Below are 125,231 nucleotides of genomic sequence, written 5' to 3' on the forward strand. Positions count from 1 at the left end.
ACTGCACTCATTTCCTACATTTAATGTTATACCATGCGCACACTTTTCCTTTTCTTTCTTGCACACACCATCATACAGACCGCATTCCTTTCCTGTACACACCATCATACACACCGCATTCCTTCCTGCACACACTGTCATACACACTGCACTCATTTCCTGCACATACAATCATACACTTCTTATTTAAATGAATGTCTCTTACATAAAGTACATTCTACAATAGCTTGATGAGCACACAACTGAAACTGAACTCTATTTGAAATGTTGGCAAATATGCACTCTGTACATAGCACACTCCTGAACTCTGCACTCTCTAAGTAGCACACTCCTGAACTCTGCACTCCGTACATAATTCACTCCTGGTATTTAACAACATCCATTGAAAACTATCCCCCTATTAGTGCAATTTGGCTACACACACCATTTTGAAAACAAAGCCCAGGAAAAGAGTAATCCTATACATTGTCCCGGTCATCGACATCTAAACCCAGAATGTCCAGTGCCCACTTCTCTCTACTCTATTTTCCTAGGCCTTGTGAAAGAGGCTGATGCAGGAACTGATATAGGGTCCAATGGGCCTTGGGCAGGGAATCAGACCATAGGAAAGATTCCAAATTAGTGTCCTGAAGATCGACTGGCATTGTGCCAAATTGTGATACCCATGTATGGTGTAATTGAATACAGAAAAAAAAAATGGGAAGAGAGGCTCACAGGACATCAAAAGTAGGGAGGTGTCTGTTACAGTTAGATCACTTAGTACCTTAACGCCCCTAGCTGCCCAAAGGACTGGATCTGAAATTTGGAATAGATTAGGAAGAATTGGTTTATTTCACAACAGGAGATGAGGTGACTATGAATGGGAGACAGTAGGGTGAATAACCTTAGCCCTGTTCTAATAGTGGTTCTCATGGTGCGTGTAAGTGGATGTGGGGGCATGACATCCACTATAAATGAGTGACTGCAGCACCTCATAAGAACCCACTACTCGCGCCTCCACCACTACCGAGGTATTCCCGTTATCAAGCAAAAGCCAATTGTATGAATGTACATGTTGCCCAGCCCGGAAATAGTAAAAAAATAAAAATATGGGAGGACCAGACTGTCAAAGACCACAGGTTGCTTAACTGAGCAACCTGTGGCAAGACTGGCAAGACTGAGCCATGAAGATTTGTTATTCGACAAAAATGAAGAGATATATGCATCTAATTGTTTGAAAAGAGACAAGGGAATCCAATTGGGAGCATTGCTAAGAATGTAAAGAAGGCTGAGAATAATTTCATCTTGAAGGAGATAATTTTGCCAATGAGGGATAATGGTAAGGATTTCCACAAGTGAAATCTGGATCTTGCCAGCACAAAAAGAAGCAAGAAATTAAATGGGATCAAGTCAGCCAAATTATTTGTAACTTGCACTCTCAAATATTTAATTAGGGTCACCCACTGTAGGGGCAGCATGGCATCTTGGGTCAGAAGTGGAATTGGGTCTAACAGGAGTATTTGCAATTTACCCCAATTAATTTTTAACCTTGAGAACATGGAATACTCATCCAGAGTGGCAAGTGCATCTTAAAAGAAAGGTCAGAGGTTCTACAAAAACAGGAGCATAACATTGGCGTATAATGCCTATATCAGTCTTTTTTTAAGGAATAAACATTTCATACAGAGAGCATTTTGTGTACATCTTTATGGCTTTGTCTCTCTTATTAAATCTCCATTTACCTATATTCCATGGGACATATCCCATATCACTAGAGCAAATGGAATCACTTCTTAGGACATTTAGCTTAACCGCTTGCCGACCAGCCAACGTCATTATACTGCAGCAGGTTGGCACGGCTGTGCGAATTGCCGTATGTGGTACGTCGGCCGTTTTAAGTGCGATAGGGGGTGCGTACGCATGCCCGCGGCACGAATCCGAAACCGATGCTCGTGGACGTCGACCGCAATGTCCACCGGCCACCCGCGATCGCTCCTCAGAGAGCCAGAATGGGGATCTTTCAATGTAAACAGACAGATCCCCCGTTCTGACAGGGGAGTAGAGAGAGATCTACACTGCCCCCACAGTTATAAACACCTCCCTAGGAAGCACTTAACCCCTTGATCGCCCCCTAGTGTTAACCCCTTCCCTGCCACTAACATTTATACAGTAATCAGTGGCTATTTTTAGCTCTGATCACTGTATAAATATCACTGGTCCCAAAAAAATTTCAAAAGTGTCCAATCTGTCCGGCACAATGTCGCAGTTCCACAAAAAAAATCGCAGATCGTCGTCATTACTAGTAAAAAATAAATAAATAATAAAAATGACATAAATCTATCCCCTATTTTGTAGAAGCTATAACTTTTGGGCAAACCAATCAATATACACTTATTACGTTTTTTTTTACCAAAAAAATGTAGAATACATATTGGCCTACACTGATGAAGAAGCCTGTTTTTTCCAATTTTTTTTTTGGATATTTATTATAGCAAAAAGTAAAAAATATTGTTATTTTTCAAAATTGTTGCACTTTTTTGTTTATAGCCCAAAAAATAAAAACCACAGAGGTGATCAAATACCACCAAAAGAAAGCACTATTTGTGGGAAAAAAAGGACATAAATTTTGTTTGGGTACAACATCGCACGGCCGCGGAATTGTCCGTTAAAGTGACGCAGTGCCGTATCGCAAAAAATGGCCTGGCCATTAAGGGGAAACATCCTTCCGGTTCTTAAGTGGTTAAAGCTGGCCCCAAATATTCACCTCCGCTCCAGCAACGTTCCATTCCTGGCATCTTCTGCCCAGATTTTTCCAGGTGCTTTGGCTGTCTTGACTGGCCGCTGGGGGATAATGTAACTACCACTCATGCGCATGAGTTTTTTTCATTCTGACATTGAGCTGTGATTGCACAGCTAGCTGTACAGTTCATTCTAAAGAAGATTGTGTTCAGGTAGGTATGTTTGCTTTATTTCAGAAGGCATGTCTTTTCTGCAACAAGGAGCCTGCCTACTCACAGTATTTTATTTTTGCACTTCAGTTGCGCTTCAACAGCAAACTAGGTAAGATTCGCCTGGTAAACAAGTAATAATGAGGTTAGAGCTTCATCTGCTGGCTGAAATACAGTAGTAAGTGTAAAAACGTCATATGCAGTTTGTCATATTTTCCCTTACATTAAATAAATTAAACTTTTTTTAGATTTTTAGTCCTCAACATAATAAACAAACAAATAATACAATATATGGCTTAAGTCCTTTGCTTTTTGCTATTGACATAAAAGTAATTATGCAATACATTAAAGAATACATTTTTTCAAATTGTTGACTAATTTTATCGGATGTGTTTTTTTTTTTAAAACCTATAAAAGCTATTAGGAAATTGTTAAATCCAACATGATGCATATTTTTGCTTATATATAAAATTAAAAAGTATTTCACAGTAAAGACATCAATGGCTAAACTGTACAGTATGTGCTTTACAAAGGTGCATATTTCTGGACAGAAAAGGGTTACAACATAAAGAGGAGACTGGAATGCTCTGTGCACTTTGTGCAGTTAAAAAGGAGTGCCAACCTTTGTCCCTTATGTAAAGCCTTGACATAACCTAGTTTCAACAATCTTCTTCAGGTGTGTTGACTATACCTCAGACTTTGCCTTTGGTCAAAGGCCTTTTAACTATGTACTGTGGAAGGTGTCAAAGATTGTAAAGAGATACTTGATATATAACAGTGGGGCTGAACAGTACGCATGCATTATGAAGAACATAGTGTAACTGTAGTACAGTATATAACTTCACAATAGGGAACAGAAGTTTCACATGTCCCCTTCCATCACAAATCCAAAAATAAGAGGATTATTTCAGACTAGTGAGCATAGCCACGCAAATCATTTGGTTATGTATAGCACAAGTTATTAAACAAATATTAAATTATAATGAATTGAAAAAACCAATTAATAAGTTTGATGTCTTCATCTACATCCACAAGTATATTAGGAAGTTAAACATCAAAAAATATTTTTTAGGGTGTACTCCTAATATGATAACTGTGGTTCAAAAGCCTGGTGGGGTAGTCAATAGTGGCCTTAAAAATAAGTCTCTTTTCAATCCCCTCAACAACCCCAACCATCAAGTTGAGGTATTTAAGGGATTGATCTTACGAGATTTAGAGCACCTTAAACCTAATAAGCGGATGAATATGAGACATATCAGCGAGGGTATCACTATGTTGGAAGAACGAAAGGATATTATTATAAGGCCAGCAGACAAGGGAGGTGGGGTGGTAATACTCCCAAAAGGGTTTTATCATGGCCAGATTATGGATATGCTCTCAGATGAAGCAACGTATAAACTTCTGGACAGTGATCCCACCCAATCTTACAGAGTAGAGTTGGACATTCTGGTACACATGGGATCAAAAAGCGGTGTCCTAACGGATAAAGAAAGAAGGTTTCTGCTACCTTCCAGTAGCCGGATCCCTACGTTGTACACCTTGCCAAAAGTCCACAAAGACCCCTCCAACCCTCCGGCAAGACCTATTGTCAATAGCATTGGCTCTGTCTCCTCCAGAATTGGCCAGTATTTAGACCGTTTTTTGCAAAAGAGTGTCACAAATACTCGCTCATATATAAGGGATACCAAGAATTTTCTAAACTGTTTACAAAATGTGAGTTTAATAGGCAGACAGCAGATGATTTTGGTAACAGCAGATGTGTCCTCTCTTTATTCCATCATACAACATGATGATGCCCTATTGGCACTTAATTGGGCTCTTAGCCAAAGAGAAGACCTCCCCCATTGCCAAAAGATTTTTCTTAGGAACGCTCTGGATTTCTGCCTTAGTCACAATTACTTTTGGCATGACGGTACATTCTATTCACAAGAAAGAACAGCATCGCAAATTTGTTTATGGCAGAATGGGAGGATAAGACCATCTTTAGAGAACAAAGGCCTGAACTGATATTCTACAAACGCTTTATTGACGATCTGTTCTTCATTTGGGATGGCACATCCAATTCATTGGAAGTATTTATACAGACATTGAATAATAACAGCAATAATATCAAGCTTACTTCAGATTGGCATAGAAAGGAAATACATTTTCTAGATGTTACTATATATCGGGTGAATGACAAATTAGAAACAAAAGTTTACTTCAAAAACACTGATAGAAACAGTTACCTACCCATTTCAAGCGGACACCATTTATTATGGCTTCGGAATATCCCGAAAGGTCAGATTATGAGTGTAAACAGAAATTGCTATGAAGACGCTCAGTTCCGTGCCCAATCCAAGATCCTCACAGAAAGATTTGAGGCCAGAGGATATGATCCAGAGACATTGAAGAGGGTGTTCGAAAAAGTAGCAATAATCCCTAGAGACGCATGCTTACAAGAAACAAGTCCAACAGTATCTGAAGTATCACAAAAAGAAAAAAATCGCAATAAAAAATGGGGCTTTATTTCTCAATTCCATGCTCAATACAAGGAAGTTGAGGAAATTTTCAAAAAACATTGGCATATACTCTTGATGGACAAGAAACTCACCACTGTATTACCTCCTGCTCCCCAGTTCATCTACAGGAAAACCATGAGTTTTGGGGACAAGATAGTAAAAAAAGTGATCGATCCCCCTAAACGTCCCCAGACATTTTGGGATCATAATGGCTTTTTTGCGTGCAGGAAGTGTAAAGCTTGCAAAGAGGCATCCAGACCTCTCAGGGGCATCGACAACTTCAGTTCCCCAGTCAATAATCGGAACTTTGAAATCAAACAATTCATCACATGCAATAGCACTTTTGTGGTATATGCATTAAAATGCCCATGCGGTTTAGTTTACATAGGCCGCACGAAAAGACTATTGCGCATAAGAATCGCTGAACATATACATAGCATCAAAGTGGGCTACAAGGATCACAATGTTTCATTACATTTCAAATTAAAACATAACATGGATCCCACAGGATTAGAATTTTGGGGGGTGGAGCATCTCCAACCTCATTGGAGAGGTATAAATCGCATCCGAGAATTATCCAAACGTGAAACCCAGTGGATTTATTCTGTGGATGTAATTTCCCCCAAGGGCCTCAACATAGAACTGGATATCAATCGTTTCATTAGTGACAAATAGTCTCATCCTATGGTAGTATTCATTTCATCTATTTTTAATTTTTAATTTTTTAATTTTTGATTTTTATTCTAATTTTATGGTCATTCCCTTATCCATAATTATTTATAGCAATAATCTGGATTCATTTAATGCATTTTAGATATATTTCTACATCTATCTTGGGGCTTTGTTTAGATGTATTTATTATGTATTATCTATTTGGATTTAATCAGTTCACTTCAGTTATTTGAGTGGTCATGGTGGTAATAGTCAGTATGTGGGATAGCATGAATATACTTGTATAGCATGGTCTAATAATTGGCTTCTGTCTAACAGGGAGGGCTGCACAGAGATTAAAATTTGGCCGATCCCTGCTAAACTGAATTTTGATGTGTGTGTGTACCCAGCTTTACCTAATTCCTTGCTTCAGCTGGCTTCTTCCAGCGCTGACTGGTTCCCCATATTGCCTGTGTATGTTTTACTGACTATCCTGAGTTGCTCACACTCCAGCCCCCTTATAATACCATACAGGGGTAATGTTCCTGTATGGTATGTGATGAGGCTGAGGTTTTGGTGGAGGAAGAGAACACTGCAGCTGGCTGTAGCATGGAAACAGGTAGGTAAAAGAGTCTATTCTCCCCCCCCCCCCCACATTGCAAGGTTGGACTTTATTTAATTTCATTGAGATGGGCTGTATTATATACAGTATATATGTATACACATTCTTTGCTGTTAATGCTCAACTTTATGAATATGTTAGGAATATATTGGGACTTTTCAGGTGCTACATAAATATATTCTACATTAGGGTGACCAGACGTCCCCGGTTTCCGGGGACAGTCCCCGGATTGAGTACACTGTCCCCGGACAAAATCTGTCCCTGGATTCAGGGGCAGCGCCTATACCCATTGCTGACAGCCTAGCCCTAGCAGGACATGCAGCAATGTGAATATCTATCCAGCATAGCAGGGATTGGTGGGCAAGCCAGGGGCGTATATGGCCACAAGTGAGTGGAGCTGTCAAATCGGAGCTCTGATGTCGGGGATGGGTGGGGCCAATATGTGGAGCCACGCCTAGAGTTGCCACCTCATCCCTTTAAACCTGAACACCTTTGAATTACACAGGTTCTGAGGCTAATTAAATGCAGATAAGGCACCAAGTGAGTTTAATTACCACCTTAATCAGCCACAGAACCTGTGTGTTCGGGTTTAACCACTTCAATACCCGCGTATAGTCATATGACGTCCACAGATGGGATCTCCCATCCTGGGTGGACGTCATATGACGTTCTGGGATTCCTGGCCATCTAGGGGGCGCGCGCGCGCGCCCGCCGCGTTCCTCGGGACCCGGTGCGTGTGCCCGCTGGGCACCCGCGATTGCCCGTTAACCGGGCCGGCATGTGGATCTGTGTGTGTAAACACACAGATCCACAGCCTGTCAGCTCTGAGGAGAGCGATCTGTGTTCCCAGAACGGAGGAACACTGATCGGTCTCCTCCCCTAGTGCGTCCCCTCCCCCTTCAGTTAGAATCATTCCCTAGGAAACATACTTAACCCCTCCCCGCCCCCTAGTGGTTAACCCCTTCACTGCCTGTCACATTTACACAGTAATCAATGCAATTTTATAGCATTGATCGCTGTATAAATGTGATTGGTCCCAAAAATGTGTCAAAAGTGTCCAATGTGTCTGCCATAATGTCGCAGTCACCAAAAAAAATCGTGATCGCCGCTAAAAAAATAAAAAAATTTTTTTTTTTTAAAAATGCCATAAATCTATCCCGTATTTTGTAGATGCCATAACTTTTGCGCAAACCAATCAATATACGCTTATTGCGATTTTTTTACCAAAAATATGTAGAAGAATACGTATCGGACAAAACTGAGGAAAAAATGTGTTTTTTTTTTTAAAAATTGGGATATTTATTATAGCAAAAAGTAAAAAATATTGTGTTTTTTTCAAAATTGTCGTTCTTCTTTTGTTTATAGCGCAAAAAATAAAAACCGCAGAGGCGATCAAATACCACCAAAAAAAAGCTCTATTTGTGGTGAAAAAAGGACGTCAATTTTTTTTGGGTACAACGTCGCACGACCGCGCAATTGACGTTTAAAGTGCGACAGCGCTGAAAACGAAAAATTGGCTTGGGAAGGAAGGGGGTGAAATTGCCCTGTATTGAACCGGTTAAAGGGATGAGGTGGCAACCATAGCCACGCCCCCTTTGTCAAACAACATGTGCATAGACAAAAAGCTGGCGTTTATACATTGGTGGGCGGAGAGGAAGGTGGCAGGGGGTGAGTCCAATTGTAACTACTGTATGTGTACCAACAGCGGTGTATAATTCAGGTTTATTATACACCACTGTGGGTGCACATACAGTAGTTACAATTGGTCCCGCCCCTGCCACCTTCCTCCCCGCCCACCAATGTATAAAGATTGTTTGTCAATGCATGGTTGTCTGACAAAGGGGGCGGAGCGTCGCATATCATCCCCACCCATCCCCGACATCCGAGGTTGGACTTGACAGCTCCACTCACTCTCACTGCTCAGGTCACTGCCTTAGGGTGCCAGAACGAGGGGGCAGTACAATCGGAAACCCTGGGGGATTGTTTGGACATCCATATTGGAGATCAGCATCTCCGTCCAGCATCCTTCCCTGGGGAGCTACTGACCTCCCCCTACAAAGCAGCACATATAGAGAGACCAGCTGTACCAACCAATCACTGCACCCGGGGCATAATAAATCCTCAACAGAGGAGGGGAGGAGAGCGGAAGGCAGATCCAGGATGGTGGAGCAGCACTGCCTCCGAGTTACTAAACAGAGACACAACTTCTGAAGGGAGCAGGTTTGCTCACTCTTCAATCAGCACTTCATCTCAACTATCTGCTGCTGTACCTGCAGACAAAAAACAAACAATGATGCAGCAAAAGGCAGTGTACCTGCAGAGTCTTCACCATCTCTCCAGCACACACAGACTGCATACCTCGGCATCCCCCTCCCCCTCAAACACTGTGAGTAAGGCTATTCAGCTACCTACAACTGCTTTCTCTGTTAACTAATGATGTACCAAAACAGTCCTGGCTGCTGTTCACACTTACCATATTTATCGGCATATAACACGCACTTTTTCCCCTTAAAATCAGGGGAAAATCGTGGGTGTGTGTTATAGGGCGATCCCCGCCAATTTTGTTCTGATCGGAGCGTTCGCGGCTATTGCCGCGATCGCCGCCGACATACACAGCAGTGTGTAAATTCAAATATGGCGCCGAGACTGCAGGGACTCGTCGGAGCCGAGATACACATACCCGAGTATCTTTGGCTTTTCTCGGCGCCGCTCATAGTCATGCCCAGTCCCGCCATTGGACCTGTGTTATGTCCATCATAGGGCGGGACTGGGCGTGACTATGAGCGGCGCCGAGAAAAAGCCGAAGATACTCGGGTATGTGTATCTTGGCTCCGACGAGTCCCTGCAGTCTCGGCGCCATATTTGAATTTACACACGGCTGTGTATGTCGGCGGTGATTGCGGCAATCACACAAGGCTACACTGGGGCAAGGCTGCACTGGAGCAAAGCTGCACTGACATGGCTGCACTGACAAGGCTGCACTGGGGCAAAGCTGCACTGACATGGCTGCACTGACAAGGCTGCAGATGGACACCGATAACGCTGCATTAATGGGCATTTTAATGTCAGTTTTTCTTCCTTAAACTTTACTCCTAAAAGTTTTTTTCCTTAAAATTCCCTCCTAAACTCCCTCCTAAACTAAAAATCACATCTGTTCCCGCCTGCAGCTAAATTGCACTGCTCTTATGAGATGTGGGGGGCTGCCATTCATTCTGAATGGTACACCCTCCGTCCCCACATTTTAGCCCATACTGAGTTTGTGGTAACCGCAGGAAAATCAAATGGTCAAAAAGACTATGCTTTTTCCCTGCCACTGGGCTTTAAAAAGGGTGTAGGCATCTTTTTTGCGTAAAATGCAGACACAGCAGCCCATTTAAATGAATGGGCTATCCTGCCCGCACAAGTGTGAACCAGGGCTAAAGGAGATGTATGGCCAAAGCTCATTTGGCTGTAGTTCTCCTATGGATCACAGGAGTGCAGTTTGTTCTGCACTCCTGTGATACAGATTCAGTCCGGTGAAGTCCGCTGTCGGCTGATATCGCAGAGCTGGTACAAACTCTAGGAAGATCCCAAGATTAAAGTCGGGATCCACCCTGATGCCTGACCAGCAGCTGGCTTGGCATTCCACTAAAAACCTGAGCTCCCGCCCCCTCCACAGCCCAGCACTCCAGTGAGTATTTGAGGGGCAGAGGAGACCGCGACTGACAGTCACAGATCTCTGCTCAGAGTGGAGGGGAGTGATCAGCTGTGTTTGGTCATTCAGTTCTCCGTGTGGAGCCAGTGGGGGACAGATGCAGTATCGGAGTGATGCCACATCCACCTCAGTATGTAAGGTGTGTGTTTTTTTTATTTATTTTTTTTAATTCCTGAATTTCTTTTTTGAAAATCCAAATCCTCACCCACTTGTTGGGTATTTGTATTTTTAAAATACCAGTCTTTCATTCCCTAACACTGCACCCTCTCTTCTACGGGCGCAACATGGACATTTTAGTTTGCCTCACCCGCCATTACGTAGCTGGCAGGTGGCAGGAGGAAGGGGCAGGCCCAGATCTAGCCTGTCTGATGTTTCCTGATGTATTCTGGCTATCAGTCAGTGGTATGGGCTGAAAGCCGGAGGACATGTCGCAGCAGCCCCCATTGCATGCATGATTTACCGATCGTGGGTGCAAGGTTTTCCAGGCCCCTGCTGGAAAAAATGCACATTTTTTTTCTACAAAAATCTGTGCATTTATTCATTTTTCCATAGAGGTAAACTTATCTTTTAATCCTGGAGGGAGTGAGAGGAGTCTGGAGGACCACAGTGCAGGGACTTCTGTGCCAGAAGATGTAGCAGCAGTTCTGCAGGGAGCGGAGATAAGGGAGAGGTATGCATAGGTTCTGTACCATGTGATCCGGTGCAGACAAATGCACTGCAATTGTGATTTGCATTTGGGGTGTTGTTAACTTAACATTGACACCTGATGCAGATCGCAACTGCGCAATTGTTATTTAAAACGTGACAGCGCTGAAAGCTGAAAATTGGCCTGGGCAGGAAGGGGAGTAAGTGCCTGGTATTGAAGTGGTTAAATATCACCAAAAGAAAGTTCTATTTGTCTCAAAAAATGATAAAAAATTCATATGGGTACAGTGTGGCATGACTAAGAAATTATCATTCAAAGTGTGACAGCGCTGAAAGCTTTATTTGACCTGGGCAGGAAGGGGGTGAAAACAGGGCTGTCCTAATGCATGGACACCCCTGGGAACTGCTCAGGGGCCCAAGGTGCATAGGGGCCCATGGTAGTCTTGCATTTCTTCCTACTTGCCAACTGTCCTGAATTTGCTGGGACAGTCACATTTTTTACTAAGCTGTCCTGGGGTGGCCACATCCCAGACCCTGTACTGTGCCCTTTGTTGATTAGTCTTTGATTTATGGCATGTTTTATTATTATTTAAATTGATTTTAGTGAAAGTACTAATAAATATATGTTTAATTCTTTCAACTATCTATACTTTCATTCTTGAGAGTATTTGCGTAAAGTGGGACGTTAAGACGGCCCTGGGTGAAAGTGTCCAGTAGTGAGGTGGTTAATGTTCACTCATGTGGGACAATTGGACTTTGTAATTAGAATATGTTCAATGTTCACAATATTCTTGCATAATGTATCAGTGATTTTATATGCACGATTTGAAGTGGATAGCGTAGCATTCTTGGGAAAAGTTTTCTTTATCTTATATCAGGATATTGTATGTAGCAGCATGCTATGTTAGTAGAAGTTTGGTGAGAGACGATTCGCGCTTTTCAGACTCGTGCTTTTTCAGATCGCTTTACTGCTGTTCAGTTTGTGCTTGTGGATTTGTATCTGGTTTCAGTGCGTGAAGTCAGTTCGTATCTGTTTTTCAGTGCGTTCTTGTTCGCTCGTTACTGATTTTCAGCTCGCTCTTCACAGGCCTTGCTGTTCTTCAGTGCGTTCTGTTCAGTGCGTTCTGTTTAGTTCGTTCTGACCAGCTGACCGTTTTGAAGCCATGTTGCGGGTACGTGCTCGTCGTAGAGTTCGTGCCGCGCGGGGGCTTGGTGTTGGGCTTCTAGTTTTGACCCAAGCCCAGTCCATGAACAAGGTGGGGAGGAGTTCATGGACCAAGAATTGGTTGCTCCAGCGTGACCAATTCTCTCACATGCCTTTGCTTCGTGAGATCCAGGAGAATAACCCTGATGATTTCAGGAATTTTCTCCGGATGACTGACCCCGTTTTTCACCGTCTGTTGGCTTTGCTGTCCCCTTTTGTCAGCAGGCAGGCCACCTGCATGTGGCTAGCCATCACTCCGAAGCAGAGGCTAGTCGCCACGTTGCGGTACTTGGCGACTGGGAGAAGCCTGCAGGACCTCAAGTTCTTGACAGGCATCTCCCCCCAGGCTCTGGGGATCATTATTCCAGAGACCTGTTCTGCCATCACCCAGGTCCTGCAGAAGGACTATATTAAGGTAAGATTTCTCCTTTAACATCACATTATATGTATTTAATGTTTGCTAATATAGTGCATTTTTTCATCATTCCCTAATGACCTTGTAATATGCTGTGAATGTCCCCTTAGTTCTCATGCATGCTTGAATTTTTAAAAGTTCATTTTTTGGCCTACATGCATATTTGCCTTCACTAACCTCCCCAGCCTGCTATCCTGGGCCCATATCCACCTAGCCTAGTCACTTAACAATGTATTTTGTCAGCTCCATTGTAGTGCTTTACCCTAAACACCCCCTAAAATGTGTCCAAATGTTATTTCTGTCCTTAAATTCAGGCAGAGTGCCAGAGGCTTTTTTTGGGGGGGGGCACAAAATCATTTGGAACCCTCCTCTCCCCAACCGCTAAATCAACCCATATCAATCCTCTATCTGCTGACTTTGCCAAACCCATACACACTATACCCACCTCTTTTGGGGTCATATTTATGGATGAATTTACCAAAGCATGTAGTGAAAGGGCCTGCCTGAATACTTTCAAATGGTACTGTTTAAAATGTTGTTCTATTATCTTGATAGGTAATTGCAGAATGTAAAAATGTGCTTCAATTTATACAGTGTGTATTTTTATTTTTGTATTATGGCACTTCTTACCTGTCCAGTGGACTGCCAATAGTGTAAGTAAGGAGGGGCTGGCCAAAGTAACACACATTATTTATGCATTCAGCTCTCAATGAAGTTGAGAGGGTTACCTGTCCAAAACATACCCCCCCCCCCCTCTAAAATTTTTACAATGGGCCATCAGAGGGGGTGAGGAATCTAATAAGTGGACCTTATATTTTTGCCTTTAAATACTTAAAATAAATGTTATATTGATGTTGGCCAAGAATGTTTGTGTCTAATCTGCTTGCAATGTTTATGTGCAAAATGACTAATTTTTTTTTTTTTGTTTGACTCCACAGTTTCCTTCAACGCCACAGGAATGGCAGACTGTGGCATCCCACTTTGCCCAGCATTGGGACTTTCCTAACTGCAGAGGGGCAATCAATGGGAACCACTTCCACATCGTCCCACCACCCCATTCGAGGTCATACTATTATAATTACAAGGGGTTTAATAGTATTGTGTTGATGGCGGTGGTGTCGGCGACATATGAGTTTTTACATGTGGACGTGAGGAGGAATGGCGGATGGTGGAGTCTTTGCCCGGACCGAGTTCTACCGACGTCTCGAGAGTGGTGGCTTGGGATTGCCACCTCCGGAGGAGAACGTGGAAGGACTGCCATTTGTCTTTGTCGCAGATGAGGCATTCGGTCTGGGTGACCACGTGATGAGGCCATTCCCCCAGAGGACCCTCACCCTGGAGAAGAGGGTTTTTATCGTTTTTATTTACCGGCTGGCCAGAGCCAGAAGAGTCGTGGAGAATGCGTTTGGGATCCTGGCCAGGCGGTTCAGTCTATTTCAAACAGCCATAAATATGGCGGAATACAAACTAAACCATATCATTTTATGTTGCTGCATCCTGCACAATTTTTTAAAAAGACATAATGCAAGTTATGTTCCCTCCGTTGGGCCTGGGACCGGACTTTCAGAAACTCCAATGATGGCCCTGGAAGCTGGCCGTCCTGGCTTGCCCCCCCAAAGCGCCTGTGAAGTGCGAGGAAAATATGGTGAATATTTTACGGATACGGGGGCCATTGCTATGCCAGCAAATTTTGAATAAATTTTCTCTTTTATCAGATCAAATCTTGATTTTCATTAACTGCTTGGGTTTATTTTTGCTGTCTCCTAGGTTCTCCTAGTGCACTTGTAGTGCCCAGTGGTTTTTCCATTATTAAATTACCCATTACCCATTGTCACTGTAAACACCAACCTAACACAAAAACTAGTATTGATCATTGAAAGAAGAAGCCACACATTGTTGAGTATAAAACCTTTTACTCTGTGCACATTCACATGTGCGTTTTATAAAACATTTGGCGGTAAAAAAAACACATCTTTTTTTTTTCAAAGTTTAACCTTGAAATTTAGTAAAAAAAAATGAAACAGGCATGTCTCCAAACATAACATACAAAGTTCAACATTGCAAAAAAGAAGGCAATATCAGACATTTATAGTGTGAAGAAGGTCTTGATCTTGCCTTCACCAGATGGGGTAAAGTCACCCCTCTAAAAACCAAATTTAGAACATGCACACAAATTGTGAGTCAAAATGGGGATTTCCTTTCTGATCCCATACCTAATGTCAACATGTGCTATCTCCCATCATGGGGGATCAATGGACGTGTTTTGGGGGTGCAACCACTTCCTCTCACCTACTAGAGTTTTGGGAGGAAGGGGTTGCACCCACAAAATGCGTACATTGAAATCCCCTGATGGCAGATAGCACATGTTGACACACTGTGTGCACCTTCCAAATTTGGCTTTTAAACTGTATTAAAACTTTAGATATTTTTTTGAAAAAAAACAGGAATCTTTTTAGGATTTAGATTCTCCCTAGTACATCAATCGTGTTCTTCAGTCTTTGTTCAATCTCCTTGTTTTTTTCTTTGATAAGGTCCAAATCACGACTACAAAACATGATTTCCTGGATAATCCGTTGTGCACTGTCACTGGTGAAACGACTCGATTTTGGTACCACAAACTGAACATCACCTAAAAAAAAAATACACACCATGTATTAAAAATATGCAGGGATACATCTATTACCTGAATCTGTGGTCTCAGACACTCACCTGTTGTGGTGTTAATTTCAACCACCTCTCCTTCCTGCACATCCTCTGGTTGTGACCTTTGTTCCCCTTATTCAGCGGGGGGGGGTGTCCCTGGTGTTCTCATATTTTCTGAGTCTTTGCTCCCCTATGAAAATGAAACAAAAGGTATACTTAGCACACCAATATTTGAGGCCAGAAATACAAATATGACATTGCTTGGAAGTGTGGTACAATTGTCTGTTTTGGCAGAGTTCAAAGCTGAAGACATGATTTTTCCCCTTACCAAGGCTGGAATACTTACCTTTTTTGGACAAGTTTCACACATGGAGACACCCCAAGTCTCCCATGGAATACCTATGTGGGACACCCTAAAAAGTTTGTTCTTGTGTCCCTGAGTGCTCCTGAGTCCAGATGTGTAAACAGCTACTGAGTGTCCTCTCCTTATATTACACTGAATCAAGTTTGAAATTCCTTCTAGTTTCAAACCATCTAGACAACAATGTCCTAAACTTCTTTGAATACAAATTATCATGACCAAATGTAGTTAACCCTGTATCTGGCAAAAACATCGTATTTATTTGCAAACGAACGATGTTTACTACGACCAATTACTGTGACCACGAACATGAAAGTAGCCATTTTAAACTGTCCAACAGTAAAGAAAAGCACACGGCGCAGCATGCAAGTAATAATATTAGGAACACAGGACAGCTACTTACTTTTTAGAAGCAGTTTCTTGATCCTTCTGTACTGATCCTGCTCCCTCAGTTTCAGGTCTGACCAGCATTTCCTCAATTGCTCCTTGGATCGTCGTACCCCAAAATTCCTGTGCAGACTCTTCACAACTTTAGACATGATCTTGGCCTTTCTCTCATTAGGGTTGGTGTACAGTCCATACTTCCCATCATAGTCGGCCCTCTTCAATATGTCCACCATCTCCACCATCTCTACAAAGACCATATTTGACGCCTTATATCTTCTCCTTCTGGATCAGGACGTATCTGGCTTCCGGGCTTTCCTCCTCGTCGTTGCTGCTATTATACGCCTGCTATGTCTCCGCCATGTTCCTCTCCCCCACTGCAACCAAAGAACATCAGGGGCGGGCGACGTGGGCGGAGTTTCACGCATGCTTGGTGTCTATAAAGAAAAAACTCGCCTGTGTCGTACCTACGTTCTGTGTGCAGAGGAAGGAGGAACGGAAGCGACGAGCGTAATAACGAAGGTAACATTTTAACTTGGGACATGAGTGGCCTATACTGATTCTAGATTGAGGCCTATATTGGGATAATATTAGGAGAGTTTAGCCCGATATTAGAGTTTTTGTCTTTTGTTTGGTGTTGCAGCAAAAATGAAACAATTTAAAGACCCAGACTTCCGCGGCGAATTCATAGACAGATACAGGGATATGCTCAATTTGTGGGAGGTGAAAAACCCCTTATATCGTAACAAACCAGCAAGGAAGGCATCGATGGAGAAACTGCTAGAATTTGTAAAGACTCAGGTCCCCGACGCAGCCATCGTGTTTGTGGATAAGAAAATTGGTAGCTTGAGAAGCACACATAGGAAGGAGCTTCAGAAGGTCCATAAGTCCATTAGGTCAGGAGCAGCAGCAGATGATGTGCATGTACCCAGGCTGTGGTACTATAACAAGATGCGGTTTCTGGAAGACCGGATTAAAGCCAGGGAATCACTTTCAACTCTTCCGGCCCACTTCCATCCAGCCTTCCCTCACAACCCTTCCCTCAACCCCAGCTGAGGCTTCCAAGAACCAACCTGGGCCTCCCATCCTGGAAGAAATTGAGGAGCCCAGATGGAGCCAGGTATAGTATTTGTAAAAATATTTTTTGTGGGAAAATGATTGTTGTTAACTAGATGTTATTATTGGTAACAAATTAATGATTTAACAAAAAGTGTTTTACATATCAATAGACGGTAGGGGCCAAAAATGATTGGGACAAGAATGAAAAATGCTGGGCTCAGAATGATAGTCTTTTCTGTTTATTACCATTCAATTTGCAATAGTCATGAGCAGAAAATTGTGTGTGATTGATGAACCAAAAACTAAAAATGTCCCTTTTTTATACACAGGAAGACCTTAGCCAGGACGAGGCTCTGGAATGTGGCACACAGGAGGTGGCGGGGGGGAACTGTCAGCCAGGAGGTGGGGTTAGTGTCATCCAGGAGGTGGCCGGGCCCAGTAGCCTCACCCAATCCCAGGTGCCTCCCCTCTGCCTTACAACCAAAAGGCCCAGGAAGGGGAGGAACATGGAGGAGGCAGCACTGGGCCTCATTAAGGAGGCTAATGACACCCTAAAAGCCCCCCACAATGCTGTAGAAATCTATGGCATCTATATAGCCTCAAATTTGCAGCAAATGGAGGAGGGCACACGCCGCAAATGCGAGAAAATAATTTTTGAGGCCATCTATAAGGGGTTGAGTGACCAAATGACAGATGACGTCCACTTATGTACGCTCGCCCATCCTCCTCCTCCTCCTGCCACAAGTCCACCTCCAGAGCCACAGCCTGCAGGAAAGGCTGTAGGAAAGGCTGCAGGGAAGGCTGCAGGGAAGGCTGCAGGACAGCATGGAGGGAAGGTTGCAGCGAAGAGAAGAAAGTGATGGTCTGGGTTCAGTCTGGTCTGACAGAAGACGCAGGCTGTTGTAGTACCACAGCCTGGGGACATACATGTCATCTGCTGCTGTTCGTGTCTCTGAGAGTCCTGGACCAGATTGTGCTCCCTATTATATGTACTTCTCAAGCTACCAATTTTTTTAGCCACAGAGTTGATGTCTGCCCCGGAGGCCAACGGCTTCGCAAATTCCAGCAGTTTCTCCAGCGTTGCCTTCCTTCTTTATTTTGTTATTATGAGCTAGAATAAATGGAAATTTGTTTATATGAAAATACTTGCCGATGTGTTTTTCTTCAAATAGGACAGTTTTTTTTTGTGAGAAGGCAGGTACATTTCAAAAATACAATGCCAAATTAACAAGGGACACCAAGCAACCTCCTTGAGGTTTACAAATACAAGATAATAATGGTGTTGTGGAAACGTGACAAACAAACAAAAAAATAATATGGAGATGATTATAAAATAATACAACAAAAATACAACAGGAGATACGTGGAGTTTCACCCAAAAATGGAACTTCCGCTTTACGAGAGGTGACCCCCCTGACTTGCCACATTTGCTATGTCATTTTTTTTGGGGGGGAGCGGATACCCTCTTTTTAGAGGGTCCCAGCTCCCACTTCCTCCCGGCGCACCGTGGCACTGGAAGGGACATCACCTCTCCCCCCTCCCTCTCAGAAATCATCTGGGACACGTCACAGGTCCCAGATGATTGCCCGGCCAGTCAGGCGTGCGGTGCGGCTTGTGCATGCACAGTGGGTTCCCCTGCATGGCTGGACCCTGGGACAGGTAAGTGTTATCAAAAGTCAGCAGCTGCAGTATTTGTAATGAATGTGATACTAAAGCGCTGCTATGAATATTAAATATATAATAAATATAATTCATTTATAAAGGATGAACAAATGATAAAAGCTGCAACCACTCTAAAGTGCTCTGACACTGCTATAGACAAAATAGTGTAATAATGGTGCGCTACAATCAACCCTCTATAAACATAATACAAAAGAAAAAAATATATATATAATGTTCAGTGCATAACACAATAACCAGCGCTGGCTGCAATAAGAATTCATGTTAAAAATATAAATAAGAACAACAGCACCAATTCGGGGAGACCAGCTGGCACCCCCAAATTTTAAATTGGTCCACAAATAGGTCTAGATAAGAATAACCACTCCAGAAGATGACTTATGTATCAATACCACAATGATTCACTGAAAGTTCATCCAGAAAACAGCTCCTCCTACTGTCTATCTTTCTGTCAGGGATAATCAGCTGTTTTATCCTGCTACTCCTCTTGTTAATGCTCATGAGATATGGATGTTCACATAGAACAAGAGAGATAACATCATTGCGCAGTGAACATAAACTTGTAAAGGTATAAAGGAATAACAGTGTATTTCACTCACATTTACTGAGTTTAACCAAGGCTTAATATGCAAACAGTCAGAACGCCTAGCATGATATATCCTCTCACCGCATCTACAGTGCTTACTGACATACGCACTGGATGTCGTCACTGGCTCCTCCCGATGCGTTGCGTCACGTGTCACGTGGCTTTTTCAAGAGTAGCCATGTGACAGACAGAGCTCCGTATTTATACACAGGCCAGCTTCCTGGTTGCCATAGTGACATCGGTCGTCATTGGATCATCATACCATTTAGCGCATACAAGTGATGATTACAGCTATCATATTCACAAAACCTTTACTTTAACAATACAATAAAAACATATAAAAACGAACCTATACAATTGGAACATAAAAAAGAGGACCCAAATATAGACATTTAAAAAACTAAAAACCATTGTTTAAAAATACATAATTGAGAAACTCCCTCCTGTGGTAGCATTCTGGAATTGCAATCCTCACTTTAGTTAAACTTATTTGGTGCTCCCTCCAGTGGTGATCTAAATACTAAAAATTAAGAAGTTAAAATCTAATAATCTGAAATAAAGCAATATAAATCAAAATCAATATTTTAACCCCTAAGCGAAAGAGTACACATTTCAAAGATCCATCGTGATTTGCTTTTACTTAGTTCTCTTACTCTGTTACTACCCCTCCAAAATTTGGCCCAAAATTTTAAGCAGGTAAGATCTACATTGTGATGCGACGCAAAATGTCGTGAGACACTATGTTTAGGGAAGCCATTCTTGATATTCTGTATGTGCTCCTGTATTCGTTTCCACATAGGTCTTTTGGTTCTTCCTATGTATTGTAAGGAACATGTACATTCCAGTACATACACGACACCTTCTGTTCTACATGAAATAAAATCTTTTATTTTATATTCTTTTTTCGTGCTAGTAGACACAAATTTAGTGCATTTATATCCATTGAGATTTGTGTTACGACATGCATAGCAATGTCTAAAGAAACCTTTTCCCTGGAAGACAGTAAATTCATTAGATTTTTTAGGTGGGTCTGGGACATTTTTTTTTTTTTTTTAACAACAAGGTTGGTCTTTATTTGAAAAATTGGATCGCAGTACATTATAAGACATGAAATTATTGCAGTGAACACAACAATGGGAGAGCAGTATATATGCAATACACAGTATGCAGTATAACCATAGGACATGGTAGATATACTGTACATCAAACAAGGCAGGAACATAGGGAGTTATCCCTTAGCTGGCGTCAGAAAAAAGAAGGGAGGGGGGAGGGAGGAGGAGGGGGGAGACACCGAACAACAGAGCGCAGTCAAATACAGTGCATCATAGGCCGATAAGGTAAGGACACCAAAAGAGGACAATACAAATCACAGGGGGTCGGTCCATGGCTGCCAGACCCACTCGAATTTCCGAGGACAGCCTTTATTCATATAGGTAAGTTTATACATTGGCAGAATAGCATTAATTGAGTTTTCCCATGACCTTATTGTAGGTGGTAAGGGGGACGTCCATCTAAGGGGGATCTCTTTTTTGGCATAAAAGAGTAGCAATGAAAGCAGAAGTTTAGTATACCGAGGCCTTTGGTCATCTTCTTGTATACCCAGTAGGGCCCCGGGACATTTTTTGCTACCAAGTCCCTTAGAGTAGGTGCCCGCCTATAAATGAAACGAGGTTTTACAGGTAAAATTGTTTGCAGTTGTCTATCAGCTTGAAGGAGAGACCAATGCTTTCTAATAATATGTTCAATCTGCCTGTGTTGAGTATTCAACACAGGCAGATTGAACATATTATTAGAAAGCATTGGTCTCTCCTTCAAGCTGATAGACAACTGCAAACAATTTTACCTGTAAAACCTCCTTTAATTTATAGGCGGGCACCTACTCTCAGGGACTTGGTAGCAAAAAAAATGTCCCGGACCCACCTAAAAAATCTAATGAATTTACTTTCTTCCAGGGAAAAGGTTTATTTCCTTGTAGACGTTGCTATGCATGTCATAACACAAATCTCAATGCATATAAATGCACTAAATTTGTGTTTACTAGCACGAAAAAAAGAATATGAAATAAAAGATTTTATTCCATGTAGAAGAGAAGGGGTCGTGTATGTACTGGAATGTACATGTTCCTTTACAATACATAGGAAGAACCAAAAGACCTATGTGGAAACGAATACAGGAGCACACACAGAATATCAAGAATGGCTTCCCTAAACATAGTGTCTCACGACATTTTGCGTCGCATCACAATATAGATCCTACCTTTTTAAAATGTTGGGCCATTGACAAATATAAACCCCAGTGGAGGGGTTATAACAGAGTAAGAGAACTGAGTAAAAGCAAATCACGATGGATCTTTGAAATATGTACTCTTTCGCCTAGGGCAGTGGTTCTCAACTCCGGTCCTCAGGACCCACTAACAGGCCAGAATTTAAGTATTACCTTGGGGAGATGCAGACTAGAATACTGCAATCACTGAGCAGCAAATTATATTACCTGTGATGTATTTCAGTTATCTTGCAAACCTGGCCTGTTTGTGGGTCCCGAGCACAGGAGTTGAGACCTACTGGCCTAGGGGTTTAAATATTGCTTTTCATTTAAATTGCTTTATTTCGGATTTTTCGATTTTAACTTCTTAATTTTTAGTATTTAAAAAAAAGTGTTTATCTTATCATCATTATTTGGTTAGTTCCGTAGATCACCACTGGAGGGCGCACCAAATAAGTTTAACTAAAGTGAGGATTGCAATTTCAGAATGCTACCACAGGAGGGAGTTTCTCAATTATGTATTTTTAAATAATGGTTTTTAGTTTTTTAAATGTCTACATTTGGGTCCTCTTTTTTATGTTCCAATTGTATAGGTTCGTTTTTATATTTTTTTTTGGTATATTAAAGTAAAGGTTTTGTGAATATGATAGCTGTAATCATCTCTTGTATACGCTAAATGGTATGATGATCCAATGACGACCGAAGTCACTATGGCAACCGGGACGCTGGCCTGTGTATAAATACAGAGCTCTGTCTGTCACATGGCTACCCTTGAAAAAGTCACGTGAGATGTGACGCAACGCGTTGGGAGGAGCCAGTGACGTCATCCAGTGCGCATGTCAGTAAGCACTGTAGATGCGGTGAGAGGATATATCGCGCTAGGCGTTCTGACTGTTTGCATATTAAGCCTTGGTTAAACTATGTTAAATGTGAGTGAAATACACTGTTATTCCTTTATACCTTTACAAGTTTATGTTCACTGCGCAATGATGTTATCTCTCTTGTTCTATGTGAACACCCATATCTCATGAGGATTAACAAGAGGAGTAGCAGGATAAAACAGCTGATTATTCCTGATGGAAAGATAGCCAGTAGGAGGAGCTGTTTTTTGGATGAACTTTCAGTGAATCATTGTGGTATTGATACATAAATCATCTTCTGGAGTGGTTATTCTTATCTAGACCTATTTGTGGACCAATTTAAATTTTGGGGGTGCCAACTGGTCTCCCCGAATTGGTGCTGTTGTTCTTATTTATATTTTTAACACAAATTCTTATTGCACCCAGTACTGGTTATTGTGTTATGCACTGAACATTATATATATATATTTTTTTCTTTTGTATTATGTTCATAGAGGGTTGATTGCACCACACCGTTATTACACTATTTTGCAGTATTTGTAACTGCTGACTTTTAATTTTTTTTTTTAAGCAGAACTCCGCTTTAATGTAAAAAAAACACATTTGGCAAAGGTTATTTTCAAAAGACACAACAAAAATCCATAATAGTGGTAGGGGTTGTAAACCCTCATGGTTTTTCACCTTAACCACTTGACCACCGGGCACTTAAACCCCCTTCCTAACCAGACCAATTTTCAGCTTTCTTTTGGTGGTATTTAATGACCACTGGGTTTTTTATTTTTTGCGCTATAAATGAAAAAAGACCAAAAATTCTGTTAAAAAATGTTTTTTCTTTGTTTCTTTTATAAAATTTAGCAAATTAGTAATTTTTCTTCATACATTTTTGCCAAATTTTATACTGCTACATATCTTTGGTAAAAAATAATCCAAATCGGTGTATATTATTTGGTCTGTGTGAAAGTTATAGAGTCTACAAACAATGGTGCCAAAAAAAAAAAGTGATCACAGCTGAAGTACTGACGGCCTAGCTCATTTCTTGAGATTCTTACAAGCCAGGACAGTACAAATACCCCCCAAATGACCCCTTTTTGGAAAGTAGACATTCAAAGGTATTTAGAAAGAGGCATGGTGAGTTTTTTTAAGTTGTAATTTTTTCCCACAATTCTTTACAAAATCAAGATTTTTTTTTCTTTTTTCTTTTCTTTTCACAAAATTGTTATATTAGCAGGTTATTTCTCACACACAGCCAATGCATACCACAAATTACACCCCAAAATACATTCTACTACTCCTCCTGAGTATGGCAATACCACATGTATGAGACTTGTACACACCGTGGCCACATACAGAGGCCCAACATGCAGGGAGCACCATCAGGCGTTCTAGGAGCATAAATTACACATCTAATTTCTTGACTACCTCTTACACTTTTGAAGGCCCTGGAGCACCAGGACAATGAAAACGCCCCAAACATGACCCCATTATGGAAAGAAGAAAACCCAACATATAATCTATGAGGCATATCGAGTCTTTTGAACATGTCATTTTTTTCTACAAGTTTTTGGAAAGTGTGGAAAAAAAATTAATGCATTTTTTTTTACACACAGTTGTCCATTTATACAATATTTCGAACACATAGCGTGTACATGGCAAAAATTACACCCCAAAGCATTGTCTGCTACTCCTCATGAGTATGGCGATACCACATGTGTGAGACTTTTACACAGCCTGGCCACATACAGAGGCACAACATGCAGGGAGCACCATCAGGCGTTCTAGGGGCATAAATGTCAAATCTAATTTGACTACCTATTACACTATGAGGCACTGTAGTAGCACTGTAGTGGCATGAATGAGCCATGGATGGGGATGGCTAAGCATGGTTGAGCCATGAATGTGGTTGGCTGGGTATGTCTGAGTATGGATGGGATGGCTGAGTATGGCTGGGTGGGTATGGATGGGATGGCTGGGTATGGCTCAGTATGGCTGGGGATGGATGGGATGGCTGGGTCAGATATGGCTGAGTATGGCTGGGTGGGTATGGCTGAGTGTGGATGGGATGGCTGGGTATGGCTGAGGATGGATGAGTATTGCTGAGCATGGATGGATGGATGAGTATTGCTGAGCATGGATGGATGGATGAGTATTGCTGAGCATGGATGGATGGATGAGTATTGCTGAGGATAGATGGATGAGTATTGCTGAGCATGGATGAGTATGGATGGCTGAGCATGGATGGATGGATGACTATTGCTGAGTATGGATGGATGGATGGATGAGCATTGCTGAGGATGGATGGATGGATGAGTATTGCAGAGTATGGATGGATGAGTATTGCTGAAGATGGATGGATGGATGAGTATTGCTGAGGATGTGAGCATGGATGGATGGATGGCTGGATGAGTGCAGGAATGGGCACAGATCAACGCTATGGGCAGTACACATCCAGCCCACATTGCTGCTGCACCCGATCTCTCCCCTCTCCGTTTACTGTACTGATCGATACAGAGAGGGGAAAGAGGAACCGGACATGACGCTGGTTTGTTTACAAGTGATCGCTCCATCAGCGGCCATTTACCGTGATCCGTGATGCGGACCCAGCATCACGGATCACGTTTTTATTGTCCTTGTGCTCCAGGGCCTTCAAAAGTGCAAGAGGCAGTCAAGAAATTAGAGGTGTAATTTATGCTCCTAGAACGCCTGATGGTGCTCCCTGCATGTTAGGCCTCTGTATGTGGCCATCCATGGACGCCCTCCCAGAAAAAGCCGACCGCGCTGCAGCCATCTTTCGGCTATGGCCCGGTCAGCAAGTGGTTAATGCATTCTATGCATTAAGGTGAAAAACCTTATCTCATGCTGCAGCCCCCCAGAGCCCCCGTTTTACTTACCTGAACCCAGTATTTTTCTCCCTCCCGGGGGACGAGTACACCAGCTCTAGCTGTCTATGGACGCAGAATGCTGGACTCGGGAGTGCGCCCGCAAGGTAACCCCCTCGGAAGAGCTCCTCTCCTAGGGGGTTATCTGATGCGGGGAGGTGCTGCGAGAGCCGCCGGGGGACCCCAGAAGAGGATGTTCGGGGCCACTCTGTGCAAAATGAGCTGCACAGTGGAGGTAAATATGACATGTTTGTTATTTAAAAAGAAAAAACAAAACGATCCTTTACAATCACTTTAAGATGACAAGAAGATGTATGGTGCAGGCGATGTACGAGTTAACAGATGGGCTTGACTTTGAGCAGTGAGTCAGTCACTCCAAGCTACAAGTTCAGCCTTTTCTCTTCCGTGTTCAGTGACAACCATTTGCTGCCTGAGCCACAATGAATGTGATTGTAGAATTCCTCCTGCTGCTGCTTACTATCCTCTACTCGTATTTAGAGTCCTTTGTGAAGTTATTTATTCCTGTGAAAAGGAAGTCTGTGAATGGTGAAATTGTGCTGATCACAGGTGCAGGGCATGGAATAGGAAGAAATACAGCCAAGGAGTTTGCTGAACTTCAGTCTGTGCTAGTATTGTGGGATATCAATAAGGTAAGATCGGATTTCTCTACTCAGCTCATAATACAGGCAGCAACAAATGACAGCTTACATCAATGCATATTCCTTTAGCATATACTAGGGATACAGTCTTTTTGGGTCTCCTAGACAGTTGAGCTTGATTGTAAAAATGCACTTGTATTATGCTGTCCTAGAAGGGAATGAAGGTACAATACTAAGACTACAAGTAATGCAATTCCTAGTTACATAAATCAAAACACAGCTAAGTTTTGGATCATCATAATGCTCTTATGCATAAGTAATATGCTACTGCTTTTTCAAGTATTTTAAATAGTCTACATAGCCTTATTCAATCCTAAGAAAAGTAATCCATAACAATCAAAAGCCATTTTTGTATTAATCTGTTTTTATGGAGAGGACCAGGTTGTTTACAGAAAGTGGTCCAAATTACAGGGTAGCCAGACAGGTATCATAGTTAAATAGTGAGGTTGAAAAAAAAAAAAAAAAAGTCCATCGAGTTCAACCAATAAAAGGGAAAAAAAAACATACAATCCCATATACACAGTCCTATACCCACAGTTGATTTAGAGGAAAGCAAAAAAAACCCCAGCAAAGCATGATCCAATTTGTCCAGCAGGGGAAAAAATCCTTCCTGATTCCCCGAGAGGCATTAGCCAGAACCAACTTTTGAGGGAGTCTATTCCACATTTTTACAGCTCTTACTGTGAAGAAACCTTTTCGTATTTGGGGATTAAATCTCTTTTCCTCCAAACGTAAAGAGTGCCCCCTTGTCCTCTGTGATGGCCTTAAAGTGAATAACTCAACACCAACTTCACTATATGGACCACTTATGTATTTATACATGTTGATTATATCCCCCCTTAATCTCCTCTTCTCAAGAGAAAATAAATTCAGTTCCTCCAATCTTTCCTCATAGCTGAGCTCCTCCATGCCTCTTATCAGTTTGGTTGCCCTTCTCTGCACTTTCTTCAGTTCCCCGATATCCTTTTTGTGAAATGATGCCCAAAACTGAACTGCATATTCCAAATGAGGTCTAACTTTGCATAACTTTACATTTATCAACATTAAACCTCATTTGCCACATAGCTGGCCAATTAAACAGTGCATTGAGGTCAGCGTGTAGGTTGGAGACATCCTGTAAGGACGTTATTCCACTGCAAAGCTTGGTGTCATCAGCAAACACTGAAATGGTACTTCTAATTCCAGACCCTATATTATTTATATTATTTATAAATGTATAAAAAAAAGTAAGGGTCCCAACACTGAACCTTGGGGTACACCTCTAAAAAAATTAGACCATTAAGCACTACTCTCAGTCTTTCCAAGCCTGTAGACTTTATCTTACACATTAGCCGTGTTTGGGGAAATGTGCTTTGGTAAAATCCATGTATACCACGTCCACAGCAACCCCTCTGTCCAAGGTTTTACTTACCTCCCCATAAAACGAAATCAGATTTATATGACAACTTCTGTCTTTCATGAACCTATGCTGTCTGTTGCCTAAAATATTTTTTCTTTCAAGAACTCATCTATATGGTCTTTTTTAAACTCTAGTTAAACTAACAGGTTTATAGTTACTTGGTAAAGACTTTAAAAGAAAGGAAGAAGAGAGAAAGGGCTAGGGGAGTATTGGGGGGCCTTGACCCAGTTACAGCAGACGGCATTACCTAAATGACCACATATAATTCATAAACTCACAATTATCAATGTATACTTGTAACAATTTTCAGGTAGATGGAGCAGGCCAATACCTTTCAAAAACATTCAAAAGAGTTGCAAGTTGAATTAGTCATTTCTTCCATGAGACTGATATGATCTATTCTTTGGAACCAGTGTCTAATGGTGGGGGTAGGGGCATTTGTCTTTTTTCAGTGCCGTGGAATATGGGGCTTAGCTGCGTTGAGAATATGGCAAGGGGCGATGGATCATTTGTATTAGCTCTTGCTGATTGGTCTGTACAATTAAACAGTACAGTCAAATGACTGTTTTTCACTTTGGATCTTTTTAATAAATTTAAACACTTCTCTACCAAAAGGATTGGAGAACTGGACCTTCCCACTAGATATGGGCATGCATTGCTGTCTTTCTGCAAACTCTCCATGGAGAATATGCAATATAGTTAAAAAATCTCTTTTTGGTACTCTGAAGACAGATCTACATGAGCAGTTTTCAATCAGGAGATAAATCCAGGTTGGGATGTCATTCTGATTAGTTGAGTTGTATAGTACATGGTGTAAAGAAGAGGTTGAACTGGTGACCAAGTGAAGAACTGACTGTCCATGAGACCTGGAAGAAAATATGAATTATCTAATAAAGCCACTAAGCTTGAGTTATATTGCCATTCATGCTGAGTATGAAGTGTGTCTTTTATCACTAGCAATTGGATTGTCAGTGGTGAAGTCTGAAGAGGAGATTCTCTGTGATTTTTAGGAATCCAAGGTAGATTATGGATTCCAAATCACAACGACCCTTCTGGCAATGCCACACCCTCTGACACACCAATGCTAAAGAGAGAGATCTTATTTTGGGAAATACTCTCGACAAAGCAAGATACCGAATGAATGGCAATAGCAACAAGCAATGACAAATTGTGTACAACAGCACATACATTGGGAGGACCTCTTAAGGTCTTTGTACCTGAGCCCTAAATCTAGGGAGGTTCTAATGAAAGGGGCCATACTGGAAGCTAAACGGTCCCTCAGTCTCTTCAAATCCCTTGCACTGGCCAGTGTACTTTTAATCGTCGGGGCGCAAAGTTCCTGCACTGGAGCCCTCAGGTTTAGGTACATCCCACAGTAAAGAGCGTAAATATCCAGTGCTGGCAACAGTAATGCCCCTCCCCTCCAGCTCACTGGATTTCTTTGACAGCTGTGCCCTCTGAACAGATATGTGGCAACCCAGTCTGTCTGACACCATGGTGAACACTCACAGAAGGCAACTCTCCTTGAATTGATAAAGGCTGTCTCCTGGGGACTACATCCCCGATAGTTACAAGTGGCACCTAGCTGTCTTTTCCCAGGCTGCACAGCAGCCAGTCAGTCACATTTTCTTAAAGCTGAAGTTCAGTTAAAAAAAAAATGATTTGTGAATGTTGGAAAATCTGATTAGTCACACAACCCTCTCCACAATTCTCAGATTGTGTTACAGTGAAAGCAATGAAAGAATGCACCAAACAGAATTCTTTCCACATTATTGCTTTGGTCCATATTCTTCAGGGCAGTGTGCATCCCCCCCCCTCCCATGCCATTTGTTTGACAATCCCTCTCTTCCTATACTGAGGTCACTAGAGCATCAACTGAAGAGGCTCTTGAGTCCCTTATCCTTGCCGCAAACCTGTCCACCTTGTTGTTGAGGTGGGATGCCAACAAATCTAAGTCTGGTGTCCCCCAGTGGTGACAAAAATCCAGTGGTGACAAAAATATTCAGCCCAAGCCAGAATTAGGGCCATGTGGCTTCTGGTGCCATCCTGATGACTGAGATAAGCCATGACTGTGGCATTGTCGGTCATCCCTTAAGCTGGTTGGTCGTTCGCAGCAGGGAAAGGCGACTAGCTTTAGCTTGAGAATGTTGATGGGAAGTCTGGATTCCCTCAATAACCGTGTACCTTGGACCGTTTCCATCCTTAGGACACCTCCCCAGTCACACAGACTGGCATCTGTTGTGAGAATACTCTAATGTAGCACCGTCTACCAGAAGGTAGGTGCTAGTAAGAGTTATTTTACTAGGTTATTTCAGCACAGGCAAATTTAGGCAGGCCTATGCTGCATGCTAGTCCTGTCTGTTTTGATCTGGGGGCTGGGAGTGATCAGAGTGGTAGTGGGTGTGACCACCTGCACATCAGTTCTGAGGCGCCTCCCCTGTTTCTGAGGAGAATGTTCTAGAAAAGGGGCTGGGCCTGGAACTGGAGTGGCAGGCAGCTTGTGTGTGAGCTCTGACCAATCCCCATCGGTATTGGTAGGGGACCTCATATATAAGCTGAGGTCACATGTCACTGGGGTGGAGAAGTCGGCTGGGTGAAGGACTTGAGGAATGGAGTGCTAGACAGCCAGAGGAGGACACCCCCATCTGGGGGGTGTGCTAATCACAGGAGGAGGCCCGAGGAGAGCTGTGAAGGAACATTTCCTCTACACGGTCATTGGCAATGTCTCTGTCACCACACGGTCGGTGGCAGGGAACTCCTGGAGCAGAGGGGTAGGAGAAGCTGTCGGAGCGCATGGTCTGGACAAGTTCATCATCAAGGACTCAGGGCTGGTAGGTCGGTGAGTGTTACCACAGTGGATGGCTGGAGGTGCCAGGGAATCTGTGAGGGAACTCTGCTTCTACACGGTCATTAGCAGAGTCTTTATCATGCACACGGTGGATGGTGAAGAGTCCTGGTACAGAGAAAAGACTGTGGGGATCTGTGTCAAATCAGTGTGGCCGGGTGGCGCATGGTTTTCAAGTTGGGCTGGCTGGAAGCAGTAGTCCATTACCTAGAAGATAGACTTTAATCTACAAGACCTCCGGGGAGAGGTTTTGCAGGCCTCAGGCCTAGTAGCAGCGAGTCACCAGAGCCAGTAGAGGGGCTTATTCAGAGTGAGTTCATACTACCCAATAGAAGAGGATGTGTCATACTTCAGTTAGCAACTACAAGTTTGTGCAGGAGGAATCAAGTCTATACAGGAGGAAGCAAGTTTGGACAGGAGTTGAAGAGATCTAAGACCATAGCTTTTACATGGTAAAAAGTGATGTTTCTATCCCTCACACAGTGACGGATGGAGAACTCCTATGGGGTGTACACACGGTCTGAATTTTCGGCTACAAAAGTCCGACAGCCCATCTGACAAACTTTCGACTGACTTATGGTGGACTTGCGGCGGACTTTCTAAGGAACGGCCTTGCCTACATACGATCACACAAAAGTCAGACGGATTCGTACGTGATGACGTACACCAGACTAAAATAAGGAAGTTGATAGCCAGTAACCAATAGCTGCCCTAGCGTGGGTTTTTGTCCGTCGGACTAGCATACAGACGAGCGGATTTCTGGGTCCGGCAGAGTTACGACGTAAAGATTTGAAGCAAGTTCCAAATCTAAAGTCCATCAGATTTGCGACTGGAAAAGTCAGCGGGAGGCCCACACACGATCGGATTGTCCACCAGATTTGGTCCATCGGCGTCCGTCGGACTTTTGTAGCCGAAAAGTCCGACCGTGTGTACGCCCTATTAGGAACAGTAGTCTGCATGGGGATGCAGAGGGAGCAATAGTCTACATGGAGATGCAGGGAGCAACAGTCTGCAGGGAGCTGCAGGAGAAGATTTATACTTAGTCAAACATGCACATTCAATCTTCAGGCTCTAACTTTGTTCAAAGTGTATTGAATTCTTCTATTATGATGGCAATTAATAATTCCATGGGCATCCCATATCCCTAGCCCTATCCAAGTTGTACCCCCCAATAAAAACAACAAAAACAAAGCTTGCAAAAGACTGTTTATGGTCTCTGGAAAGGATGCATGAAGTCTGGCAGTGGGGGGATTTGGCGCATTATTTGTCAGTAGTGCTAACACCATGGCTACATTTGGAGGTTCCACCAAGATCTGCCTTCACAGTTAACCCGCTGGCCGTCACCCTTAGCAACCGCAAAAGCCAAGGGAGACTTTGCCTGTTTTGCCTAGTTTGGGGTACAACTAGGGAGAAAGACTATGTTTGCTCTAAAATTTACTTTTGCCACATGCCGTTGCCCATAGCAACCAAATTCAGAATTGTTGCCAAGTGTCGTTGTCAATAGCAACCGTCCAGAGTCAGCGCTGCCATCACGCCCCTGCACTCAGTTGTTTCAATGGACAATCACTACCAAGAAAAAGCCCCGCAACCAGTGACTGTAACCTTATGCTATCAACCGTGGCAACCACGGCGAGCAATCTCGCTCTGGATTACAAATATGCCCAGCGCTCTGCATGGCGCGGGCATTGCTCACTGCATTGCAGAGAAGATACAAATATTGTGACTTTATTAATCCTGCTTAACACAGTAAAAGGAGTTGTGGATGTCTGCTGTTGCCCCTAGTAACGGTATGCAACTAGGGGGTGTCTTTGACGGGATGTTGCACGGTCAGTCCCACACAGTAGGATATCACAGAGGAGAGACTTTACTTTGTTAATGGTGGTCGCTGTATAGTTTGCCTACTGTCAGTTCCAGCTTCTGTGACAGTTTTTAAAATAAACTTGGACAGTGCCTGCAATTCTTCAGCGCCTGCCACCAGGTGTCACTACGGCGCACAATGTCTGAAGCCTGCTTACAGTTCCTCGCACGCTGAACCAACGAGCGTGTGGGCGGAGTCACGCCCCAGCAGAGGACAGGAAAGAACTCAGCGTGCTGTGCGCCAGACACAAGGCAGAGGAAGATGGCGGAGGGTGATCGGAGGATGCCCGCTGTACAGCTACTACCTGATAAGCAGGACTGGGTGCTAATTGACACCGGCATCCGATTAGAACTTTGTGGGGGACTCACCTTGGGAGTGATCTGAGGAGTGGAGCGGCTGTGCATGCTGTGTTTCAGGTGCCATCTACCGACGATCGGAGTCAGCACCTGGGCCCGGTGCAGTCACTGTGGGGATCCACTAACCTGCTTATGCAGCGGGAATCAAGGTACTATACTATCCATCCGCTCACAGGACTATGCACACTGCAGCCGCAGGACATTCAGAGGGCCGGAGAGGGCCAAGGATCACTTGCCAGTGATGGAGAGGAGCATCCAACAGGTGTGTCCACCCCAGAGTTCCGGGACATAAGAGGAACAGAGTCTGCTGTGAAGACCCACGGCCTGGCCAGGGGCCCAGAGGCTGCAGGAGTCAGTGTGCGGCCTCCGGTTGATATCCCTGAAGAGCTGGCCTGAAGTAAGACCCTTGCTGTGCCCATCCAAAGGGAGCCCATGCTGCAGGAGAGCTGGATGTGGTGAGTGAGGGCTGGGTCATAGATTGGGGTTCACCCAGAGTGTTGGAGAGGTTCGGGTCAGTGGAGAAGTTGTTTTCCTGGTCTTCCCCTGAGGAGGGCTCCAGTGAGGAAAAATGGGAGACCGGAGATTCCCCATCTGTTGATGCCCCATCTGACAAACTGGAGGAACCACAGTCCCCATCATGGACCCCAGTACATTCCAGCAGAACTTTTTATAATCAGCCATCCACAACCCAGACCAGGGCACCCACCTACAGGCCTACACCTACCCACCTATTAAGGCCCCAGATGCCTGCGTCCTGCCAGGAAAAGGAAAAATTAAGGAGCTACCCCGGCTTTCAAGATTCCAGTGGGAAGTTCAAAGAAGGGTTGCCTTGGAGTGGGGCTTTGACTATCCTTATGTCCCAACCCAGACCATGAACATCATTGATAGCTCACGAGGATGGTGGGAGGATGACATGGTTTGGGACTTTTTGCACGCCCCCAAGCCGCTCTGGGTGCCAGAAAGTGAAGTCTGGGCCCAGTTTAAGGACATCAAACAGGAGTGGAGCTTGGGTTGTGTCATTCAAAGAGACCGAGTCCTGATTGTGAAGGTGGGTCGGCCTACCAGGAGCCATTTGGTCTCAGTCAGAGGGGAGGGGGATGTTCGGAGGAGGTTGCCGGATCGCCGGTTTTATGTCTGAGGAAGGACTGCTGTGTTGTGCAGCCCACATGGAGCCGGCCACCAGGACTGCAAGGACAGGGCAGGGTCTGGGTGGTTTTCCCCAATGACACTTGAAAATTTTACAGGGACAGCTTTTGCCCACCACCCAGGGTGCCTGATGGAAGGAAATATATCATGGATGCTAGGGTGCACTGTCCCTGTTAAACCTTCCTGCTACCTGACTTTCGGGAGGGCCCCTCCAAACTAGGAGCAACCATAAGGTTTCTTTTCCTTTTGACATTGGCATGTCTGTTTAGGCTGCACTCTGCAGGAGGTCTTTCAGGCTCCTTTTGAGGGAGTGACAGTACAAACAGGGAACCACATGCCATATCTGATACATATATATGATATAAAAAATGTATATGTATGATATAAAAAAATGTGTGTTTTATTCACCCAGTAGAGGATGATAACCCCCTCCATCTGGTGAATAGTGTATAGTTAGTGTATAGTTAGACTGTGTGTATGTTTTGTCTTCTCTTATGTGGGACGGCTGTCCATCCCCACTGTGGGATAACAGATGAAGACCTGTGGTAGGCAGAGTATTCCTTCTCCGGGAGCAGTGCTCTGTCTCCGCTTGTATGGAAATAGCTACAGGGACCTGTAGGCTAGGATGTGTGTATAAATTGTACAAGGTAAATATATGATCAGTGTGTATATACTATATTTTTGTACTTTTATACAAAATTTCCCATCCAAGTTTTATCCTTTTCCCTATCCAACTAAATTTTATGGGATGCCCTTTACTCCTGGGCCCAGGAGGTATTTTTGTAAATTGTTTTCCACAGCTGAGGACAGCTGTGATTTTGGTGGGGGGTGAATGTAGTACCCTCTACCAGAATGTAGGTGCTAGTAAGGATTATTTTACTAGGTTATTTCAGCACAGGTACATTCAGGCAGGCCTATGCTGCATGCTAGGCCTGTCTGTTTTGATCTGGGGGCTGGGAGTGTTCAGAGTGGCAGTGGGTGTGACCATCTGCACATCAGTTCTGAGGCACCTTCCCTGAATGTTCTAGAAAAGGGGCTGGGCCTGGAACTGGAGTGGCAGGCAGCTTGTGTGTGAGCTTTGACCAATCCCCATTGGGAGGGGGCGGGCCTCATATATAAGCTGAGGTCACATGTCACTGGGGTGGAGAAGTCAGCTGGGTGAAGTGAGGAATGGAGCGCTAGACAGCCGCAGGAGGACACCCCCATCTGGGGGGGTGTACCGATTGCAGGAGGAGGCCCGGGGAGAGCTGTGAAGGAACATTGCTTCTACACGGTCATTGGCAATGTCTCTGTCACCACACGGTCGGAACGCATGGTCCGGACAAGTTCCTTATCAAGGACTCAGGATTGGAAGGTCCATGAGTGTTACCACAGTGGATGGCTGGAGGTGCCAGGGAATCTGTGAGGGAACTCTGCTTCTACACGGTCATTAGCAGAGTCTTTATCATGCACACGGTGGATGGTGAAGAGTCCTGGATCAGAGAAGAGACTGTGGGGATCTGTGTCAAATCAGTGTGGCCGGATGGCGCATTGTTTTTTAAGTTGGGCTGGCTGGGAGTAGTAGTCCATTACCTAAAAGATAGACTTGAACCTACTAGGCCTCTGGGGAGAGATTCTGCGGGCCTCAGGCCTAGTAGCAGCGAGTCACCAGAGCCAGTAGAGGGGCTTATTCAGAGTGAGTTCATACTACTCAATAGAAGAGCATGTGTCATACTTCACTTAGCAACTACAAGTTTGTGCAGGAGGAATCAAGTCTGTACAGGAGGAAGCAAGTTTGGGCAGGAGGTGAAGAGATCTAAGACCATTGCTTTTACACGGTCAAAAGTGATGTTTCTATCCCTCACACAGTGACGGATGGAGAACTCTTAGCAACAGTAGTCTGTATGGAGATGCAGGGAGCAACAGTCTGCAGGGAACTGCAGGAGAAGATTTATACTTAGTCAAACATGCACATTCAATCTTCAGGCTCTAACTTTGTAAAACGTGTAATGAATTCTTTAAATATGATGGCAATGATTAATTCCATATTCCCATATCCCTATCCCTATCCAAGTTGTACCCCCCCCCCCAATAAAAACAACAAAAACAAAGCTTGCAAAAGACTGTTCATTGTCTCTGGCAGTGGGGTGATTTGGCGGATTGTTTGTCAGTAGTGCCAACCCCATGGCTACACTAGGTTAACAGGGGGGATGAGTTCTCTGATTCTAGCGCAGGGCTAGTCAACCACTAGGTCAGGGATATCCTGGTCTTGGAACACAGGCACATGGGTCCATCCAGAGACTGAGTGAGTTTGTTTCTATGCAGTTAGCACATTGAGCTGCAGAGGCCTGGAGTGAAACTAGGCAAACATTACTGCCCCAAAGGAGTCCATTATGAGACTCGGTACCCTCGTGAAAAATCAGACAGATGGAAGCTTCCTGGCCACAAACCTGCCCACCATGTTGTTGAAGCAGGATGCAACTAATCTAAGTATGGCATCCCTCAGTAGTGACAGATGTGCAGGAACACCTTGGGGTGGTGGCTGAGGAAGTCTGCCTGCCAACTGCCTACTCCAAAAAAGTGGGAATGCGGATAAACATCCTGAAACATTCATCCCAAGCCAGAATTAGGTCTGCTTCTCAAGGGACCATGTGGCTTCGGCTTCTAGTGCTCTGATGATTGACATAAGCCACAACTGTGTAACTGTTTCAATCAGGGGTCTCCAAACTTTCTGAACAAAGGGCCAGTTTACTGTCCTTCAGAGTTTGAGGGGGCCGGACTGTGGCCAGTGTGTCACGTACCTGGTGGTGGAGCCCAGAATGCAAGGAGTAGCCTCTCGTGTGCCTCTGGTTCGAGAGCCCCTGATAGAGAAGACAGGGACTCAGGAGCGCAGGGGGCCACAAGTGCTTGGTAAGTGGCAGGTGTAGAGTTGATCCGGACCTCTGGTGAAGCAGCAGGAGGACTGACAGGAACACTGGATCCACTGGCAGGAACTCAGGAACAACAGGCAACAGGGAGGTGTTCTGTAGTACAACTGAAGCACTAGCAAAGTCAGACAGGCCGGGTCAAACACAGGCAAGCAGAGCAGGTACAAAACGGAATCAGGAGAGTAGTCAGGGCATGGACCGGGTCGGCAACGGACAGGCAGGTAATAACTGAAGGATGAGGCAGGAGAATCGTCAGACAAGCCGAGGTCGGAGACAGGCAGCAAGCAGGAGCAGTCAGGAACAAGCCGGGTAACAGGAATCAGGTAGACAGGTATACTGGAAGCTTAGGGTCACGGGAAACGCTGTAGACCGGACAGCAAGGAAGCATGCTGACAGGTACCCTTAAATAGGCCTAATGGCGCCAAAGGCTGTCACACTGCATGTCTGCGCGCCGCCGCGTGCACACGTGCACGCCCGAGTACCGATCGTACGTGCCCGTTCGTCTCATCGTGTACCCTCATACACCCGCTCGTATTAGCGCGCACCCGCATGCGTCCGTTCGCGTCAACGCGCCTCCGAACGCGTCCTCTTGCTCTACTGACAGTAGCTCTGTTAACCGATCTTCCGCCGACGGCTGAACTAGCAGAACGTCTTTCATGACATTGCTCCCCCCCAAGGGGCAGCCTCCGGATGCCCAACTGTGCCATCTTACTTGGATGAGATCTTTTAAAGGCAAGAATCAACCTCCTAGCATGGATGTTGGACTCCGGCTCCCAGGAGTTTTCCTCAGGCCCATACCCCTTCCATTTTACCAAGAACTGGACTTGATTACGTCTCTTCCTACAATCCAGAATGGACTCAACCTCATATTCGGTTTCTCCGTCAATGATCACGGGCTCGGGAGGATTGACCATCCGGTTGACAAAAGGATCAGGAACTGCAGGTTTGAGTAGGGCAACATGAAAGACCGGATGAATCCGGAATGATTCTGGTAGCTTTAGTTCGTAGGCCACATTATTAATTTTTCTTGTCACTGGAAAAGGACCCACGAACTTGGGACCCAATTTTTTGGAAGGACAAGCCAATCTTAAATTCAAAGTGGATAACCAAACCAAATCTCCAGGTTTAAGATCAAGCTCCCCCCTTCTCTTCTTGTCAAACACCTCTTTGTTATAGTCCTGGGTCCTTGCCATAGTCTCTTGCAGAAGCTTATTATTTGATTCAAAGAAGTTTAGGTTTTCTTGCACAGCTGGTACTGGACACTCCGGAATGTTAGTGGACAAGAACAGAGGACGGAACCCATAATTTGCAAAAAATGGTGTTTGTTTTGTGGCGGAATGAACAGAGTTGTTGTATGCAAATTCGGCAAGGGGAAGAAGCGGAGCCCAATCATCCTGAGAAAACGAGGAAAAACAGCGCAGATACTGCTCCAGCGTCTGATTCGTTCTCTCTGTCTGGCTATTTGTTTGGGGGTGATAGGCAGAAGAGAAGGCAAGATCAATTTTCAGGGATTCACAAAGAGCTCTCCAGAACCTAGAGGTGAATTGTACCCCCCGATCAGAAGTAATATTGGCAGGGATGCCATGAAGCCTTACCACCTCCTTAATGAATGTCCTGGCAGTTTCAGCAGCAGTAGGGGTACCTTTCATTGGTAGGAAATGTGCCATCTTGGATAGTCTATCCACTATTACGAAGATCGTAGTGTAGCTTTCAGAAGGTGGCAACTCGACAATAAAATCCATGGAGATCATCCTCCATGGCTTCTCCGGGACAGATAGTGGTTTTAACAGGCCCCAGGCTTTAGATTTGCTGCCTTTATTTTGGATACAGGTGACACATGCTTCCACGTAGTCCTTGCAGTCCTTTCTTAATGATGGCCACCAGAACGTGCGCTGAAGAAGTTCAGATGTTTTATGTACTCCGAAATGGCCGGCTAACATATGGTCATGGCAAGAACTAAGAGCTGCCGTTCGCGGCTCCTGAGGTACGAAGATCCTATCCTTAAACCACAGAAGATCATCTCTGGCCTGTAGGGTTGTATCAGGTGGAGTGGAAACGTTCCTGGAGGCTTGCTTGATCTGTGACAGTAGATCCCCTTGGCGTAACAGAAAGTTCCCTGAGGACAAGATGGTATCTGGTGGAGAAGGTGCTTCTGAATCACTGTACATCCGTGACAGAGCGTCAGGCTTGATATTCTTTGACCCGGGACGGTAGGTAATATGGAAAGAAAATCTAGTAAAGAACAGTGCCCATCTGGCCTGTCGTGGTTTCAACCTCTTGGCAGTCTTTAAATATTCTAGATTCTTGTGATCTGTATAAACAAGAATCGGGTGGGCTGCTCCCTCTAACAGCTATCGCCATTCCTGCAGCGCAGCTTTGATCGCTAACAATTCTCGATCACCCACGTCATAGTTCCTTTCTGCTTCCGATAATTTACGGGAAAAAAAAGCGACTGGGTGCAGAAGAGCCCTAGGCCCCTGTCTTTGGGAGAGTACTGCGCCGACCGCTATCTCCGAGGCGTCCACCTCCAGGATGTAGGGCAACGTGGAATCAGGATGTTTTAAAACTGAGGCCGAGACAAACAGATCCTTCAGTGTAGTAAAGGCCATCTGAGCTTCCGTAGACCAGTGGAACTTGAGGCCCTGTTGGGTTAATCTTGTAATGGGAGAAATGATGGTGGAGAATCCCTTGATGAATTTTCTATAAAAATTCGCAAATCCCACGAAACGTTGAATCCCTCTTTTGTCAGTAGGAGCGGGCCAGTCCAAAATGGCGGAGACCTTCTGAGGGTCCATTTTGATGCCTTCCACTGAGATAATAAGACCAAGGAACTGAATACTCTCCTGCTCGAAGACACATTTCTCAGACTTGGCGTAAAGGCCGTGCAGGCGAAGTCGGGTCAAAACGTTTCTGACATGTTCACGGTGTTCAACTAGGGAGGAAGAGAAGATTAGAATGTCATCTAGATAAATAACAACAAACAGGTCAAGGTAGTCTCTGAAAATGTCATTTACAAAATGCTGAAATGTAGCAGGAGCATTACAAAGTCCGAAAGGCATGACTAAATATTCGAAGTGCCCAAACCGGGTACGGAAAGCAGTCTTCCATTCGTCTCCCTTGCGAATGCGGACAAGATTGTAGGCACCACGAAGATCTAACTTAGAAAACACTACTGCAGACCCCAGCCTCTGAAAAAGTTCTGGCACTAATGGTAAGGGATAACGGTTCTTGATCGTGATTTTATTGAGTGCCCGATAATCCACACAAGGACGCAATGAATGGTCTTTCTTTTCCACAAAAAAGATTCCTGCTCCTGCCGGGGACGTGGAGGGTTGGATGAAGCCTTTCTTTAGATTGTCGTCAATGTAAGTCTTTAATACTCCTAGTTCCAACTCTGACAAAGGAAATATTCTCCCAAAAGGAATCTCTGCCCCTGGGAGAAGCTCAATCGGACAGTCATATGGCCGGTGAGGAGGAAGGGTCTCGGCCCCTTTTTGACTGAAAACGTCCAGAAAGCTATGGTAGACTTCGGGTACAACTTGACGGGTCTTGGCATCAGTTTCCAGGCACAACAGGGCAGAGGGAGCTTGAGTAACTTCTGGTAGACAGTGTTGGTGGCAATAAGAGGAGGGAAACTCAATTTTCCCTGAGGCCCAGTCAACTTGTGGGTTATGGGCCTTGAGCCATGGCATGCCCAATATGATGGGGAATAGAGGAGATTCAATGACATCCAGACAAAGTAGCTCTTGATGAGTGCCAGCAATGGTAGTGAGCATAGGTACTGTTTCCTGGGTTACTGGTCTTGATCTGAGGGTAGAACCATCGGCCAGATATACGGAAAGTCCTTTCGCCCTGGGCCGGATGGGAATGTGATGTCTGGAAGCGAAGGACAAGTCTATAAAGCCACTGCAGGCCCCGGAATCAATGATAGCGCTGGTTGGTATATTCCCTCCTGGGAGCTGTAAAAGAAGCGGAACAGCCAGGTGAGACATATTATTCAGTGCAGCTGGGGTAAGAGCAGGAGAGACAGAGAGGCACTTACGAAGCTTGGCCGGGCATGTTCGTACAAAGTGTCCGGGTTCCCCACAATATAGGCACAGGTTACCAGCCCGACGGCATTGGCGCTCTTCAGGAGTGAGGGATGGCCGTAAGAGTCCCAGCTGCATTGGTTCCGGTGTATCTGAGGTCATGGTAGTAGAAGCTGGAGGAGCGGAGTGGGGAGAACTAGGCACCCGGGGCAGCATCCAGACAGGGTGAGCAGGACCAGAAGATCGCTCCGTACGTCGTTCTCTCAAGCGTCTGTCTATTTGGATGGAAAGGTCTATGAGGTCCTCTAAAGTCTCAGGAATGCCCACTCGGGCTAGTTCATCCTTCAAGGATTCTGAAAGGCCCATACGGAACTGATACCGTAGGGCGGCATTGTTCCAGTTTGTGTCGGAACTCCAGCGTCTGAATTCTGACACATAGTCTTCAACAGGTCTGCGGCCTTGCTGTAGGGAGTGCAAGGCTGTCTCTGCCGTGGCGGTCAGCTGTGGGTCTTCATATAGTGCCCGAAAGAAGGTATCCAGGGTATCAAGTGAGGTATCTTTCTTTTCTAATAAGCGATGGGCCCAGGACTGGGGCTCGCCGGTCAGCAGCGAGATCACGAACCCCACCTTGGTGGCTTCCAGGGAGAAAGTCCTTGGTTGAAGGGCAAAAAAGAGCTCACACGAGTTGCGGAAGGACCTGAATTTGCTCCAATTACCCGAAAATCTTTCAGGTGTGGGGACCCTGGGTTCAGGCGGCAACATGACCACTGATGGTGAGGCAGAAGTCCCGGATACTGGAGGTGTAGAAGCTGCTAAGGCCTGGACTCGGCCTTCCAGCTGGGTGTAGCCTTCTTGTAGGCTTTTTACTGCCTGGGTAAGTCCAGCAAGATGGCGGCAGAGTTCATCCATGGGAGAGGCTCCCTGCGTGGGCTCAGACATGGCTGTCCGGTACTGTCACGTACCTGGTGGTGGAGCCCAGAATGCAAGGAGTAGCCTCTCGTGTGCCTCTGGTTCGAGAGCCCCTGATAGAGAAGACAGGGACTCAGGAGCGCAGGGGGCCACAAGTGCTTGGTAAGTGGCAGGTGTAGAGTTGATCCGGACCTCTGGTGAAGCAGCAGGAGGACTGACAGGAACACTGGATCCACTGGCAGGAACTCAGGAACAACAGGCAACAGGGAGGTGTTCTGTAGTACAACTGAAGCACTGGAACAACTGGTAGAAGAACCGGAACTCTTGGCAGGAACACTGGAACTGTTGACTGGATAGAGAAGCACTGTAGCTAGCAGGAACCCACGAACAAGCAGGCAGCAGGGAGGTGTTCTGTAGTACAACTGAAGCACTAGCAAAGTCAGACAGGCCGGGTCAAACACAGGCAAGCAGAGCAGGTACAAAACAGAATCAGGAGAGTAGTCAGGGCACGGACCGGGTCGGCAACGGACAGGCAGGTAATAACTGAAGGATGAGGTAGGAGAATCGTCAGACAAGCCGAGGTCAGAGACAGGCAGCAAGCAGGAGCAGTCAGGAACAAGCCGGGTAACAGGAATCAGGTAGACAGGTATACTGGAAGCTTAGGGTCACGGGAAACGCTGTAGACCGGACAGCAAGGAAGCATGCTGTTAGGTACCCTTAAATAGGCCTAATGGCGCCAAAGGCTGTCACACTGCACGTCTGCGCGCCGCCGCGTGCACACGTGCACGCCCGAGTACCGATCGTACGTGCCCGTTCGTCTCATCGTGTACCCGCGTACACCCGCTCGTATTAGCGCGCACCCGCATGCGTCCGTTCACGTCAACGCGCCTCCGAACGCGTCCTCTTGCTCTACTGACAGTAGCTCTGTTAACCGATCTTCCGCCGACAGCTGAACTAGCAGAACGTCTTTCATGACACAGTGAGAGTAGAAAATGACCTGATGTCAATGGGAGTAAAGAATGCCCCCTTATTGATATCAGCAGAAGGAATATTGTCCCATTGTTGGTAATAGGGGAAAAAATAATGTCCCATCATTGGTGTTATTGGGAGGAATAGTGACCAATTGTTGGCATCAGGGCAAGGAATAATGCCCCATCATTGATGTCAGTGGGAAGAAAAGGGCCCTGCAGTTGGTGTCAGTGGGAGGAATAGTGCCCCATTGTTGAGGACAGTGGTAGGAATAGTGCCATATTGTTGGTATCAGTGACAGAAGTTATGCCTCATTAATGTTGTAGAAGAAATAGTGCCTTGTATCAGTGGGAGGAATAGAGTCCCAAGGGCCTGATAAAGGCAAGCAAAGGACCACATCCAGCCCCCGGGCCACAGTTTGGAGACCACTGGTCTAAATGAATCATCATGTCATCATTCATCCTTGAAGCTAGTTGGTCCACTGCAGCAAATGGCCTTTAGTTTGAGAATGTTTTTTGGGAAGTGTGGACTCTCTCAATAACTATGGACCATTTCCATCAATAGGACACCTCCCCAGTGAAACAAGCTGGCATCCATTTTGAGAACCATCCAGGTTACTGAGATAAAGGAGTTCCCAGATCAACCACCACATCAGGGATATCCTGGCCTTGGGACACAGGCACATGGTCCCATCCAGAAACTGAGGGAGTTTGTTCCATGCAGTCAACACATAAGCTGCTGCGGACTAGAGTGAAACTGTGCAAACATCACCACCCCAAAGGACTCCAGTATCCTCAGGCAAAATCAGACTGATGGAAGCTTCCTGGAGTGAAGGTTTTGGAGATGAAGACACAGGGTCATTTCTTGTTCCTGGTGAAGAAACACCCAACCCTGGGCCATGTTCAATAATAGGCCAAGGTACTCCAAGCGGTGGGTCGGGTCCAACTCAGACTTCCGGAGGTTGTGGATCAACCTGAATCTCTGAAGGGTCTTTATCGTCCCCTGGACATTGGCAGCAAAGGTGTGGACAGAGACCATCCAGATATCTGATAAAATAGAGTCCCTGAGACCACAGCAGCACACACATGGATTGTTGTAAGCAAGGATTGGAGCCATGGACAGGCTAAAGGGGAGAGCCACAGTCTTTAAGGACTGCTTACCCAACACAAACTGAAGGGACCGTTACTGCAGGGAGGAAAATGGGAACATGTAAATATGCATCCTTGATGTTCATTGATGCTAGAAAATCCCCTTGTTGCAGAGCGGTCTGATTTCATATGCAAGAAGGTGCTGAGCACCTTCAGATATAGGATGGGGTGAACACCCCCATTATTCATTGGGACTGTAAACTGGTTTGAAATTGTTCTTGAGAGGAAACATGAAAAATCGCTCCTGAAGAGTGAAAGTGCTGCAGAGCAGTTTGAAAGGTCTCAGTCTCTTTAGAAAAGCTGGCAGGTTGGTGGACATAAAATGAGGTGGCAGTAGGGAGAGGATCTCCAGCCTGTACCCATGGGACTAGGGACCCACCACGCCCTGGATCCATAGATTTGGTTTCACATGGCACTGCTGAAGGGTGACCAATCTGGAAGCTGCAAGAATTAGCTGCAGTGGCTGACTATGCAGCCACCACCTTTAAAATTTGAATATTCTGAGGCCACATGGAAAAAGGTGTTCTGATCAGATGAGACTAAAATTGAATTATTTGGCCTCAACACCAAACAATATATCTGTCAGGAAATCCAATACATTGTTCATACAGTAAAGCATGGAGGTGGTAATATCCTGTTATGGGGGTGTTTCTCTGCAGCAGGAACTGGAGCACTTTTCAGGATAGAAGAAAAATGAACGGTGCAAAATATGAATAAATTCTTGAGGAACATCTGCTGCCCTCTGCCAGAAAGTTGTCAATGGGAAGGTTTACTTTTCAACATGACAATGACCCAAAGCACAAAGCAAAAATGAGCACACAGTAATTGAAGGAGAAAAAGATGAATGTCTTTGTATGGCCTAGTCAGAGCCCAAACCATATTGAAAATCTGTGGAATGACGTGAAGACTGCAGTCCACAAGCGGTCACTGCTTACTGAACTTGAGCAGTTCTGCAAAGAAGAGTGGGCAAATATTGCAAAGACTCCATGTGCAAAGTTAGTAGAGACATATCCCAACAGACTAAAGGCTGTAATTAAAGCAAAATATGGTTCAACAAAATACTGACATAAGGGGGTGATCCTTTTTCCAACTCAGTGATTTTGTTTTTTAATTTTTTTTTCTGACATATTGGTATATCTTTCACTTGGATGTTATAAGTTGCACTAGTAAATACAGCTGGATAAACCAAAACTGTGCCTGTCTTCATTTCATGCTGCAAACCAACAAAATTTCATTATTTTAAGGGGGGGGGGGGGTTCTTTACTATACCCACTGTATATCACAACAAAGACTCTAAAGTCAGGTTTTAGTCCATTTTCTAAAACCTAGAAGCACCCACTGAGCATTTATGCTAGCAGCCTGCCAAGATTCTGTTGCAGTAGTAAGTACTAGGAATATAGCTGATTTCTATGCTTCTGCTGTGAACTTTGAAGATGAATTTCTCCACGATTTCTGTAACTACAGAGGTGAATGAAGGCTGGTTTTAAATGTTACTGCCTATTTAGAATATGTAAATACATTAGTGTGAATAGTCTGGGTACAAGTTTACTTTAAAACTCTTGCAGAGAATACAGTATTCAGTTTAGGGTGGACTGTAATTTTAACAAAAGTCTAATGTGTTCAACAGACGGGCGTTGAAGAAACTGCTACAGAATGCAGAAAGCTTGGAGCCAAGGTTTACACATATGTGGTAGATTGCAGCAAACGTGAGGAAATCACTACAGCTGCTGCTAAGGTGAGATTATATTATTATTATTTGTTTTGTTTTTTTATAAGGCCTCATGCACACTGGATGTTTTTGAAGCTGCTTGTAGGGGTGGCAAGACGTGTTTTTTTTTTTCTGCCTGTAAACTCCTCTGCATGTTTGCTTACGTGTCTATGCACACATAAGCTTTAACCACTTTAGCCCTGGAAGCATTTACCCCCTTAATGAAAAGGCCATTTTTTGCGATACGCCACTGCATTACTTTAGCTGACAATTGCGCGGTCATGTGATGCTGTACCCAAATAAAATTTATGTCCTTTTTTTCCCACAAATAGAGCTTTCTTTTGGTGTTATTTGATCATCTCTGCGGTTTTTATTTTTTGCGCTATAAACAAAAGACTGACAAATTTGAAAAAAAACTCAATATTTTTTATTTTCTGCTATAAAACATACCCAATAAAAAAATTTAAAAAATCTAAATTCTTAATCAATTTAGGCCAATTTGTATTCTGTTACACATTTTTGGTAAAAAACAAAAAGCCTATATTGATTGGTTTGCACAAACGTTATAGCGTCTACAAAATAGGGGATAGATTTATGGCATTTTATTTTTTAATTTTTTTATACTAGTAATGGCGGTGATCTGCGATTTTTAGTGGGACTGCAACATTGCGGCAGACAGATCGGACACCTAACTGACATTTTTGACACTTCTTTGGGAACCAGTGATCAGTGCTAAAAGTATGCATTGACATTGTACTAATGGCACTGGCAGGGAAGAGGTTAACATCAGGGGCGATCAAGGGGTTAACTGTGTTCCCTGGGTGTGTTTACTAACTGTATGGGGGATGGGCTGCCTGGGACAACACACAAATCCGTCTTCCTGCATAACAAGAAAGACAAAATCTCTGTGTCATCCCCTGACAGAACGGAGATCTGCCTTGTTTACTTTGGCAGATCCCCGTTCTGTCTCTGCGGGGAACGATCGTGGACGGCCAGTGGACATCGAGTCTGCTGGACCTACTGATTGGCTCCCCCGCTGGTGTATAAGCCTGACCTACACCTACGGCGATTTGCGCAGTGGAGCCAACCTGCCGCAGTATAACTGCGGGGGCTGGTTGGCAAGCGGTTAAAGTAATTGTAAAGTCTTGTTTTTTTTTTTTAAATAACAAACAGGTTATACTTACCTGCCCTGTGCAGTTGGTTTTGCACAGAGCAGCCTGGATCATCTTCTTCTCGGGTGCCTCTTTAACGCCCCTGGCCCCTCCCTCTTGTTGAGTGCCCCCACAGCAAGCAGCTTGCTATAGGGGCACCCAAGCTGAGTCACAGCTCCATGTGTCCTTTCAGACACGGAGCTGTCGTTCGGCCCTGCCCCCCTCTCTCCTGATTGGCTAACTGACTTTGATTGACAGCTGCGTAAGCCAATGGCACTGCTGCTGTGTCTCAATCAGGAGGGAGAGTCCCGGATGGCCGAGGGACTCGTGGACATTGCTTGACAGAGAGGGAGCTTAGGTGGGTATTAGGGGGACTGGGGAGGCTGCTGCACACAGAAGGCTTTTTATCTTAATGCATAGAATGCATTAAGATAAAAAAACCTTCTGCCTTTACAACTCCTTGAGGCTGGGTTCACACTGGAGAACGCAGCAGCTTACAGCAGGAGTCTGGTGCGTCTCCATTCACCATTTCAGGTCCAATTTCAGTCCGAATTTTTGGCCAAATTTGGACCTGAAACGGACCAAAAGACACACAGGACTCCTGTGCAATTCGCACCGGAGCCACTCCGGAGATGTGTGAACCGGCTCCGTAGAGAGCCGGTCACAATCTCCTGCTATGCAAATTGGATGCGGAGAAACCGCATCCAATTCGCTGAGGTGTGAACCCAGCCTTAAGCAGCATTTAGTGGCAACAAGAAAAACACTGCCAGTGCATCCAGAAGCAGCAGTGTTTTGGCAGAAAAAAACTTTTGATGCTTGTAAATGCGTGTAAGTGCAGTTAACGTGTCTAAACACGTGTTAACGCTAGGCATGTTTAGCACTTGAGCTTAAATTAATTTCAGTGGCCAAACTAGATTATTATTCTGGCCAATGAAATGAATTAATGCACAGGCGCTTGGCACCTGTAAATGCGCCTTAATGCGTTACACACTTTTACAAGTGTCAGGCGTTTTTTCTGCCAAAACTCTGCTGCCAGGAGGAAAGGCTTTGAGTAGAGTTTGCAAAACATCCTGTGTGCATGAGGCGTAAGGCCTGGTTCACACCTATGCATTTTTTTAGTGAATTTTCAGTTTTGCAGAAACACACTACAGTCCATATAACATGGATTCCTAGGGATGTAGTTCACATCTGTGCATTTTATGGAAAGGGCCAGGGATTTTTTTTCTGGTTTTTGGTTCCATGGACTTCAATGGATCAAAAACGTGTATTGAAAAATGCAAAATGCACCTGGTACAAGCAAACTGCTACCTGCATAGGTGTGAATCAGGCTTAAAAAAACAATCGTCATGACTGACACTTATGTAGTTCAGATTAGTAAAATCATTGTTACAGCCTGATCAGTGACTTTCCACATTGCGTATTATCACGCTATCTGATGTTGACTGTCCTTGACCAGCAGCCATTATGTTGATAGGCTACAGTTAAATAACTGAGCTGGGCATACTTGGATGCATCTGCACGATAAGCTTCCATTATGATCACAGTCCTGGTCCAAATGAATGTCTTTGAATTTTGTTTTAGACATGCAGACAAGCTCGGTGCTTTTGCATGATCTTTGTGCAGACTGGGAACTAGCTACAGCATACCTCCCAAATTTTTGAGATGGGAATGAGGGACACCTATCAGCAAAAGTATGCAGGCATAGGACACACCCCTTGCCATGCCCACTTAAAGGAGAATTGTACAAAAAAAAAACAAGATTGGTTAAACCCACAAGTGCTTTTTTTGTTACCACTACTCATCCTTTATATTGACTTTTGGAATTTACAAATGCAGCCATTTAGAAATCAGATGAAAGTTTTAGTACTGGGAAACACTTTTTGATAGATAAAAAGTGCATTTTATATACATCTATATAGATCAGACCAAAATCAGGGACAAATGAGGAGGACAGAGGGACATTGCTCCAAATCAGGGACAGTCCCTCCAAATCAGGGACAGTTGGGAGCTATGGGCTACAGTGATTTACATATCCTGTTGTGTAATGTATGCTAATTAAATAAAGGTATCTTGTTGTTTACTTTCTGACTCAGGTAAAAGAAGAAGTGGGAGATGTTGACATTCTTATAAATAATGCTGGAATTATTTTCTGTGCTGATGTGCTGTCACTAGAAGATCACCAGATTGAGAAGATATTTGAAGTGAACATTCTTGCTCACTTTTGGGTGAGTGTGCACTGATAATGCTTTTTACTTGGGCAAGAAGTCAGCCTTAGGCACCCAGAGAACTTTTATGCCGCGTACACACGAGCGGACTTTTCGATGGACTGAACTCCGAAGGACTTTTCGACAGAGTTCCAGCGAAACGGACTTGTCTACACATGTTCACACCAAAGTCCGAATGATATAAATGTGATGACGTACGAGCGGACTAGAATAAGGAAGTTCATAGCCAGTAGCCAATAGCTGCCCTTGCGTCGTTTTTGGTCCGTCGGAATAGCATACAGACGAACGGATTTTTCGATAGGACTCGAATCCGTCGGAAAGATTTGAAACATGTTCTATTTCTAAAGTCCGTCAGATTTTTCGACAGAAAAGGTCCGATGAAGCCCACACACGATCCAATTGTCCGACGGATTCGTTCCATCGGACCTTTGCTGTCGAAAAGTCCCGTCGTGTGTACACGGCATTAGGCGACACGTTACTCTATAAATTCTGTGTGTGGCAAAATTGCACCAACAGTGGGAGGGGTTTAAAACTTGAGCCTACTTGTGTCTATGGGAATGTTTGATCATTCTTCCAGAAGCACATTTGTGAGGTCAGGCTCTGAGGTGGATGAGAAGGCCTGGCTCGCAGTCTCTGCTCCAATTCTTTCCAAAGGTGTTCTATCGGGTTGAGGTAAGGACTCTGTGCAGGTAAGTCAAGTTCCTCCACCCCAAACTCGTTCATCCATGTCTTTGTGGACCTTACTTTGTGCGCTGGTTCAAACCATTTGGGGAGGGGAGATTATGGTGTGGGGCTGTTTTTCAGGGGTTGGACTTGGCCCCTTAGTTCCAGTGAAGGGAACTGTTAAGGCCAGTGGTGGCCCGTGCATTGTGGGTGCGCGGGCGCTACCCCCCATCCATGCGCCCGGCCCCTTTTGGGAAGCAGGACGCATGGATTCCTATGGCAGGGGTGGAAGGAGGTGGTACTTTTTGAAGCACCTGATTAGAGCCAGAGGCTCTAATAGGCTTCAAAATAGGGTGGGCTCAGGGCGCAGAGAGTGCAATAGCGAGTTTTTGCTATTTTCACACTAACACTCCTCCCTGCCAATCAGGGAGGGCAGTTGTCAGACCTGTTTCCCGATTGGCCAAAGTGCCAGGGCATCCTATTGAATGCCTGGCACTTAAGAAGAGGTGGCACAGAGGAGACATGAGGAAGGACACCCCCGCCGCTATGGCTGCTCTGGTGGATGCAGGACTGGCGGTAAGTGCCAGACCCCGGGGGGGCTGTCAGAGCCACAAGGGGAGTCTGTGGGCACAATGGCTGCATATACTGGGCACAAGTGGTTACATTTGATGGGCACAGGTGGCAGCATTTGACGGGCACAAGTGGCTGCATTTGATAGGCACAAGTGGATGCATATACAGGGCACAAGTGGCTACATTTGATGGGCACAAGTGGCTGCATATGATGGGCACAAGTGGCTGCATATGATGGGCACAAGTGGCTGCATTTGACAGGCACAAGTGGCTGCATTTGACAGGCACAAGTGGCTGCATATGATGGGCACAAGTGGCTGCATATACTGGGCACAAGTGGCTGAATTTGATGAGCATAGTGGCTGCATATGATGGGCACAGTGGCAGTATTTGATGGGCACAGTGGCCGTGTTTGATGGGCACAGTGGCTGCGTTTGATGGGCACAAGTGGCTGCATATGATGGGCACAAGTGGCTGCATATACTGGGCACAATTGGCTGCATATACTGGACACAAGTGGCTGCATATGATGGGCACAAGTGGCTGCATATGATGGGCACAAGTGGCTGCATATGATGGGCACAAGTGGCTGCGTATGATGGGCACAATGGCTGCGTTTGATGGGCACAATGGCTGCATATGATGGGCACAAGGGGCTGCATTTGATGGGCACAAGTGGCTGCATATGATGGGGGGGGCACAGTGACTGCATATGATGGACACAAGTGGCTGCATTTGATGGGCACGAGTGGCTGCATTTGATGGGCACAAGTGGCTGCATATGATGGGGGGGCACAGTGACTGCATATGATGGACACAAGTGGCTGCATTTGATGGGCACGAGTGGCTGCATTTGATGGGCACAAGTGGCTGCATATGATGGGCACAGTGGCTGCATATGATGGGCACAGTGGCTGCATTTGATGGGCACAGTGAAGCTGCAATTGATGGGGGGGGGTTCAGTATTTTTCAGTTTATTTTCTCCTGCCAAAAATTTTGAGCACCAGCCGCCACTGCTTAGGGTGTCAGCATACCAAGATATTTTGGACAATTTCATGCTCCCTTTGTGGGAACAGTTTGGGGATGGCCCCTTCCTGTTCCAACATGACTGCACACCAGTGCACAAAGCAATGTCCATAAAGACATGGGTGTGAATTCAACTGGATAGAACACCTTTGGGATGAATTAGAGCGGACACTGCGAGCCAGGCCTTCTCATCCACATCAGTGCCTGACCTCACAAATGGGCTTCTGGAAGAATGGTCAAACATTCCCATAGACACACTCCTAAACCTTGTGGACAGCCTTCCAAGAAGAGTTGAAGCTGTTATAGCTGCAAAGGGTGGGCCAACTCAATATTGAACCCTACAGACTTATGCCCTGTACACACGGTCGGACTTTCCAACGGAATATGTGCGATCGGAGCTTGTTGTCGGAAATTCCGACCGTGTGTGGGCTCCATCGGACTTTTTCCATCGGAATTTCCGACACACAAAGTTTGAGAGCATGGTATGAAATTTTCCGACAACAAAATCCGATCCTTTAAATTCCGATCGTGTGTAGACAAATCTGAAGGACAAAGTGCCACGCATGCTCAGAATAAAGTAAGAGACGAAAGCTATTGGCTACTGCCCTGTTTATAGTCACGACGTACGTGTTTTACGTCAACGCGTTCAGTACGACCAGATTTTCCGACAACTTTGTGCGACTGTGTGTATGCAAGACAAGTCTGAGCCAACATCTGTCGGAAAAATGGATTTTGTTGTCGGAATGTCCGATCAATGTCCGACTGTGTGTGCGGGGCATTAGACTGGGATGCCATTAAAGTTCATGTGCATGTATAGGCAGGAGTCCCAATACTTTTGGCAATATAGTGCATATACACTCACAAACACGAGTGTATACAAAATTTGTTAGCATAAGAGGAACATTAGGAGTGTAAATCTAGAAGTCACAGTTTGGTATCCACTGGGGTAAATAGCTGCCCTAAGGTGTGCAGGTGCCTCTTTGAGCTAGATATGTGTATTTTTCTGAGCACCAATGTGGAACAATAGAGAGAAGACATGTGCAGGATGAAAAAATTTGTTTAGTTTAGTTTAGTTTCAATTTGTTATTTAACTAAATTCGTTTAGTTAAATTAGTTGCATTCGTTACATTCGTTTTCGGGATACATTTAGTTTCGTATTCGAATTTGAAAAAATTCTACCGCATTTGAAAAAACTATCAAATTCGAAAAAATTCTACCGCATTCGAAAAAAACTATCAAATTCGAAAAAATTCTACCGCATTCGAAAAAAATTTGACCGAACTTGAAAAGGTAAACTATATATAACCATTTTGCGAAATTTGAGTTTCATATAGAATGAAATCAAATTCCAATAGAAAAGATTCAAATAGAATAGAAAATAAGAATAGCATGCAAAAACAATAGAACAGAATAGAAAAAGATATAATATATTCTATTCTAATCTTTTCTATTCAAATTTGAATTCATTTTGTACCAAATTCCAATTCCGGAAGATGTTTTATATATATTGTTCTATTGTTTTTTCTATTCTAGTCTTTTCTATTAGAATTCAATTTCATTCTATTTCTATATAACCATTTTCAGAAATTCGAATTTCGTATAAAATGAATTTGCATTCAAATAGAAAAGATTAGAAAATAATAGAAAAGAATAGCATAGAAAAACCATAGACCAGCATAGAAAAAAATTATATATATATATATATATATATATATATATATATATATATATATATATATATATATATATATATATAAATACAGTATATATAAAACCATATTTTCTGAAATTCGAATTTCGTATAAAATGAATTCGAATTCGAATAGAAAAGATTAGAATAGAGTAGAAAAGAATAGACTAGAAAAACAATAGAACAGAATAGAATAAAACATTATATATATATATATATATATATATATTCTATTCTGTTCTATTGTTTTTCTAGTCTATTTTCTATTATTTTCTATTCTAATCTTTTCTATTCAAATTCATTCTCGAATTTCTTCTAGAATGAATTCAAATTCAAATAGAAAAGTTTAGAATAGAAAAGAATAGCATAGAAAAACAATGGAACAGAATAGAAAAAAAATATTATATATAGATATAGATATAGATAAAACATCTTCCGAAATTCGAATTTCATAAAGACTGAAATCAAGTTTGAATAGAAAAGATTAGAATAGAACAGAAAATAATAGAAACGAATAGCATAGAAAACAATAGAACAGAATAGAAAAAAATATAATATATATATATAGATTGAAGTGTAGAGGAGAACCACACACAAATTTCAATCTAGTGTCAGCAAACAGGTCCTCCCACCGACCTTGTAGTTATAAAAATAAAGTTCAGATGTGTTCTGACTGATCTAAGGAAGGGTGCGAACAAATCAGCCTGAAACGTAATCTATGTCTGAACAAATGATTGTAATGATTCTGTTTGGAATGACTCTACTTGCTTAGTAATCTTTTTCTAAAGATTTGATGGAATAATGCAACAAATTTTTAAGTGCAGCAACCTTTGGAACTTTATATATATATATATATATATATATATATATATATATATATATATATATACCGTATTTATCTGCGTATAACACGCACCCCAATTTAGGAGGGAATTTTAAGGAAAAAAAAACTTTTAGGAGGGAAGATGAAGGGAAAAAACTTACATTTAAATGCCGATCATTGCAGCCTTCTCAGTGCAGCCTTGCCCCAGTGCAGCCATGTCAGTGCAGCCATGTCAGTGCAGCCTTCCCCAGTGCAGCCTTCCCCAGTGCAGCCTTCCCCAGTGCAGCCATGTCAGTGCAGCCATGTCAGTGCAGCCATGTCAGTGCAGCCATGTCAGTGCAGCCATCTCAGTGCAGCCTTCTCAGTGCAGCCTTCCCCAGTGCAGCCTTGCCCCAGTGCAGCCTTGCCCCAGTGCAGCCTTCCCCAGTGCAGCCTTGTCCCCAGTGCAGGCTTCGATCCCCTGTCCCTGCTTTGTGGGCTTCAAAATCGCCGACCGCGATTTGAAAATGGCGCCGCCGGCGCCGAAATACACAGAGCCGGTCCTCGGCTCTTTCCGGCGGCTCTCGTTCACTTTCGGTTCCACTCGTAGTCCCGAGCGGAGCTATCCGAGTAGGTTCGGATAGCTCCGCTCGGGACTACGAATGGAGCCGAAAGTAAACGAGAGCCGCCGGAAAGAGCCGAGGACCGGCTCTGTGTATTTCGGCGCCGGCGGCGCCATTTTCAAATCGCGGTCGGCGATTTTGACACTTTGACAGCTCGGGATCGCAGGGGATCGGCGTATAACACGCACCTGCGACTTTCCCCTGATTTTAAGGGGAAAAAAGTGCGTGTTATACGCCGATAAATACGGTATATATAAAACCATTTTCCGAAATTCAAATTTCGTATAGAATGACTTTGAATTTGAATAGAAATAGAAATGATTAGAATAGAATAGAAAATAATAAAAAAGAACAGAATAGAAAAACAATAGAACAGAATAGAATAAAATACAATATATGTTTTTCTAGTTTATTCTTTTCTATTATTTTTTTTCTATTCTAATCTTTTCTATTCAAATTCATTCTATACGAAATTCGATCTTCAGAAGCCATGTTCCGAAATTCGAATTTCGTATAGAATGAATTCGAATTTGGATAGAAAAGACTATTAAAGAATAGAAAATAATAGAAAAGAAAAGCATAGAAAAACAATAAAACAGAATAAAAAAAATATTATATATATGTATTCTATTGCTTTATGATTTCATATTCTATTTTATTGTATTTTTTAGAAAATCGATTTCTATTGTTTTCAAATTCAATTCAAATTTGTTTTCGAATTCGATTATGTTTTTGAATTCGATTCGAATATGTTTTCGAATTCGATTCGAATTCGTTCGCTTTTTTTCAGATTCGCTTAAATTCATCACTTTTGTAATTCGGAAATTCGGATGCATCCGAATTTCCGAATTACAAAATTCGGAAATTCGTCCGAATTTTGATTCGGAACGAAACGAAATGCACATGTCTAAGAGAGATTACACATATTTTGCCAGGGAGAGAAGTACTATGAAAGTGCTAAACTTTTCTGGCATCCCCTGTGTCTGTGATATCTCCTGAAGAGTTGGCTTCTGTGAGGATGTAGGTAGCTTGACATGGTCTAGTGGAGTGGGACACTTTTGTAATGAAAGATTCAATAAACACAGGTGCTGGGGAGAATCTGATAGTGAGCCAGGGGTTAATATACAGGGCACTGATATGCTGGCGCTAACGATGATAGGGTTAGGGAACCAGGGAGCTGCTGCTGATGGTTAAAAAAGGCCCTAGACGGACCGAAATTCGGCAGGTTTAACAGGAACCAGGCAAATTTCAACTTGTGTATGGGCAGGCTAGTTTAAAAACTGGGAGTGTATACTGTGTGTGTGTATGTGTGTATATATAGATATATATCTATATATATGTATGTATAATATTAACAAAATACTAATAACATACTATATTTTGTCTATATTTTTTTGATGGCTGGCAACCCTGCGGGCATACCCCATACCCCCTCTTATCTACACCCTTGCACTAATGCACTGTGTGCATTAAAATGCTCTTTCTTAAATACACAAGAAAACATGCATTTTTTTTGTATAGTGCAGAATTTGTTAAGTTGTGTGTTTTGTAAATGCATCTTATGTACTATACTAATGTAGTTTTACTTTATTACTACAGACTACAAGGGCCTTCCTGCCAGCAATGATGAGGAAAAATCATGGTCACATTGTTACTATTGCTTCATCCGCAGGATTTGTTGGAGTGCCGTATATGGTAGATTACTGGTATGATTTTAGAATGGATTTTAATATTAATAACTGCATGGGTAGTTTTTTTAATGTCTCCAGAGCTCAATTTTAACCATGACAAACAGAGCAGTGACTCTCCCCAGTAGGAGAAAGCTGACAGTGGTTTTAACCATTCTCTACTCTATCCAAAACTACAAAACATGTTTTGGCTTTAGATATATTTGAGGCTGAGTTCATATACAGTATGTGCGAATTGGATGTGGATTTTCCCGCATCCAATTCACGAGTGTGACCGGCTCTCAATGGAGCTGGTTCACACAGGTCTGGGGCGGCCACGGAGCGGACTTCACAAGGGTCCTGTGCGTGTTTGGGTCTGGTTCAAGTGCGAATTCGGGCAAAAATTCTGACCTGAATCGCACCTGAACTGGTGAATAGACACGACCTGGACCCCAGGCACGAACCCGCAGGCCGCACATATGTGAGCCTTAAAGTGGTATTTACCCAAAACCAAAAATTTAATTTATTGCAGCTTACAAATCCTCAGAAGTGGTGGCTTCAGTAGTTTTCTTTTTTTAGGCTTTTTCCCTCTCTGTTTTCATCTGGTAATTTGCCAGTAACACTCCTTCTGTATTAGAGTCCCTCCACTCTTGTTAAAGGAGCACACCTTTGGACAGCAGCATTGACAGTCTGGTGAGAGGGGATTTTTAGACAGACTAGCAGATTTAGATGCACTAACAAATTTGAAGCCAAATTCCAATTTTTCCTGCAGTTTACACAAGCAGTTTTTTTTGTTTCTTTTGGGATAAAGGTTTTACATGAATACATAAAAGCTGATCATTTTAAGCTCCCCTGTCAGTGGCAAATGGTTTTTCTCAACACTCTAACTAATAAATTGTGTAGGAGAGCTTGTTCTGTTGAAAAACAAAAGACTTACTGCCAGGATCACCCGATGAAAATAGGAGAAAGATGCCTAAAAAGAAAACTAATGCTACCAATATCTCAAAGAATTGGTAAGCTGCAATATAATAAATGTTTTTACTTTTGGGTTTCGTACCGCCTAAACTTGTGTACTAAATTTGCAGATTTGTGTTTGACCATGTCACCATATTTCACCATATTTATGGTTTGGCCAAACTGGATTTCAGACCAAAACCCAAGCTCATCCCTATTAGGGAGTATAGAGAGTGGAACATGTCTTATTTAACCACCTCCTGTCTGGCCTATAGTAATAAAACAGCCGTGCGAAAGCACTACTATCTTAGGTGGACATCATATGACATCCTCACAGTTGGGCCCTAGGGGGCAAGCCGCAGCGTGATCTGTGACTCTTTGTGTCTGGTGAACACAGATTGTTGTATCAGGCCACTGTGTGCAGCCCTGGTACCATGTGATTGCTGTGACCAATCACAGCGATCACATGTCAGTTGTAAACAAACAATTACTTGTTATTCATAGCCATTGTGTACTATTGTGATCTCTTTGATTGGTCACAGTGATCACAGGGACCAATCACAGTGGACCTGTTGTGCCATTTGATAGGTGAGACCAATCACAGTTATCATAATAGTACACAATGGCACATGAATGGATGTCATTCACAAAGTAAAAATTATTGCTTACACAGTGATCATCACTGTAATAAGCAATCATGGTTTAAAAAAAAAAAAAAACCCTGATCACCTCTCCACTTTGGTGACCCTGTACTGCTCTGGTGACAGTACGTAAAAGAAAAATTGTCAGAAAAAGAATAAATAAATACCTTGGAGTGTCTGCTTTCCAAAAAGGGCTTATTTTTGGGGGTATTTGTACTGTCTCTGCATTTTAGGGCCTCAAGAAATAAGGCTGTCAATACATCAGGATTGATCAATTTTCAAATATTTATACCATTGTTTGTAGAATCCATAGTATATATAGGTGCAGAGTGGGTGACATCAGCAGACACTCAGAGCCCAAAATACATAGTAAGCGGGGTTTCCAGTCATCCCTAAACGGAGTTCCACCCCACATGAGCGGCAAGGCCTCAATGCCAGTTTCCCTTATGCCCCGTACACACGGTCGGACATTGATCGGACATTCCGACAACAAAATCCATGGTAAAACAATCACAGAACCGCGCTAAAAATCTATAGTAGGTAAATTCCCATCAACCAAATATCTCAAATATTGTGTTATAAACAAAGCAACATATTATATTGTAAACCCAATATCAACACAACATGATTGTGATTAATTATATAATTAATGAATAATGTGACTGTATTAAAAAACTATAGGCAAATAAATTATAAGAAGTGATAAAAAAGAATAAGTCCGTGACTGATAGTGACTTCAAATAAAACCAGTCCTTAACCACTTGCCGACCGCCGCACGACTATATACGTCGGCAGAATGGCACGGGCAGGCAAAAGGACTTACATGTACGTCCTTGCCTGCCCGCGGGTGGGGGGTCCGATCGGACCCCCCCCCGGTGCCTGCGGCGGTCGGCAAATGTCCCCCGGCGATCGGAGGTGAGGGGGAGGCCATCCATTCGTGGCCCCCCCCTCGCGATCGCTCCCAGCCAATGGGATCATTTCCCTGCCTCTGTATTGTACACAGAGGCAGAGGAAATGATGTCATCTCTCCTCGGCTCGGTATTTTCCGTTCCGGGCCGAGGAGAGAAGACTGAAATGTGAGTGCACAACACACACACACACAGTAGAACATGCCAGGCACACAAAACACCCCGATCCCCCCCCCGATCGCCCCCCGATCCCCCCCCAATCACCCCCCCCCCCTGTCACAAACTGACACCAGCAGGTTTTTTTTTTTTTTTTTTTTTTTTTTCTGATTACTGTATTGGTGTCAGTTTGTGACAGTTAGTGTCAGGGCAGTGAGTGTTAGGCCCCCTGTAGGTCTAGGGTACCCCCCTAACCCCCCCTAATAAAGTTTTAACCCCTTGATCACCCCCCGTCACCAGTGTCGCTAAGCGATCATTTTTCTGATCGCTGTATTAGTGTCGCTGGTGATGCTAGTTAGTGAGGTAAATATTTAGGTTCGCCATCAGCGTTTTATAGCGACAGGGACCCCCATATACTACCTAATAAATGTTTTAACCCCTTGATTGCCCCCTAGTTAACCCTTTCACCACTGATCACTGTATAACCGTTACGGGTGACGCTGGTTAGTTTGTTTATTTTTTATAGTGTCAGGGCACCCGCCGTTTATTACCGAATAAAGATTTAGCCCCCTGATCGCCCGGCGGTGATATGCGTCGCCCCAGGCAGCGTCAGATTAGCGCCAGTACTGCTAACACCCACGCACGCAGCATACGCCTCCCTTAGTGGTATAGTATCTGTACGGATCAATATCTGATCCGATCAGATCTATACTAGCGTCCCCAGCAGTTTAGGGTTCCCAAAAACACAGTGTTAGCGGGATCAGCCCAGATACCTGCTAGCACCTGCGTTTTGCCCCTCCGCCCGGCTCGGCCCAGCCCACCCAAGTGCAGTATCGATCGATCACGGTCACTTACAAAACACTAAACGCATAACTGCAGCGTTCGCAGAGTCAGGCCTGATCCCTGCGATCGCTAACAGTTTTTTTGGTAGCGTTTTGGTGAAATGGCAAGCACCAGCCCCAGGCAGCGTCAGGTTAGTGCCAGTAGCGCTAACACCCACGCACCGTACACCTCCCTTAGTGGTATAGTATCTGAACGCATCAATATCTGATCCGATCAGATCTATACTAGCGTCCCCAGCAGTTTAGGATTCCCAAAAACGCAGTGTTAGCGGGATCAGCCCAGATACCTGCTAGCACCTGCGTTTTGCCCCTCCGCCTGGCCCAGCCCAGCCCACCCAAGTGCAGTATCGATCGATCACTGTCACTTAAAAAAACACTAAACGCATAACTGCAGCGTTCGCAGAGTCAGGCCTGATCCCTGTGATCGCTAACAGTTTTTTTGGTAGCGTTTTGGTGAACTGGCAAGCACCAGCCCCAGGCAGCGTCAGGTTAGTGCCAGTAGCGCTAACACCCACGCACGCACCGTACACCTCCCTTAGTGGTATAGTATCTGAACTGATCAATATCTGATCCGATCAGATCTATACTGGCATCCCCAGCAGTTTAGGGTTCCCAAAAACGCAGTGTTAGTGGGATCAGCCCAGATACCTGCTAGCACCTGCGTTTTGTCCCTCCGCCCAGCCCACCCAAGTGCAGTATCGATCGATCACTGTCACTTACAAAACACTAAACGCATAACTGCAGCGTTCGCAGAGTCAGGCCTGATCCCTGCGATCGTTAACAGTTTTTTTGGTAGCGTTTTGGTGAACTGGCAAGCGCCAGCGGCCTAGTACACCCCGGTCGTAGTCAAACCAGCACTGCAGTAACACTTGGTGACGTGGCGAGTCCCATAAGTGCAGTTCAAGCTGGTGAGGTGGCAAGCACAAATAGTGTCCCGCTGCCACCAAGAAGACAAACACAGGCCCGTCGTGCCCATAGTGCCCTTCCTGCTGCATTCGCCAATCCTAATTGGGAACCCACCACTTCTGCAGCGCCCATACTTCCCCCATTCACATCCCCAACCAAATGCAGTCGGCTGCATGAGAGGCATTTTTATGTCCTCCCGAGTACCCCTACCCAGCGAACCCCCCAAAAAAGATGTCGTGTCTGCAGTAAGCGCGGATATAGGCGTGACACCCGCTATTATTGTCCCTCCTGTCCTGACAATCCTGGTCTTTGCATTGGTGAATGTTTTGAACGCTACCATTCACTAGCTGAGTATTAGCGTAGGGTACAGCATTGCACAGACTAGGACACACTTTCACAGGGTCTCCCAAGATGCCATCGCATTTTGAGAGACCCGAACCTGGAACCGGTTACAGTTACAAAAGGTACAGTTACAAAAAAAGTGTAAAAAAAAAAAACACAAACAAAAATATAAAATAAAAAATAATAGTTGTCGTTTTATTGTTCTCTCTCTATTCTCTCTCTCTCTATTCTCTCTATTGTTCTGCTCTTTTTTACTGTATTCTATTCTGCAATGTTTTATTGTTATTATGTTTTATCATGTTTGCTTTTCAGGTATGCAGTTTTTTATACTTTACCGTTTACTGTGCTTTATTGTTAGCCATATTTTTGTCTTCAGGTACAGCATTCACGACTTTGAGTGGTTATACCAGAATGATGCTTGCAGGTTTAGGTATCATCTTGGTATCATTCTTTTCAGCCAGCGGTCGGCTTTCATGTAAAAGCAAACCTAGCGGCTAATTAGCCTCTAGACTGCTTTTACAAGCAGAGAGAATGCCCCCCCCCCCCCATCGTCTTCCGTGTTTTTCTCTGGCTCTCCTGTCTCAACAGGGAACCTGAGAATGCAGCCGGTGATTCAGCCAGCTGACCATAGAGCTGATCAGAGACGAGAGTGGCTCCAAACATCTCTATGGCCTAAGAAACCGGAAGCTACGAGCATTTTATGACTTAGATTTCGCCGGATGTAAATAGCGCCATTGGGAAATTGGGGAAGCATTTTATCACACCGATCTTGGTGTGGTCAGATGCTTTGAGGGCAGAGGAGAAATCTAGGGTCTAATAGACCCCAATTTTTTCAAAAAAGAGTACCTGTCACTACCTATTGCTATCATAGGGGATATTTACATTCCCTGAGATAACAGTAAAAATGATTAAAAAAAAAAAAAAATGAAAGGAACAGTTTTAAAATAAGATAAAAAAGCAAAAAAATAATAAAAAAAAAAAAAAAAAAAAAAAAAAGCACCCCTGTCCCCCCTGCTCTCGCGCTAAGGCGAACGCAAGCGTCGGTCTGGCGTCAAATGTAAACAGCAATTGCACCATGCATGTGAGGTATCACCGCGACGGTCAGATCGAGGGCAGTAATTTTAGCAGTAGACCTCCTCTGTAAATCTAAAGTGGTAACCTGTAAAGGCTTTTAAAGGCTTTTAAAAATGTATTTATTTTGTTGCCACTGCACGTTTGTGCGCAATTGTAAAGCATGTCATGTTTGGTATCCATGTACTCGGCCTAAGATCATCTTTTTTATTTCATCAAACATTTGGGCAATATAGTGTGTTTTAGTGCATTAAAATGTAAAAAAGTGTGTTTTTTCCCCAAAAAATGCGTTTGAAAAATCGCTGCGCAAATACTGTGTGAAAAAAAAAAATTAAACACCCACCATTTTAATCTGTAGGGCATTTGCTTTAAAAAAATATATAATGTGTGGGGGTTCAAAGTAATTTTCTTGCAAAAAAAAATAATTTTTTCATGTAATCAAAAAGTGTCAGAAAGGGCTTTGTCTTCAAGTGGTTAGAAGAGTGGGTGATGTGTGACATAAGCTTCTAAATGTTGTGCATAAAATGCCAGGACAGTTCAAACCCCCCCCCAAATGACCCCATTTTGGAAAGTAGACACCCCAAGCTATTTGCTGAGAGGCATGTCGAGTCCATGGAATATTTTATATTGTGACACAAGTTGCGGGAAAGAGACAAATTTTTTTTTTTTTTTTTTTTTTTTTGCACAAAGTTGTCACTAAATGATATATTGCTCAAACATGCCATGGGAATATGTGAAATTACACCCCAAAATACATTCTGTTGCTTCTCCTGAGTACGGGGATACCACATGTGTGAGACTTTTTGGGAGCCTAGCCGCGTATGGGACCCCGAAAACCAAGTACCGCCTTCAGGCTTTCTAAGGGCGTAAATTTTTGATTTCACTCTTCACTGCCTATCACAGTCTCGGAGGCCATGGAATGCCCAGGTGGCACAAACCCCCCCCAAATGACCCCATTTTGGAAAGTAGACACCCCAAGCTATTTGATGAGAGGTATAGTGAGTATTTTGCAGACCTCACTTTTTGTCACAAAGTTTTGAAAATTAAAAAAAGAAAAAAAAAATTTTTTTTTTTGTCTTTCTTCATTTTCAAAAACAAATGAGAGCTGCAAAATACTCACCATGCCTCTCAGCAAATAGCTTGGGGTGTCTACTTTCCAAAATGGGGTCATTTGGGGGGGGTTTGTGCCACCTGGGCATTCCATGACCTCCGAAACTGTGATAGGCAGTGAAGAGTGAAATCAAAAATGTACACCCTTAGAAATCCTGAAGGCGGTGATTGGTTTTCGGGGTCCCGTACGTGGCTAGGCTCCTAAAAAGTCCCACACATGTGGTATCCCCATACTCAGGAGAAGCAGCAGAATGTATTTTGGGGTGCAATTCCACATATGCCCATGACCTGTGTGAGCAATATATCATTTAGTGACAACTTTGTGCAAAAAAAAAAAAAATAAATAAATAAATTGTCACATTCCCGCAACTTGTGTCAAAATATAAAATATTCCATGGACTCAACATGCCTCTCAGCAAATAGCTTGGGGTGTCTACTTTCCAAAATGGGGTCATTTGGGGGGGGTTTGTGCCATCTGGGCATTTTATGGCCTTCAAAACTGTGATAGGTAGTGAGGAGTAAAATCAAAAATGTACGCCCTTAGAAATCCTGAAGGCAGTGATTGGTTTTCGGGGCCCCGTATGCGGCTAGGCTCCCAAAAAGTCCCACACATGTGGTATCCCCATACTCAGGAGAAGCAGCTAAATGTATTTTGGGGTGCAATTCCACATATGCCCATGGCCTGTGTGAGCAATATATCATTTAGTGACAACTTTTTGTAATTTTTTTTTTTTTTTTGTCATTATTCAATCACTTGGGACAAAAAAAATGAATATTCAATGGGCTCAACATGCCTCTCAGCAATTTCCTTGGGGTGTCTACTTTCCAAAATGGGGTCATTTGTGGGGGTTTTGTACTGCCCTGCCATTTTAGCACCTCAAGAAACGACATAGGCAGTCATAAATTAAAGGCTGTGTAAATTCCAGAAAATGTACCCTAGATTGTAGGCGCTATAACTTTTGCGCAAACCAATAAATATACACTTATTGACATTTTTTTTACCAAAGACATGTGGCCAAATACATTTTGGCCTAAATGTATGACTAAAATTGAGTTTATTGGATTTTTTTTAGAACAAAAAGTAGAAAATATCATTTTTTTTCAAAATTTTCGGTCTTTTTCCGTGTATAGCGCAAAAAATAAAAACGGCAGAGGTGATCAAATACCATCAAAAGAAAGCTCTATTTGTGGGAAGAAAAGGACGCAAATTTCGCTTGGTTACAGCATTGCATGACCGCGCAATTAGCAGTTAAAGCGACGCAGTGCCAATTTGTAAAAAGTGCTCTGGTCAGGAAGGGGGTAAATCCTTCCGGGGCTGAAGTGGTTAATGTAGATAATTCCACCAGTAGTGATTGAAGGCTTAATGCACAAAAACACCTCGTGAGAAGGATCCACCACCTATAATGATGTATGCTTACCAAAGGTAAGCTTTAATAAAGCTTATGTTTGAAATCCACTCTGCGGGGACACCACCATCGGTCTCAGCATAGAGGGAGGATCGCCCGGAACTCTCCGACATAAAGGCCAAAAACTCAGCAAGAGGAACCCAGGGAAATGAAAGACACATCCTCCATAGTGTGAATCCGCATAAACAATTTAATAAATAAAAGTAAAAGTAGCACACTTACATAGAAGTATCAAATAAACAGCATGTATTGTAAATCACTGTTTTACAATACATGCTGTTTATTTGATACTTCTATGTAAGTGTGCTACTTTTACTTTTATTTATTAAATTGTTTATCGGCTGGGGTGCCGACATCGCTGGATTCCAGGACAGGTAAGTGTCCTAATATTAAAAGTCAGCAGCTACAGTATGTGTAGCTGCTGACTTTTAATTTTTTGCTAGGGGAGGGCGGAACTCTGCTTTAAGGGAGCAGTGTGAGATGTTTGTGCTGTGTATTGCGGTGTCCATCTACAGCTTAAGGGGACAGGGCGGATTTCAACAGATGTAAAGTGACTACTATTCATGCCTTAAGGGGACAGTATAAGCCTTTGATCTGTGGTGCACCAGTCCACTGCACAGTGCCATGTAAGTGTGTTTTCTTAAAAAGTTTAATAAACGTGCGTTTAAATAGAAAACACTATGATGGTTTACTCTTTCATTTTTGAGCACCTGTGGAGGTGTTTGAGATGTTGGGAGAAGTATACGGATTCCTCTGGGCTCGCAACAGTACCCCAGGCTATAATATCCACTTAAGGCGCATTCTGACCAAGTTTTACGGGTCTAATGGCCCGTACACATGTTCTGAAAATCAGACGAAAAATACCACTTTCGAAGTGATCATATGATAATCAGATCGTTAGTACAGAGCTCTCGAACGCCTATCACAACAGTTCATCCGATATTATCCTATTGGACAAACACAAAAAATGTTCTCGTATGGTACCAGATCATACGATTTTCGTTTAATCAGTACAGTTGTCGTCTGAAAATACAATAGCAATGCACTACAACATATTACATCACTTCTGATTTTTTTATTCTGTTGTACGAGAATTTTCGTAACTTTAGTAACATCTCCGTTTTCGATATGCTACTAGCATGCAAAAAAAAAAGCGGACCGATTTTCAGGTCATGTGTACGGGCCATAAGGATCAGGTGAGCAGATAGAGGTGATGGAGTGTGCAGCACGTGTTTTTTTCATTATTGAAGAATAATGTGACACACAAGGTTGGCACATATGCAAGTTGGGACTGTAACATCACATGAGACTTATTTTTTTGTTGTTTTTGTTTTATTTCATGTTCACAAATGTATAATATAATATACAGTATCTCACAAAAGTAAGTACACCTCTCACATTTTTTGTAAATATTTTATTATATCTTTTCATGTGAAAACACTGAAGAAATTACACTTTGCTACAATGTAAATTAGTGAGTGTACAGCTTGTATAACAGTGTAAATTTGCTGTCCCCTCAAAATAACTCAACACACAGCCATTAATGTCTAAACCATTGGCAACAAAAGTGAGTACACCCCTAAGTGAAAATGTCTCAACTTCTTTGGTCGACCATGGCGAGGCCTGTTCTCAATGGAACCTGTCCTGTTAAACCACTGTATGGTTTTGGCCACTGTGCTGCAGCTCAGTTTCAGGGTCTTGGCAATCTTCTTATAGCCTAGTCCATCTTTATGTAGAACAACAATTCTTTTCTTCAGATCCTCAGAGAGTTCTTTGTCATGAGGTGCCATGTTGAACTTCCAGTGACCAGTATGAGAGAGTGAGAGCGATAACACCAAATTTAACACACCTGCTCCCCATTCACACCTGAGACCTTGTAACACTAACGAGTCACATGACATCGGGGAGGGAAAATAGCTAATTGGGTCGAATTTGGACATTTCACCTATGGGTGTATTAACTTTTGTTGCCAGAGGTTTAGACATTAATGGTTGTGTGTTGAGTTATTTTCAGGGGACAGCAAATTTCCACTGTTCTACAAGCTGTACACTCACTACTTTACATTGTAGCAAAGTGTCATTTCTTCAGTGTTGTCACATGAAAAGAAATAATAAAATATTATATATATAAGAAAAATGTGAAGGGTGTACTCACTTTTGTGAGATACTGTGTGTGTGTATGTTTATGTGTATATATGTATGTGTATATATATATATATATATATATATATATATATATATATATATATATATATATATATATATATATATATATATATATAAAATAATTGCGGCACTGTATTAGAGATTTATTTGTAGACTCTATAACTTTCACACAGACTAAATAATAAAGACTGTTTTGAGTTATTTTTACCAAAGAAATGTAGCAGAATACATTTTGGATAAAATTTCTGAAGTCTTTCGTGTTGTTTTTTTTTTTTTTTTTTCAACATTTTCAGTCTTTTTTTCGTTTATATGGCAAAAAAATAAAAACCCAGTGCTGATTAAATACCACCAAAAGAAAGCTCTATCTGTCTAAAAGAAAAAAAATAAATAACATTTTCATTTGAGTACAGAGATGCATGATTGAGTAATTGGAAGTATGGCTGAAAGCTGAAAATTGGCCTGTGCAGGAAAGGGGTGAAAGTATCCGGCATTGAAGAGGGTAAAGTGGTTCCAATGGTTCCAATATCGACTTACCCCAGCCCCCCCCCAAACACTTACGTTGCTCCTCTTTTGATCCAGCGCTATGCTCGTCTTCACTTTGCAAGGAATACCCAATCAAATGTATGGAAACCAAAAAAAAGCATTTTTGCTTGCATATGATCAGATGATAGCAGTCAGCAGAGCTTCGAGACCCTATTCACTAAACTTTGATGAAAAGTGCTTTACAGAATACACTGCACTTGCAAAGTTAACAGTCTATTTGCCTTTAGTAAACAAACCCTGATATGTCCAGAGTATGAAAGAGTATTGTAATGTATCAAAGTTTGCTAAAACTTTTTTTATCAACTATCTGTTACAGTATAACTAAGTTCTACGTTTTTTTTTTTTTGTATGAACTTTTGCCTTACAGCTCTACTAAGTTTGCAGCCCTTGGATACCACAAGTCTCTGACAGCTGAACTTGCAGCACTGCAGATGACAGGAATCAAAACATCATGTCTGTGCCCTGTATTTGTTGACACTGGTTTTATAAAAAATTCAAGCACAAGGTAAATAGCTGAGAGATCTGAAATGCAGAATATGTTCCTATGACCTAAAGAATTTATGCTGCACGAAAACTTTTGTATTTATAGAAAAAAAAGCTATTATAAATATCCACACCCTAGACTACTTCTTATCTTTCATATAGCATGTATTCTCAGTTTGAAGAGGACCAGTGTATTTGCAAGCATCTCTTTGATGTACAAAATATTCCATCCATTCTTTCCATTTAAAGCAGAGGAAAGCCTCTAAGGCAGGGGTGGGCAATTAATTTTCTCAAGGGGCCACGTGAGTCACTGAGAATCTTGTTGAGAGCTGAACCCATATAGGCTCAACTTAGTTCTGCCTTAAGACGGCCATACATGGATCGAAATTTGGCTGGCTCATCAGGGACTGGCCAAATTTCAATCCATGTATGGGCAGGATCAGCTACTGAACAACTTCTGTACAACCAGCCTGTTGAATTTTTTCCTGTTCGATCAGCACTGCTGGCTATAGCCGGCAGCACTGGTCGGTGTATTTTGATTGCGGGGAAGTCTCCCAACTGTCAGAATATAATAGCTCAGCAAGGAGGATACCCCCATCCACCTCAAATGTGTGCATGGGGGATCATCCAGCTGGTCAAATAAATAAAAAATGACTCATCAATGGCTAGCCTTAGTGTGGATTCACACTATATCTGTTGACAGACGTTTTACTGCACGGTAAAACATCTATCACCGCAGGGAGACACAGAAAACAAATGTTTCCTATATGTCCCATTCACACTGCAATGCAGCCTAGTGCTGTGCTAAAATGCAAACATGTTGCAGTTTATCAATGAATTGCACTGCAGTGTTGGGCAGCACATCTAAGGTTGCCACCTCATCCTTTCAAAACCAAACACATATTAATTACACAGGTTCTGTGGCTGATTAAGGTGGTAATTAAACTCACTTGTCTGCATTAAATTAGCCTCAGAACCTGTGTAAATGTATATGTGTTCAGGTTTAAAGGAATAAGGTGGCAGCCCTAAACGTATTGCACTGCCTGACATTGAAGTAAATTAAGTGTACGTTCTTTACATTTCAAATAAAGCTCATACAAAACAACAAAAAAAAGGGAGCCATGTGATGCACTGAATCGCGCACCACGCTGCCCCCTAGCGCAGTTGGCAATGCAGAGTGGCCAGAGCAGAGAATCACTCCGGTTGCTCTGCGTTGTGCTGTGAATACACCCTTAATGTGCAGTTGCAAACAGATTGACCCCTGATGATGTAATTTACGATGAAACCATCGCTGGGATAGTCACATACACATGCTGCTGCGCCTGCGCGATCGCTGCTTGAAACTCACAAGGATTTTATCTGTTTGATCTGTGGATTGTGACATGATCATAGCTTGGACTTTTATGTAAGTGTACTGTTTAATAAACTGGATCTTGTGACAGTATCACACTATGTGGAGTCCTTTTGTCCCCTAAACATTCTGATATCAAGGCTTCCTAATACTGCATCCTGTATCCTGAGTTAATTTGAACCTCCTGGTGTATACCATCCATGACCATAGGAGAGGAACGTCCGGAATTCTTTCTCAGTGGATCAGAGATCCAACCAATCGCTGTGTGACCTCTATGAGTAAGAGGGGTCACTGGCTTTCCGGTAAGCCTCCATTTTTGATTATGGTGATGGGTGTCACACCGTCAGGTGTATGATCGTCATTTCCAAACACTTTTTTCTCCCCTGGGACTTTCTTTGATGGAATCCAGCTTTATATGAACTTTTTGTTTGCACTATTGCACTTTATTCAGATGTGATGTAATTGTGCATATGTGTCTTCAAACTTTATTCACAGTTATTTATGTTTTTATACAATTGATTGTCTGCATATTAGTATATTTGTTTGTATTCGCACGAATGCACCTATTAAATTATTATTTTTTTTTTTTAGCGCTGTTCTCTTTTTACATAAATTATCTATGCCTGGTGTCTGGGGTATAGTGCAGAGCTGCTTATTAGACCCCTTTCACACTGAAGATCGCCACACGCTAGCGGTAAAGCCCTGCTTGTTTTAGCAGCGCTTTACCAGCGATGTGCGGGCGGGAGTGGAGCGCATTTAACCCTAAAGAAGGGGTTAACAAGGGGTTGAAAGTTTTATTTCAATGGCAGGGGCGGGTTAGTAGCGGTGTATACACTGCTCCGGCACCGCTCCAAAGACGCTGCTTGCAGGACTTTTTGTAACGTCCTGCAAGCGCACCTCCCCAGCGTGAAAGCACTCGTTCTTTCACAATGCAGTGGCATGGGAGTTTTTTAGGCGCTTTACAGGCGCTATTTTTAGCGCTAAAACGCCTTCAGTGTGAAAGGGGTCTTAAATTTTAGTTCCTAGCACAGATATACCTTTTAGATTTATTTGCAAACAGATTGTGTTGGATGCCTGCTGTAACAGGAGGAGGAGGATAAAGTAGATGACTAGCACCTGTGGCAGACTTTCTCACCGCTGCCCTGGGGGAGGAACACATTATGACCAGCATGTGGCAGACTTTGACTGCTGCCCAGGGGGAGGAACACCCTGTGGTCAGCATGTGGCAGATTTTGTGACTGTTGCCCTGGGGGAAGAAGCACTATGCAGCAACAGGAGGTAGCTGTGATTGCCTTAGAGGAATGAAAGCTGGATGATCAACTGCCTACAGTACGTTGGAGAAGAACCGGCCAGTAGCAGAGCCGAGCCTCCTTGCTCTGCCAATCAGCATATCAGGGTCTTTTCCTGCAGTTCTTACTGCTCTACACAACTTGAACACAGACATCTATCAGCATGCCACTGTATGCCTGTCAACTTCCAAAATGACGGGCACAGAGAGGCATGCTGACACTGGAGGCATTGGGGGCTGCAAAGGGCTAGATGTGGCCCACAGGCCACTATTTGCCCAGGTCTTCTCTAAGGTGTGAAAACTGTCTAGAGCTCTGGTGCCTGATCTGCAGCCTGGGAGCCACATGTGGCATTTTGGTACATGTTGTGTGGCCCTTGGACCTCAGAAGTCTGCAGTGGGAGAGGGACCCTTTACTTTGTAAAGGGATAGTAGCAGTGGTCTCTGATAGCCCCATGTAACATGTTCCCAGTCTCTCAATGTCTTCTGCAATATGTCTTAATTTTCCAACCAAACCTGTAGCATGTTTTCAGTTTCTGATCATCATATCCTCTGGGATGTCTGCAATCTCTGACATTTCTCTAGCATTACATTCACTGAACGTTTTATGCAGTGATGGCAAGAGCCGCAGCTAAGGGCTGATCTTCAACCGTACCCTCAGTCTTACACAGTTGTACAGGCTTCCCTCTTTTTTTGAAATCACTTGCTATGATTTTACTTCACACTGTGAGCTTAGCCTGTAGTGAATTTGCCTCATTACCTGGCTTGGGGATGTCCAGCATCATCTAGTTATTTTCTCCCCAGCAAGTCCCTAGCCTACCCCTTTTTATTCATTGGAATAAAAGGTCGTTCAATCATGGAGGCTCAGCATCACATGTGGGTGCAACCTAGGTGGTCCACAGGTACATGCAGCCTGCCTAGGAACACCCAGTACTCCAAACTGACATCCACCCATCAAGTAATTTCTATATTTGCATACCGTCACCCAATAGCCAGTCCACTGCTTGCATAAGGGCTGATGACTCTGGAGAGAAGTACTGAGACAGGGTGCGATGATGTTTTCAGGAAGGAATACACACCACCCTGCCAGCCCCTCCACTAGCCATGATCTGTCAGCATTGTGTAGAGAAGTATAGTGACCCATTGATGACATAATCTAAAAAAGATGAAAACAGGTTTTATTTAAATATTGATTTAGTATGTTGATGAGGGGGGAAAGGGAGAACCAGTTAAGGCACAATATAAGCAGATTAAACTTCAGCTTTAAGGCCCCCTGTACCGTAAAATGACAAGTTGACCTATGGGTTGAGTTAGGCAAAATTTGGTTGTTTTTTAATAAATGTATAAAGGATATTTAGGCAAAGATATGTTCTTGAAGGAAATTCCTGTGTTTTCAGACCTTCTTTCATATTCCCATACCAGTTTTAAAGAATCACAATATGTCTGACAGGTAGAAGTAAAATAGCAGAAATAACAAAAAAAAAAAATATTTTGATTTGACCGAACGCAAAAGGAAGAAGTGGTTCTACCAGTTCCAGCATACTATTTACATAGTTAGTCAGGTTGAAAAAAGACACAAGTTCATCTAGTTCAACCATAAAAATAAATAAAAAAGAATATACTATTACATTATTGCAGTACATATGACCCAGGTGATCGACTGGTGCAGACACGGTGATTACAAACTATTGGTACTACTTGATCAGGATTGCTTCCTTGTGTCACTGTCAGGGCTCCCGACAGTGCTTTCTTATAATCAGTCGCTTTTTTGATATCACCCTACAACTGGACCCTCAAGTTGCCCTTGTAAATCAGAATGCACTGGGGCTGACTAAAAATCTATTTAAATTATTACTATATTTAACCACGGCTGCTAAGAAAACAATAGTTAGGCCATGGAAAATCCCATCTCTTGGAGTCTTGGCAGCCAAACATGGGATCACCCAGGAAATGGTCCATGCCAAAATCGAAGCAACTTAGCATGACATAGCATGACATAGTCTGCAAGTATCAGAGAACTTAGCAGCCATAGATTGATGACTTCTTGCCTCCTAACTTTGATACAACTTTATTGGAGCCTTGAGTTACTACCACTCTTTGTGCTTCACATTCATTTTCGCTGTGAAAACTACAATACTCCAGAGAACCCTCTTCTCCTACCTTGCCCCTATTATACTTCTGGTACTCCTTGGGGGCTATTTGACCCTAAACAAGCCTGAGCTATGGCTGTTGCAAGTGTTAGATACCACTGTTACACGTTTCTTTCCAATTCACCATGACACACGCACAAAAACCATAATTCTTTCAGTATCTGCTTATGTACTTAATGCTCTCTACTTCAAGTGGAACTTCACCCAAAAGGTGAAGTTCCGCTCTTCTCCCACCCCTCCCCCCGTCCAGTTTTGGCACTTCATTTTTTTTGTAGGGGGGGGTGGATGTTTTTGATACATACCCGCCCCCCCACTTCCGGTCAGATTGCTGTGGCGATCTGACCGAAAGTTCCCTCCCCCACCCTCCTCCCCTGCAGCCTTTTGGGAAATGTCACAGGTCCCAGAAAGCTGTGGGACCAATCCGCTCATGCATGCGCAGTGAGCAGCTGCTTGTGAAACTGAAAGCAGTCACAGGCAGCTGCCCAGAGTTAGAATGCTGGCGTCGGGCACTGAATCCTGGTGAAGAAACTGGCCTGGATGAGGGCATCATTGCATTCTGAGATAGGTGATTGTCTGACTCAAGTCAGCAGCAACAGTTTTTGTCGCTGCTGACTTTTTATTTTTTTCATATATGACTGAAGAACCTCTTTAATGTATGATATTGCTCCCTGCGAGGAGACAGCTGTTAATTACAATTTCCTGGTACATTTTTTTTATGCGTTGTTTTCCTATCTGTAAATGAAATATTTAAACAAGATATACCTTTAAAATTTTAGCTTTAATATCACTATTATAGCAATTCAGGGTAAACACCGCTCTGAACTATGATGTCCTGATTAGCAGATAACACACAAATCCAGGTGCTCTGGAGCTCAGGATATCCTTCCTACATCCAAAATGTTGAGAACTTGATAAAATTGAAGAGAGGAGCCGGAACCTCTGGATAATTCATCTGTAATCTTTAATGTATAAAAAGACAAGCAAACGCGTTTCGGCAATAAGCCTTGTTCACTGTTATATCACTAATATAGTTATTAAACAATGAGAAAAACCCCCTAGTGGTGGACTTTTAAGGCACATAGGAAAATTAAAAGTATTTTTAATACAAATATTATTTATTAAATTTCAACAATAAAAAATACGACAGCATCATCTCCACTCCAGTAACATCTACTATTTGGAATGCATATCAAGCATTATTACATCAATGTGTAAACAAAATTAGAAAATACTCTTGCATCCGACGCGTTTCGGAGTATGTGTACCTCCTTCCACAAGGGTGGGTGTGAGCTAGAGACATTTCTATTCTAGAAAGATATATTGAAAAAAACAACAAATATAAGCATTCAAGCACATATATGGGTATAACAATTCTTAAAGCGGGGGTCCACCTATCTATCGTTTTTTTTTTTTGGAGTTCATTCACAAACTTTTCTTCTCATGATTATCTACTCACATGTTCTGTGTAATAAGTCCGCCTGTGTCCGATTTCGTTGTAAAGAATAACTTATAAAATTCACTGAAGGCGGTTTCCATCTTCATTGTGGGCATTTGAAGCCCACAAGCATGTATTTCCTGGATGCGGTGAATGCTGTGCTCCCAGCATTCACCGAGATGTTGTGATGACACTGTTGCACAATGCATGCTGGGAAGCCTGAGACTAGCTCCCAGGGGACTGTGGGAGGTCTGGGAGAGGCTAGAAACACGCCTACTCCCATGGGAGGAAAACCAGGAAGTGCTAAGAAGATTAGAAAAAAAAAGGTAATTACGGCGATTTAAATTTTATATTCTGAGGATACACTGAGGCCGAGAGGCAAGTCCTGCAAAAAACATAATAATGAAAATGTATAATAAGGTATTATGTTTGCTTATTAAAATGAAAAACCTTTAATTTTATTTGAATAGTAGAAGATAATTTTGTATGCAAACATTAAATGATACCTGAGGGTTGTTTGGAAGCTCAGCGACTGATGCTGCTAGTATGTGGGTAGTAACTATAATAGTAACAAACAAATAAGTCACTTATTTGGTTGATTAAATGGCCAGTTTTAAATATTATGTAGAGACATCACAGATGCACTCTCGTAATAACTATATTTCTATAACGTTTGAGCAAGGTAAATTTGTTTGTTAAAAATGAGAAGTTCTTTTTAAATAATAAATGATAGAAAATGCTGAACCTTAATGAAATGAATTTATATTGATATTGTCAATTAATTTGTATTTCCTAAGTAGGGTAACAGCATTGTCAAAACTAAAGCAGGGCCTTGGTATTAGCATTAAAGGTTATGAACGGCACACAAAAGAAGCAGTGATGGTCAGTAAAGAAAAGTTTCTTACCTATGTATTTCAGGGATGGAAAAGTCTTTGACATCACAGACCGATATCACACAGCAAAGTGCGGTGGATGTCCGGCATGCTCACAAAATACCGCTATAAAAACCCCTCCCCTCTAATCAGCTGTCGCTACTGATTGCAACAGCTGATGATGTGGGAGGGAGGAGAGGGAGCAGGGATTAGCCAGGTATGGTCCCCCCGGGTTGAGTGCATGCCCTCCCGTCCACGGCACGCATGTCCGCACGGGGCCGCGCCCACTCCATCCGCTGACACAGCAAGCTTCCCCAGCGGACTGCACATGTCCGCTGGGGTCACAATATGGGGGACAGTCACAGCTGGAATTGACTGTGCCCTCACATGACGCCGCCAAGGGTTGCATGGCCCGGGAGGCTTGGTGTGCCAGGCGAACCTCAGATTTGTTTATAAGAGTGATAGTGATATTTATGGGTAAAAATACATCCAATACATGGATCTCATAGCAGTAATCAGTCTGTAGTTGCACTTAGCAGTGATCAATGACCTTTTGGAAACAAGAAGATAGCGGTAACAGATGTTAATTGATATGACAGGGTTACATAACATTTCAGGTTGCATAGAGTAGAATACATTAAACGAGACAAGCATAGATATACATCATATAATTTGATTATAATGATTGTTGGAAGACACAGACAGATTATATAATATATTTAGTCATATGAAATGACATATATTTTTGGCAGAATCAACATGAATCAAACACGTTTAGGCATGGTGTAATAGTTAAACAAGGCAAACATAGATATGCCTCATACAATTAGATGATAGTAGTTGTTGAACGGCATGACAAGATTACATAAAATATTTGGTTGCATGGAGTGACATATATTTGGCAGGATCAAACATATTGCATATGTTAATTTGTTGGCAAATTTTGACATTATTGTTCCCTTCCTCCCAAGGAAAAACCCTCGAGGAAGGGTTTGAACCAGATTGTTTCATTTAAGCCAGGAGGCTGGGTGGCTTTCAATCTATGGATCCATGGTGATTCAATTTGCAACAAAGTCTTATTCCAGTCCCCTCCTCTAGGACTTTGGATGTAAATCCAAAACAGGGCAAAGCACTAAACGTCTCTATTATGGCGACTCCACTGAGGGACAACAGGCCAAAAAATTGACCCTGGATATCCCCAAAAAATCAACTCACTCCACACCTACACATGATTCAACCACTAAAACACCAAACCCACGTGTTAACACCCACACTCCAACAAATGAGAATCCCTCTGCACAGCAAACTATTGACTCATTTGACACAATTTCTACTGATCCGTCTTTTTTAGAGAGGATCCTTATGGGTGCCCAACCTACACAATCAAACCTCAATACGTACACACAGATAGCACTTTAGTCCCTACAACACCCATTAATGAACAAGATGAAATTGAGCTTAACATACTGTAATCAATCTTTCATCATACAACCTATCCCAAGATGAAATAGCTATCTTAAAGAAAGGTCTAAACTTCTGCCCACACCAGAATGCAGACAAATTTGAAATATACAAAGATCTTCAACTCTTTGTCCGGAAATTAATTTAAAAAAACGTTACCATAAACAAGGAATGCCGATGGATTCCACCCCACAGGAAAGTCAGGCAATGTACCATTTGGTCTCTCTCCTTGAGGAGAGTGATAAAAACTGATCTCATTGACAGAATTGATCTTTCCCAAATCCTGAAATCAGTTGAAACATCAAGTGACATTCCCAAGACAAATAGGTCTGCATTAAAGAAAAAATCAGACTTCTGTCCAGCACCGAGTAACCATCCAAATGCAGCGGCTTTCCTTAAACTGGTTGACAAGGAATTAGATAAGCTAAAAATTCACACAAAACATCCTAACAACTTAACTAAAAGAGAAACCATGGCATTAAAAACACTATCCAGTAACAACCAAATTACTATAAAGGACGCATATAAAGGCGGGAACATTGTTGTGCTTGACAACGAGAAATATGTTAATATGTGCAACAAAATACTGCACAATTTAGAATGGTACCGCCGGATTCCGGCCAACATTGTAAAAGAATACAATTATGATTTCTACCTATTAATATATACCGCTTACTCAAATTCTATAATAACTAAAGAACTTTGGGAATTTATCAGAAACAACTTTCCTCAAACCCTTGTATTTTATGTACTTCCAAAAATCCACAAGGATGCCAACAACCCACCCGGGAGGCCAATTATCTCTGGTGTAGGGGCAATAAGTAAAAATGCTAGCAAATTGGTGGATGAATTTTTGAAACCCTTCGTCCTATCTCTACCCTCCTTTATAAAGGACACACTTCATTTTCTGCAAATTATTGATGAACTAAAAATCCCCGAGAGTGCCTTACTAGTAACAGTGGACGTTGAATCCCTTTATAGCTCAATTCCTCATGAAAAAGGTATAGCGGCTATTAAACATATTATGCAAAGAGTTGATGATATAGACCCTATATACGGAGAATTTATCATTTCTCTGTTAGAATTTATCCTTAACCACAACGTGTTTACTTTTAATGGCTCCCACTACCTCCAGGTGCAGGGGGTTGCGATGGGGACATGTTGTGCCCCATCGTATGCCAACCTGTACCTGGAGGAGAGGGAGGCAATGTTCCTAGGCGATGAAGCGTTATTGATGTACACGGACCACATCCTTGGTTGGTACCGGTACATCGATGACATATTCATCGTCTGGGAAGGACTACCAGACTTACTCCAACAGTGTCTTCTAAGGATGAACAGGAACGATTTCAATTTAAGTTTTACCATGTCCTTTGACAAATCATGTGTTACATTTTTGGATGTGGAAGCCTATAGAGGAGAGGGGGGAGCCATTTTGAGCAGGCTATATAGGAAACCTACATCAAGCAATGCAATTTTGCACGCTACCAGCTTCCACCCCAAACCTCTTATGGACTCTATTCCCTATAGCCAGTACCTCAAGGTAAGATGGAACTGTTCAAACTATACCATCTACAAAATAGAAGAAAATAAACTACGTAAAAGACTGTTGCTGCTAGGCTATTCTCATGCCTCGTTAAAACGATCTTTCAAACAAGCTTCCCTACAATCAAGGAACGAGCTGTTATACTCTCAAAAATCTAAAAATGACACCAATGCTATCAGGATCATTACTAAATACAGCAACCAGCAAAAGCAAATTAGAACCATTATAGATAAATATTGGCACATGCTTCAATGTGACCCAGCACTGGGACAGTTTGTTCCACTTAAGCCATTATTTACCTTTAAACGAGCCACATCCCTTAGGGATAGGATTGTCACCAGTGAATATAAAGGAGAAACGAACAAATCCCATTGCAAATACAAAGAAACCTTTAAATGTGGGGCATGTAATTATTGCAAATTCATGCTCACACAAAAAAACTCCACCCTTCCTAATGGCTAGATTTTTACCCAAAGCATTTTGCTAATTGTAAAACCTTTGGGGTAATCTGTGTAATTTTGTGCGATTGTACATGTTTCTATGTTGGCAAAATGAAATTGGAATTTTGGAGAAGGGCATATAGACATGTAACTAGCATGCAAACTTGCGACCCCGACCTCCCTCTCGGCCGACATACCACACTAGTTCATAATGGAAAATTTCCAAAAATAAGGTTTCTCATCTTGGACCGCATACATCCAAGTCCTAGAGGAGGGAACTGGAATAAGACTTTGTTGCAAATGGAATCACGATGGATCCATAGATTGAAAGCCACCCAGCCTCATGGCTTAAATGAAACAATCTTGTTCAAACCCTTCCTCGAGGGTTTTTCCTCGGGAGGAAGGGAACAATAATGTCAAAATTTGCCAACATAAAAACATATGCAATATGTTTGAATGAGGTATTCTATATTGATCCTGCCAAATATATGTCACGCCATGCAACCAAATATTTTATGTAGTCATGCCGTTCAACAACTACTATCATCTAATTGTATGAAGCGTATCTATGTTTGCCTTGTTTAACTATTACACCATGCCTAAACGTGTTCGATTCATGTTGATCCTGCCAAAAATATATGTAATTTCACATGACTAAATATATTATATAATCTGTCTATGTCATCCAACAATCATTATCATCAAATTATATGATGTATATCTATGCTTGTCTCGTTTAATGTATTTTACTCTATGCAACCTAAAATGTTATGTAACCCTGTCATATCAATTAACATCTGTTACCGCTATCTCCTTGTTTCCAAAAGGTCATTGATCACTGCTAAGTGCAACTACGGACTGATTACTGCTATGAGATCCATGTATTGGATGTATTTTTACCCATAAATATCACTATGACTCTTATAAACAAATCTGAGGTTCGCCCGACACACCAAGCCGCCCGGGCCATGCAACCCGTGGCGGCGTCATGTGAGGGCACAGTCAATTCCAGCTGTGACTGTCCCCCATATTGCGACCCCAGCGACACAGCTTGCTGTGTCGGCGGGTGGAGTGGGCGTGGCCCCGTTCGGACGTGCGTGCTCACGCATGCGCGCCGTGGACGGGACGGCACGCACTTAACCTGGGGTGCCATACCTGGCTAATCCCTGCTCCCTCTCCCTCCCACATCATCAGCTGTTGCAATCAGTAGCGACAGCTGATTGGAGGGGAGGGGTTTTCATAGTGGTATTTTGTGAGCATGCCGGACATCCACCGCACTTTGCTGTGTGATACCGGTCTGTGCTGTCAGAGACTTTTCCATCCCTGAAATACATAGGTAAGAAACTTTTCTTTACTGACCATCACTGCTTCTTTTGTGTGCCGTTCATAACCTTTAATGCTAATACCAAGGCCCTGCTTTAGTTTTGACAATGCTGTTACCCTACTTAGGAAATACAAATTAATTGACAATATCAATATAAATTCATTTCATTAAGGTTCAGTGTTTTCTATCATTTATTATTTAAAAAGAACCTCTAATTTTTAGCAAACAAATTTACCTTGCTCAAACGTTATAGAAATATAGTTATTATGAGAGTGCATCTGTGATGTCTCTACATAATATTTAAAACTGGCCATTTAATCAACCAAATAAGTGACTTATTTGTTTGTTACTATTATAGTTACTACCCACATACTAACAGCATCAGTCGCTGAGCTTCCAAACAACCCTCAGGTATCATTTAATGTTTGCATACAAAATTATCTTCTACTATTCAAATACAATTAAAGGATTTTTATTTTAATAAGCAAACATAATACCTTATTATACATTTTCATTATTATGTTTTTTGCAGGACTTGCCTCTCAGCCTCAGTGTATCCTCAGAATATATACCCCATCATTACGCCCCCTATTGGCCTCTTTCCTTGTGGAAGACTAAGCAAGGATTCTTTCCCTCCCCCACTATCATTAGAGAAAAAAACACATATTGTTTGAATGAATTTTTGTTTTCACCTGGGTATGGATACAAAATAATTTCCCAATAATATTCAAACTGAAAACTATTGCTTTCCTTTGGAATCAAGAACCTATCTGGTAGACAGACCGTGTCGTTGCTGTTGTTTTTTATTAGAGTTATATGGAATTCCAAGTCAGCAATACATTATAAAAACGTAAGTGTAAGAAATATGGAGATTGCATTAAGAATTGTTATACCCATATATGTGCTTGAATGCTTATATTTGTTGTTTTTTTCAATATATCTTTCTAGAATAGAAATGTCTCTAGCTCACACCCACCCTTGGGGAAGGTGGTACACATACTCTGAAACGCGTCGGGTGCAAGAGTATTTTCTAATTTTGTTTACACATTGATGTAATAATGCTTGATATGCATTCCAAATAGTAGATGTTACACCATTGTCGTGTTTTTTATTGTTGACATTTAATAAATTATATTTGTATTAAAAATACTTTTAATTTTCCTATGTGCCTTAAAAGTCCACCACTAGGGGGTTTTTCTCATTGTTTAGCTTCATTACTGGATGTGGCACAAATAATACAGTAAGCTGCCGTTCTATAATAAATTTTCTAATATAGTTATTAAATTCAGCTAACATTTAGAGCCCCATGTACACTGGGTGTTTAGCTTCATTGCATGAGGCTCTGGCATTTAGGTGTAGGTGGAAGGTACGGGTGCATTGTCCAGCTCCACTGCCAGCAGCCTGTCAAACTCTATGAGAGGCTGACAGCTGCTGCAACTGCATGGTGCACCTAGCTGTACTTCTGTTAAGTGTAGTATGTGCCCAAAGATGATGACTTAGAATGCAGATCTGCTTGCTTTCTGGGCATTCGTTCCTGGGCACCTTTTTCATTAAACAATATTAAAAAAGCTGACAGTTCATCAAACCATACCAGACCTGTAAGTGCATGGAGTGTAAGTGCATGGAGATACCATGTAAGTCCCACAGCAAGAATAAAGCAAACATAATAACTGTAGATCCAAGTGAAAATGTGCTGAGGTCACATAGCAGCCCTCTTTATCAAGGTTTCATGTAGACACATGCATGTCACTTTGATAAAGAGGATTGTCGTACCCTCAAAATGCGGGTGTATTTTGCTTGCTAATATGGGACTTTTGTACATTTTTGAAGGAGAATAACAGTGGAAGCCTCTACATTCCTCTAAACACAGGTGTTCTTTAGGTATACTAGGTGCTCACAAATGATTATGTTCGTATTTCAGATTTGTTCCCATACTGGCACCAGAGGATGTTGCAAAGAAGTTAGTGGATGGCATTCTTAGTAACAAGAAATTGATTTGTATTCCACCTTCCGTGGTTCTAACTACTGTCCTAGAAGTGTAAGTAATATTTTTTGCTTTGTTTTAGTAAGAGTGTTTTCAGTGGTCTAAATACCATCATTTTCTTGTGCACCTGACACATACATAATCAAATACCTTGATTAGTTTACTTCAGAAATTACTTATTGTTTTTAAATGTATCTAAACCCAAGAACAAAAATATACTGTTGCGCATGAATATGCAATTAGCAGACCTCCAGCTGTTGCATAACTACAAGTCTCATCATGCCTCTGCCCCTGGATGTCATGCTTGTGGCTGTCAGAGTCTTGCTATGCCTAATGGGACTTGTAGTTCTGCAACAGCTGGAGGTCCACTAATTGCATATCCCTGCTGTAGCGGATGGAAGATCCCTTTACTTTCACCTGGTAATAGCATACTATGATGACAGTGCTCACGTAGGTTGGCCATACATGGTCGAATTTCAAAAATTTTTGAAAATCAGAAATTTTGTGCATTTTGTGATCCAATGGTGCCACCATTAATTTCGAAATTCAGCCAACCAAGCATTCAATTTCAGCTCATGTTGCCACAGAAAAAAATTTTCATGTCTGGGAATCTTTTTTTTTTCGGGGAATTTTTCTTTTCTTGCACATGCGCATTTTTTTCGATTACATTTCTCGCACGATTTTCCCATCATTGATTAGAAAATCATTTGTTTTTTAAAAAATTTCCAACCTGCCCAATTACCCAAATTCGATGGCCGCACGAAAATCGGCTGTTGCTGCAGCCCACTAATGGTGCGGAATTCAAACGGAAATTCTTAGATAAGATTCTCGAAAGACAGACCCATGTATGGCCTGCCTAACTGTGCTATATCTATGTAGGAATAACATTATCATCTTAGGACAGGAAATTTGTAAGGACCATAGAACATATTTCCCTTCCACCTCTCCCAGTCAACATAAAGGGGGGGGGGGGGGGGCTCGTAGTTCAGAGGAAACTCAAGCAATCTTGATAATAGTGTTAAAAATTTTTAGTGTAGCATTGTCAGCTCACTACAAAAAGTTACAATTTAATTGTATTTCTGGCAGTATCGACAGTGCTTTCAGTGCTATACTTTCCAGACCAAAAGAGAGCAAATAAAAGTAATGCTAGGGCTTGAATACACTTTTACCCTTTCACAAGATGCTGTAACAGTTTTTTAAAAATAATTTACAGAACATAATACACATATGTCAAAACTGAAATAATTTTTATAGCCCCCAAAATAAAATATATTTTCCAAAATCAGAGGACCTGCAGAATAGTAGTTTCAAATGTTCACATGACACAATCATTGCATAACTGTTTAGCAAACATATATTTTCAGTAAAAAAAAAAAATATCATCTGCAATACCCAGCAACATAGAAACACAATATAATCCCCATTTTCTTAAGGGCTCTTTCACACGGGGGATCCGTATGTCCGTTTTTCATCCTTCCATTTTCGGATGAAAAACGGACATACATGTATCCCTATGGAGCGTCGGATGTCAGCGGTGACATGTCCGCTGACATCCGACCCGCTCTGAACCGAAAAGTGTAACGGAGGAAAACCCTACTTTTCCATCCGTTTATGGTCCGTCATCACCTGATCCCTCATAGGGGAGAGCGGTGCTCTGACAGGTCCGTCGCTGCCCCAAGAACAAGCAGGAACTGAAGACAGTTGCAGTAGAGGCCTGGCAGAGCATCACCAGGGATGAAACCCAGAGTCTGGTGCTGTCTATGCGTTCCAGACTTCAGGCTGTAATTGACTGCAAAGGATTTGCAACCAAGTATTAAAAAGTGAAAGTTTGATGGATGATTGTTAATCTGTCCCATTACTTTTGGCCCCTTAAAAAGCGTGAGGCACATATACAAACTGTTGTAATTCCTACACCGTTCACCTGATTTGGATGTAAATGCCCTTAAATTAAAGCTGGAAGTCTGCAGTTAAAGCACATCTTGTTCATTTCATTTCAAATCCATTGTGGTGGTGTATAGAGCCAAAAAGATTAGAATTGTGTTGATGTCCCAATATTTATGGACCTGACTGTATGCTTGTCACGCCAGCTTAGTGTTTAATATCCCATTGCAGTTCCTCCAAGCTGTTTCCAGTTACTGATATCAGGCTTGTAGGCAGGTTGGGTTGTTAGTTACCCAGGTGGGAAGAAGTTAAATGTTTCTTTGCACCTTACATTTTCTGGGCTCTGCCCTCCACCTTGCGTTGTATATAAAAGGGGGAGGGCTCTGCTCAGTGTCTGCAGCCTGCATGGGGAGAATCGGGAGGCCAAGCTTGAGGATGTAGGGGAGTGCTGCATGTGGCTAAGCCACTGTGGGTGAGCCATCCCTGAAAACAGTGGCTGGTGGGTCGGTCGGGCTTCCCCTGCGTCTCCTCCGGCTGTGCAGCTCCCCTGGCTGTGTGTTTCCTCCCTCTTCCTAGGCCAATAGGATAGCCTCTCCTTTTGGCCACTCGGGAAAGGGGTCTCAGGACCTGCTTCCTGATTGTCTGGGAGGAGAATCATTTTGATAATAGCGAATATTCATTCGTTTTTGTCACACAACTGGGTGGGCCCAGGGCACAGTGCTCTGCGCCCCGAGATCACTCTCTTTTGAAGCCTATTATTGCCTAAGGCTCTAATCACGTGCTTAAAAAAAAAACCCATTGGAATCCATGCGTCCAGTGCCCTGCATGTAGATTAGGGGGCCGGATGCATGGATGGGGGGGTGGCGCTCGTGCGCCCCTAATGAATGGGCCGCCACTGGTAAGGACTCTACTTCTCAAGGACTATTACCTCTGGGAAGGTACACACCAGGCAGCCTGTGTCTAGTTAGTCAGGAAGGAACTGTAATACATAGTTGGACTGTATTCCCGGGTTTTTTAAGTAAAGTCTGTTCAGCTGCTTTGTCCTTGGTCTGAAGTTATTCAAAGGTGTGCATGGAGGTACATCATGTGTCAGAAGAACAGGGCCTATAAAACCCACAAGAGGTGAAGAGCAAGGGACGGAAGGCCACTACAAAAGGGTTAACTCAACAGAGGATTTGGTGGGAAGAATGTAAGCTCTACAGGTAACCATGGACTGGTGGGAATGTAATAGCAGTCAGACAGCGAAGAGTGGTACTGGGCATGAGTGACGGGTTTTCCGGAAGCAAGGGGGTCGACGCTCTGACTACCTCCCTAAGGGTTTGGTTTCCCAAAAAGCAATCTGGACTGAACTTGCAGTACGGAGACCCCAAAGGCCTAACCGCATGGTACTGGAGAGTTGAAGGAGTTAATTAAATGCACACATGAGGTCTGCGCTTAGTGCACGGCAGGATCCCATTCTGTCACTGGAAGTGAGGTGGCAGAGGAAAGCTAGACTTTTGGAGCAGGACACAGGCTTAGTGGTGTCACCCTCTGTAACAAGCCCCTGCTCGCTTGGTTCCCAACACTCCTCTGCAGCTATAGAATCAGACTGCAGATCGCAACATCTGATGGTTCGGTCATCCGATGCTCCGGGACTAGAACTACAGCTATGTGCCGTTTTAATCCAGTTGTGTAGCTCAGAACAAACACCATGCAGGCTGTATGTAAGTTCAACCAGGAATCTCTTTTATTGAAAAATACAGGCTCTTTTATAGAGTAAAAGAGGAGGTGTATACCTCCTGCCTATATTACTCTGAACATACACCTGTGACCAGAAACCTAATTAACATGGGCTAATTAACTAATCCCTTTAGACAGCCTAGATGACTCAGACATGACCTTTAGGCCAGACTGGCCGTCTTGTAGCTCAGAAAACCCAATCAACATTATCACAATAGCAGAGTTAATTAACACAAACAACAATGGGGATCTAATGACTCTTAGATCCAATACTAGAGACTTATTTACAATACACATTCTAGCAGGCAACAGACAGACAGGTGCTGGAATTGACATCAGCATCTCCTAACAGTATTTGTCCCAGCATTATGAATCAGCCACTATTCCTAATATGGCAAATCCAGGGTCCCCAGAGTCTGTGTGTCCTGGGGGGGCCAGGACCCGAATCCACAGTAATACCACCTCAAGGGTCCCCAGGCATACAGCTCACAAAGAGCACCGTTCCCCCAAATGCCAGGGCCCACGATCGATCGGCAAGAGGCTAGCATTCAGTCCCCTCCAAAAGTCTCTCTCCCGGCTAGGTCTGTCACACCCTCAAAATGCTACATTCTGGAAGACAAGGTGTGCAGCGATATGGGACAGAGTGTTTCACAAAGGGGAATCTATATGTTGTTACACAGCTGTACAATGTGTACGGCTCACTTCTAAGTCAGGATTCCACCTTAATGTTAATCTTAACATGACCACGGCCCTGTCTGGTCCTGGGCATTAGTGAGCATGTACACAAAAAGAGGTACCCCCGTGTGCAGGATGAGTAGGGCCTGCCCACAAAAAGCCAGTAACATAACATCAATTTCATGTGTGCAAAGGCACATTCAACAAAGACATACACTGAGGAAGCGCATAAGAGCAGGAGGTGTAAAGGGTAACTACGCTTTTTTTGAAAAAAATATAGCAAACAAAAACATTTATATAGCATATATAATTGCTACACAAGCCATACTGTAATTTTATGTTACTAAAAATGATTTTTCCATTTCAATCTGTAGCTTTGTAATTTTCTGTAAAATTCAAAGCAATGTGGCAAAATGTAATTTCCCGGTTTGTGTGATTGACTCAATGAATTACCCAGAAATCTGCACTAAGATACAAGTCCGATTTTAGGCATCATCTGCAACAGAAACTTCATTTTTGGGAATACTCCCTAAAGGTTAATGCTAAAGGGTTGCAGACACTGACTCTCATCAGAACACTGAAAGTGCATCAGCTGATTGTAATGAACCAGGCCCTCCTAATCATTCTAATTAGAATTACTCTGCAGAGGACATGGTCAAATATAAAGCTATTTCTTCAAAATAGAAACAAGTAGGAATCAGCAAAAAATTTGGCCTGTTGAGTTGGGAAGGTAAATAACATGACCTCCCTGTAGTTATATAAATTGCAAGCTGGCTTCATTGTAATCAAACACTGCTAAACAGCTGGTGTACAGGGCAGCTTGTGAGTTCCTACACCGATGTGCTTCAAGTAATAGGGATGGACATTTATCAAGTGTCACCATACGCATTGACATGAATCATTTTAAGCCAATAGAGGAGCTATATAGAACACCCTCTCTTAAAGAAACATGCTTAAGCATGCAGGTTTTTGTAAAAATGACATTTTAACCAAATGGTAGCAATTAAGTCTACAGATCCACACAGATGCAATCACTTTATTGTGAGCCAAAAGCAATTATTGAAGACAAGGCCCTACAGATGTGCAAATGCATCACATAAACATTAATATCATACCGGCATAGTTGGTAAGGTTGGATAAAAACACTGGTCCATCCTGTACAACCTAAATGTGAGGATGTGTGTGTTTATGTCACTACCATTTTCGGTATGCCTGTACATTGAGTTTGCTAAGAAATGCATCTAAAAGTTTTTAGAATTTATCTACACTCCCTACTGACACCACCAACAGTGAAGGGGAGTTCCACATCCTCACCATTCTAACAGTAAAGAAGTTATGCAGTTTAAGATGGAATCCCTTCTCTTCAAGCTTCATTGTGTGGCTGCGTGCCTTCTTTACAGACCTTGGATTAAAATGTTTTCTCGCAGTAATACAGTTTATGGAGATCCTCTGGTCCCTTTTTTAGCTTTGCTACCCTTCTCTAGACTCTCTACAGTTGAACAACATCCTTCCAAGGTTTACTTTTTAACCTTGGGACTTGAACAATGAAATTCTTCAAAATGCTGTGTCAATGGGCTTATTACTTTTTATTAGCAATATCACAAATGTATTCTCCTATTCTTACAGGCAATTAATGCTTTGTTTTGCTCATCTATATTTTACCACATGGGCACAGAATCTGGTAAATCACCCCTGCAGTATCGCAATAAATAAATGAGTGAATATCAAATGATCAGGACCAATCCTAACAGGTGTTATCTGCTCAGTATCTATTTCTTGAGTTGCCTGGGTTTTAAAGTGATTGTAAATGCTTAAAAATAAATAAATAAATAACCGGTTTATACTTATCTGCTCTGTGCAATGGAAATGCACAGAGCGGTCCCAAACCTCCTTTTCTCAAGTCCCCCCCGCCGGTGCTCTCAGCTCCTTCTCTCTGGCAAGTGCCCTCATAGAAGGCTACTCATGTGGGTTCGCTCCTGAGCCTCACTGTCTGCATCTTAAGACACAGACAGTGGGGCTCGGCCCCTCTCCCCACTCCCTCACCACTGGCTTTGATTGACAACAGTGGGAGTCAATGGCTCCCGCTGTCATAGCAAAGCCTGTATGACCAGGAAGCGAGGGGAGAGAAGAACTGCAGACGGACGCAGCACTGGATTGAATGAGGGCTCAGGTAAGCAAAAGGGGGTGGGGTGCGGTGTGAGGGGGGATACTGATGCCTAAACATGTTTTACCTTAATGCAAGGAATGCATTAAGGTAAAAAATGTTTAGGCTTTAAATCCACTGTAAGCCCTCAGTGCCCAGTCATCAGCTCATGTAGCCCCCTGGGTATAAACTGTCTAATACAATTGATCACTACATAAACATTTGTAAATATATTTTTTCATTCTTCCTTTTTATAGAATGGTACCAGAACGGGCTTTGAAAGCTTTAAATGCCTTCAGCAGCGTAAAATTTGATGCCAAAGTACGACGCATTGACAAGGACAAATAAAATGACATCTACAGCTTTTTTCCATATACTCATATTATCAGGTATATGTAGTAAGACTTCATAAATGTAAAACTGAAATACAAAGTGCATAAATGTCAATCAGGTTCTGTTTACTAAAGTAAGATTACCTAAATTAAGGGGCATATTGATAATTAGGAAGAACATTTAGGGTAAATTTGCCAGCTTAAATTTCTCTTTATTTGGTGGTTGTTTACCCTGCCGGCGGCAAATACTAGCGAAGGCAAATCTTTTTTTTAGGTTTAAAATTTGATTTGCATTATGTGGGTGAAAATGTAGTCCATGGGGAGGGGTGTTGAATCATGAATTTGCAGTATTAGGCTCAAGGATGTCTTCCTATTTGTTCCCTGCAGCTCTGTAAATTACATCATAGGGCACATTGCGGCCAAAGGGAATGCTTCAGAAAACATTTCTGGTGTTGGCCAAATGATTCTTTCATCCTTAGGTCTGTATAGGAGTATGTCAAATTTAGTTTTGGGAAATAGACAGATGTAATTGCTATCACAGGTTCTAATTCTTTCTCACTCTATAAAAATTGTCTTTTACCGCTTCTGTCCCAATTGAAGATGCTCTCTCATTAACTGCCCTGATTAAAACATGGGAAAAAAGGGAGAAATTCCCCAATGGGGCACAGATATACAGATAAGATGCCTATCTGCGACATTCTTAAGTGCAGAATGTCAATTGCCGGTTAATTAGAAACTTCAATGGATCCTTTGCTGAAACAGACTGGTTTGCCTCACTTTACCAGAAGAAGAGCTAAAAATGCTTCCAGAAGTATTCAAGATCAGGAAATTTGTTGGATCCTGCAATGGGTTCACATAACCCCGGAAGGGTTGCCTAGAATATGCCCAGGTATCCCTTTTGCTTTAAAGACTGAAAAGACCATACACCAGCATAAAATACACAACTGAGCATGTGCAGGTTGGCTATTGCCTGTGTGTTAGCTGGCCTTCCCAAACTAGACATTGCAGGAGGGGGAGGATCTGTGCATACAGGATAAAACAGCCTTTTTACACAATGCAGAGGATTAACCCCCTTAAGAGCCCTTGCACACTGGGGCGGGGGCGGCGTCGGCGGTAAAACGCCGCTATTATTAGCGGCGTTTTACCGTCGGTATGCGGCCGCTAGCGGGGCGGTTTTACCCCCCGCTAGCGGCCGAGAAAGGGTTAAATACCACCGCAAAGCGCCTCTGCAGAGGCGCTTTGCCGGCGGTATAGCCGCGCCGTCCCATTGATTTCAATGGGCAGGAGCGGTATACACACCGCTCCTTCACCGCTCCGAAGATGCTGCTAGCAGGACTTTTTTTACCGTCCTGCCAGCGCATCGCTCCAGTGTGCAAGCCCTCGGGGCTTGCACACTGGAATGAAAGTAGCGGCACTTTCGGGGGGCGGTTTGCAGGCGCTATTATTAGCGCAATAGCGCCTGCAAACCGCCCCAGTGTGCAAGGGCTCTAAGTTCCACAGTGAGTATAACAAGTATGCGATGCTGCATATACAGACAGATTTTACTGTTGTGGGTTTAGTAACACTTTAATTTCACCGTGGCTTTGCTATTTTATAATGCATGATCGACTGTTCTCTTTACAATTATAATGTCTGCCAGTTTGACAGCATTTTGCATAAAGAACAAGTTATCTTTTAAATGAAAATCTAGCCCCTACTGCTGCAGCTTCAGGGGAGGAATCCATATGTGTTTTCCAAACCTATACTCTGAATATTAGAGACATACTCAGAATTTACACAACCGTTTACATTGATACTGTATTTTAAAACTGTAATAGTTTCACTTTTGTTTTGTTTTTTATATAATTTTGTTTAATAGTTTAATTACTGGGGACCATTACTTTTATTGCTGTATTAAGTTGTCATAGTGCTATTTCTGTCATTGTACCAATAAAAGTTGTACTTTGTTAAAATAAAATGTTTTCTTTTTATTCACATGCAAATTGCTTCTTCTCATGTTAGCCTTGTTACGAACATGCCACCTTTTGAACAGACAGAATAGGAAGGATAATTGGATGATCTATAAATGATGGCACATACACAGGAATTCTGTGCAAACTAAATTCTGTAATGATGATTCCAAATGGGTTTTCTTTAAGAGCATATTAAATAAGGGCATTAGCCAATGTATCCCATTGGGTAATAAATTTAAAAGAGCGAACAAACATCCTGGATGGCTTAACTCCAATGTAAAAATGCATATAAAAGCAAAGGAGAAGGCCTTCAAAAAATACAAGGTTGAGGGATCATCCACAGCATTCAGAATTTATAAAGAATGCAATAAGAAATGTAAGGGTGCAATTAGGACGGCTAAGATGGAACATGAAAGACACATAGCGGAGGAGAGCAAAAAAAATCCCAAGAAATTCTTTAAGTATGTAAACAGTAAAAAAGGGAGGACAGACCATATTGGCCCCATAAAGAATGAGGAAGGACATCTGGTTACAAAGGATGGGGAGATGGCAAAGGTATTGAATTGATTCTTCTCCTCAGTCTTCACGAGTGAATCGGGGGGCTTCAGTAACCAAAACTGCAGTGTTTATCCTCATGACACAACACAGGAAGCACCTACATGGTTAACAGAGGACGGAATTAAAATTAGACTTGAGAAACTTAACATTAATAAATCACCGGGACCAGATGGCTTGCATCCGAGGGTACTTAGGGAACTCAGTCAGGTGATTGCCAGACCGTTGTTCCTAATTTTTACAGACAGTCTATTGACTGGAATGGTACCAGCTGATTGGAGAAAAGCCAATGTAGCACCAATATTTAAAAAGGGCCCAAAAAACATCCCTGGGAATTACAGACCAGTTAGCCTAACATCAATAGTATGTAAACTCTTGGAGGGGATGATAAGGGTCTATATACAAGATTTTAGTAATAAGAATGATATCATTAGCAGTAATCAGCATGGATTCATGAAGAATCGTTCTTGCCAAACCAATCTATTAACCTTCTATGAGGAGGTGAGTTGCCATCTAGATAAAGGAAGGCCCGTAGACGTGGTGTATCTGGATTTTGCAAAAGCATTTGACACAGTTCCCCATAAACGTTTACTGTACAAAATAAGGTGCGTTGGCATGGACCACAGGGTGAGTACATGGATTGAAAACTGGCTACAAGGGCGTGTTCAGAGGGTGGTGATAAATGGGGAGTACTCAGAATGGTCAGGGGTGGGTAGTGGGGTTCCCCAGGGTTCTGTGCTGGGACCAATCCTATTTAATTTGTTCATAAACGACCTGGAGGATGGGATAAACAGTTCAATCTCTGTATTTGCAGACGATACTAAGCTAAGCAGGGCAATAACTTCTCCGCAGGATGTGGAAATCTTGCAAAAAGACCTGAAAAAATTAATGGGGTGGGCGACTACATGGCAAATGAGGTTCAATGTAGAAAAATGTAAAATAATGCATTTGGGTGGCAAAAATATGAATGCAATCTATACACTGGGGGGAGAACCTCTGGGGGAATCTAGGATGGAAAAGGACTTGGGGGTCCTAGTGGATGATAGGCTCAGCAATGGCATGCAATGCCAAGCTGCTGCTAATAAAGCAAACAGAATATTGGCATGCATTAAAAGGGGGATCAACTGCAGGGATAAAACGATAATTCTCCCGCTCTACAAGACTCTGGTCTGCCCGCACCTGGAGTATGCTGTCCAGTTCTGGGCACCAGTCCTCAGGAGGGACGTACTGGAAATGGAGCGAGTACAAAGAAGGGCAACAAAGCTAATAAAGGGTCTGGAGGATCTTAGTTATGAGGAAAGGTTGCGAGCACTGAACTTATTCTCTCTGGAGAAGAGACGCTTGAGAGGGGATATGATTTCAATTTACAAATACTGTACTGGTGACCCCACAATAGGGATAAAACTTTTTCGCAGAAGAGAGTTTAATAAGACTCGTGGCCACTCATTACAATTAGAAGAAAAGAGGTTTAACCTTAAACTACGTAGAGGGTTCTTTACTGTAAGAGCGGCAAGGATGTGGAATTCCCTTCCACAGGCGGTGGTCTCAGCGGGGAGCATTGATAGCTTCAAGAAACTATTAGATAATCACCTGAATGACCGCAATATACAGGGATATGTAATGTAATACTGACACATAATCACACACATAGGTTGGACTTGATGGACTTGTGTCTTTTTTCAACCTCACCTACTATGTAACTATGTAAATGCGTTTGTAAATATACCATGAATGAGGTAGCATATTTACTAAGAGATGTTAGCCACAATATTCATCAATGTCTCAGAAATTTTCAGAAATTTAGAGTGCTTACTATACATAATATGATGAGAAAAAGTTTTCTCTTTTTTTCTGAGCTATTGGCAGCAAACTGTTATTGGTCACTTAAAGTGGTTGTAAACCTCTGACATGAAATATGAACATAGGGGTGTCGGGGAGGGGGAACTGTGATAACCCTAATAAAAATGTATTGAAAGTAAAATGAAATATGAACAAAGGATATCCCTCTATTGTGTGTGCTTGTCTCAATCCAGAGCACTAAGTGTAATTTCTGACAAAAAAAGGTGACAGGAAAGGGAGTTGCCACACACAGCCTGTGATTGACAGCCTCTGCTCTGTTCCTGTGTGCTGTGTGGAGGGGTGTGTCTCTTCCCTCCAGTCAGCTCTCCTCACTGAGCTCTGTAGAGTGTAATTTTAGTTCCCCACCCACATGCTGCAATCCCATTAAAGCATTTTTGCCAATGTAAGACTAGGTAGGTTTTATCATGAAAGAAAATGTAGAGTGTGCTTTTTCAGAGCCACGAGCCAGAAAACTCAACTGATTTACTGCACAGTATGTACTCCTTTTTTGATTATACACCATTTCTGAGATTTCAGAGCAGACAGATTTCATGTATAAAAACATCAATTACTATCTATTTTTTAAGATTGAAGACTGATAAATTTACTGATTTGAGATGCAACTTTTAAGTCTTTATTGCATGGGTTGCAATTTTTGAGGGGAGAGAGAGCAGATTGAATCTGGACTTAAAACAAATTACTGTCTTTTCCTGAGACTGAAAATGGAAACATGTTACAGATTTGCACCACAGCTATTAGACATTTTGGGCCAAGCTACAATTTCAGAATAATTAGGCAGGCATATTGCATCTGGAGATTAAAAATGTGTTTTTTTTGTTTGAAATTGAAAACATAAACATTTCACATATTTGCATCAGTCTTTTTGTACAGGTTACAATTTCTTAGCAATTGAGCAGGTATATTGCATCTGGAAATTAAAAAGTAGTGTCTTGAGTTGGAGGCTGGAGGCAGAAAATGTAACAGTTTTGCCCCATAGCTATTAAACCTGTATTGATGAGCCACAATATATGTGTGATTGACCAGGCATATTGGATCTGGAAATAAAAAATATGGTTCTTTTGGTTTTTATTGAAAAGATAAACCTTGCCCAGTAATGCACCAAACCCTGATTGGATAGGCTGCAATTTATGAGGGAGAGAGTAAGCAGATTGCATTTTTCAATGACAAATTGGGTTCCTCTTTCACAGGCTGAAGATAGAAAAATTTCACAGATTTGCTGCACAGCTTTTAATTCTTTTTTGACAGGCCACTATTCCTAAGGAACAGTGTAAGTAGAATACAGCTGGAAATAAGAAATTGTTGAGTCTTTTTCCAAGACTGAATAAAAATGGTACATTTTACCAGATTTTCATCACAAGTATTAAGCTTCTTTGTGCAAGTCACTATATGAGATCTAAAGAGGAAGCCGATCGCTTACATATTAGTCAAACTAATTTTACAGAATTGCATCTCCTGTTTTAAACAAATTAGGCAGCTTTTTCTGAAGGAGAAAAAAATGCAGATTTCATCAATAAGTAAGAAAACAGGCAGTATTGTTGCAGAGATTGAATAAAATAATTGTATAGATTTGCTGTAGAGACTCTCATATTTATTAATAGGAGGCATGTTTTTGGCAGAGTATAGACCTCTTGTAGCAAATGGCTGACACAGTTCTAAGATAATTTGGCAGGAATAGCTGTGGATAAAGAGAAAGAACGGCGTACACTTACAGCTCTGTAGTCTGGGAGTACAGAGGACAAGAATGATTAAGGCTGGGTTAGCCACTACACTACTTCCGCCCTGTGCTTTGGCTGTATAGCACACACTGCCCGAAAAGAAATGCATGCGAGATGCATCATGGGGGGGTGAGCAATGAAGACAACAGCCTCTATGCTTAGGTCTTGTTAGATGAGATATCAAAAGGTATGGCATAGATTTCCTTAATACAGTCATGTTGTACTTTTAATGTTAATTTAACAATGAAAGTGTATAGTGATTATTTGTACATAATAATAACAAACACTATGTAAGTGCAAAAGTAATCATTTATTATAGAGAGAAGTACAGATAAAATAAATCACAAAGAAATGTTGGGTATATTTTTTATATTTAAAAAAATAGTGGCCTGGCAGCACTAGGGTCGTCGGTTCGAATCCCAACCACGGCATTACCTGCCTGGAGTTTGCAAGTTTTCCTTGCGCCTGTATGGGTTTCCTCTGGGTACTCTGGTTTCTTCCCACACTCCAAAGTCATGCTGATAGGTTAATTGGCTCCTGTCTGAATTGGCTACACTTGTTAAAGCGCTTCTCCAGTCAATGTTCATAGTAAAAAGAAAGCTAAAGCTGAACTTCAGGCAGATGTTAAAAACACCAATGAATGCAATAGTTTAGTCATTAAAAGGACAAATATTTTATTTTAAATGCATTTAATATACAGTACCTGAATCTAACTATCATCCCCTTACTTTATCACCTGTACATCACTCTGACTCACAGAGGGAGGGGCAACACTATGAACCAATCAGTTTTCCTGCATTCACATCTGCTTAGGAGCATGCTGACTGGAGAGATGACCTCATAAGTTTTCTGCTGCTCCTTTATTATTCAGACACAGACTTAGGGCAGTAAGGTAATTTAGCTACGTTGCTGAAACTGCTACATAGAAAACTTAGGTCACCAGACTGGCTGTGCTTTCTATCAGAGCTGAGTATATCTTAAGAATGGATAGACAGAAATGCAAATCCTTTGGCAGCTAACACAACTATACATACATTATACAATTTTCCTTTAGATTTACCAAAACCATATAATATGAGGTCAGACCTAAACACTTTCAATTTGTATGCAATCAGGCAGGACCTTGCACTACATGCTTAAAGGTAAATCTAAAGGAAATTGAATAAGAAAATTGAATAATGCATGCCCAGCTTAATGCTGCAAGTAAGGTCCAATCAACTGAAAACTATGACCTTGACTGATTTATTTTCTCAACAGTTATTTAAAAGAGGGGGTGCATGAATGAATACTCACAATCTAGTTTGTATGTGTACTTCAATAAATATGGTACAGCAAAAATGTAACACAAAGTTACATGATCTTTAGCATATCTAATCTCAAGAACAAAAATACAATCAGTATATTACAGTTTACCAGTCCTTAGATGGCTTTATTTCCTTTATTATTTACCCTGCAACCTTTCCAGTAACATATTGCCTTTCCGACGGTGACAATGCTACTGTTCTGTATCTCTATGGAGAAGCAACCCTGTTGTTACCCTGCTGCTTTTCTGATTTGGACTGCAAATACCCCCTTTCACCTCTCCATTACAGAGGAGGGAGGTTGTTCTGTAATCCTTCTAGATAGCCAGGGACAATATAACTGAAAAGAGTGCGGAACTGGCAGAGAGCACAGAGAGTTATCAGCTTACAAAATTGTTGCCAAAATCATTGTTAGGGTTTACATACCTTGTAAGGGAAGCATTGATATAACTTAAAAAATGTGCATGCTGAAATTACACTATTGCTTACTGTAATAATTCCCATGAAACTAGTTTCCACCATAGATAAATGGATGGGCCTCAATCAGGAATATGTATTTTTCTAAATGCAGACTAATTTCTTCTGTAATGTAGGTGATCAGATTGATAATATAGCAGGCTACTAGATAACCAGTGTGTAGCAGTTTCCTTGCTAACCAGCAAAATTTATAACACCTTCTCTACAAGAACAGTGATAAATGGCAAACTCTAGGCCGGCCATACACAGTGCAAATTTCCAGGGTTGCAAGAAAGAAATTTGCACGATTCCCCCATCAACACGGATAGTGCTGACAGGGGAGTCCCTATTGCCGAGCTATTGTCTGCTCCAGTGAGGGCAGGGGCGGGCGAGGGAAGCCGTTCTTGCCGGGAGAAGTCATTGATTATCACTAGCGGCTGTAGCAGCCACTAATGATAATCATAAGAGAATCCGGCAGGCTGGATGTACCCAAGTTGATAGATCAATCAACTTGGTACATTCAGCCTGCCCATTAATGGTTCGAATCTCAACCAGTTGAGATTCAAACCATGTGTGGCTGAGCTTAGGGGGAAACACTGACAAAGAATGAGTTTCATAATAATAGTAAAACATGAACAGTCAGGCAAATAAAAAAAATAAAAATTAACCCAGGTAAATATATTAGGTAAAAAAAATAACTGTAATTCAGTCAGCATATCATCAAGTGTTTCATAAAGTCAACCTAACAAAAATGGGACATAGTCATAAAGCAATTAATGTGACTTTCACCAAACATTTAATGGTGGTGAATCAATTAATGTCATTTAAAACGGGTGCACTTGGATGCACTTTGGTGGATGTCAGATTCACTGCTGTATAAATATGCCCCCTAAGTATGTGTGCAAGAGAGAGCACAAGAATCATCATATCAATGTGCTACTGCTTTTTTTACTGTCCCTTCACAGGCCTGAGAAGGATGGGTGGCTAAAGAAGCACATCATCAGCAGCCATTTTCTCCTGCAGTCAGCCATCAGATGTGTAATTGTGATTATTATGATTTCAGCAGGGAAGGTTGTTGGTTTGTATACACAGATGAAGTGTGCCACTATAAGGGCTTATTCACACCAGTGTGCTGCAGTAATGCGTATTTCTACAATGCATGTTATGTGCATTTATATACTGCAGTGGCAATCATTGTAATGGCACCCCAATGCACCTTTTTTCTGAACTACGGCACTACTTTGAGTTGCACTGCTCTGCAATATAAAAACACTACAGGCATGATTTTAGATCTGTTGTGGTGCATTAGACAGCCTTTTTAAATGAATAGATTGCCAAAAACCGCAGACCTACCCAACAGAATACAGCACAATTAATGGGCAATATAAAGTGCACTAACACGCATGTGATAAATGCACTGCAACAAACCTAAGTGGTGTAAATGGGCGAACAGTACAGTAGGATAGAGCAAACATTTGTAGGGCGTATAACAGGGCTCCGGAGATTATGGCTTCAAGCAGGTGTTCAAGTTAAAAAAAATGATTAATAATAAACCTTTTTTAAAGGGGATTACCCTTTATCTAAAAATTTGGGAATTAAGTTGCCAAACAGTAAAAAGCAACGGGCTGGGACAATTACTGATTAACTTTTTTAAAGCACCAATACTTTTTCGGCTTTCTTTATCTCAGTCACACCACTTTTCTTCACAGCAAAAAGGTGCTTGAAAACAGTGGCTTTGTGCTTTTTCAGTGTCTATGACCCATGGGGGTCTGAGTGGGTAACCTAGAAGTTTACCACTGCCTACTGCATAAATAGCTTTATCAAATGTTCACAGGAAGTGGAAAACAGTGCCTCTATTGTCTCACTGGCCACAGTTCATAGGTCAAAAGAAATTACTCCTGAAATTAAAATTCAATTATCACTAAAGCTGGCCAATGTACGTGCAAATTCTAAAGCTTTCCAGAGATGATTTGCTTTTTTCTTATTCAGCCAGCAGGCTGAACATAAAAAAAAGAAACCAAAGGGATTTCTCCATCCATACAAATGAGGTGCAGGGAGAAATCTCCCCTACCAGGACATTGTATTCTGACAGTGGAGAGTCCCACCATTCCCATTCCACAGAAGTCGTTCTACCGTCGAACAGGAATGACCACACATGGATCAAAATTTGGCCTTGCTGAACTGACAACATTTTTATCCATTTATTAACAGCCATATGGTGAGAGTGGACGAACCTGCTTTAACTCAAACTCTAATCCTGTGCTATGACAGGCCCATCAGTTGTTGTTTACTAAAGGCAAATAGGTTATTAACTTTGTAAGCGAATGTTCACTTTACAAATGACTTTTCCCTTAGCTTAGCGAATGAGGAGAAGCTCTGCTGACTTCCAGGATACAGTCATGTGCAATCAAAAATACTATTTTATTTTTTAAATTGCAAATGATTGGGTATTCTTTTTAAAATATGTTTTCACAACACTCACTAAGCTAGGGAAATATTCCCATGCAATGTGCAAATTAACTTGCAAACTGAAGAACCTGTTTTATATATGTCTAAGTACCCTACAAAAAAGAAACTTAAAGTCAAACAAGCCAGTATCATCAAAGCAAGCACGTTGAGGGGCAGAACACTTGGGGCACCAATCCATTACTGTACAGAGAGGGATCAATTTGACATGGGACCATATATAACCAAGTACCAGTGGCGGTGCATCCATAAGGGCGCACGGGCGCCGACCCCTCACTCCAACCACCCCTCTATCACTAATAGATAGATTCATGCATTGCTTGAATCTATCTATGGCCACTGCTGCTACCCCCTATTCAGGCGCCCAGCCCCTATTCGGCCCATAGGCTCTAATAGGCATCAGAAAAGGTGACCTGCAAGCGCCATGCTGGGCGCTCACGGTTCACAAAGCTGTGTTAGAAAAGCGAATGAATATTTGCTTTCCAAACACTAAACCCCCTCTCCGCCAATCAGGTGCTCGGATCTGTTACCTGTCACCTGATTGGCTGAAACGACTGGTGCTGTGATTGGACACCTATCAGGCGTCCAAGCATAGCAGAGGATGGGAAGAGAGGATGGGAGAAAACATCAAGGAGCTGTCCCATCGCCACTGAGACAGGGTAAGTACAGACGACAGGGGGCACACTGGAAGCATTTGATATTGCACAGTGGCTGTGTTTGATGGGGCACAGTGGGAGCATTTGATGGGGCACAGTGAGGCTGCATTTGATGAGACACAGTGAGGCTGCATTTGATGGGCATAGTGAGGCTGCATTTTATGGGGCAGAGTGATTCTGTATTTCATGGGCACAGTGAGGCTGAATTTGATGGGCACAGTGACTGCTTTTGATGGGCGCAGTGGCTGCATATGATGTCACAGTGGCTGTATATGATGGGCACAGTGGCTGCATTTGATGGGGCACAGTGGCTGCATAAGATGGGCACAGTAGCTGTATTTGATATGGCACAGTGGGAGCATTTGATATGGCACAGTGGCTGCCTTTGATGGGCACAGTGGCTGCGTTTGATAGCACAGTGGCTGTGTTTGATGGTACAGTGGCGGCAATTGATAGGCACAGTGGCTGCGTTTGATGGCACAGTGGCTGTGTTTGATGGCACAGTGGCTGCATTTGATGGTATGGTGGTGGTAATTGATGGGCACAGTGGCTGCGTTTGATGGCACAGTGGCTGTGTTTTATGGTACAGTCGCGGCAATTGATGGGCACAGTGGCTGTGTTTGATGGCACAGTGGCTGCATTTGATGGTATGGTTGCGGCAATTGTTGGGCACAGTGGCTGCGTTTGATGGCACAGTGGCTGGGTTTGATGGTACAGTGGCGGCAATTGATGGACACAGTGGCTGCGTTTGATGGCACAGTGGCTGCGATTGATGGTACAGTGGTTGCGTTTCATGGGCACAGTGAGGCTGCAATTGATGGGGGTTTTTTCTGAATTTTTTAGTTTGTTTGCGCACCCCAAAAATTTTGAGCACCAGCCGCCACTGCCAAGTACCTACAGATTTGCCTCGTCTGGTTTGAATCTTGCCCTGTTTGGTTCACTTAACTCAAGCTATATACACAATAAAGATAACATGAATGGGTAAACTTATTTTCTTTTAGTCAAAAGGCAATGCAGCCATATAGGTGGCTAAGAAAGGTCAGGAAAGAATTCAAAAGAACTATTATAAAATATTATCAATATATATGTTGTCAGTATGAAAGGTATAATATAAGTTAATTCAATGATCATGAATGCATTCATATATGTTTCATGCTTGAAAGGTCAACCAATAGACACGATTTTTATTTCAGATCAGCAACCGTCTTCTCACCTACAACAAAAATTAAAACGGTAAACTATTACCAATTTATTGGCAGTAAGATGTTCACATTGAAAGATACATTTTGTTAACTAAGCCATAACATTTATGCTTTTATACAACTAATAAAATGTAGAACCACCACCAAAAACACCAGGTAACCATCGAAAAATAATTGGACAAAACGCAGTACAGTATAAAGAATCAACATTGCAAAGCATTTCCTTCTTAACTGTAAATGTATTAAAATTGCAAGTACAAATGGCATTATATTATAAAGAATCTCAGGACCTTTAAAAATTCCCTACCTTGCAATAGAAAAACTAAAATAAAAAGCTACCGTTCTTATCTTGGATTATAGATTGTCTTTGTTATTGAGAATGGGTTAAGGGGGTGGTTTGAGTAGTTTAGCAAAAGACAATTTGAAGGGCTGATACAACTCAGACCACAAAAATGCTGTCCATTGTCAGCCTGAAACAGGAGTGCATTTCTGGCAGATATTTTTCCTAACTTGCAGAGTCTTTAAAGAGATAAAACAACTAGAAATGTACATGGAATGCAGAGATGTGCTACACATATTTTTGGTTGTTTTGCTTTTACAGGTACTTTATTTCCAGAAAATGTAAATAGCCCTTATTGTTTTATATGTGTCCTGTTCACACTAAAATACTACAGTGAGGAGCAGTGCACTGCATAAAAATGGTTATATGCTGCATTTTTACACAGTGCAACTCGCTGTACCATGTCATCACAGCACAGTGTCATTTTATGACACTGCAATAAAGTTAAAAACAAAACAAAAAAGTAAAAAGTGTGATGCACTGTTACAGCGTATCACACCACCCCGACATAACAGACACCAGCCCGCAGCATTTTATTATACAGGCTGGTGTGAACAAAGTCTTATTTTACAGTCATGGCTCTTGTAGCATTGTTTGTGAGTAGCTATAAAAAATATATACAAACAATACATAGAAAAAAACGTACTACTTATGGAGTCTTCATAACCTCTGGAGTGACCTAAGAAAGTAAGTATAGAAATTATTTACAATTGTTTTAAATGCTATTTTATTTTTTTTATATATAAAAAATTCAAATTGTTAGTCTATATCTTCTATATGTTTATTAGACATGTACACTGCCAAAAAATGTGTTCGTTTTTGTTTCAATCTGGTTTTTCTTTTTTTTTTTTCTTTCGTTTTTCAGGTCATTCGTTATGATCGCAATGCGTAAATTTGTAAATTAGAAATATGTGAATAAAATTAGAAAAAGTTAGAAAAAAATTTGTAAATTCAAAAAAAAATGTAAAAAATTTTTTTTTTAAAAATCGGAAATTTGGAAATTTGAAAAAAATCGGAAATTCACAAAAAAAAAAATGGAAATTCGAGAACCCCAAAAACCTGAAAATTCTGAAATAATAACTAACTAATAATAACTTAACTATTACTGATTATTATAGGTATTGGAATTTCCTTTCAAATTTGAATGGAACAAATTAATAATAATAATATTAATAATGTTTTTATTATTATTATTGTAAATTATTAATGTTACTTCATTACGGTCTATTTGTTTAAATACATTCGTTATTTCGGATAATTCGTAATTTCAGATAAATTTGTGTTTGTTACATTCACTAACAGCCAAATTTGAAAGGAAATTCCAATACCTATAATTTAATAGCTAGTAATACTTAAGTTATTATTAGTTAGTTATTATTTCAGATTTTCAAATTTTCCAGTTTTCGAATTTCCGATTTTTTTAGAATTTCTGATTTTTTTTTTTTTTTTTTTAGAATTTTTCAATTTTCTTTTTTTTAGAATCTTCGATTTTTTTTTTGAATTTCCAATTATTTTAGAATGTCCAAATTTCCGAACATTTGTGAAATTCTGAATTTTTCGATTTTTTTCGAATCACAAATTTTTGGAAAAGTTTGTTAAACAGGTTTTTGTTAATTCGGACATTTCTGAATTAACACATTTGTCAAAATTTGTTAAAAAAACTAATTCAGAACGAAACGAATTGCACATGTCTAATGTTTATCTTGAATGAGTCAGTTTCACACTTTGATCCATCTTACCTTATTCTCCTTGTAGTCTGGCACAGTAGTAGGATCTTGATCAAAAACCAAATAATCTACTGGGCTTTTTGTTGCAAGCTGAAGTCCGCCTGGAGGCCTAATCACGTCTCCATTAATTTGAGGCACAAAACATCCAAAGGTCTAAAAGTCAAGATAAGCAATAGTATATATTTTTTGGGCACCACAGAAAGGAGAATGGTTTGAGTGAAAATTATATTTTTGTATACTAAATCAATAGACTATTTTGTATACTAAATCAAAAGAGTGTACATGCAGATGTTGTAAACACAATAGGTTATTTTGAGGGACATGATACACTCCTAACTATAAGAACCATATATTTTATAAAATCAGTTCACTTCTTGACGTACTGTATAGGACAGGTATAGCTGTCCTAAAATTGTAAAAGTTACAGGTAGTAATCATGCCTCAGGATCATTAGGAGCTGGTACGTGGATTTGTGCTAAGTAATCCTATAAGCACTTCACATTAAACAGTGCTCAGAGATATAAGAGGGTAGATGGTTACAAAGACAATACATACAGTGAGGCTCCATATATGAGGGTAGATGGTTGCAAAGACAATGGGGGTTATTTACTAAAGGAAAATCCACTTTGCACTGAAAGTGCACTTGGAAGTAAAGTTGCTGTAGATCCGAGGGGGGCATACAAGGAAGATAAAAAACAACATTTTAGTTTGCACACGATTGGATGATAAAATCAGCAGAGCTGCCACTCATTTCAGATCTACCCCTTAGATTTAGAGCGACTGCACTTCCAAGTGCACTTTCAAGTACACTTGCAGTGCAAAGTGGATTTGCCTTTCATAAATAACCCCCGATATGTACTGTGAGGCACCATATAAGAGTGTAGATGGTTACAAAGACAACACATACTGTGAGGCTCCACAAAAGAGGGTAGATGTTTACAAAGACAACACATACTGTGAGGCTCCATATAAGAGGGTAGATGGTTACAAAGACAACACATACTATGAGGATCCATATAAGAGGGTAGATGTTTACAAATAGAATACATACTGTGAGGCTCCACATAAGAGGGTAGATGGTTACAAAGATAATACGTACTGTGAGGCTCCATATAAGAGGGTAGATGGTTACAAAGACAACACATACTCTGAGGCTCCACATAAGAGGATAGATGGTTACAAAGATAATACGTACTGTGAGGCTCCATATAAGAGGGTAGATGGTTACAAGGAGGACACATACTGTGAGGCTCCACATAAGAGGGTAGATGGTTACAAAGACAATACGTACTGTGAGGCTCCATATAAGAGGGTAGATGGTTACAAAGGCAACACATGCTGTGAGGCTCCATATAAGAGGGTAGATGGTTACAAAGACAACACATACTGTGAGGCTCCATATAAGAGGGTAGATGGTTACAAAGGCAACAGATGCTGTGAGGCTCCATATAAGAGGGTAGATGGTTACAAAGACAACACATACTGTGAGGCTCCATATAAGAGGGTAGATGGTTACAAAGGCAACAGATGCTATGAGGCTCAATATAAGAGGGTAGATGGTTACAAAGACAACACATACTGTGAGGCTCCATATAAGAGGGTAGATGGTTACAAAGGCAACAGATGCTGTGAGGCTCCATATAAGAGGGTAGATGGTTACAAAGACAACACATACTGTGAGGCTCCATATAAGAGGGTAGATGGTTACAAAAACAACACATACTGTTAGGTTCCATATAAGAGGGTAGATGGTTACAAAGACAACACATACTGTGAGGCTCCACATAAGAGGGTAGATGGTTACAAAGACAATACGTATTATGAGGCTCCATATAAGAGGGTAGATGGTTACATAGACATTATGTAATGTGAGGCTCCACTAACAGCCAAAACTGATATAAACACAAATGTTTTGCTCTACCCAGTATTCGTTTTAATGGATGTACTGTATACTATACTATGCTTAATACTTTGAGTATAGGCTGAAGAGAGAATGAGTCTTCTGAGTAGAAGTAATATTCCATACTAACTAATACTAACTAATAGGTGCATTCCATAAAAAAAGTTTGACAATATCTCTGCACTTATTCGTTTCTTCATAAACGCTTTCTGTACTGTTAATACTTGGGGTGTTTCTTTTCAGCTTTTTATATAGCGTTCATAACTATTTCTATGTAACATGTCCTCTTTTATTAAGTTTTAGAGTAGGAAAGGGTTGGAGGCCCTGTCAGGCTTTTATTGCTGTCTGTGCCCCCACTGAGACATTTCACCTGTCTGTTTGTTCTGATGACCATTGTAACTGGGACACAGAGTGCTAGGATATCCAAAATTTTAGCTGTCATCAGAGCAATAATAAGGAGGAAATAATCCAGTGGGGACCCCAGCTCCGCTGACAACTGTCTAACAGGTGATGTACCCTCAGTTTTGAGAGATTTTCTCTCACTTCCTGCTGTACTTCTGGGATAGGAAGTGAAGCAAACAAAAAAAAAACCATAAACTTAAAGGATTTGAAACTGTCTCTAAATAGTTTGCATTTTGGGTATACTGTAAATGCAAAGTTCACCTTTTCCAAAAAAAAGAATAGAATATTGTTATTGTTTAACCTGTAGGCCATTGGTGTCCCCTCAAAATCCTGGCTAAATAACTCCTAATTAGCAACCCCCACATCCTGACTTGTTGCCATGAAAAACGGTACATGCTCATTCCCAGCATTGTATGAGGGAAAAACCAATGGTTTTCGAGTCCTGGCAATGGGGGTTATCAACTAGGAGTTTTTTTAGCCAGGTTTCTGAAGGGACCCAAATAGCCTACAGGTAAAACAATAAAACGAATAAACATTTTACAAAGCTCCACAGACCTTTAATACCTACTGGGGCCCCATGACTGCATATGCTATTTTCTGGAAAAGGTGAACTGTATGCATTACAAATGATAACCATCTGGCAGTTACTGTATATGACCTCTTCCATGGTGGGTTGGTTCCCAATCTGCTTTGGTAAAGCTGGCACAGGTGGTTGTGCTGGATACAAGGAGAAGACTGGCATCTATAACAGTAAAAAAAAAAAAAATCATATGATTAAACTTGAACCTACTTTTTGCTTTGTTTAATAAGCAAAGGATAGTGGACTTAAACTACCATGTTTGTATGCAATGAATTTAATTTATTACGTTCTTATTTATTAAAAGGAAATTATAATGGTTTCGAATCAACTCCATTTGTAAGTTTTTTTAAACTGATATCTGTTTTCACGTTTTTTTTTTTTTAAATAACATATTTTTTCAAATAATATTTAATCTGTGGTACAATAATGAGACAGGAGATGGGTTTTCTGAACAGAGAGCACTACAAACGTTGGTTGCTTTTAGACTTCTTCTCTGATTGAAATTCTGCACAGCCCCTCTGAAAAGAGATGGAAGATAGAAGGAGGAGGAGTCTCTCTGAGTTATTCAACTATCTGTGTAAGTTTCTACTTGAGCTATATTATACTTAGTAAAGAACAGGTTTTAAAAAGTGGTTAAAAAAGAAGCGTAAAGATATCCCCTTGTTGGTTCATGTACATACAAACTTATTGTATCTGGTGGAGCTATGCAATCATGTGACACTCTTTTCTGCAGCATTTGCTGGTGAGTTCAGATACCACCAGTGAGTGGGTTCTTAATGCCTTTGGCCTACAGGAATGGGCTGAATGATGGCAATGAACTGTGGAGGAGGACTCATGGAGGGCAATGCTGAGGCATGAAGAGGGTGAGTATATCTTTTTTCATGTACTTGAGAAGCAAGGGGCAAAAAAGCACCAAAACGGCACAATAGCTACATACACAAAGGTAATCAGCAGCCAGTCAGAACATTATAGTCTCCTAGGCAATACCTGTCCTTGTTTTTGGGGCATTCCATAGGACACCACATATGACATCACCTACAAATACAAAAGGATAATCCTAAAAATATGTTGAGTTACACTTTCTTTGAATTAAAAGAAACCCTGAAGAATAAAACAAAAAAATAAAATGGAATTTGGTACCTGAGATGAAAATGTAAGCAATTAACATATGAAGTTATATATTTTTAAGTTGTTTAAAAGTTAGGGCTCATCCATACCACACAGAATGCTGTAATGTTGCGCATAATGGTGTGATCTGGTGTGTTTAGAGAATGCATGCTGCCTTGCGATTCACTGTGATACGTTACAGTGGTCGCAGTGGCCTTATACACAGTGTGCTTATTCGGGGTTTGTGACTACAAACATACAATTGTAATATTCTATGGCCACTCACACGATCGTTTCGACGGCACCTTCTACTGCGGTCACTGCCTCTCCCCTTCACTTGGGCACGGTCACTAAGGTAAGCAATGCCAATGCAATTATTTCTCCCTTAGGTACACCAGTACCAGCTGATATGAAGGTAGCACCTATTTTTTTAGGGAAGGACGAAGAGACAGCATAAGCCAGGATTCTGACCCAGCCCCACTTATTTCGGACCCAATATTGAATGAGCAAGGATTATCTATTATCAATCTTTCCTCCCATGCTTTAACTAGACAAGAAGAACAGGTTCTCAAATTAGGTCTAACCTTTTGCCCTGATTTTCAAGTAGATAAATTTCATCTCATTAAAGATCTTCATCTATTTGCCCGCAGACTCCTATATAAAGTTATCTTTGACAAACCTTCACGAGAAACTTGCTCTGATGACAAGATCTCGAACATTCATAAGAGTATGGAGGAACAGCAAGCGTTTGAGGACTTGTTGGCATTATGGGAGGAGGGACACACCGACGACGACATCTCCGGATGTTTTTATCCACCGGATTTGTCGGTTGCTGGTGTGTCCTCCCCCCCCCACAGTCCTTCAAACCTAAGTCTAGGGATTTCCCTCTCTTAAACACCAATCCCAATATCTGGGCGTTTGTTAGACAAACCTCCCAGGCCATTGAAGAATCCAACTTTCGGTCCTTTGGATCCTCAAATCTGAATGCCGAACAGAAAGCAGCCATTAAGTCCCTTGAATCCAATCAGAAACTAGTAATTAAGCCCGCGGACAAGGGCGGTAACTTGGTTATTATGGAGGTATCACAATATGTCAGTATGTGCAATAAGATTCTATCCAATCGGGATTGGTACCGACCTATCTCGAAAACACTAATACAAAACTTTAATACAAAATATTACAATATCATCTTTAAAGCATACCACAAAGGTATTATAGATAAGAACACCTGGAATTATTTAAATGTAAGGGATCCACGGATCCCCACTTTTTATGCCTTACCTAAGGTACACAAATCAATCTTGGAGCCTCCTGGACGCCCCATAATATCAGGGTGTTCATGCCTTACGGAAAATGCAAGCAGTTTAGTGCATAGTTACTTACATCCCCATGTCACCTCCCTCTCTTCCTATATCAAAGACACTATTGATTCATTAAGAACCATTGAAGGCATTTCACTTCCACCAGGTACATGGCTGGTAGCACTCGATATCGAAAGTCTGTATAATACCATCCCTCACACGAAGGGCATTAAGGTAGTAAGAAATCATCTGATTGAAAGAGGTCCCTCCTTTGAGAAGTACAATGAATTTGTTTTGGAATTCCTTGACTACATCCTAAGACATAATGTCTTCATGTTCAACTCCTCCCACTACCTCCAGGTGCAGGGGGTTGCGATGGGGACCAGGTGTGCCCCATCGTATGCCAACCTGTACCTGGGGGGGGTGGGAGAAGGATGTATTTTCCAGAGACGACCTGGCCCATCTTATGGAAAGGGTCATCTCATGGTATAGGTATATAGACGACGTGTTGATCTTCTGGTCTGGCTCTGAGGCAGAGTTGAATGATTTTCTGAGATTGATCTCCATCAATGATTTCAATCTCAGATTTACCATGGAATACAATAAAACTGCAATTAACTTTCTTGATTTAACTATTTCCATTGATGCTAATGGAAAATTGGATTCGTCACTGTATAGAAAACCCTCAGCTGGTAATACAATTCTCCATGCGGACAGCTCACACCCAGACTCGCTATTGAGGAGTATCCCCTATAGTCAATATTTGCGACTCAAACGCAACTGCAGTAAAGATTCAGACTTTCAGGTTGCTGCAAAGGATCTATATAGTAGATTACTCTCTCGGGGTTATAGCCATTCATGCCTCAAGAGGGCATACAATCGAGTTAAGCTCCAAAACAGAGACTCCCTAATATTTAAAAAAAAAACCCCGAAAAAAGTAGATACAGTCAGACTAATCACTCGCTACTCCAATCAACATAGCGAGATTAAAAGAATTCTAACTAGATTCTGGCCCCTTCTATCAGCTGACCCAATAGCCAGGAAATATATAAATTCATTCCCAGAGATAACGTTTAGACGAGTTCCGTCATTAAAGGATCGCCTAATTCACAATCATTTCAATGAAGCCTCCTTTGTCACCAATTCAACCAACATTGGAATTTCACCATGTGGAAAATGTGATATCTGCAACTTTGTAGATAATAAATCTCGTTTTATGCTTCCCAATGGGAAGTGGCATTCAATTAAATTTGAAGCGACTTGCCAAACTCCAGGCATAATCTACTTGGCTCAATGTGTCTGTGGCGGCTTCTGCGTTGGCAAGACAAAGCGACCATTTTTCAAACGGATTAGGGAACACATAAAACCTATCCTTAAAAAACAAATGAACACTGCCATTGCTAGGCATGTTGGCATATGTCATAATTTCAATCCATATACCATTAAATTCCTGGCTTTGGAGCATATCCCGCTGGACGAAAGAGGGGGCAGCGTCGATCATACGCTGCTCCAGCTTGAGGCCCGCTGGATCTACACCCTTAGGGCCACTGATTTCCCAGGTTTGAATGAGAGCTTGAGCTATAAGCCCTTCCTGTGAATCTGTATAGTGACCCATGCAATTTATTATTCATATTTTGTTTTATTTTTTGTCACCGTTACCTGACATCGCTGTCCCGGTTTTGGTTGGTGTATTCGGGGAGTAACGGGGCTTTGGGTCATTACAGGGGTAAGCACCCTATAAGTGCTGTCTCAGAGAAGACACTGCGCCAGTCTGTGTTAAATTATTGTGTAATTTTGTCTTTCTGTGTATACCCCAATGAATACTATTTTGTAATTTTCTATTTTTTAGAATCAATAAGAGTGTTGGATGATATCACCTTCAGTTTGCATATCCCTTGAAAAAGCGACACTGCGAAACATGTCGGGCTAGTATGCAACTATATCATCTCCCAAACTATATGTACACTCATATCCCACTTGACCACCGTGATTTTATCAATATTGAAATTTCATGAATTTTGTACAAATTGTATGTTTTTTAAATGTTTGAATTAAAATTTTGTATCTTTTACATTTTCCATGTTTTGTTTGCTTGCACCGTAAAAATCCCTTTATCCCTTTTGTGACTTATAATTATGTTCAGGGATGTGGTGCCTACCTCCTAGGGTGTTTTACCTGTATTCGGAACCGAAACTATAGTACACTGTATATACAATATTAAAGCATGTAAAATTTTTTAGATGGAAGCCAACAGTGTCAGTCCTCATACTTCTCCTATGTCAAATTCACTTTAACCATTTAATATAGCATTTTGATCAGGTATGATGATTAAGTAATATATCGTTTTGAATATTACACCAGTTATATACTATAATGTATAAAACTGTACTTACTTGGTTTGGTTTCTGCTGATTTTGTGATGTTGGATCTAGTAGTTGGGATTGTGTCCCTACATTTGGGACAACCACCTGATTTGGCAGTTGTGCTGCTAAGCCAGTACGTGTACCAAAAGGAATCTGAGGTAATCCTGCAATTTTTTGCTGTAACTGTGGCTGGTATATCCCAGGAAACAGAACATTCATGGCACCTCCCTGTACAAGATAGATAATGCTATGTAGATTAAGTAAGTAGATTCATACTATATTGTGTATCATTTTGGGAGAACTCAATCTCAAGCTATTTTATTAACACCTTGCTTTCCTGTGTGATTATAGACTTTTAATATTTTCTTTTTTCGAGGGATATTGGCTATAACACAAGTTACATTTACCCAACCTATCAACAGCTTGACCACCTGTGAATGGGATTTTCATTGAAGTGAATGCAGTTTGGGCCGTACATGTGATAAGATAGAGGACCGAACAGAGTTTGAGCAGTTGCTTTGAGGAGCAGATTAATTGGGAACATTATTTTTGATTGTCTTAAGCCTAGTACACACGGGCCAAATCTGTGGCAGACATTCGGCCATGTGTACTGCAGCCGGTCCAACACAAGCCGTGTGTTCTGCCCACTTCTGTCGAAGGAAAAGGGTCTGCCGATCAGTGTTTTCAGCCACTGGCTGAGAGCGCTGACCGGAGTGTTCTGGCGGGGGGTCATCACCCTATCAGAACACTATAGCACAGCAGGGGAGATCGCTGTACTAACATTGCATAGTTAGTACGGTGGCTCCTCCTGAGCTGTCAGGTTTTTTTCGTTCAGCCCTGCTGGGTTGAACGGAAAAAAACTAGTAGTGTGTACTAGGCTTTACATCATATAATTTTATTGTACACTTTTTCCTTAGATTTACCAAAACCATATAATATGAGTTCAAACCTAAACACTTTCAATTTGTATGTAATCAGGCAGGCCCTTGTACTACATAGTTGACGGTAAATCTAAAGGAAATTTAATAAGAAAATTGTATAATGTATGGTCAGCTTTACTCTAGTAGAAAAATGCTGGGGGTAGGGAGGGGAAAGTGCACTTACTGTATATTTCAAGATGGCTTCTGCATTCAAAATTAAAGACCTCCTTTCTATTGCTAAGCAGATTGTTTTTCCATTACATTAGTTACAAATAAGATAGCTTAATCAACTATAATAGCACCCAACATCTAATAGTTCTATTTAGCTACAGCCTTTGCTGCCTGAATCAAATATCTATATAAAACTTAAAACATAGCTAAGCCCAACAAAGAATTTTTAATACATTGCGGCTTACAGTAATTGAATGTGGTGGCTGCAAACATTTTTTCTTTCTTTTAATTTACTCAGTGATCCTGACAGTAAAATAATTCCTGTCCTAGGGTGACAACACTTACTGCACTGTATCTATGGATAAGGAGCATTGTCACCATAGGAGCGTTAAAGAGCAACAGAACCCCTTCCCATCTCCACTTCTCCATAACATAGGTGGAGGTGCATTGTTGTCCACAGAAAAAGCAGAGAACAATTAACGGATAACAGTGCAGCAGAGGACAGAGCACAGGTAGTCATTGCTGACAAGATCAACAAGTTTATTGAACAGATATATCAAAACACTTCCAATGGTATAGTTAACAAACCAAAAGGATCCATTTCAAAGTTCATTGTTAGGGTTTATTTTTACACTTAAAGAAGTACCATAAAAAGGAAGTGCTCTTCTCCATATAATTTAATTTGCATTTCTATGTAAGACATTTATCAGCTCATAATACTGTATATCAGTTAATATAGCTCTGCAAGACGTTTTCCTGATTTTGTAATAGAATCTTCAGCTATACAGTATGCAGGCCATATAAATTATGCTCAGCATGCTTCTCCTGGAATATATAATGATGGTTCCTTTTCCTACCCACTTTGCCATGCACATTGAATCTAAATTGAGCTATTTATAAGAAGACATTGCTTGCTTTATATATACAGCATCACCAGTCTGCCTTTCTGCAGACTGCAGTTTTCTTGGATTACAGAATTTCCTGTGACATTTCTAACCCCACTATTTTTGCTCTGTCGTGTTGCTAATGTAGTTTTAAATGTGCAGCAGTTGACTAAAATACATTACTGTAATAATAATAATAATAAAAGTTAAAGCACAGTGGCTAAGTTGTTAGCACTGCCGTCAAGCAGCACTAGAGTTGTTGGTTCGAATCCCAACCACGGTACTACCTGCCTGGAGTTTGCATCTTCTCCTTGTGCCTGTGTAGGTTTCCTCCCACATTCCAAAGATAATACTGGTAAGTTAATTGTCCCTAGTATATATATGAATGTGAGTTAGGGATCTTAGATTATAAGCTCCTTGAGGGCAGGGACTGATGTGAATATATATATACATACTGTATGTGTAAAGTGCTGTATAAATTAATGGTGCTATACAAGTACTTGTAATAACAATTGATGGCACAGGTCTCCCCAGTGTCTTGTAGCATTATAATGATGACTACATTCTTGCTTATTCGTAGTTTATAAAAAGTTAAATATTATATATATATTAAATACTAAGTAGTATGCCCTTTGTGTCTTAAAACTTTTTTGGAACATTTTTTTAATGTGAGTTCAATGAATTGTCTAGGGACATTTTATTATTAATATCCTTGATAAAAATGGTCTCATAGCTTCCTTTAACACGTTTTTAGGCAGAAGCAAAGAGGTCCCCATCAAACATATACACTTGTAAAAAGGAAGAGGGTTGTCATTCCTAAAACAATATTAGGAGTTTTGTTGCCCTTGGTTTGTATTACCTGAGGAATGTTTGGATTAACTACTCCCAGCAGAACCTAGTAATAAAAAGTAAAAAAAAGTAAACTCACCAATCTTTCCATATGTAAAATTAAATCAAGGATATAATGTTTCATACCTCATTGCTGTTACTCCCAAGCAGAAGATGATGTGCAACTAGCTAAATAATAAAAATAAATAAAAAAATGAATATACATATAGAGAGAAAGAGAGAGAGAAAGAGAGAAACTACAAAATAAATATATACTTACTGGAAGAGCAAGTGATGGGCCAAAAATATGAGCAAGTATGGCAAATACCTTCATTTTCAAGTTCAGCTTAAAAATAGAAAATATCATTGTGTTAATATGCAAAACTACATTCCCTAAGTACTGGAGCTGCTGCTTCAACTCTAAAATGAGTCAGTTGTACATGCAGATGTCCATAACATTTCCATTTATTCATTTATGCAAATGGCACAGCTTCACAACTGGATTCCACATTTGTTTATTTTACAATATGGAGAATGTATGGTGTATTTGACGCCAATGTTTGGTTTTGTAGCTAGTCAAATCTGTACTTGGCCAAATATTCTAGAGGGAGTATATTACCAATGGAGTCTCTGAGCTCTGGTAATACCCAGTGTGGTATTTAGTGTGCAAGCCATACATCTAAACAGAGATTTCTTTTATAGGGGGCGTTAGTCTTTGATCATTTTTCATGTAATACTTTTTTCAGTTTTATATTCATCACATTACAAATACATTACATTCCAGTTAACTTGTACTGTATGTTCTGATAACCATGGATATGATAAGATCAGTGGCAGCCCGTAATGCAGGGCGCAGGGGCTCCACCCCGACATCCATGCGTCTGGCCCCCTACATGCAGGGCAGCGGACGCATGGATTCCAATGGGTTTTTTTTTTTTGGAAACACGTGATTAGTGGAAGAGGCTAATGTCTTCCTCATTCTCCTCCTGGCCAATCAGGAAGCCCCTATTAGCTGCCGTCCGTCTCCTGCGCGCGACGGGGGGGGGGGCGGGTGTTTTTAGTTTGTGCCCCCCCCTAAAAAAATATTGAGCACCAGCTGCCACTGAAAAGAGTAAAACAACAGCAGGGTCAACAAAGACAATGATAGTCTATCAGCACAAAACTGTGCCTTTTTCTGTATTCAATCCCAACTCCAAAAAAAACATTTTTTCAACTTTATATAGAGCCGGAAAGGCTTAGAACCCCCGTGAGGATTTTTTTTTTGCTGTTAAGTGTCCCTGTTGAAAAGATTTATTAGGGTCACAGACAACAATAAACAATTAACTGATATTTTATCCCTTCATCACTTTCCAAGAAAAAATGTTTATTGCTGGTTATGTCCCCTCTGGCAAGATTTCCTCTTGCTTCCTTTTCTAAAACAATTATTAGAGCAGTACTATTTTTTTTAACCCTAATGCATTCCTTGCATTAACCAGCCCCGGAAGATTTGGCTGCTGAATGATTGTGCCATTTTTTGCGATTCGGCACTGCGTCGCTTTAACTGACAATTGCGCACATCGTGCGATGCTACACCCAAACAAAATTGACATCCTTTTTTTCCCACAAATAGAGCTTTATTTTGGTGGTATTTGATCGTCTCTGCGTTTTGTATTTTATGCGCTATAAACAAAAAACGAGCCACAATTTTGAAAAAAACACAATATTTTGTACTTTTTGCTATAATAAATATCCCCATTTTTTTTAAGAAAAGCAAATTTTTTCTCAGTTTAGGTCGATATGTATTCTTCTACATATTTTTGGTAAAAAAAATCGCAATAAGCGTATATTGATTGGTTTGTGCAAAAGTTATAGCGTCTACAAAATAGGGGATAGATTTATAGCATTTTTATTATTTTATTTTTTTACTAGTAATGGCGGTGATCTGCGATTTTTATTGGGACTGCAATATTATGGCGGACACATCGGACACTTTAGACACATTTTTGGGACCATTGGCATTTATACAGCGATCAGTGCTATAAAAATGCACTGATTACTGTAAAAATGTCACTGGCACGGGAGGGGTTAACACTAGGGGGCGATCAAGGGGTTAACTGTGTTTCCTGCTACGTGTTTCTAACTGAAGGGGGAGGGGACTGACTAGAGGAAGTGACAGATCCTGGTTCCTAGCTAATAGGAACACACGATCTGTCACTCCTTTCAGAACAGAACAGGGATTTGTGTGTTTACACACACACTTCCCTGTTCTGCCTCTCGTGCTCGTGATCGCTCGTGTTCAGCGGTCATCGCGACCATCGGCCACGGCCATCGGCACTCCCACAGTGCAGCGGGCGCATGCGCGCGCCTGCTATCCCGATCCCGCGAGCCAACGTATAGCTACGACGGTTCGTGGGATCGTGCCGACCTGCCGCCGTAAAATGACAGTGGCTGGTCGAGAAGGGGTTAAGGTAAAAAACGTTTTACCACTGCTCTCGCCTTCCTAAACACAGGAGACGTAGGCAGCAGTAGGAGCCATTGGCTCTTGCTGGTGTCAGTGAAATCCTGTGAGGAGTGAGTGGATCCCGTGCTGTGTGTGTGTATGGCTTGCACACAGTCCAGCTCAGGAGCATGTCTGCATTTGTGCCCACATAGCAGGCGGCTTGCTATGGGGCACACGCAAGAGAGGAGGAGAAGAGAGTGCAAAGGGGCACTTCAGAAGAGGAGGTTAAGTGCCACTCTGTTCAATACCACTGCACTGTGCAGGTAAGTATAATCCTCTCTTTGATTTTGTTTTAAAAAAAAAGGGTTCACAATAATTTTACTGAAGGAGATATCTCCCAAATGTGGACATCAATAGAGATTTAACATTGGCAACCTTGCCCCGCTTTATCCAAAACTAGTTGGCTGGAGTTGGGCTTTAAATGAGATTAAAAACAAAAATCCAGGCGCACAGACCAGAGGCCAAGTGAAAAGTCAAAAAGAAAAATTAAATGTAGCTGTGACCGCTGCTGTCCAAAACTCGTAGACAAATGAGGACAGAAGATATCATCAAAGGGGTGAACAGCGCTGATCAGCAGACATAAATAGGACCCTCAGAGGCAAAATAAAAACTTTTTATTATTGTTAAAAAAATAATAAAATGTTCACCAAGGCATACAGCAGTCAATTGATGGTCATGCAGAGACTTGGATTAAAAAACTGACAGTACCTGGAGGCTGGAGCCCCATGGATGACACAGGGGCTTAGGGGAACCCAGCACAAAGCCATTTGACAAAGAACACAAGAGCACCGCTGGTGAGGGCCCGCCAGGACTGTAAGGCCAGGGGTCCAATGAGGGGGGAACCAAACTGCAGGCACAGGAACTGTTGGGGCCAGTATACAGTGTCTGCTCGCACTGTGTACGAAGCATGGAAGTGATGTCACAGCCAGGCGGAAGTCAGCCAAAGGAATCCGAAGAGTATGGGCAAAACCTGCTGCTGGGACCAATTAGGAACTGCTGATGCTAAGGGAGCAAAGAAAGTCACATATTGTCGACTGGAGACACTACATGTTTCGGGGACACGCCCATTCTTCAGGTTATCTGTCTTTAAAAGAGATGTATGTTTTTTGTTTTATTTTCTTTTTAAGAATTATACTTACCAAAGTGGATGCAGCATTGTTCCGAAGCTGCATCTGTCCCCTGACGCCTCTAACACTGAGAATCGAGCAATCGGACACCAACGATCCCTCAGTTCTCACAGCTCCCTGAGCAGAAAGCTGCTGACTGACCCCCCCCCATGCTCGCTGGAACGCTGGGCTGTGGAGGTTCAGGGAGGCCAGCTCAGTCTCTTAGCAGCTCGGTGAGAGGCTGAGCCGGGGCCTGTCCAGGCATGTGGACAGATCCCAATTTCATTGTCGCAATCTTGTCCGAGCCTGAACCGGCTGTGTGACTGTAGGCGACAGCTGGCTTCAGCTCGCTGTCTGCTGAAAACGGGTCATAGGAGTGCAGAATGAGCAGAATGAGAATGAGCTGTACTCCTGTGACCCACAGGAGAAGTACAGCCAAACAAGCTTTGACTGTACTCCTCCTTTAATTTATACCAACAGAAAATGTATTTTTGAGGCTGGTTGTATAATAATGTATGAGGCATTTGACTGGTGCAGTTCACATATTGGACAAAATAATCTGTTATTCTGTACAGCCTTTTTCTTTCTGCAAGTTTTAATAACTTTTTGGACTATTTACACTAATCCAAATGTGCTTCAGACATTCATTTTTATTGTGTATTTGTCTTTATTTCCTAGTCAGACTTGCTTTAGTTGGAGGTTAATGCCCTTGCTGTAGCATTAGGGTGGTCCAGGGGATTTGTAAGATGGCTGCAATCAGGCAATCCCAGTACTAAAAAAACTTTTTTTTTTTTTTTTTTTTTACAGTAACAAAGATCTCAATAACTTAGTAGTACATGCTGCTCTTCCTAATACTGATTACTTTTTATTTACTGAAAAAGTAAAGTAATGCTTTAACTGCTTAACTTAACTATACATGAATAGCGATGGGCCGAACATACCCCTGTTGGGTTCGCACCAGAACTTTCGAACACTGCGAAAGTTTGGACCCGAATAGCGAACCCTATTAAAGTCAATGGGACCTGAACGTCAAAAATCAAAAGTGCCCATTTTAAAGGCTTATATGTAAGTAATTGGGCATACAATGGTTATAGGGGTCCGGGTCCTGCCCTGGGGGACATGTATCAATAAAAAAAAAAATTGTGATAAACGTCATTTTTAAATGAGCAGTGATTTTTTGATTTTTATTTTGCTGGTGCTATTATCTATTTTTGTAATATCTTTTATGTACACGTTCAGGGGGAGGGGATTCGGTAAAGTCCTAGCAACAGTTTTCTGCCATCGGGAATGATTTAAGGGTAGAAGAGCGGAATGACATCAGTGATGGGGCAAAGGGGAGGTGGAGTCCATATGGATAGAACTCCAAAGTGTGGAAGTAAGTGGGAAATTACTAGTGGGGGTATGTTACAAGCCCCCTAACCTGAGGGAAGAAGTTGAGTTGGATCTCCCTTCACAATTAGAAATGGCAGCAAGACAGGGAAATGTCATCATAATGGTGGACTTCAACTATCCCGACATTAACTGGGCAGAGGGGACAGCCCACTCATTAAAGGCCCGCTATTTCCTCAATGTTCTACAGGACAGCTTCATGTCCTAATTGGTGGATTCATCAACTAGGAGTAACGCATTGCTTAATCTTTTAATTAAAAATGATACAGATCTTATTGCAGATGTGGAAATATGCGACAACTTGGGAACTAGCAACCACAAGATTATTACATTCCGCATAAATCATAGGAAAGGGAGGCACGAAGGGAGAACTAGAACACAAAATTTCAAAAGAGCAAACTTTTCTAAACTGCGCTCAATGCTGAAGGATATTAAGTGGGACCAAATCCTTGAAACATTGAACACAGAGGAAAAATGGGAATGCTTTAGGAATATATTAAATAAATGTATCCCTGAGTGCATTCCAAGGGGTAATAAATATAGAAGAACAAAGGTTAAACCTGGGTGGCTGAACCAAAGCCTAAAATGTCTTATGAAGGACAAAAAAAATGGCCTTTTAAAAAGGACAAAGCAAAGAGGTCATCGTCAGCATTCAAACAATACAAGAAATGCAATGTGAAGTGTAAGAATGCAATCTGAATGACTAAAAAACACTATGAGAGGCACATAGCAGAGGAGAGTAAAAATAATCCCAAGAATTTTTAAAAATATATTAATAGTAAAAAGGCAAGGATGAAACACATAGGCCCCATAAAGGACGAGGAAGGGAAGGAGGTTACAGATGACAAGGAGAAGGCAACTACGCTAAATGCTTTAGTCTCCTAAGTCTTCACACAGGAAAAGGAGGGGTATACCGACCACGACATCATTGTTAGTAACACGCCACAGGATCTACCCTTGTGGCTAACAGAGGCTGGAATCCGGAAAGGACTAGAGAAGCTTAACATAAATAAATCACCGGGACTGGATGGCTGAATCTTCATGGACAGCTTACTGACAGAATTGGTACCAGCTGATTGCCGGAAAGCCCACATTATCTACAGTACAAGGAATTTGCTGGTGAAAATAGTATAATTAGCAGTAATCAGCATGGGTTTACGAAAGGTCGCTCTTGCTAAACCAACCTATTAACATTCTACAAAGAAATGAGCTGCCATCTGGACAAAGGTAGACCGGTGGATGTGGTGTATCTGGATTTTGCAAAAGCATTTGAAACAGTCCCCCACAAATGCTTAATATACAAGCTGGATAGAATACTAGCTACGGGGGTATGTCCAAAGGGTTGTGATAAATAACATATACTCAGAATAATCCAGAGTGGTTAGTGGGGTACCCCAGGGCTCTGTCCTGGGACCAATTCTGTTTAATTTATTTATAAATGATATAGAGGATGGGATAAATAGCTAGATCCCAGTGTTTACTGACGACACAAAAATATGCACGTCAATAACAACACAGCGGGATATAGAAACTTTAGAAGAGAAAATGAATAAATTAATGGAGTGGGCTACTACATGGCAAATTAAGTTTAATACTGGTAAGGGTAAGGTAATACACTTGGGGGGTAAAAATATAAACGTAAGTTACTTTTTAGGGGGAGGAGCTCTAAGGGCTTCCAGGATGGTGAAGGATCTAGGGGTCCTAGAATGGCATGCAGTGTCAAGCTGCAGCTTCCAAAGCCAGCAGAATATTAGCATGCATTAAAAAGGGAATTTACTCCAGGGATAAAACAATTATTCTGCCACTTTATAAAACTCGGGTTCGGCCGCATCTGGAGTATTCCGTCCATTTCTGGTCACCAATCCTGAGAAGGGATGTGCTGGAGCTGGAGAAAGTCCAGAGAAGCACAACTAAATCACTTGGGACTGGAGGACCTCAATTATGAGGAACGACTACAAGCGCTACATTTATTCGCCCTGGAGAAGAGACGCTTGAGAGGAGACATGATTGCTATGTACAAATATCTCAATAGGGGTCCCAGCATAAGTATGAAACTTTTAAGTCCCAGGGAGTGTAAGAGGACACAAGACCACACGATGAGACTGGAAAAGAAGTGATTTAACCTTAAGCTGCATAGCGAGTTTTTCACTGTCAGGGCGGTAAGGATGTGGAACTCTCTTCCACAATCGGTGCTGGCGGCAGGAAGTATGGAAAGTTTTAAAAGACTCTTGAATAAACAATCTAAGTGGATATGGGAAATGACTTTTCTACACACACACCTACACAGGTTGAACTGAATGGACTGTTGTCTTTATTCAGCCTTACCAACTATGTTACTATGCCACTTATTTTGGTTGCTTTGCCAACACCTGCAGCAGATTCAGGTAGTTCTTAGTAGTGCCACTTTTGCAAAGTAGTGCTATTACTGCACTAAATTTAAAAATTATTACCTTCAGTATGTATATAATAGGAATAGATCTGTTGAGGGAACTAGTGTCTGGATTCCAATCAGTCTCTGCCCACTCAGCTTTAAAAATACTTAGTTGCTGTGCTGTGTGTGGGCAGAGAGCCCAGCTGCGTTTAGGACCAAGTGTCCGTATGGACATTTGTCATCAGAATTCCACAGAGTGTCCCCTGATTTTCTTGCACTGTTTTCTTTTCTTCCATTAAAATAGTATTTAAAAATTGCTAGCAGAATCTCTAAATACTGTATCTTTCCAGAGATTAAAGAATCTTTTCCTCTGGAAGGGCTAATATATTTTCTATTCTATACATTCTTGCCTGGGCAGGCAGCAAGTCTCATATAAAGTCTACCATTTGCTACAGCAGATGCTTTGAACAGTGTGTGTTTCAGTTAAAATATGCGGTGGCAGCTACTTTTGCATGTGTAAAGTATTAACTGCGCCATCTCAGTGTCAGTAACTATGAGTCTGCTCCTGCTTAAATAGTTGGCCTCCGAGCTGGAAAATCTTTGGGTAGGGAGTAAAGCTGTGAGTGCAACTGACAAGATGCAATATATGACATTTTTGTTTTGGGTTTAACACTGCTTTAAGGATTACGTCTACTTTAAGATTATTTTACAAATGTAAAAACATACAAGCCGAATCAAGATGCAGAACCTTACCTTGCATCCAAATGTATGGCAGGGGTGTACCTTATCCTGCAGTGATCCTGGTGACAGAGAAAATCCTCTACGTTATTTAGATTTGATAGACCCCGCTTCTTTTAAACCTCAGTACCAGACTCCAGTGGACCAATGACAGCACAAAGAGTATGACTCATTGGATTTTAGGTTATAATTAGATTAACTATCTGTTCTGTTATCATTAAGTTGTTTTGTGAAAGTAACAATTACTAAAGTAATTTAACATTACTTATGTAATGCAAATATATGACTTAATTGATTAGCGATGCACAAAAGCAAGATCTTGTACAACAGAGAGATTAGTAAAGCATAGCATTACAACAGTATCTTAGGCAGTTAATCAGGCAAATTTACTGTATATTCATTGATAAATGATTTGTAATTTATTTTTAATCAATCTAGTGATTTCTACATCTCTGCGCCTCTCCCGTCTAGCCTGCTTTTTGGACATTGAGTCAGCATCATCACATTTGTCTACTAAACAGTTGACCTAGGAATCAGTAACAGTAGTCAGTAGCACAATGATTGTGAAAGAAGTAGAAGTGTGCTTAGCACAGGAATGGCTGACCAAAAGTTTAAAAAGTAACATAAATAATAATAATTAAAAAAAAAAGAGTTTGTGCCTGGGAATCTGTGACTCTGGGGTAATCCAGGTCAAGAAATTTCAACTCGATTTTTTGGGAAAGGCTGCACCGCAAAGAGCTTTGGAAAAGTGGAAATCAGACCACCTCACTTGGGTATGGTTGTAGAGTAGCTTTTTTTATAGTTCTAGATGGCAGCTGATGCCTGATGCTATGTGGAGCTGCACTGTCCAGCTGCTGTACAATATTGGTGGCTATTGTCTCCTAAAGAGGTCATTGAAAAAAAGGGTGCAGGCTTACCAGACATATGGAACACCCATAATCCAGTGCCGCATGACCAGCGAGTGAGCGTGTCAGCTGATATTTGGATCTTCCAAGAACCAGGTCTGTGAATCGATCCTAGTGGTCGTTTACAGCAGCGGAAGATCTCCGTTACCCAGGAATTGGGTGACAAGCCTATCATATTGGCTATCTGGTAAGCCTGCATCCCTTAAGGTGTTGGAATCACACTGTCTTTTATCCCATGAAGATTTGTCACAGGGTGTTGCAACCTTATCGAGCTGATTTCAACTGTCACAGACTTTTTGTTTATCGTGTTTGTGCACATTTATTTTGAGCATTGAGCACCATAGACTTTGGGAGGTACGTGCTGACGTCACCACGTTGCCCCATTGAGGACGGGAGTTTGTTTGAATGCCGGCCGGCAGTGTCTTTTATACTTTGTCTTATTGTAAGTGCTATTTCTTTTAAAATAAATTAGTTTGAAACGTTATCACACTATTGCCACTATTCTTTACAATATGTGTACTGCGGAGCCTGAGATATGGATGTTATGATGGATCCGCGCCGCCCCATGCCAGGAAGCCGTTTCTGTGGTTGTGTCAGTCTGCTTATATAGAGTTTGCTATCTGGTAAGCAGGATTTTTATGTGGTTTGCTGCACTTTGGATATCCCTTTCCATTTATCATCCGGTGGATAGTCATATGCTCATTTGTTTTTAACATCTGGTAAGCGGCTTTGAATATCCCTTTCCATTTATCATCCGGTGGATAGTTATATGCTCATTTGTTTTTTAACATCTGGTAAGCGGCTTTTTTGTAAGGTTTTTGCACTAGTTCTCCAAAAGGAGATTATTCACTTTACTGCATGGATTGCATGTCACTCACGTAACGACCCTATTTGTGCCTATAGGCACTGCGTGGTTTTATGATTTTACATGATTTTGTCACTGGTGGAGTGTCACAAATTTTTTTCTTTTCTTCTGTCACTTAATCTGTGTCAGTATTACGCTATGTTATTTTAAAAATTATTTTTGGGTAAAATCTTCGTGGATCCAATTCGGTTTACAAGTGTGATTCGTCCAGTGCATACCAGGACTGGTTCCCCAAAGGCCCAGGCTGGGTTTAAAGCCACCTGCCCTACTTGGCTTGCTATCTGGTAAGCATTTCATCTAACAGAAATTTTGCTTCACCTGAACCTCTACTATCAGTTATTGGACTATTGAGGATTTTTTGTATTCACATTTTTTTGGCTGTTGGACATTCATTCACAAGGAATATATTCATTTTTAATTAGTTCTTTTTCAATCAATTTTTTGTATTTATTTATTATGTCTTTAATGCGCGGCCTTTTCATTTTTATTTTGTTGTTGGTGTGCTTCACTTATAGCCGCAGCTTCACTTACTGATTTCTAGCGCAGTTTTTTCTTTTTTCTATTATCATATTGGCTATCTGGTAAGCCTGCATCCCTTAAGGTGTTGGAATCACACTGTCTTTTATCCCATGAGGATTTGTCACAGGGTGTTGCAACCTTATCGAGCTGATTTCAACTGTCACAGACTTTTTGTTTATCGTGTTTGTGCACATTTATTTTGAGCATTTAGCACTACAGACTTTGGGTCTGGAGGGTCCGTCCAAATTAAGAATATTTTGGTGTGATGCACATTCATATATATTTTATTCATTATGAAGCATCTATTTGAATCATTTTGGTTTTTACATCACAATTTTTCACATTATTTTGGTGTTTACATCACAATTTTTCACATTATTTTGGTGTTTACATCACAATTTTTTGTCTTACCATAGCGCAGCTCCCATTGTTCCATTGTTTTGTTTGTGTTGTATATCACTTTGAGATGCAGCTTTAGTATTTTTATTTAATAGAGCAGTTCTTTTTTTTTGTCATATTTGTCCAATCACTGTGCCCATTGTTTCTCAGATAATGCACTTTAATTTGAATTGCAAGATAAATTCTGCCTTGTTTTTTGCTATTTAACGTCTATTCAAGTGCTCACATACAGTCCCAGTGCTAGCCAAACAAACATCTGGAGCTTGTATTTTTATTTTTACATAGTAATGAATCAAATTAAGGTGCTGCTTTTGTTAAGTCAAGCTAAACGTAAAAGTTAAAAAATCAATTAGACGGTCAAAATATGTGATGCCAAAATTCACTGTTACTAACACAGTCCATGAAAATCATACTGTTCCATAACACCTCATATGACTCAAAGGCATCTCCCAAGCATGTAATATAAAAGATTGGTGTATTTCCCATGCCATCCATGAAGTCTTTTCCTGCTGTATGGTATTTTTTTCCTTTTTTTTTCTTCTTCATTTTTTGCATTGGTACATGTGCCCCATCACAGTGCCCACCTCCCCAAGCCCCTTTTTGACAGCCTCTCATCCTTGCAAATGGCCAGAATGTATTATTAAGATTTTACTTCCATAGATTTCAATGGGGTATATTTAAGTTTGGATTTTTGGGAAAACCAGGAAGATTTGCATAACCCTAGTGAGGAGCATACACCAGCATTTATAGCCAACTCGCCTTAATCACCTTTCTAGTTCGAGTTCTAGTGTGTAGGAAATTTCAAAAAGTTAATATAATGATAAATTTCAGGTTATAATAGCATTTTTATTTAAGAGTTCACCTAAAGCAAATTTGATAAGTGTATAAAATACCTTTTGGTTCTGCCAGAAAACTTGTGAGCTGATAATTACCTGTTCTCTCTGCCTGTTCATAAAGAGTGGTTATGGAGATGAGGAGTAGGGAAGGGGAGATGAGTGTTGTTTGTAAGTGATCTGAAATGAAACAGGCAAGGGTAACAAGATTTAAAAAAATATCTCTTACCTTTTAGTTTCTCAGGAGAAATCGTCATGGCTGACTGCAAGGTTTTTTGAACAATGTCAAAGTGAGTCTGTCTCAAATCTGTCAATGCAGGAAGCCTTGTTAGGACAGGCAGTGTTCAAATCTAGTTACAACTGATAATCTGATAATGAAGATCTGCCTCCCCAGTACAGACAGGGTAAAATTATAACGAACAAAGCAGCCCAGACCCCTCATAAATAAAGAGGATTTTGCTGAAGGGTCCACAATTAAGCACCTAAAAAAACTAAGCTGCAGTTTTTAAATATTTTTTTTTAAAATAATGCTATGTGAATAAGGACCTGTAACAAATATGTTATTTGGCTGTAAAGAGGAAATACACTTTAGGCTGTTGTACTATTAGCATGCAGAAAAAAAAATTAAGCACCTGGGGGGAGGGAGGGTAATATATATAGATAGGAAAACATAAAAAATTATATTCTAAGTGCTAAGGAACTTTTATAGGTTAAAATTAAAATTATTATATTTTGTTTTGGATAGAGTTGAGAGGGATCAGAACACCTATTAGGTTTGTATTGCTTTCTGTGATCCTATTAGGGAAATTCACCCCTGTTTATCACCAAGAGTGACGGTAAAAGAAAATCCCAAATTTGGGGCTGTCACAGAACAAGGATAGAGGGGAAATCTTCTAATGGAGACACTAGTTATGGTGACCTAAACTTCCTGTCTTCGTTACAGGACATGAAGTGAAGGGAAATCTCCCCAGTTGGACACAGATGGAAAAAACCTGCAGGGGTTACAACGTTCCCTCATTCTATGGAAAAGGAACGAAAAGAGTTTTGGATTGTTCTACTTTAACTGAGGTTAGATAACATCTTTAAGTTAAAACAG

At 41.9% G+C, this 125,231-nt stretch overlaps 2 protein-coding genes across 2 annotated transcripts; one reads left to right on the top strand and one right to left on the bottom strand.

Annotated features, from left to right (window-relative positions):
* Positions 1–25,746: 25,746 nt before the first annotated feature.
* Positions 25,747–89,802, top strand: LOC141108809 (estradiol 17-beta-dehydrogenase 11-like). The gene is made up of 7 exons (XM_073600763.1): positions 25,747–26,020; positions 45,221–45,328; positions 48,546–48,677; positions 55,653–55,759; positions 67,132–67,269; positions 81,033–81,149; positions 87,771–89,802. Exons 1-7 carry the CDS (start codon positions 25,811–25,813, stop codon positions 87,859–87,861), a joined length of 903 nt encoding a protein of 300 aa, XP_073456864.1. The 5' UTR covers positions 25,747–25,810; the 3' UTR covers positions 87,862–89,802.
* Positions 89,803–99,836: 10,034 nt separating this feature from the next.
* Positions 99,837–120,763, bottom strand: ODAM (odontogenic, ameloblast associated). Its single transcript, XM_073600775.1, has 10 exons — positions 120,630–120,763; positions 112,812–112,877; positions 112,679–112,720; positions 112,563–112,598; positions 109,759–109,956; positions 105,945–105,992; positions 105,036–105,119; positions 102,088–102,228; positions 100,995–101,027; positions 99,837–100,019 (listed from the first exon to the last, which is right to left on the bottom strand). The coding sequence occupies exons 2-9, from the start codon at positions 112,863–112,865 to the stop codon at positions 100,998–101,000; spliced, it is 633 nt and encodes a 210-aa protein (XP_073456876.1). The 5' UTR covers positions 112,866–112,877; positions 120,630–120,763; the 3' UTR covers positions 99,837–100,019; positions 100,995–100,997.
* Positions 120,764–125,231: the final 4,468 nt, after the last annotated feature.

The sequence above is a fragment of the Aquarana catesbeiana genome, linkage group LG01 (genome assembly GCF_042186555.1).
Source record: "Aquarana catesbeiana isolate 2022-GZ linkage group LG01, ASM4218655v1, whole genome shotgun sequence".
Classification (NCBI taxonomy): domain Eukaryota; kingdom Metazoa; phylum Chordata; class Amphibia; order Anura; family Ranidae; genus Aquarana; species Aquarana catesbeiana.

What these genes read in the sequence shown, in the direction of transcription:
- ODAM (XM_073600775.1), bottom strand. Translation starts at nt 112,865, where the DNA reads ATGAAGGTATTTGCCATACTTGCTCATATTTTTGGCCCATCACTTGCT. An exon ending in GCCCATCACTTGCTCTTCCA is followed by an intron (nt 112,721 to 112,811) that starts GTAAGTATATAT and finishes TTTATTATTTAG; the next exon opens with CTAGTTGCACATCATCTTCT. An exon ending in CAGACTACAAGGAGAATAAG is followed by an intron (nt 101,028 to 102,087) that starts GTAAGATGGATC and finishes TTACTTTCTTAG; the next exon opens with GTCACTCCAGAGGTTATGAA.
- LOC141108809 (XM_073600763.1), top strand. Translation starts at nt 25,811, where the DNA reads ATGAATGTGATTGTAGAATTCCTCCTGCTGCTGCTTACTATCCTCTAC. An exon ending in ACATTCTTGCTCACTTTTGG is followed by an intron (nt 48,678 to 55,652) that starts GTGAGTGTGCAC and finishes TTATTACTACAG; the next exon opens with ACTACAAGGGCCTTCCTGCC. An exon ending in CCGTATATGGTAGATTACTG is followed by an intron (nt 55,760 to 67,131) that starts GTATGATTTTAG and finishes TTTGCCTTACAG; the next exon opens with CTCTACTAAGTTTGCAGCCC.